The sequence below is a fragment of the Centropristis striata genome, chromosome 6 (assembly GCF_030273125.1).
Source record: "Centropristis striata isolate RG_2023a ecotype Rhode Island chromosome 6, C.striata_1.0, whole genome shotgun sequence".
Taxonomy (NCBI): domain Eukaryota; kingdom Metazoa; phylum Chordata; class Actinopteri; order Perciformes; family Serranidae; genus Centropristis; species Centropristis striata.
The window spans coordinates 36,151,865-36,273,899 of NC_081522.1; the positions used below are offsets into that span (position 1 = coordinate 36,151,865).

General features: G+C 37.2%; 1 protein-coding gene across 1 annotated transcript; it reads left to right on the plus strand.

Moving 5' to 3' along the window:
- The first annotated feature begins 38,067 nt into the window (after positions 1–38,067).
- On the plus strand, positions 38,068–78,082 carry kitlga (kit ligand a). Its single transcript, XM_059335770.1, has 10 exons — positions 38,068–38,528; positions 60,515–60,625; positions 60,985–61,041; positions 61,423–61,575; positions 62,550–62,730; positions 66,385–66,435; positions 71,485–71,585; positions 71,832–71,941; positions 73,219–73,283; positions 74,402–78,082. Exons 1-9 carry the CDS (start codon positions 38,514–38,516, stop codon positions 73,247–73,249), a joined length of 810 nt encoding a protein of 269 aa, XP_059191753.1. The 5' UTR covers positions 38,068–38,513; the 3' UTR covers positions 73,250–73,283; positions 74,402–78,082.
- The last annotated feature ends 43,953 nt before the right edge of the window (positions 78,083–122,035 follow it).

Here is a 122,035-nt window from a genome sequence, read left to right on the forward strand (position 1 = left end):
TATATATATATATATATATATATGTATGTATCTGTACTATGGACAGGCTGACTGTTAACTGTAGAAATAAATACATTGACATCAACAACAACCACAACCAGTGACCGTACAGCAGAGCGGGATGCAGAATGATTTTCTGGTTATACTGCATTTTGTGCATTAAGCAGCCTGATGGCAGAGGGGATAAAATAATTTGCATATCGGTTTGTCTTCCGGATCGGCACATAATACGGCCGACCTGAGGGCATGATTGTAAATACACTGCCAAGAATGTGATCAGGTTGGGTTAAAATTCAAATTGCTTTCTGGACCACCCTTATTGTCTAAAGCAGGGATGGCCAACCTAAATGCTGCAGGGGGCCACAATTTTTCATGGACACTACTACTACTACTAGACTACTAGTCTTTAACCCATGAGAACCCAGACCCATTTATCCTTAAAGGGAAATTATTGGGGATATACCACAGACCAAGTGGACTACATAGATTCACATTTCTCATGTTAAAAAAAAATACTACCCCTTAATGTCAAAGATCTGTGATGTGACATATATGTCACACCTTTTCTGCTTACACAAACACAAATTTGCCTTTTTCTCTGCATCTTCACAACATCAAAATTGTGACATTAGTAGTGAAACAAATTCCTTTCCAGATTTGTTTAAACAGCAAAAATAATTCAGTGGCCTATTACCATATTTGTTATTGTGACAAATACGTCACTTCAGGTTTTCCATGATAATTTTTAGATTAAAAGCCTGATGTGACGTATACGTCACAGCGATATTTTTGTAACTTGTTTTATATTGATTTGTTCAGGAAATATGGTCAAAACAGGCTAAATGCAATACAGGACATTAACAGATTATCAGTGTTAAATGGGTTGAAACACACCAGGGTGTTAAGTATGTGTCGCTTAGGGACTTAATGAGTTAAGGTGAAGCATAAAGCTGAATTTGGGAGAATCTAGAAGATTTACAGTGTTTGTTACACCCGTGTCACCATTGGTTCTTATGGGTTAAATGAGGACTTCTGCACTGTGACATGTGCACACCAACCTTAATGCTGTTACAGTTTAAAGAGCATCTACTAATAATCCGACAGAGAGCTGCTGCTCCTCCAATTTAAACCTCTGCAACTCTCTCCGGATGGGTGAAAAATGGTACAAAAAACAGAAGTGCAGCAAGTTAATTGTCGAAGGTTTGAAAGTTCATCCCTGCAGAATCCAACCAGAGAAAAGAGAACATTTTTTAAACAAGTTTTGTCTCTTTTCTTTCTTTTTCTTTTTTATAACAGTGTGAACGGCACAAATCACATAGAATCCGATTTTCTAAAAATCAGACTCAGGCCTCTTCAGGCTACCATTTGGGATTAAATCTGTTTCTGTGGAGCCATTCACGTCACGCTTTTACTGTGCAATTGGGCAATCTGCAATATAATTACTCACCTAACACTTTAACACCTCAGCACTCTGCACTTTAATCAGCCCTTTGATATCTAAATTTAGCGTTTAACACTAGTAAAATACGTTTGGTCTCCTGACCCCTTGGCCTGTATGTTCCATGATCCACTGTGCTTTTCATTGTTCTTGCTTTCATTTTTATTTTCTCTTCTATTGTGTTTTCAAGGACACGTTTTCTCTCGGTAATTACCCCTCCTGCTCATTCTGGCCATGAAGGCCAACTGTTCTACTTGTTGTTACCGTTGTTTTATTGATTTTATTGTTATGTTTATGGTATTGACAATCAACCTGCCAAAGGGACTAAAGATGGAAATTAGCCGTTGGCTATAATCTTGCATATTTACTAGGGCTGGGACTCGATTAAAAAAATTAATCTAATTAATTAGAGGCTTTGTAATTAATTAATCGAAATTAATCGCATTTTAATCGCATATAAATATTTGACCTGAGAACAGTGAGAAGTAATTTTTTTCACATGGATTTTTAGTATACCATTGAATAATGACTGAATACATAAGCATATTTAGAAATATAGTACATTTCATAAATCCAGGTAGCCTATAGGTAGGTAGACCTTCTGTAAACTAGAATACTTTGGTTTTTTAAGTAAAACACAATCCACGTTAGCTACCATGCTAGCAGCTAGCTGCTATATTTTTGCATTGAGGTGATACTTGAGGCTCGATGTGCTGCGGTGATATGTGAATTCCTTGTTGTATAGCAACACAACCATGCTCTTATCCAGTGAGAAACGTTCCGTGGTGCAAAAATAAGTGCAATTAAAATGCGTAAATTTTTTTTTTAACGTGTTAATTTTTGTGTAATTAATTAATCTTAATTAATGTGTTAAAGTACCGGCCCTAATATTTACATGTATATGTTCATTAACATGTATTGTCCCTGTTTTAAATAAATAAACTCAAACTCAAACGCTCCTGCCACTCCTAGCTCCTCCTGTGTGCACACCTACGTACAGACACAGCAGCCATCACTCCAAAAAAAAACATTGTTAAAAATCTTTTTGACATCTGCTCATAACTTTTCTGGCTTCCACTGCACAAACACTTGCTTGGAATCAGGCTTGTACCCGGAGGGTTCGCTGGTTGGAATCCGTCCAGTAGGTGAGAATGCGGATGATTGGTTGTTTGTCTCGATTGCTACATTTAGACTGCAGACAAAGTCTCTCTTATCCAATCTGATGCGGAACTGAAGTGTAGACTGATACCCTCTTTCAGTATCTCAGTTGAGTTCAATTTTGATCCGTCATGCTCAGCAGGAAATACCACCTTTGGGGGTCATAGATACCACCAAGTTCATCAAAGTTCAGTTCAAGTTCACAATTTACATCATGAAATATGTCCCAAAATATGTCCCTTTGATGTGTCGTCTCAGACTTGCAGAACCTCAAAACCTTCAAGTTTTAAGTTTTTTATTTTGCACAATAATAAGACAAAAAAAGAAAAGGATAAAGAAATAGCAACAAAATGAAGGTGCAAGGTTGCAGCAAAAACCCAGAAGGGCTTCTACAGGGCCTCTATGTATATTAAAATTCATAAGTTAAATTAAAAACAAGTAACTATGAAGTAGAAAAAATAAGTACCATACTATAAAGCAAAATTATAATAATATTAAAAAGTAAAATAAAACAAAAGTGTTGAAATGTGTGTGTGTGAGTGCATGCATGCATCTGTGTCTGTGTGTGTGTGTGTGTGCATGCATCTGTGTATGTGTGTGTGTACTACTTAGTGACCTGAGCAATCAGAGCCACTAAACTGCTGTTGTATGTGTTAAGAGAGAAAAACTGTATTGAACTATTAAATTGATCATTCCAAAGTATTGTACCTCTAGCCTGGGTATACCCATACTGCCTCAATTTAATTTCGAACTGCAAGACAGTCTGGAATCTATGGCAGATTCTTAGCCCTGTTTTAGGGATCCAATCACAGAACGGGGAGGGACGGCAAGACGATGACGCGTACTATTGGACAGCCGGAAGCTTGTAGTTTTGTAGTTTTCTTACAGATCCAACATGGCTGCAGCAGACGCCAAGCTCTCTTTGGATCTAGCTGTAGACGGTGTTCTAGATAGTTTAGAGCCAAAGTTTATTTTAAAAGAAGAACAACGTTTGACTTTATACTCCTGTTTCACCGTGAAAAAGATGTTTTTGTCTTACTTGCGTCAGGATTTGGCAAAAGCCGAATCTACCAGCAGCCCGCAGCAGCTCGTCTATTGCCCATAAAATCAGTGGTTGTGTGTGGCTGAATGACATGAGGGGAAATAAGGCGTAAAAATAAATAATCTTGCAGAAAGTGAGAACTGGAGAAGCAAAGCAGCAAGCAACACTCTCTCACAGACACACAGACACACACACACACACCAACACTGCCGGTAGACTGTGAGCTGAAACTACAGAGCAGCCAGAGTCAGAACATGCTGCAGAAAAACGTTGCAGAAGCAGAATTGAGCATTTTAGTCTCAAAGTAGAGTAGGCTAGTCTGGCTATGTAAACATCAATTTCTGTCGCTCTACATACGTCATCTGGTATAACTGATACGATTGGCTAAGAGCTACCTACAGACGCTTATGATAGACATTCGTAGCGCCCAATAAACGTCTCTGGAGGATCGTAAACCACACCTCCTTTACGGAAAAATGAATTGGTGGTAGCGAGACTAGATCTCATTTGTGATTAGTCTGGTGTTAGCCAGGCCATTGTACCTCTGTATTTTAAGGTAAATTGATCAAGGGTAGTACGACAGTGAGGCAGGTGAAATCTTGTCAGTTGTCTTGTATTGAACTGATGTAATTGTGAGTTGACATGGGAATATTCACTGAAAGCTTTAGGAATGGAATTTGGAATATACATATACTTAAAGATAAAAATGCATATTTGGTATATATTGATCTGAAAAATTTTCATTATCTTGAGTTTTTGGAAAAGGGAGCAGAAGGATCTAGTTCTAACAAATCTTTTCTGAACTAGATAAATACTATGGAGCAGATCTGGGCATTAGGGGGCTGTCCCTGTCCGGCCCGCGTGAGGTTACCCCGAAATTAGAAATCAATACAACCACAGTGCTTTTATTTTGAAGGCGATTTACGTATGTGTATGCATGCATAAGCACCTGCACAGATTTGTCTTGTTAAAAACACTTTGCTTTTTGCACAGGGTAATTAAATTGTTTGTTTACTGCACAACATACATGCTCTATATAGATTTTTTGGGTTTGAATGTATGTTGTGTTAAAAATAAATTGGTTTTTACTATTTTTTACTGCTATATATGACTAACTCCACATTAACCCTTTGGAGTTTGGGGCTATTTTGATGGGTTTTGACTCTTTTTCATTCTGCCTGTATAAATTACTTAAAAAAATGTTTATCATTCCATGCTGGTATCATATTTTTTTTTCAGCACAACCTCACCTGATTATTATTTTTTCATTTTGAATTCAACATTTTGAACACAAAAAAAACACAATAAACACACACACACACAAAAAACATAAAACACAAAAATAACATACATAAAAAACACAAAAATGACACAAAAAAACTGAAAAACACAAACAAATACACAAAAACACTTTTAAAAACAGAAAAATACAAAAAACACAGAAAAATACAAAAAAACAAAGAAGTTACAAAAACACAGAAAACCCCCCACAAAAAAACACATGAAAACACATATAATAAACACACAAAAATCACACAAAAAACAAACACAAAAGATTGCATTAAAAATACTGAATGCACACTGCAAAATTCAATAGAATCTCTGCAAAAACTTCAGTAATATCATGTTACACTTGGTCGAGGAGGTTTTTACCTTTGCTGAAAAAAAGTTGACGTGCTAAATGGGACATGAAAACTTCTGGAAAAGCCAAAACTTTAGAGCAAAGCTGACAGCAGGGCTCCATGCTGCTTCGTTTTTATGTTGCAACGTCATGAGTTGTCATGCTCCGGCGCTTTTGTGGACTCCAGAGGGTTAACATAGTCTTTTCATAACATACTGTATATTCTTACCACTAACAGCTCTAAAACCAGATAATTTACTGCATTTTATAAAGCGATGAAATTCATATCGAGCTGAATTTAGTTCAGAGTTTTGGTCCGGCCCTCTGCAACCTTTACAGTATCTCATGTGGCCCAAACAATGTTGCAGTATATAAGGTGTGGAAAAAACAGTTACGGGCAACACTGAGATCATGTCTGTGGAAAATATACCACGAGGGTTATGATGCTGCATATTTCTTCTCTAGAAACCACATAAAAACTTTGGCGTAACAGGTGCAAACATAAAACCAGCAGTGTTCTCCTAATTCTCAACATAAAACCTTTTTTTTATTTCCCCCTACACTAAAGGCACCATATTTCTTCAAGAACCAATTATGGATGTATTTCACCTCGCAGCCCCACATCTGTTACTTGATGGCCATTGCTCTCCCAATTTAAAAAGATATATGCTACTTGTTCCTCCCTTTAGAGTCAATGATGACTGCTTCTATACGTTAAACACGACAGAATAAACTTGACCCAATTGGTGTCAAGTGCGATACACTGCTGGGCGCTTTTTTATTAACACGGCTACTGCTATTTACAATTTTACTAGTTACAACATACCATGGAGATTTCTCTCCACTGCTTTACAAGCCAAATAAAAACACAGCGAAGCAGCGCGAGCAATCAGCTTTAAAGGCAGATTATCCAGTAAAGTGATATGGGCCAATAAAGACAGTTGTGTTATCTTACCAGTCAGCCGTCAAGCCGCCGTGGCGCCACAACAGCATCTGGAGAAGGAAGCAGGGCAGACATGATACCTGTCAAAAAGATGCCGTGGATTTTTTGGAATCAGGACGAGGAAGTGAGGGGGCTGAAGGTGAATATATGAACTTTATAAAAGATTTATCTGTAACCTGGTTTAGTGGTTTAATGTGGTTAGTCTGTCAGAACCAGAAAGATCTTTTTTTACTGTCATTATAATCAAGTGCAATGGAAATGTGGATGGCTTCTCTCCATGCATTTAGAAAAACAATGTCTAAAATATATATTTTTGAAAATATAAGCAGGGAAAAGGTAAACAACAGTAATACCAGCTTAAAAATAGAGTCTAGTTATGTAGAGTGCTTAACAATTTTATTAGACCACCTGTCATAAAAACGGGAAACATCAAAATTTTTGAAAATTTTCAAAAGCTTATATTTATTTACTACTTTACTTAATATGTATTGTTATCTATTTGGCAAATAACAAATTAATTTCACCTTTTTATTCCCAGATTTGCGCCAAAGTCAGAAATTATCAAACACGAAAACTATTTTTTCTGTCCAGGAATGCAAGTAAATAACTATAATTTGACATATTAATCAAGAAATAATAATGTGCTTTACTGTTTTTACAGGGTTTTTTTTTTTATAAAACAGTAAATTTGAAAATTAATGGAAAACAATAATAATTTTATTTGAGCATTAAAATATCATTTGGGTTAAAGAGCTCTACATACTGCTGTATCAACCATTACAGAAACATAAAATATGATTTTGGTAATTACTAATGCTGTTAATTTAGGACAGCTGTGACATAAACCACTGCTCTAATAAATGTGTTAAGCTCTGAATTTGCAGGTTATTTACACGGTTGCATATAAAGTTGTAGTAAGAAAAGTTGAGTAATTTTCTTTTCAGACACAAACATCTGTTTATTCCTATTTAAACGCATCAGTAATCACAATCGAGATTGATTTAAAAAGTTTTGTGAAGAACAGTGTAGTTGGGTGATTCTCATGAAGCCACTCTAAACTATGTCTGTGAAGATTATAAGGACTTACTTTATTCAACTAAATATATTTCACTTTTATATGAATGAACAATATAGCCATAATAAGGCACACATCACTTTTTTGTGTTAAAATAATATTTTCTATATTTTTTTACATATTTTTGATTCACAAATTCATTATAATGTATAATTTAACAGAATGTAGTCAAATATAATGGTTTTTAACAATGTGTAAAAAAGAAAATCTGAATGAAAATTGATGAGAAAATATGGTTAAATGTTACGGTAGTGATAGAATCGTTTGCATTAAAATATGTGTATATTTTAATAAAAATACATTTTGGTGATACCAGCTACCCTTGAGCATATTTAAGTGCTTGCCAAAGAAAAGAAAGAAAAAAAAACCTTTCGTTATTTTTATTTTATTTAAAAATGTCTTACGGTAAAGAATTTTGCTCACAGTGTCTCTAAAAATGTTTTTAAAAAAAACTAAAAAAAAACTAAATTTTTTAAAAATAGATTATAAATTCATATTAAACAGTGGCTTTAGATTGTTTATGTTTTAAAGGGTCAAAGAAAATATGTTTCCAATGCTCTTGGATTTTTGCTATGAGCTGTACCATGTTCATGAGAATCACCCAGTTGATGAAAGTTTAATAAATAGCTTATATTTACAGTTTTCTTGTGCATTTTTAATATTTTTGTGCTGCTGCAGTCTGCCACTTTGTCCTATCTCTCTGCTCTCCTGTGCCAAGTTTCTGTGGTTGGATGTTTACGATACTTACCAAGTAGTTGTTGTTGGCTTATTCCCAATATCAGTTCATGAAAAGATTTCTGCAGAAGAATATTATACCGTTGCATGTCGTAAGTCTATATTACGAGAACTGGGCTTTCACAATATTGTTATTACTGGTAACAGTGAATGGCGTGGCAGGTGTCTCAAATGACACCGGGTTGAAAGCACATCAGCAGATCTGAGCCTTTCCTGCATGAAATGGCTGCATAGTTATTAACTATAATAATCTCCTTGCAGGTCTTTGACATACCTGCAGAGCACCAGTTTACATTCCTGTAAATAACATGCAAATGCACATAACTAGACTTTTTTTAAGCTATTACTGTTGTTTGCTAGTCTGGCTGACGCTAGACTATATCACAAATGAGATCTAGTCTGGATGCCACCAATTCATTTTTCCGTAGAGGAGGCGTGGTTTACGATCCTCCAGAGCCGTTTATTGGGCGCTACGAATGTCTATCAAAAGCGTCTGTAGGTAGCTCTTAGCCAATCGCATCAGTTATACCAGATGACAGATGCAGAGCAACAGAAATTGATGTTTACATAGCCAGACTAGCCCATCTCTACTTTGAGACTAAAATGCTCAATTCTGCTTCTGCAACGTTTTTCTGCAGCATGTTCTGACTCTGGCTGCTCTGTAGTTTCAGCTCACAGTCTACCGGCATTGTTGGGGTGTGTGTGTGTGTCTTGGTGTGTGTGTGTGTGTGAGAGAGAGAGAGTGTTGCTTGCTGCTTTGCTTCTCCAGTTCTTGCTTTCTGCAAGATTCTATATTCTACATTATTTTCACGCCTTATTCCCCCTCATGTCATTCAGCCACACACATCCACTGATTTTATGGTCAATAGACGAGCTGCTGGGGGTCTCTGGGCGGCTCCGCTGTCCTCCGGCTTGTAGCCAGATCACCATGGTTACAGCAGTGAGCGGTAGCGGGGCTAGTTGGTAGATTAGGCTTTTATAAAACCCTGTGGGAAGCAAGGCTAAAACATCCTTTTTGGTGGTGAAACAGGAGTGTAAAGTCAAACGTTGCTCTTCTTTTAAAATAAACTTTGGTTCTAAACTATCTAGAACACTGTCTACAGCTAGATCCAAAGAGAGCTTTGCGTCTGCTGCAGCCATGTTGGATCTGTAAGAAAACTACGAAACTACAAGCTTCCGTCTGCCGAGTAGTAAGTGTGATTGGATCCCTAAAACAGGGCTAAGAAACGGACTTAAATTCCAGACTGTCTTGCAGTTCGAAATTAAATCGAGCGCGAAAGGCAGTATGGGTATACCCAGGCTAGTTGTTTGCCTTTTCCCTGCTTATATTTTTTCATTTTATATTTTTATACATTGTGTTATTTATGTTTCTATATTCAGTACTGTGCAAAAAGGTGTGAAGAAATGCTGTAAAAAAAGAATGATTTCAAAAATAGAAATGTTAAGTTTATTTTTGTCAATTAACAAAATGCAAAGTTAGTGAACAGAAGAAAAATCTAAATCAAATCAATATTTATGTGACCACCCTTTACCTTCAAACCAACATCAATTCTTCGAGGCATTTTTTCACACCTACCTTAGACTTTTGCACAGTTCTGTATATATTTAAGTTATATAATTGGTGCACACGACAGACAAAAATGACACATCATGCATGCTGTACTATATTGCACATAAAAATGACTCATGCTCACATTCTCTTATATGTAAATGTATGTAAATACTTAGTATAATTTTATTATTCCTGAAAAATATGCAACATTTACCATTTTAAAGTCCTTCAGGGCTCAGAGTCTGATCTGCATGACACTTTGCACCGAGAATCTATGGAATGCACCTTATTAAAATTTTAAAAAGTTATTCAGAAGTTAGAGGGTAGCGACTTCCTGTAGGTTGCAGGTTGACAGAAAGTGGTTTATATCTTGGCAACAATAGCTTCTATTTCAACAAAATAACTGAGAATGTATGCAAAATATGCAAACTTGCACAGCACTGTATAGTTTTTTCTAAATGCATGAGAGAAACCATCCACAATTCCATTGCACTTGATTATAACAGACAGTAAAGATCTTGTCAGTTGCAGTGAAAACAGTCAGATTTTCCACTCCAGCCCTTCTCTTAAATTGCATTTTAATCTGGGATTTTCCAGGGATGACAGCATTCAACAATCAATGCCACATTGAAGTTTGCAACATTTGAAAGCTGGGAACTTGGAAATTAATTTAAGATGTGTGTCAAGAATTCCTAATCATAAATCTCCATGCTCACTTATGTCTCACAAGTTGTTGCTGCAATTACTGTGTTGATTACATTTGTGCAACACATTTGGTGCTAAATTTAGCCGTTTTTTTTATGTTGAGAGAGGAAAAAAATGGCCAAAACTCCTTCCAGAATACGACATTAATAACTATTAATTCTAAGTACAAACATGCATGTTGCACAGCTTTCTGTGTGAGTCATTTGTTTGCAGATTTTTTCCCCTCTGTTTTGGTGAAGTTCCTGGGATTTTCAACATCCAGGCTGATAGAACTGGCGTCTTTGGAAACCTCGGAATGCCCACTTTAATTTTAAATTGAGTTTTGTGGTTTGGATCAATTTTTGTCCACAAACTTTGAGAATGAAAGCTAATTCTTGACCTTTGCGGTTGCAGTGTATGTGTGGTGTGGGGCTCATATTAGGAGGTGGAAGCTACAGAGTTTGTACATGGGAAAATATTGAACTTTTTACTCCACTACAGCTTTAGTTACTGTACAAGTTAAGATTTCTGCACACAGAACATATAAGAAATGCCAAAGTAAAGCATAAGTTATTAATCAACTGACAGAAAAAAAGTAGAAACATTTCTGCACCGTCACTGATGTGACTTTCTTGCAAGGAAGTTCACGGCCATGTGCTCTCTATCATACCTAATGTTAGGAGAAAGTATTATAGATAATGGACTACAATTAAATCATGCAGGCCTATTAAAGTTATATGGTTCTTTTAGCTTAGATCATTGTTGTAGTTTGTCTTTGTCCACCAAAGGACAGGATGAAGCAGGTTCCTTGGCTCTTAAAACATAAATTCCTCTCTGGCTCATTTTTGCATTTTTAAACAACTTGTTTGTGACAGTAAGACAGTAAAGCAACCCCACTTGTGTCTTTATGGATCATTTTACAACAGCTTAGAATGCAGCTCAACCAATAACAATCTAGGGCAGAAATTAACTTTTTTTTTATTAACTAGTGCAGTGCCCGTAGGAAGTGTGTATTCGTATAGTGTGAGATTGTATTTTGTAGGTAATGCTAATCCCTCTTGCTAGTGTAACCTTAAATAACACAGAAATGCTATCTTTCGGTCCGTATTATGATTGGCTGTCAGTTAATAAAGTTTTTTTTTACTGTTTTCAATGGATCAAACTGATGCAGACGAAAGGGCTTAAATCTCCGCTTAGCATGCTAATCGTTAGATAGCACATTACGCAGTATGCTGCACTAAAAGTACATTGACATGAACCCAATTAGCTGATATACTATATTGCATGTAAGTATCTCAAATTATTATCGCCATTACGCTAAGCAACATGAATGTCATCCCTGAATTACAAAGTAATGCAACATAAGAAGTGAATAAAGCTAAATCTCTGCTTAGCATGCTAATCGCGCTACAACAACGTCTGCAACTCCATTACACACTTACTTTTCATAAGGTGCGCACACCATTCAGCACATACACATTGAACATTGATATTCGCTGGAAACTATTTGAATATTGTTGGAAAATTGAACCTTGTAGCGCGGTTTAAAACTCCTAAAGATAGGTAGGCTAAATAGACTTCCTTCCTGGGAAATCCAGAGTGAATTGTGTTACTGACCAGGTGTAGGCCTATCACACAATGGGGCGGAGCTCCCTTAAAAGGGGGCGGGGCTCCCCTAAAATGCGTCCGATCGAAAACAGTGCAATCCCGCAACACATCCTACGTAAATAATGATATTTTAAAAAAATAAATTCAAAAATCTTCAAAATCGAGGATGCACACCTTCATGCCATGCGCACACACACACACACACACACACACACATACACATACACACAAACACACACACACACACACAACTATTCTTGCTTTTATAGATAGATTTTACAACAGCTTGGAATGCAGCTCTGCCAATCACAATCTAGGGCATAAATTATCCTTTTTTTTTTACTAATAACAGTATACCCCCTATATGCAGCACCTCTCTGGCACAGACTTTGGGATATGTGTTGCAGGGGCCCCACCTTGCAGTGCAAATGTTGTTTTAATTGTGCAATGCGCTAAAGGGCAGCAGATGTAGCAATAAATAATATCCACCTCTCCAAGTCAGCATTTCTAAAACCAGTTCCAGGGATTAAAACCAACCTCTCTGCACTCTGTCCTGCAGGGAGGTGAAACTGGTTTTAATTGTATTGTATTGATTGCGGAAAACCAAACTGGTTCCTGTGGTGTTCCTGTGCACCATTGGGGGGTGTCGCCGTGTACCTGAATGCAAAACACTCTGGGGGCCAATTATAGGGTTGCTGCTGAGTTGGACTTTCAGGACCTGCCGCTGCCCTGCCCCGAAGGCACTCTGGGTTATTTTTATGCAGCTAATCCTGCCGCTCGTCCAGTATTGGCCACGCTTGAAGTTCCTCTTCCTGTTGACGGCGAGAGAGTGTGTTGTCTGGCGTAATAATAGACACCTAATGGCAAAGCATTAATCCATCAGTTCTTTTTAAACTTCTTTGTCATGTAAATTACGTTGGAATGTAATGTTTTACTTGGAGAATGACTTAAAGTCTTAATGTAGTGTAAGTCTGTGTAATGGGTTCAGGTATTTGGTGGAGCAAACCATATGCAAGACAGACAGATCTAAGTTATTAGACCCTTGTTTTCTTCAGTTTATTGTTCATTTTAATGCCTGGTACAACTAAATGTACATTTGTTTCGACAAATCTAATGATAAAAACAAAAATAGCTCATAAGAGTTTAATTTAAGAGCTGATATCTAGACCTTTTCCATGGTTTTCTTGATAATGATTTTGCTTATTTTCAAGAAAACCATGTAAAATGTCTAGATATCAGCTCTTAAATTAAACTCTTATGAACTATTTTTGTTGTTATCATTATATTTGTCCAAAATAATGTACCTTTAGTTGTACCAGGCATCAAAATGAACAAGAAATTGAAGAAAAAGGGTGGTCTAATATTTTTTTCCATGACTGTAGATGTCTTTGTTAACATTCTCACATTAATCATTAAATGACAATTGAAGATTACAAAGATAATTGGATCAGTTTGCAGCCTAATTCCCTGAGTCTTCTTTCTGTTTTGTCTGGCTTGTGAGACGAGGGCCTTTGGGTGAACATTAAACAAATAGATTGTTCTGAATAGGGATGGGAATAATTAATCAATGATCATTTAATGGTCATTGAGAATTTGGTCGATCATGTGGAATTTTTAATCGATCCATGTATTTTTGTGTCAGTACTCACTGAAGCCAATGAGCTGAGAATTAAGTTGGATAAAGCTACAGTTTGTAAACTGAAAGCTGCAATAACAATTATAAAACACATTAGAAATACAAGAGTATTAATTTGAGCAAAACTATCTTACTGTATCAAACGTTGTTAGCATAAATTACTGAGTTTAATTTGATCCAAAACTTATTTAAACACAAAACACATTTAAATATAAAGATTAGTGTGAAAACCTCATGCCTCTTCGGGGGCTAAAATCTCTACAGTTTTAATCTCACTTGAGTTGGTTTTATGATTGACAGGATCAAGTCTCTTTTCATCCTTTCAAAATAAAAGCCAATAAGCCAATGAGCTGAGAATTAAGTTGGATAAAGCTACAGTTTGCAAACTGAAAGCTGCAATATAATTATAAAACACACAGAAATAAAAGAGGAGTAATTCAAGCAAAATTATCTTACTGTATCAAATCTTGCTAGCATGAATTATTAGGTTTAATTTTATCCAAAACGTATTTAAACACATTTAAATATGAAGATCACTGTGAAAACTAACCTTGTGCCTCTTCAGGGTCAAAAACATAAAACATTGAACTCCTTGACGTTATCTTTACAGTTTAATCTCAGTTGAGTTAGTTTTATGATTGACAGGATCAAGTCTCTTTTCGTCCTTTCAAAATAAAAGCGTCCATTATCAAAACAGGCTTTTGCACAGTACTTTTTTATTTTGCCCATGAATGCATGCAGTGATTAATCTATTAAATGACCGTTAACGTTATAGATAATCGATTTGGCAGGTTTCTTCCAAACACCCATCCTTAGTGCAGATCTCAGTAAAATAATAATAATCATCATAATAATAATAATGCCCCTTACCGTGAAGAGCGGTTTGGGCTGGCTGCTAAAGGCCTTTGCACGCTAAATCCATGATTTTTTTATTCTAATATAAAACAAATTTTGTCTGTTAAAGTTTAGTAATCTCCATTTTTCTGGGGAGGATCAAAAAGAGCGAGCCGTATTAATGGATGATATTCTGTAGGGTTTTATGGGTTTTATTTTATTTTTTTGCCTGAAGCGACGTACAGTGTAGCTGTGTGCATGTGTAAATCATATTAAATACGTAAACCAAAAGCTCTCAAGGATTACTGGAATCCTAATTGGCGAGATTCTTTGTGACTCTTGATTCTTTGTCTGAAGCTCTGTAGCTATCACCTTGTAAATCTCTCCCTGTCAGACAGCTAGAGGGCTGCGTTTTATGTCGCCTGGTGACTTTTGGCCAAGAATTAAATTATAATAACGCTATCGCACATTTCTTCAGATTAGAGATTTCATAGAACACATATGGAAGCCCTGAGGTCAGAAACCGGCTCCACTATGGGATTAATTCTTATGTTAATTAAATGTAACGTGGTGATCATTTACAGTTTTACAAGGTGACATGCTGGCAGGCGAGAGCTGAGGAATGCGCTCAGTGAATGGGGATGCTCACTTAGCATCAAAAGAATTCAGCTTAATCCCACAGGTGTGTCTTATCGGGGACGGGCCGTAATTAGGGCCGTTAGCCCGAAGCGGCTGAGGGCCGTGAATGCAAAGGTCCCAGGACCAGCTGGTGGAACCGTTCAGATGTCTATTTATTACAATAAATTACAAAAAGAAACCCATTGTTCTGGGGTTTTTTTGATTTATTTATTTATTTGATTTGATTTATTTGTTTGTGTTTTGTTATTTATTATTATTATTTATAAAGGTTGTCACGATACTAAAATGTTCAACTCGATACCGATACTCAGGAAAATATTCGATACTCGATACCACAAGGATAAAAACAAAGACCCCAAAATTGAAAAATGCAACATGTAAAAATGAACAGAACCACAGGTTAAATATTTATAATAAAAAAACAGTTGTGCAAAAAGAAACTGCAACTTTGATAACAAGCTTCAGATACTCGATACTTTTGAAAATGAGTATCGTATCCGGATACAACGTTTTAGTATCGATACTTTTTTGAGTATCGATACTTTTGACAACCCTATTATTTATATTTCTTCACAATTATCTGATTAAAATTGTTCATTGACGTGCCTCTGAATGTGGCGTACGTATTGGTGTAATGGACATATGACTTTTGATCTATCTTTCTTTCTTATTATGTGCATATGCCGATTTGTACGTAAATTTGTACTTATTTTTGAAATTAAGGAAAAGTTGATCCCAAAAAGAAACCCATTGTTGTGAAGGCATTGCATCTCCAGTAAGGCTGTAACGATCCTTCTGCTCCACTTTTCCAAATAATAATGACAATTTTTCAGATGAATGTATAGGGGGGGTTGCATCCCACCCAATAATCCAAACCAGTCACCACAACCCACCCAATATGATACCATATATATATGGTATATATATATATATATATATATATATATATGTATATATATATATATATATATATATATATATATACATACATGTGTGTGTATATATATATATATATATATATATATATATATATATATATATATACATACATGTGTGTGTATATATATATATATATATATATAAATATGTACACACACACACACACACACACATATATATATATATATATAAAGATATAAAAAATCTCAACACCCCCAATGTTCAACTCAAAGTTTCTCCCTTGGTCTAATTCCATATCACATTTTAAAATATATTGATTTATTTTTTCTATTGATATATCACCCAGCCCTAACTTCACATGAGACCCGAAGAGCGGTCTCCTAGAGCAGCTATTCTCAACCCGGGGGTCGGGACCCCAATTGGGGTCGCGAGATGATTTCTGGGGGTCGCCAAATCATTTTGGAAGTCAGCTCTGTCTCCATTGTGTTAAAGTGTTCATGTATTTTAGTCTTTTTGGTCACTTAATGTCTTTTTTTGGTCATTTTGTGTCTTTTTTTTGGTCATTTTGTTTCCTTTTTTTTGACATTTTGTGTCTTTTTTTAGTCATTTTGTGTCTTTTTTTGGGTAATTTTGTGTCTTTTCTGGTCATTTTGTGTCTTTTTTTTGGTCATTTTGTGTCCTTTTTGCTAATTTTTGTCTTTTTTGATCATTTTGTGGTCAATTTTTGTCTTTTTTTGGTCATTTTGTTTCCTTTTTTTGGTCATTTTGTTTCTTTTTTGGGTGATCTTAACTGTGCGTGTGAGATTGTGTTCAGTGAGCGGGGGTCACGGACAACATGCATGTTAAATTGGGGGTCGCGACTCAAAAAGGTTGAGAACTACTGTCCTAGGTGACTGTCCAGGGTTTGTTTGACCCGTTTTCCTCCCTTCTGTCCGTTAACTGAAGGAGACTCAAGGAGCCGTGACAGAACAGAACAGAACAGGATTGGATGGATGGGTTTAGTAAGCTTTTCTAATTAGAAAACCAGCAGATGACAAACTTTGTGGTTGTTGAGTTACCACTAATATAATGAAACATTAGGTACAATTTCATCCACTTGACACTTTGACTAATATATCTTGACTAATTTGTACAATTTATGTTCCAAGTGGAATAAGTGGACGAGTTAGCAGATGAAATAAAAGCTGCCTGGAACATGTTTTTCATTCCTCCTCCCCACATTAACTGTTGCAAGCTGGTGGCATGGAATCTAATTTGTAGGAGCTGTATAATGAGCAGGAGTTCTGAAAAAAAAAAAAAAAAGAAGGAAGACTGAGGCTAAAATATTCGTCACCATAAAAACATTAGACCTTTGATCCCTGTCACATTCATTTCTAAATAATGAGACTTCCCAGACTGCATTGCTGTGGATCCATTCCAAAGCGTTTAATGCAGTATGTGTGTGTTTTATTAGCAGAGCACTCCCATTGGCACACCATGTTTACTTTATGTTAACTGGTTCCAACTTTTATAACTGCCTAGGTTGCAATATTTTAATGATGTCTTCTCTGTCAATAGCTGACATCTGTTAACATGTAGGTGGAATTAAAATCATACTCTCATATTTGTCCCTGTCTCTTTAACCACTGCAGAGAGTATATATATTAATATAATATAAATAGCTCTGACAAGGTGCAGAAATGTTTTATTGGGACACGATTTGGTGACGATTCAAGAAACAGAACATACTTTGTATAAAAGTATAAAATGTGGATGTTTTGATACTTTATCACATGCAAAACATGTTACCACAGATTTTAATTATTAGGGCTGTTAGCCCAAATTTCATGATGATAATAATAATAATAATGTATTGATTCTTGAGACATCGATATATTTGCAGATATCATGATATGATTTTGATTGTCACATCCCCATTTTATCCAATCAGTTACATTTATATCAACTCCCAAATGGGATTGTAAAAATGTACACACATGTTAAAGATAATTTGTATGATATTAAATTTTTTCATAATTGAATATTTCAATCCAGATCGATGTAAGTTTACAGAATGCATCGTAATTACAATTTATCGAACAATAACATATCATCACCATAGGACAAATGATAAATACAGAATACAAGACAACACCAACTCCTGCCAAAACACAAAATCAAACATTAAAAATTTGATAAGAATGAAAGTAAATACATAAAGAAAGTATACAATTTCATATTATATTCTTTCTTACAATTATTGTTTGAAATCTACAGAATCTACAGAATTAATTGTTTTGAAATTATTTTAATTCAGCTTCAAATAATAAACCCTAATAAAAAAAATTAACAAACCTTGTAATACCCTTCTTGTGAGCGTCACAGATACAGAGGTTTATATACTGTAAATATAAAAATATGTAACAAATAATCCCAGACACAGTGTTTTTTTACAATAAAAAATATAAATATATATGCAATAAATACAAAGGAATTTTACAAATAATTATAGACACAGTGGTTTCTTATTCCAAAATTATATATATATATATATATATATATATATAAAATATGTAACAAATAATCACAGACACAGAGATTTCTTATAAGAAAAACACATATGTAATAGTATACAAGTATACATAACAATGTTACTATAAAATGAGTAACTTTTAGAGCTTAAACAGTCTCTTTAGGAAAACACAGCAGTGTGTTGAGTGTACAGAGATATAATTTTAGTTAATAATCTAAAAGAATGAATGACATATGTTAGATAATACAAAAATCATTTTAAGGCCACTCTTACTTTTCTCTGCGTAGACACTCAAAGAAATCTTTGAGCATTTCTACATTCCAGCAGCAGCTGTCGGTTTGAACCAGGGTGGTGCAGGTCTAGATGAAAGGGCCGATGCTCCATCCAGCAGCAGGTGATCGCCTTAAGGCAACCGCCGTATTAAAGAGGAACTCCTCCACCTCCACCTCCACCTCCACCTCCACGTGGCTGAGGGGAGCTTTCTCTCTCCACTCTCTAGTTCTGCCAGCTTGTAAAGCTTCAGGGCTACATTTTATTTCATTGCAGTGAATCATTGCCGGAAATCAGAACACCTTTTTCATGTGAAAGATTATGTCAAACATATATAACTCCTTAAGCCATGGGTCTCAAACTCGCGGCCCGCGGGCCGATTGCGGCCCTCGTGACGATATTTTGTGGCCCCCACCTTGATATGAAAGTTTAATGTGAGTTTTATATGAATGGCACTTTACCGTGTTGTGTGTGGAAGGTCCCTTTAATTACTTTTTTTGGTAATTGTGTGTCTTTTTTTAATGATTTTGTGTCTTTTTTGGTAATTCTGTGTCTTTTTTTGGTCATTTTGTTTCTTTTTTAAGTAATTTAGATTTTCTTTCTGTCATTTTGTGTCTTTTTTTTTGGTCGTTTTGTGTTTTTTTGGTTATTTTGTGTCTTTTTTGGGTCGTTTTGTGTTTTTTTCCTTTTTTTTCTTTTTTTGTAATTTTGTGTCTTTTTTGGTCATTTTGTCTTTTTTTAATAAGTTTGTGTCTTTTTTGGTAATTATGTGTCTTTTTGGTCATTTTGTTACTTTTTTTTAAAGTAATTTAAGTTTTTTTTCTGTCATTTTGTGTCTTTTTTGGTAATTTAGGGTCTTTTTGGGGTCGTTTTTTTCACAATTCTGTGTATTTTTTGGTCATTTTGTGTTTTTTTGTAATTTAGTGTTTTTTCATTCAATTTTTTTGTCTTTTTTGGTCATTTTGTGTCTTTTTTTAAGTAATTCGTTTTTTTCTGTCATTTTGTCTTTTTTTTGTAATTTTGTGTCTTTTTTTGGTCATTTTGATACTGCCTCCAGCGGCCCCCAGGTAATTTGAGTTTGAGACCCCTGCCTTAAGCCAAAACTCACTATGAGATTAAGATACATGTTACATGATCTGTTATAATGGTAATTTACCATTTTACAAGCTTACATGACACCAGAGCTGGGGACTAAGGAATGCATTCAGCAGACCCCCTTTAAATAAATGTGGATATTCACTTTGTATCCAGAGAATCTTGCTTAATCCTGCAGATGTGTCTTATCAGGGCCAGGCTGTGATCTCATGTGTGATATTCAAAGTCTGCAGCTCTTAATGCAGGACCACGACGCCAAAGCAGGCAGAGCCTCAGACCTCTTGTCCTACTAAAGGTGAGATAAGGATCTTTATGTTAAAACACACCCCTCCGTTTGTTGCAGAGATGAGCTGGCAAAAAAAAGCTCTCTTATCTTCCTTACAGCGTAATAAATTTAGTTTAAACTTCAAAGTCTGTCCATTGAACATCTGGGAGCAAACATCTCAGACATTACTTCAATTTGTGGACGTGTTGATATGTTACCTTCAAGGACAACTTTTTCCTCTAACAAATGACACAATCTCTTGATGCTGTCAGCCTTTTCAAATAAAAGTAACTAGATTATTTTTAGGCAATGAGCTGCAAAAAATAACACTTTCTGAAGATATTTGTTAATTGGGAACAGTTTTTTTACACTTAATTTTGAAAAAAGGGGAATCTAGAAAAAACAAAAATGACTTAAGACGAAGAGTGTTGCAGTGTGAAAATTAAAGCAGACAAAACTTGCAAAACAAAATATGCAAAACTTTTTTCCTTCTGAGTCTTAAGTCATTCACAAGTTAAAGAGTAGTGACCTCCTGTAGGTTGCAGGTGAGACCGAAAGTGGTTTGTATCTTGGCAACAGTCAAACTCCTTTATATCTGATCTGCATGAAGCTTTGCACATAGAATCTTTGGACCCCTATGTTCAAAAGTTATCAAAAGAATTTGAAATAATTTAATGCAACAAACAACCAATATTTTTGTCTCGACCTGGGGGCCGCTGGAGGCAGTATCAAAATGACCAAAAAAAGACACAAAATTACAAAAAAAAGACACAAAATGACAGAAAAAACTAAATTACTAAAAAAAAGACACAAAATGACCAAAAAAAGACACAGAATTACCAAAAAGGCACAAAATTATTTAAAAAAGACACAAAATGACACAAAAAAGACACAAAATGACAGAAAAAACTAAATTACTTAAAAAAGACACAAAATTACCAAAAAAGACACAAAATTACCAAAAAATACACAAAATTACTAAAAAAAGACACAATTGTTAAAAAAAGACTAAATGATTTAAAAAAGACACAAAATTATTTTAAAAAGTAATTAAAGGGACCTTCCACACACAACACGGTAAAGTGCCATTCATATTAAACTCACATTAAACTTTCATACCAAGGTGGGGGCCAAAAAATATCGTCACGAAGGCCTCAATTGGCCCGCGGGCCGCGAATTTGAGACCCATGCTTTAGGCAATAAAAGCACTTGACCATGGTTACAGTAAAACAACAGGGTCAGGCTTAAACACCACCACCTCCTCACTTTACTACAGAGACACAGAGACCGGTCTCCTGGGTCTCTTGGGGTAACTGGTGGACTTGCTTGATGATGATGTTACCTCAAAGGCCAACTTTTTCCTCAAACAAATTACACAATATCTTAATGCTGTCAGGCTTTTCAAATAAAAACAACTAGATTATTTTTAGGCAATGACCTGCAAAAAAATTACTGATTCTGAAGAATTCAGATTTATTTTTTCAGAATTGGGAAACATTTTTACACTTCATTTTGAAAAAAAGGGAATCTAGAAAGGCCAAAATGACTTAAGCGACGCACACTGCGGTGCAGGTGTGGCCTGCAGCTCCCTATTAATGCTGACGTGTTAAATGTCGTGTTTCCAAGCACTTAATTTGTGGAATGTGCACACCTCAGGGGCTCCAACTATGACTTTAAACTGTATACTTTCATATTCTCAGTCGTGCATTTGATCACAGACTGATTGATGAAGTGGTGATGAAAAGAGATGACAGGTGAGGTTAATATTTGGCTGCTGACTTTTCTTCCACATCTTTCTTACGTACTTCCTGTCTGCCTCCTGCATACATAAATAAACCAAATAGCACCTTAAAAAACAAACAAGACATTGATTCAAATAACTGCTGAATGTTGCAGGTTGATTTTTGGCCTCTTTTAGCTTGTTTTTTCTTTGTTTTTTTGGCACATTTATGGCATATGCACAGTTTTTTACAAAAAAACAAAAAACAAAAAATGACTTTTAATTAAGAGTTTTGCAGTGTGAAAAATAAAGCAGACAAAATATGCAAAACTTACTTTTTCAAAGTCTTTCAGGGCTCAGAGTCTGATCTGCATGACATTTTGCACATAGAATCGGTGGACTGCCACTTATTAAAAGTAAAAAAAAAAAAAAGTTAAGTAAACAAATAGCACCTTAAAAAACAAACAAGACATTTATTCAAATAACTGCTGAATGCTGCAACTTTACGCAGCTTTTTTGCCTCTTTTCGCTCGTTTTTTCTTTGTTTTATTGGCACATTTATGGCATATTGCTGCTCTTGAACAGTTTTTTACACTTGATTATGAAAAAAAGGGGAGAATTTAGAAAAACTAAAAATGACTTATGATTAAGAGTTTTGCAGTGTGAAAAATAAATCAGACAAAATATGCAAAACTCACTTTTTCAGAGTCTGGTCTGCATGACATTTTGCACAGAGAATCTGTGGACTGCCACTTATTACAAGTTAAAAAGTTAAGTGAACAAATATCACCTTAATAAACAAACAAGACATTGATTCAAATAACTGCTGAATGCTGCAGCTTTGCACACACTCTAAGAAATGATTCATGGAGTTAGTAGGTACAGCTCAAAATCAACAGCTTTTTCTGTATAAAAAAATAAGTTTGTTATGTTTATACATTATAATGAGTTGATAACTTAATTTAATAAGTTTGTCTAACTGAAAATAAATAAAAAAGTTTTAACTCAATAATGCATGGATTTTCAACGGATATTTCTGCCTCAACTCAACATGTAGGTGTATTCAGTTTGCACAACTTAAAAATCCATGTCCATGTTACTTAATTAGCTGAGTACAAGGCTGAGCGCGAACAGACCATGCGGCATTGCGAGATGGAAGTGGAGGACACGAGTGAGCACAGCACACATCTGCTAACTTTGCGGTTTGGTGAGTAAAAATTGACTCATATTAGTCACAGCAGCTAATCAGTAGTCAGTATAAGAAATAGTTTTACACAACACTAGGTGATTTTTCTTGGTCAGCAGTGCTACTGTGTAAGCTAGCAGTAACTCCTAGTAATTTGGTCTAACCGTATTGCTAAGTTTTGTTTTTTAGGTTGGTTTAGTCAGCCATTGCAGCACCAAAATCCACATTAACGACGAGAATATTGAGTTGCTGTTGTTAACAGCGCATGTGTATTTCTCCCTGCCCATTTCGTTGCAGTAATTTGTGTGAATTTTCTTTTGTTTTCCATCTTGAAAAAAAAACAGTTAAATCAAATTTATTGTTATTAAGTTGCAAGTTGTAGGCATCATAGCTTAGGTCTAACCGTATTGGCTGCTAAGTTTTGTTTTTTAGGTTGCAAATGTTGATTGGCACTGGTTAACTTTGTTTCTTTCAAATTAATTTAAAAGTTGTAGTGTTTGAGCAGCAATAGCCTCATGGCTAGGCTGTAGGTTACTGCACTCATTCGGTTTGTTTTAGTCAGCCATTGCAGCACCAAAATCCACATTGACGACAAGAATATTGTATTGTCTTAGTTGTTGTTAACAGCGCATGTGTATTTCTCCCTGCCCATTTCGTTGCAGTAGTTTGTGTGATTCGCAGGCAGGAGGTTGTGAATCAGGAACCATCCGTCAGTGACCTCAAAGGAAGATGGCCTGCTCTTTTCACCGCAGCTCAGGTAAATATTTTTCCAAGACAATTCACAGTATATGATATTTTGTTCAAGTAAATTGTATTGATTATCATGTTGTGCCTATTTGTGCCTTTTCTTTCCGTTCAGATTAACCAGGAATTCAAACGCATCACGACTGTGAGCCTGGAGACGACATTTATAGCAAAGCTGGACCACTACTCCTCAAAAATTATCTCTTTGCTGTCCTCAAGGGGAGGGGCTTCAAAAATGAAGATTCAGCACTTACAGAACATCCTCCTAAAGGTACGAATAAATGAAATGAAGTTACTTACATAAAGGTGATATTAGATTTTTGAACATGACTGTACAAGTGACCAAAAATGCAATTCAACATCAATTGTAAGATTGTTTATTTTCTTCTAGATGTAGACAACTCTATTTCATATGAGGGAATATAATGTCAGATAATTGTTTATGCCTTAGTCTAAGGAAGAAAAAATATAAATAAGAACTAAATTACAGGTGAGATGATATACATTAGGCCTCACAAACCTCATCATTCTGTCTTTATGTAACTACCAAAAACACATCTTCCTGTTCAACATACTTTTTCTTTTTCACAGGACAATTCTGTGGAGGCAAGGAGGGAAGTTGCCATCCGTGGCTTAATGGTGTACCTTAGGGAAAAGGAGGAGGAGCTCTTTAAAGAGGAGGTAAATCAGATACTTTGAGTTCTTTGAGTACTTTGAGTGATGCTGACTGTTTGAATAAACAGATCATAAAAGTGGAATTTCAATGTGTGATATTTTCTGACTTAGATAAATAAGTTCTTGTACAAAAAAAATTGTGCTGGCTCAACATAAAAAAAATGAGGTAAGAATTTCCATGGACATTTCTGAGTAGAATGAAAGGAAAATAAATAAGTTAGATTAACTAAAAGGAGTAATTAAAAAACAATTAAAATTAAGTTGGTTTAACTTAAATAAACTTGTAGAGGAATAGGCAAATCATGTTCATTGAACTAAAGTAACTGAGTTGGCTTAACTAGAAAAGTCTTGTGGCATGTACTTAATACTAGCTAAGTTGAAATAACTTAAAAATATCCATGGAAATTCTTACCTCAATTTTTTTGCGTTGAGCCAGCACATCTTTTGTTAGAGTGCAGCTTTTTTGCCTCTTTTAGCTCGTTTTTTGTTTGTTTTAATGGCACATTTATGGCGTATTGTTGCTCTTGAACGTTTTTTTCCACTTAATTATGAAAAAAAAGGGGGAATTTAGAAAAACCAAAAATGACTTATGATTAAGAGTTTTGCAGTTTGAAAAAAAAAGCAGACAAAATATGCAAAACTTACTTTTTCCACATAACAAATAAACAAACAAGACATTGATTCAAATAACTGCTGAATGCTGCAGCTTTACGCTGTTTTTTTGCCTCTTTTAGCTCTGTTTTTTGTTTGTTTTAATGGCACATCTATGGCGTATTGCTGCTCTTGATGCTCTCATCATCACCATGTCCATTAAAGACAGGCTGCAATAAAAGGTCAATCAAACAACCCAATCAATTAATTCCTTGTTTACCCGAAACCATACAAGTATAATTCCATTGACTGTAATCCCATCAGTCCCTTTATTTTCATGAGAAAAAGAGCGAAATAGAAAGAACTACATTTACTCTTTATCTGAACGTGAAGAATTCAGAGCATTTAACATCATAATGCAGCTTGTATTGATACGTATGCAGAGATAAGCACCCCATAGTGTGTTTACGAGACGTGATACAGAGTTTGAGGGAGACGCCTGGAGGCGGGAGAGAGGGCCAAACAAACCTCACATGTTGACCCAGCACACCTGCATTGTCATTCGGAGTCAACCTTTACTTTATCGCCTAAAGTTAACCTTTCCCTTTGAACACTGACGTTTATTTTGAAAAGACATCACAATGCATGTACTGTAAAGTGATTTTCCTCTCCTGACATGTCCAAAACCAGAGCTCTTTTTATGCCAACGAGCCAGATATTTCCCCCCAGGGCTCTGTGGAAGACAAGACGTTTGAGCTGTGTGTCTGTTTTTTTTCTCTCCGTTCCACCTAATGTCCAAAAATCAATTAAAGCTGCTATAATGTGGATACAGTGGCCAGACATTCCACAGGGGACTCGCGCTGTAAGTACCAGAAATCCCCTTTTCCCGCAAGGCCGGAGTGCATTCATTGATAAATATCGGCGGAAGCGTAGTATTTTACAGACAGATTTACCCAATAAGCACATTATGCAATTATGCCTCTCAGACGGCAGGTCTACGTGAGAGGCGGCAGGGTTGTGTTTCTCAAATTTCGGTGCCGGTCATTCAGCAAAACAACTCCGCTTCTGATTGGTAATCCTATTATTTCTCTGCAATAGTTCCAAGGTGTTGCAAAATGCAAATTTTGCACCCACGCTTTGCACCCAAGAGCCTTTGAAAGCTGAGGATTAAATATGGTGCAGATCATGTGCCCTCAAACAATCACCACACACATGCTTCATTCTTCTCTTGATGAGCTCCTGACAAGCAGGTAGTGACAGAAGTGTGCTCGAAGGGCTAACGTGCTCTATGTTGAATAACTGCAGACCACAAAACCAGTTGTCTTTCTCCTCTGCCAAATGCCTCTGTCACAGATCCTATCATTAGAGGCTTTTAACCACCAGGCCCCCCGAGGGCTTATTTATGCTTAGCATTAGATATGGATACGGACGCAGTCTTCTGTCTATAAATCGTAAATCAACCTGCACTTATATATCGCTTTTCTAGTCACTTTGCAACCACTCAAAGCGCTTTACACTACAGACTGCGCTCATTTACCCACACATTCCTCCTGGTGGCAGAGGCTACCCTAAACGGTGCCACCTGCCACCATTGGGAATTCATTCACACACCGATGAACGCAGCATCGGGAGCAATTTGGGGTTCAGTATCTTGCTCAAGGATACTTCGACATGTAGGCTGCCATGGTGAGGGATTGAACCAACAACCCTCCGATCACTGGACGGACGCTCTATCAACTGAGACAAATACTTCAAGCTAGACATGACCATAACACACGAGGAAGAAGTCTCCACCTTTTGAGATTATTTTAGTGAGAAAAACTTCTGTCCACATGCTGCGATGTGGTAGATCGATAAAAGCTTTCTTGATTAAAGAGGTGCATTATGACAACCTCGTCCACCGTCGACACATTATGTTTCCCATTGTCTGGAACCTTTGACTCTAAACTGAGCCACCCTCTAAGTGAATACAGTCATGGAAAAATTATTAGACCATTGTTTTCTTCAATTTCTTGTTCATTTTAATGCCTGGTTCAACTAAAGGTACATTTGTTTGGACAAATGTAATAATAAAAACAAAAATAGCCCAAAAGAGTTTAATTTAAGAGGTGAAATCTAGACATTTTCCATGGTTCTCTTGATAAAAACCAAAATCATTATCAATAAAACCATGGAAAATGTCTAGATTTCAGCTCTTAAATGAAACTCTTATGAGCTATGAACCAGGCATTAAAATGAACAAGAAATTGGAGAAAACAATAGTCTAATCATTTTTTCCATGATTGTATATCAGTTAACATTCATGCCAACGTAAAAAACGAATGGAAGTACGTGGGCAGTGAGGTGGGCAGGTTCATTGTTAAAAAAGAATGTATTTATGTTGGTAAATTTGGCTTAAAGCGACTATCAGTGTCCCAGATGGCAGTCAAGTCAGTTCATTGTTAGTGTCATTACCTGATGAGTTTTTACTGCATGACATTTTGTGCCATTTTAACCAAAAATCAGTGGCAATTTCCGCAATCTGGGATCTCTTGACATGAATGTGAATCCCAAATTGTATTTTGATTATTTGGCAACATTGTTCTTGGAGCTTTGATGCCAGTAAAGCTTCAACAGCTGAATTGAACTAATTTGGAAGAAAAGATAAGTGATCACTTCACTTTACATTCTGATACTTCTGCCAGTCGCCAATTTCGTTGCACAACAGACTCCTCATCTGAGTGGAATATGTTTGGCTATATGTCTCTGATGTTTCTCCAAACAGAGACAATAGACCAGATGCCAAATCCACGACTACAGATCACAAGCCAGACCGGCTGTGGAGTGTCCTTGTACCTGGTGTGGCTCAAACATGTGTGATTGAATCTTGAATTGACGTCAAAGCGATCTCTGCAGACCGCCATCGTGACGCACGCTGCGCTCTCACGGGTCAACCTAGCAGGCTGCAGCAGTGGTGGTGGTGTGCAAGGCTAGAATTTTGCAGAAGGAAGAGTAAATGTGCTGACAGCTGCTTTTCTGGTGATTTTTCTTTACATTTAAGGTGGGAAAACCATGTTTACATGTGCCCAACGTTTAAAAGACAGGTTGAAGCCCCCTACAGTGAGATCTTGCACTCTGATAAGCATGAGAAGGGTGTTGTCTTGTTTATGGCTGAGGGAGAAGCTTTGATGCAGATTCATTCAGTCCCCAGGACCCCCCAAGCCACAGGAACACCCAGATCCACCTCTGACATCTAAGCCTTGAGCTTTCAAACTCAGGATAAGCATTAAAAAATGTATAAATTAAAGGCAATAAAACAAATGATTCAGAGAGCAAATCTTTTGCACTTATCTTTTTTTTAATGAACAGATTCTTGTGATTCAGTAAACTGAAAAGAACTGCCGTGTCCACTGCTAATTAAGTTAAAAATATCTATTTTTTAAAAATGATAGCAATTGTCAAACTGTATCTGTGTTTCTATGGTTACATGTCTAGTAAAACTACCAGTTAATCACCAGATAATGTCACTATTGATCCTCAAAGCACAGAGCAGCTCTGAAGTGTGTGATCCAAATCTGTTTATAATGGCGGTCTTGGTTCTGGCTTGACGCCTCAAGTGGAAAAAAAAAACCCTGAAACATCGGCAGTAAACTTTGAAATCTATTTGCAGCATGCTGTGCTAAAAACACTCGTGCTTTCACACTCAGGATAATCATTAAAAAATGTATAAATTAGCTGCAAATTTAAAAAAAATCTTAAATATTCGTCATAGTATTCGTCAATATCTTTTTACAGTTTGAAATTAATCAGGAAAAAATACATAGTATAGATGTATAATTGGATCACCATTTGTGCAAACTCGAGAACTCCTTGCGAGTTGCACGGTTTTGTTGGGCGCATTGTTTTTGCATGTCACTGTTTTTCTGTCCAACGTTTTCATAGAATGCTTCATTTCAATTTTAACGTTTTAAAAAGTGCCATTAAAAAAAAGAGTTCACTGTTGTCAACTTCACTCCAAATTACAGACTTGAAACTTTCATGTAAAACCAAAGATATGATAGTTTAAATCTTATAGTACAAAAATATTTATTCAAGCGTAAAAGTAGGATGGGACTTTACAAAATGGAAAAAAGTGGTTGAATCAGCTAACACTATTCCTATACGTTTATATTTACAGGTCCAAAACGGTTCATTGAGCATATTTGTGTTTTTTATTGTAATTAATAGTATCATTTTATTTCAATATGTTAATAAAGTAGGTTAAAGAGAAAAAAAAGTCAGATCATGGTGAAGTTGTGCTGAAAAAATGGATACCAAATATGGGTATAGTAAATATTTTGTATGTGGTTTATAAAGGACAAATAGACTCAGAGTTCACCCTGCACCGACTCTTTATTGGCATTTATTTGGAGCTTTAAGTGACAGTTTAAACATTCACACCCAGCAAGCTGCCAACTGTAATCATCAAAGTAACCTAATTTAAAATGTCTGCAGCTTATTGCAACATTACTGGTTATTGGGAAAGCTTTTGTTGCCCATGAAATGACTAAGTGTGCCTAACTGAATGCACGTCCTGTGCTTTACGCCCAGTTTGTAATTTCATAATCTAGCAGAACTGTAAACACCAGTCATTGCATTTCCACGCCATTTTTCCAATTTCCCTTCCACATTAACACGTGTGCTGCAGAGGCAACATGCATGTAAGTCAATTGGTCAGAGCCAGAAAGAACACAGATGGGTTTTTTCTTCTATGTGCTCCTTTGTTTAAGAAGTGAACATTTTTTGCACCAAGAGTAAAAGGTAGGGTATTTTTTTTATAAACTCACACTACTCAAAAATTAATAATGCATTTAAATCAATGTTGTTGTTGATTATTGATGCATCCAAGGGTCTAATAATCCCCCCCAAAAAATTCCAGTTTGCACTTAGTATATGGAAAATATTAGATATTTTGTGTTTTTATCATTCAAAACATGTGGATTTACATTCCTAAAAGGGCATTAAATGGTTAAAATTATTGAAGAAATACATGTAAATTGTATAGTTATTATCAGGACTGAAGTTGGTCAAAAGATTTAATGCATTGAAAGTGAAAAAAAAATTCATATATAATATTTTTATAGCACTTTCTAAGAAGTGAACATTTTTTGCACCAAGGGTAAAAGGTGGGGTATTTTTTTATAAACTCACACTACTCAAAAATTAATAATGCATTTAAATCAATGTTGTTGTTGATTATTGATGCATCCAAAGGTCTAATAATCCCCCCCAAAAAATTCCAGTTTGCACTTAGTATATGGAAAATATTTCATATTTTGTGTTTTTTTCATTTAAAAAATGTGGATTTACATTTCTAAAAGGGCATTAAAGGGTTAAAATTATTTAAGAAATACATGTAAATTGTATAGTTATGATCAGGACTGAAGTTGGTCAAAAGATTTAATGCATTGAAAGTGAAAACAAATATTCATATATAATATTTTTATAGCACTTTTTAAGAGGTGAACATTTTTTGCACCTAAGGTAATACGTGGGGTTCTTTCTGAAGGGTTGCACAAGGGTTAAGGAGTGTTTTAACAATGAAAACAAATCAAATAGATGGTTTGTTATGTTCGGGAATTACATCAATACATATTTGGATACATTTGAGTATGTTCATGAAAAAACTTTATTGCAAACTGCTGTGCCCTGCATACATGAGGCTGAAACAATAAGTGTTTTTTTCATTCAGTAAGTACGTGGTGCTTCGTTTGCGTATTCATTTAACCCTCTGGGGTCTGAGCCTATTTGTCCTTTATAAACCAAATACTAAATGTCTACTATACCCATGTTTGGTAATCAGTTTTTTAGCACAACTTCACCATGATCTGACTTTTTTTTTTTCACTTTAACCTACTTTATTAACATATTGAGCCCAAAAATACACAAAAACCATGAAATCTGAAATAAAAGTATACTATTAATTACAATAAGAACCACAAATATGCTCAATGAAAAAGTGTTTTGGACCTGTAAATATGAACGTATGTTGCAAATATTAACATATAAAGATGAAATTTAAATATAATACAACTATATACAATTCTAGAGTTAGTAAGAAGCCGTATAATAAGACCAAAACTTATTCTAGTGTTGTTTTAATGGTCCTCCCGTAAAGCCACATGACTGAAGTGATGGTATATGTAGCACAGTATATTTATTATTGAATAAATTGGTTCTTATGGAATTCTATGGTTATTTAAATAGCAGACCACGGCCATGTATAACAGACTGTTGCTATGGACACATTTCTGTTCATAGACCCTAGTGAACCACGATCCAATCATATCAATCAAGAGGAAGAGGTCTGTTAAATTTAATGTCAAGTGAGGTTAAAACAAAAACAAAAAAAATCAGATTTCCCAGTGCTCCATGTGAAAAGTTCGAAGAGTTTTGCAAGATTCATTGCTCTTGCAGGAGATGTATATTTGTGCTGGTATGGTTTTTTATGGTATTACATGTGTAGAGTTCTGCAAACCTAGCCTTTTTTCAACAACACACTGTTCCCAATCTGCAAAAAAGAGACTTGTTCTTACATGCAAGTGACTGAAATTGAGACAATTTACTCAGCGGTTTGAGTTCAGTGGAAGCCAGAGTCACATGCAGCTCAAGAATGTCACCTCGGGGGGGAAATGATCGGAAGACACCAACAGGAAATGCCATTGAACATAATTAGGTCATTGTAAAATCAGTTTAAAGCAAAGAAAACAAATTACAAAAAAACACCAATAAATCACACAATTATATCATTACAGTGAGCATCACGTACGCAGTGGATAACAAGATAATTGAACTATAAATTATTAATTATTGCTTCTAACAGTCTCCAAATAATTGTGTGAAAAAAGCCAACAAACTTTAGTGTGCAGAGGTTATTTTGTACAGATTTGCATGCTGTACAAACTGCCGTATGACTCATTGAATCTGAAGGTGTGTGCTTTTTTTCACTAGTTTCAGTTCCCAGCGTGCCTGAATTCCAGCAGTTTATTGTGAAAATCCCTGTGGCTTCCTCCCATGCGCTGTGACTCACCCTTTGACTCATTCACTTACTGAGTCACTCATTCACTCAGTTACACTCACACAAAGGGGGAGGGGACAACTCCACAGTTCAAAGGTTTCTCATGTTAAATCATTTTCTGAGTGATCAGATCATAACGGTGCAAGCAAAACTTTTTCAATTGAATTTTCTGAGATTTATTTGACAGTAAATGTTGAAATCTAATGATAGTTGTGCAGGATGCTGTGCTAAAAACATTTTTCTTTTTATTATTGTAATAAATGAGGAATCATTTCCTGAACTTTGAGAGCATTAGTTATTCATCTGTATAGTGTGTTTATGTGCCAAGACATCCCTTTTAGTGATTTCTCGTTAATAAAATGATTCATTCGAAAGAAGGAAATGATAAGGAGAACGAACTGTACTGAACCAGGGCTAGGCAACCTGCGGCTATGGAGCCATGTGGCTGTGATAAAAAAATATATATATATACAAAATGAAACGTTTATTTCTTTACATTTTAAATTTTATATATCTTGGTGCAGGCCCAAATCGATTTGTATTCTTCAATTGTAAAAACGTGTAGATTATATATGGCAGTAAAAAATATTTTTAACACATTTGAATCAACTGAAATGTGCATTATAGCTTATTAAAGTCTACAGTCAGCCGCCGTGACATCTACATTTTGCCAACTTCAAGTCTAGTTTTGAGTTTTCCTAGCTAGAATCACTTTCGATTCCAAATCTACTGAGATATTTTTTCGGTTTCCAGCCTAAGTCATATAAATAAATGCTCATTATGACCTCTTATTAATGTCGGTAGGCTAATTAAGACTTAGTAGGCTGTTTTATCTTCATTCTAAGCTCAAAATAAGGTCTGTGGCTCCATTTTGACTGTTTTTCTTATTTTGGCCGACAATGGCTTTTTTGTTAGTAAAGGTTGCAGACCCCGGCTCTAGATCAGGGCGGCTGTGGCACAGTTGGTAGAGCGTTCGTCCAGTGATCGGAGGGTTGGTGGTTTGATCCCTGACCATGGCAGCCTACATGTCAAAGTGTCCTTGAGCAAGATACTGAACCCCAAATTGCTCCCGATGCTGCGTTCATCGGTGTGTGAATGAATTCCCAATGGTGGCAGGTGGCACCGTTTAGGGCAGCCTCTGCCACCAGTATGAATGTGTGTGTGAATGGGTGAATGAGTGCAGTCTGTTTGAGTGGTCGCAATGCGACTAGAAAAGCGTTATATAAGTGCAGGTCCATTTACATAAGTGCCAAGTTGCTCAAGCGCGCCCCTCACTCTAGACTTCTTCTTCTTTTGGTGTTTTACGGGCGGTTGGCAACCAGCGTAATAGGTGTATTACCGCCACAAACTGCCATTACCTCTAGCCAAGGTCAGTCAGTGTTTAAGTTTGTGTACTGACATACTAGTAAAGTGAACGGGAGCCCTGATTGGCTCTCTGCCTCAGTAGCAGTGTTTACATTAACCCTCTGGAGTCCAGGAAAGCGCTGGAGCACGACTTCTTCATGACGTCATGACATAAAAACGAAGCAGCATGGAGCCCTGCTGTCAGCTTTTCTCTAAAGTTTTGGCTTTTCCAGAAATTTCCATGTCCAATTTAATGCATCAATCCTTTTTCAGCAAAGGTAAAAAAAAATGTTTGCAGAGATTTTTTCTAATTTTGCAGTGTGCATTCAGTATTTTTAATGCAATCTTTAGTGTTTACTGTTTTTTGTCAATTCTTTGTGTTTTTTGTGTGCTTTCATGTGTATTTTGTAAAAAAAAAAATGTTTTATGTGTTATGTGTGTTTTTTGATTATTATTTTTGTGTGTGTTTTGTGTTTTTTGTAAGTTTTTTTGTTTTTTGTTTGTTTTTATGTGTGTTTTTTGTATTATTTTTTTATTTGTGTTCAAAATGTTGATCCAGTAAATCAAAATGAAAAAAATAATTATCAAATCATATAGGTGAGGTTGTGCTGAAAACAATGATACCAACACGTCATGGTAAAGATTTTTAAGGTTTATACAGACAGAATGAAAAAAAGGGGTCAAAAACCGACAAAATAGCCCCGAAACTCCAGTTCAGTTTTCTGTGACGAACAACCGGGTAGTTGAGTCAGAGCAGTCAAGCACAGATAAACAGAGCGCCTCTTCAGCCAATCAGCACCTTTGTTTTTTTTTGTAACATTTGTTGCCACCCGGTTGCCATAGCGCCTCTTCGGCCAATCAGCACATCCGTTTTTTGTGCTCGCTTACAAGATTCAGATTCAGTTTTTCAATGTTATGATTCAAATTGAACAATACAAATTCAACTTATGTGATTCAAATTAAGTTTTTTAATGCAATTATTCAAGTTAAGCAATTAAAATAAAAATATAAGTAATTCAAATTCAGTTTCTGGTGGCACATATTTCAACCCATAGCTGTTGGCAGAAATTAAGTGGCATGGAGCTCTGCTGTCAGTTTTTCTCTAAAGTTATGGCTTTTCCAGAAATTTCCATGTCCAGTGTAATACATCAACCCTTTTTCAGCAAAGGTAAAAAAAAAAAAAAATTAAAACACCTTGACCAAGTGTCGTAACATGATTTTACTTTTTTTGCAGAGATTTTTTCTAATTTTGCAGTGTGCATTCAGCATTTGTAATGCAATCATTTGTGTTTACTGTTTTTTGTAATTTCTTTGTGTGTTTTTATGTGTATTTTGCAAAAAAAAAGTTGTATGTGTTATGTGTGATTTTTTTATTATTTTTTTGTGTTTTTTTGTATTTTTGTGTTTTTTATTAAAAAAAAAAAAATATGGGTGAGGTTGTGCTGAAAACAATGATACCAACACTTATATAGCACTTTGAGATTTCCTGTAATGTAAAGTACATTACAAATAAAATGTATTATTATTATTATTATTATTATTATTATTAACACGTCATGGTAAAGATTTTTAAGGTTTGTCAAAAACCGACCAAAGAGCCCCAAACTCCAAGGGGTTAAAGTTGAATTAATTAAAGTTTAAATAAATTTGCAGTGTGCATTCAGCATTTTTAATGCAATCTTTTGTGTTTACTGTTTTTTGTAATTTCTTTGTAATTTCCAACTAAATTCTCAGGTCCGGCTGTTCTCAGTTCACTTAGCGAGCTGTACTGAATGCTCAAACACGAATGATTCAGAGAATAAATCTTTTGCACGAATCAATATTTCTTTTTTATGAACAGATTCTTGTGATACAGTAAACTGAAAAGAACTGCCGTGTCCACCACTAATTAAGTTAAAAATATCTATTTTTTTTAAATGGTGGCAATTGGTCGAACTGTATCTGTGCTTCTACGGTTACATGTCTAGTAAAACTACCAGTTAGTCACCAGATAATGTCACTATTGATCCTCAAAGCACAGAGCAGCTCTGAAGTGTGTGATCCAAATGTGATCCATTAAACTTTGAAATCTATTTGCAGCATGCTGTGCTAAACACACTCATGCTTCATATTTATTTTTAATTGTTGAGACATTTCCTGGAGCAAAGATGAGAGAGTTAGTTAAGCATCTGTGTGGTGAGTCACAGACAACAAGAGATCCCTTTAAGTTAAAAAAAATAAGGGTTTCCTTTTAGATTGAAGTATATGTCAAACTTTATTGGTATTTTGTCGTTAAATGTCTAGTAAAACTACCAGTTTGTCGCCATACATTGTAACTATTGATCCTCAAAGCACAGAGCAGCTCTGAAGTGTGATACAAAACCAGTACTGCCAATAAAAACAGATCCGGATCACAATGCCTAAAGTACACCTGAAACATAGAAGGTAGATGTTAAAATCTAAAGATAGATAAGCAGGATGCACATATTCATATTTCTTTTTAATTAATGAGACATTTCCTGCAGCAGTTTGAGAGGTTTAGTTATGCATCTGTATGGTGAGTCTGTTTTCAGACAACAAGAGATCCCTTTAAGTTAAAAAAAAAAAGTGTTCTTTTTCAGATATTGTCACTATTATGTCACTATCCTCAAAGAACAGAACCGCTCTGAAGTGTGATCCGGATCTGTTTCTGGTGGCAATCTTGGTTTTGGATCAAAGCCTCAAGGGAAAAAAACATAGAACATAGAACATAGGATGCACATATTCATATTTCTTTTATGTAATGATTTCCTGCAGCAGTTTGAGAGGTTTAGTAATGCATCTGTATGGTGAGTCTGTTTTCAGACAATAAGACATGTTAAAAACAAGTTAAAAAAAAAGAAGTGTTTTTTTTTGTTAAAGTATATATTTTTGGGTATTTTGGCTTTAAATATCTATTAAAATTACCACTTAGTTGCCAGATATTGTCACTATTGGTCCTCAAAGCACAGAATAGATCTGAAATCTGTGATCCGGATCTGTTTCTGGTTGCAATCTTGGTTTTGGATCAAAGCCTTCAAGTAAATGTTGAAGTCTTAAGATAGATAAGCAGGATGCACATCTTCATATTTCTTTTTAATTAATGAGTCATTTCCTGGAGCAGTTTGAGAGGTTTAGTTATGCATCTGTATGGTGAGTCTGTTTTCAGACAACAAGAGATCCCTTCAAGTTAAAAAAAAATGTGTTATTTTTTATTAAAGTATATATTTTTGGGTATTTTGGCTTTAAATATCTAGTAAAAAATACCATTTAGTCGCCAGATGTTGTCACTATTGGTCCTCAAAGCACAGAATAGATCTGAAATCTGTGATCCGGATCTGTTTCTGGTTGCAATCTTGGTTTTGGATCAAAGCCTCAAGTGAAAAAAAACATAGAACATAGAAAGTAAATGTTGAAACCTTAAGATAGATATGCAGGATGCACATATTCATATTTCTTTTTAATTAATGAGTCATTTCCTGCAGCAGTTTGAGAGGTTTAGTTATGCATCTGTATGGTGAGTCTGTTTTCAGACAACAAGAGATCTCTTTAAGTTTAAAAAAAAGTATATGTCAAACGTTTTGGGTATTTTGGCTTTAAATATCTAGTAAAAAATACCACTTTGTCACCAGATATTGTCATTATTGATCCTCAAAGAACAGAAATGTTCTTAAGTGTGATCCGGATCTGTTTCTGGTTGCAATCTTGGTTTTGGATCAAAGCCTCAAGTGAAAAAAAAACGCAGAACATAGAAAGTAAATGTTGAAACCTTAAGATAGATAAGCAGGATGCACAATTTGCACATATTCATATTTCTTTTTAATTAATGAGTCATTTCCTGCAGCAGTTTGAGAGGTTTAGTTGTGCATCTGTATGGTGAGTCTGTTTTCAGACAACAAGAGATCCCTTTAAGTTAAAAAAAAAAAGTGTTCTTTTTTATTAAAGTATATATTTTGGAGTATTTTGTCTTTAAATATCTAGTAAAATTACCACTTAGTCGCCAGATATTGTCATTATTGATCCTCAAAGAACAGAAATGCTCTTAAGTGTGATCCGGATCTGTTTCTGGTTGCAATCTTGGTTTTGGATCAAAGCCTCAAGTGAAAAAAAAACACAGAACATAGAAAGTAAATGTGTAAACCTTAAGATAGATAAGCAGGATGCACATATTCATATTTCTTTTTAATTAATGAGACATTTCCTGCAGCAGTGTGAGAGGTTTAGTTATGCATCTGTATGGTGAGTCTGTTTTCAGACAACGAGAGATCCCTTTAAGTTAAAAAAAAAAAAAAAAAAAAGTAGTAAATGTCAGACTTTATGGGTATTTTGGCTTTAAATATCTAGTAAAATTACCACTTAGTCGCCAGATATTGTCACTATTGATCCTCAAAGAACAGAACCGATCTGAAGTCTGTGATCCGGATCTGTTTCTGGTTGCAATCTTGGTTTTGGATCAAAGCCTCAAGTGAAAAAAAAACACAGAACATAGAAAGTAAATGTGTAAACCTTAAGATAGATAAGCAGGATGCACATATTCATATTTCTTTTTAATTAATGAGACATTTCCTGCAGCAGTGTGAGAGGTTTAGTTATGCATCTGTATGGTGAGTCTGTTTTCAGACAACAAGAGATCCCTTTAAGTTAAAAAAAAAAAAAAAAAAAAAGTAGTAAATGTCAGACTTTATGGGTATTTGGGCTCTAAATGTCTAGTAAAACTACCACTTAGTCGCCAGATAATGTCACTATTGATCCTCGGAGCACAAAGCAGCTCTGAAGTGTGTGATCCGGATCTGTTTCTGGTGGCAGTCTTGGCTTTGGAGTGCAGCCCTGCTCTGCTCGCAGCGGCTCGTCACAGAGGGCGGCTCTTTGACCGCTCTTTACGCATCATTATAAAGGCTTAACTCCCTCCCTCTGCGCGCTGTCCCGTTCCGCCGCCGCTGCGAGCCCTCAGTGTCTGGATCTATGCTGTAGATAGATGGGTTTGATGCCACACGCCGTTAGACTCCAGTCCGCAAAGGTTCAAAGTTTGATTTTACATTTTTTGCCGTTCTTGTTCCTCTTCTTCTCCCCGGGGCTTTGTTTCTCCTCTGCTTGGATACCGCTGACTTAGGCATTGGATATGTGCACACAGGATGATGACAACCCCTTTCCTCCCCGTAGAAGTAAAATAAAATAGGCTTTCGCACACACTGGATTTACTCCTGCCGTTCCATATGAAGAAGCCAAAAGTAAGTGATCGCTCCTGTTTCTTTCTTTCTTTCTTTCTTGTTTTGGGTTTTCACCGTTTTTACGCTGCGGAGTGACGCAGAGACACGTTGCTGTTCTCGAGTCGGAACCTTTTTTGATTTTTTTTTTTTATTAATATGAGGCTTTGGGTGCACTTTAAAGAACAGTTTGGTGAGAATTTGGTGGCATATGCGTGCCAAAGCAGTCCGGGAGCGCTCCCGTTCCTGCGGTTGGAGCTTTTAATTGCCAAAGCACTTTAACTGGCAAGGTGTTAAACCTGCTTTACCTTCAAAAATGCTCCACCTGTCCAGAGTTTATACGGCGCGTCCACGTCTTCCTTATTCCGCTGGAAGCGCTCCTAACGCCTCCCCAGATCGATACGTTCATATTAACGGCGCCAGTCTGAGAGTCCACTCTCATCTTTGCACCTTGCGTAACTTATTTTGCTTCAATTCTTAAAAATGAGCGCATTTTGGAGGCAGTAGAGGAAAACAGACTCACTTTAAAGCTGCGTAACAGACTCCAGTCTATCTGGAACATGATCTCTAATTCGAGTAAAGCCACCTCTCCAGGCTGGCACACATCCTTAAATTAAGCTGCTGGTAATCAGGTGTACTGTGAGGTCAGGGTGTCAGCCTGTGCTCTTTATTAATTTATTCCTGTTTGTGTTGGTGCAACTGATTAATAAACATCTCAAGATTTCAACTCGGTTGTCATCAGGCAGCCCATTTCTTCTTCTTCTTCTTCTTCTTCTTCTTCTTCTTCTTCTTCTTCTTCTTCTCTCTGTGTGTTTTAGGAGTGCTGCAGGGCCAGCTTAGGCTCTGTGTGTCTGCCTTGACATCATAATCTGTGGCCTCTCACGTGGCTGAGCCCAAAATGTACAATTTGAAGACTTTTCTTAAGGCCACTCTCAGCAAAGAGACTTAAAGAAATGACCAACATTTCTAAATTGTAACAGCAGCGGCCCTTTTTTATCCCTGTGGTGAAAGAGTTCATCCTCCATCCACACCAGCATCTTAAATCACCAACTACGATCAAACAGAAACAGCTTTCCTTCATTAAAAACCACATGCATGCGCCCTTTTTTTCTTGCATCTTACATATATTTAATGTGCGTGTGTTTGCATAAGAAGGTGTGCAAACTAAATTTAGGCAGGTTTAACCTGCATGACGCCCCCCAGGCTGTTTGACTCAAATGCGAATATCAGGTTTTTCACTTAATCTGTCTCACTGTGAATGGCAACTTAAGCTCCTTTTAATGACTCAATCAGATAAAAAGGACATGAAACATTACCACTGATATAACAGGGTGTGTGTGCATGCATGCATGCATGTGTGTGTGTGTGTGCATGCATCAGGGATTTAAAGACTTTGAAGTTTCCTGGAGAAGGGTGGGCATCCCTGCCGCTGTTAATCATATTCCCAGGCAGAGTTTCCTTTAATGGTTTTTTAATGAAGTTATACAGTAAGTTGTGCCTGGCTGCATCAGCCGACACCTTTCATCTTCTAGTCACTGTCCTTCCTTTCGGCTCCCCCCGTGCTTCCTTGCTGTCACGTTGTCACATGTAGGAAATATGTGGAGAATTTGTAGGGATGCACCGATCTGTTTAGTCCTCTCGTAAATCCACACAAACTGAGGGTGTAAAATAGTAAATTTATGGCGAAATGATGGTGTTTTGTATAAATCATAACCTCAAATTACAGCTCTGCCTCAAGGAAGCAGATTGTTCAAGCATTCTTGGATGATCTATGGCACTTAAGGCGTATGTATGACTGTGTGTGTGTGTGTGTGTGTGAGAGAGAGAAAGTGGGAGAGCGTGTCTTGACTTTCACACCTTCACAGAACATTTGACACCAGTAGGGAGCGCTAGTTTTCTGACGGCTGCTCTGCAGGGCTGCAGTCACTCAGGTCTCGGGGCTGTGGGAGGCTCCGGGAGACATCACATGTCTCCGGGCCCCCCTCTGTCCTCCTCCGAGCAGAGACACATTTTTTGTGAGAGCCATTAACTCGGCGGTGATCTACAGCTTGCAGTGGCTGAGTTATTTGCCCCGGTTTTCATCCAGGAAAAATGACACATGGCAGGTGAAGTTGAGCTGGAGTGTTTAAGTACCGGCGTGATTTAGACAAACACATGGTCCAGCCAAAGGTCCTGACCTCTAACTTAGGCTGTAAATTAGGCCAACTGCTCACATAATATAGGCCCGGTGCTGCGGCTTTAGTGCCGTGGCCTCTTACCTGCAACATGAGAATCCCGAGTAGACTAGATAACTAGAAAAATCTTCGTTTTTTAAACAGGTATGTGCAGAACAGGAGGCAAAAGCCTGGAAACACATGACAGGCCGCTCCGCATCATTAGATCCATTATATCACATGCAGGAGGTAGGCGTCGTGGCGAGGAAGTTGGTGATGTGTCAGAATAACACTCCCCACTAATTGCAGCTGAATCATATCATGAAAAAGCACGTTTGATATCGACTCAACCCTCTGGGGTCTGAGCCTATTTCGGCCGTTTTTGAATACTTTTGATTTTGCCCTTCATGTACCACATACTATACCCATATTTGGTGTCCATTTTTCTTCACCTATATGATCTGACAGTTATTTTCTCACTTTAAGCTACTTTATCAACATATTGAGACCAAAAATACACAAAAATCATGAAATCCAAGTTGAAAAATTATACTATTTACTAGAATAAAAACCACAAATATGCTCAATGAGCTGTTTTGGAAGTTGAAAATGTAAACATAGGATACAAATATGAACATATAAAAAGGTTAAAAAAAATGTAAATATTATAAAACGTCCCCAAAAGTCCCATAAAAACGTGTATTTATGGGCTTTTTTTTCTTGTTAGCTGCAACTCTATGTGCAAAATTACACAGAGAGCTACACCAACTGTCAAATATTTCTGTACTATCAAATTAAAACTATCATATCTTTATCACATGATCTGATCAGGACCCTAGAGGGTTAAAGATTTAGGGAACAGGGCAGGGCGGGAGCGCTGTACCTGATCTAAATAATGACTTTATAACGACTTTCTCTGACGTGGATCATTTTTAATCTAAAAGCCACATTAGAGCATCGTCTGCTGCATTCCACAGTTATTAATTTCTCTTGCATCTGTGGAAAACAGCTTCCAGAAGAGATTTATAACACCTTTATTAGATCCAGTTGCAGAGCCAGTAAATTTCCCCTGTGATGTGGGCAGTTTTCTTTTAACACCCTCTCATTGTCAACAGGATATATCAGCAGGTCACATCAGTGATTAATGCCTGTCACTGCTGCATATTAAACAGACAATGTGATTCATGTTGTCGCCACAAATCAGCTCCATCGTCGCCATATCAATCACTGCCGAGTTATAGTTCGTCAGGCTTAAACTTGTTTTCACATCCGAGGTGTTGTTTTCCTCGTGTGTTGTTTTTATGGCAGCATCATTTAATTAATCAACAAAAAGATGGCACACTTGCCCGTAAGGTAAAGTTAAAGGTTGTGAGCGGAACATCGGTTGCACAGTTCTCCACCGAAGGTTGTTTTGGTTTTGGTCACATTGATCTTCAGGGTCACATGTAATTGGTAAAACTAAATTCATTTGGTTTGGTTCTGCGATTTGTTTTCTGGGAAGTCTGAGGACTTATAATTATTGGTATCATGGTTCTCCAAATCCACAATTCTATTAGATTTTATTTTAGATTTCTAAGGTCACGAACATTTTTTTTTCTCAGCACAGACAACTGATTCATTGTGTGACGATGGAGGCTTGATTTGTAAAGATCAACAGAATTTTTTTGTTTTGTTTTTTTAATACGGGCGACATGAAGTCAAGTGCGATATGATAGATATATATGTATATGTTTAAATATGGCACCCAAAGGTGCTATGGTCACATTTGGTCAGTTGCCAATCCTGCTTTTGATTTACATAATTTACATACATAATTGAAATATAGGCTAATTTCTATCAATTTTCAATTAAGAATTGAAATCACGACACCACGATTTTTGATAGTAAGTATAAATAAAACAGTTTCATATTAAATTGAAGAATACTGGAATATATATAAATACATTGACAATTATCTTACACTTCAAAATACAACCCACCTTGTTGTCTAAAACCTTTGATAAAAAAAAATATAAATAAATACAATATAAATAAATATAACAATATTATTTTTATGTGTAAGTCCTAAAAAATAAAAACACATAAATATTAATTTGCTGATCCCTTGCAACATATTACATTGATAATATTTTAACTTCAAACAGATAAACCTTTATTTTTTGTACATATATGTATGTATTTACACTGAATTATGAATTTGATGCATTCAGTTCTTATTTACACATTACACAGCTTCCCAAATTGTACTAAAATCTGACCTTTAACGCTGGAGATACTCCAAGTATTTAAAAAGGGAAAAAATACTGTAATAGGCCTCTAATAAAAATGGCCAACAGCGATGGTTTAGATAACAAAGAAGACACAGATTGCGAATCAGTTATGGAAAAACAAATTAAAATGCTCCCCGTTCTTTGCACACAAAGCTGCGATTTCATCGCAGAAGCTGGCCTCATTTGCACTGTCCAGGTCCAGGCTGCCACAGTCAGGCTGTGTGTGCTGCAGCGTGTGTGTGTGTGTGTGTTATGAAATTAAATTGAAAATGATTAAGAATAAACATGCACTGAAAAATTATGATTATAAAATCACTCCTGAAGATCGTTCGCCAGGGACGTTCACATGCTTCCAGTGTGGTTCTGCAGCTTCAGAAAGTTGTCTCTGAGCACTGTTTCTTTTAAAAACACACAGTACAAAACCTGTGTTTTCCCACAGTGTTTTGAGCTGTAAAACTTTGTGCAGCCGCAGCCTTAAAGATGAACGTTTTTCAGCAGTGAAACACATAAAGAATCCATAAAAGCAACAAAGCGAGCATGGTTTGAGTTAGAGGAATGTGTTCTGTCACGGCGCCCGGCCCCTTGTGTCTCTCAATCTGATGTCTTGTTTCTGTAGCTGCGTGATGCTCAGCCTGCTGGCACTGGACTCCACTTCCTGTTTCACCTGAACACTATTTACAGCAGGTGTGACTTTATGTGAAAACATTTAGCTGGAAATCTGCAGATCTGCACAAAAGGAATGAGGAACTTCCCTTGAAGTCTAATTCTTCTTAACCTCGTCAGAGGTCTGATCTTTATTGTGGCAAAAGGTTCGAGGGAAATACCCATAAAGCCGCCCGGGAGACAGAGAACACATCGGCAGAACTATTAGCATTGAAAAACAATGTTTATAGATCCTCTAACCATTAACCGCTACAGGCTGAGGTCCTTCTGTTACAGATTCCTGCAGGCCCTTTTGAACTTGACGTAAAAGCTTCAAATGAAATGTTGGAACGGCTCGGAGATTTATGAGGGCCTCGGTTCGGGCTTGTTTCTGCACAAAAGGGCGCAGTGAGTGGGTGTCATGTGAATGGCAACATTAGAGGGGAAATCACTGTCACATGGCTGCAGAACACGACCGGAGCCAGGCCCATGGGTCTGTTCTGTGGGTTGGCAGGAAGTGTGAACCACAAGCCACGGTGATAGTTTTATCTGAGGCAATTACAAGCATGTCACACGACAACCTCTCATTTTCTCTCCTCTCAACATCTCCGATTTCTCACTGCGTGCTACTTAGTGCACTATTTTAGATTTTGTGACATTATAATTGAGTATCGGATGAAAATTCATGCTCCACTCGCGCCTTCACATGATTCACGAGCGTCTTAACCCTTTATGGGGAGAAGAACTATATTTGGTAACTTCAGGTGATATTTCCAGAAAAAAGTTGTAAATTTACTAGATTAAAGTGGCAAATCTACAAGAAAAAAAGCAGCAGATTTAAGAGATTTAAAGTGGCAAATCTGCGCAAAAAAGTTGCAGATTTACAAGAAAAAAGTGGGAAAAAGAAACTTTTTTTCTTGCAGTTTCACCACTTTAAATCTCATAAATCTGCGCATTTTTTTCTCGTAGATTTGTCACTTTAATCTCAGAAACTTTTTTCTCAAAATATTACCCCCCTCCCCCGGGTCTGTGTGCTTTTTTTTGACACATTCTGGCTGTCTGTAATATCCTCCAATGTTCTCTAGGGTTGAAATTTGGAATTTGCAAGTATTTCAATGAGTGTCCTATTAAAGGTTAAATCTCTCCTTTTTTTCTCTTTTTTTAAAAACGTTGTTTATTAAGGTTTTTTCACAATAAAACACAGACATACAGGAACACTCAGAACAGAATCCCCACCCCAAAAAGTAAAAATAGATAAATATATAGATAGATAGATAAATAATAATAATTTGTATTTTTATTCCTCGGCTTTTTAACTTTGCGTGAGTTTTGTGGTCCTCTGTGTCTTTTATTTATTTTTCTACTTTTAACTACGTCTTTTATTTATTTTATTATGTTTATCTGTTTGATTGTATTGTTTTATTTATAGCATCATTTTAGATTTATACACTTATTATATATTGCTGATTGCTATATGGAAATGTTTGTTTTATTGTTGATTCTATGTACAGCACTTTGGAGACGTTTTTGTTGTTTAAATGTGCTATACAAATAAAGTGGATTGGATTGGATAATAATAATAATAATAATGATCAATAGATGAATAAATCTAAGACAATATAAGTTAAGCATGTTGTAAAAGAGGACATATACAAACATAAAAAGGAGAGAATTTTACAGAAAACAAAAAAAAACAGGCAAAAAACATTAGAGAAGTACGTCTTAAATCTCTTTATGAATTTATTTCTAACTATGGAATAGCCTTTAAAGTGTTTATTGCTGCATAACGAGGGAGAGGTTTCTGTTCCAGGACTTAAGTGTGTTGGCATGATGCTCTCCCCGGGCTCTGTGCATTGTAAATGGGCATTTTTCAACTATACGCTGACATTTTATAGACAATAAATGGGTTAGTTGTCAGGATAATAAAATGATTGTTAATTGCTGCACAGCTGCAGCCTCCAGCGACTTGGAAAGCAGTGCATTTCTGGAGCTCTTGTTTGATCTATAGGTGTTAGATTTCACTCATTTTCAGTTTGCTCCAATAAAAAACAAGTGCGATTGACTCACTAAGAGCACAGCTTCTCATGTTAGAAGCCTGGCAAACACTTCAGCTGCAGCATCAAGAATTCATTTAAACATTCTCCGCTGCAGAAGTCTCATGTGGCATGAAACACAGGATGAAAACGTTCTACTTTTAGGTTCCTGGTGTGTGTGTGTGTGTGTGTGTGTGTGTGTTTCACCTCTGTCAGATGATCATTCTTGAGAATATTTTTTTTTAAAACCTCAAGCAGCATTTCGAGCAATTCTAAAGTCCTTTAACCCATTTAAGGCGGGAAAGAATTACCACATTTCCACCATTAAAACCGGGGGCCTGTTGCGTTATTCTACCATTAAAGCTGGGAAATCGGATACATCGTTTTGTAGTATTTGTAGGTTTTTTCCACCTATTTTCGGTCTCTTGGCCAATGAAATGCATCAGAATACATGTAGGAGTGTCGCAATGCAACATGGGATTTTTCCAGAACTTTGAAATCATGGCGGAGGGAGCTCAGATATAACAGCTATAAGCTCTCAAATATATATATATATTGAATTTAATTTCTATCTGCCACAGAGGCTAAAAAATCTATTATTTAGTAGAAGCGTTGACACTTCTGTTGAATTTCAAGAAAAACTTCAGGTTTTAGGGGTTTATTTTAAAATCGACCATAAGTTTTACAGGCATATTTTCCAGCCGTTTTAGGCCTAATTGGGTTAAATGGTTTGTTGCTGAGCTGTGAGTTGGGGGAACTCCTCCAGAGCCACTGGATAAACTAACAAATCTACAGCAGTGAAGCAAAGTCAAACAAGTCTGTTTTTGTTGGTCCCAGAAATGGTCCCCATTAAGGGTTTTATGGATTTTGCAAAGTAACCACAATGTTCTTCAGCAAGTTTTTCAGGGAGCTGTGGGCTCACACTGTTTGTTGTAAATATGTTGATGAAGTAGGAATTTAAAATGGTCTTTCTGCAAGATGAAAACATCTGGATATGATGTTTTATTGAAAATCTGACACCTGACAAAGCTGTTCATCACCTCAACTTAAGACAGGTGTTTAAAATAAGAATCTATAATATAAAAGGAGTGTTTTCCAGTCTGTGCAGCAGCACAGAATAAAAAGACACAAGGTGCTGACATCTGAAGCAAATGGAGATTGACTGATCTCTCCGTCTTTTCCGTGAAGAAACAGCATCATTTGCTCGTCCGTCCTATATTACATGCCTCATGTCTGTGTGAATGGCATGTTCTTTAAACTCACATAATTTAGAGAGAATCTCTCCCTGCTCGTCCGGGATATTTCTTGAAGCGTGAAGTCATCTTCAGCAGTGAGCTATTCCAGTGTACATCTGACTCAGAGCTCTCTGCTGCTGCTGCTGCTGCAGGGCTTTTGGATGAGTTTGATTTGTCTCATGTTCATACAAATCTTTATCTGTTTGTTAAGAAATTGCAGTTACCACATGATCACTTCTCCCTCGAGCGAGGATGAGAGGCCTCTAAGGACAATTGATACAGAAGTTAGAAGCCGTTTTGAGCCATCTCTGCTGTTCACATGGCTGCATGTGGCTTTTGTCACAACCAGATCGCTGCGAGCGTGACAGCTCCTGCAGGCAACCAAAGGCATTCCAGAAAATGCTATTTTTGACAGCTTTAGGATGACTGGTCTTGTGAGTTTAACCCTTTTATTTCCCCATCCTCTTTTTTTATTCATAAAAAGATGGATTTGAACCTCGAGGCTGACATTAAGTGGGACTTTAACCCTCTGAACCCCAACGAACATGTGTTTTCTTTAAGTAATCGCCAAAAATACACCGTTTACCGTGGAAAGAAACTGAAAAAACAGGCATTATCGCTGGAAATCAAACTTTTCAGCAGCCCTTGAACAGATAATAGATTGAGCACATTTCCGCAAGAAAAGTGACCAAAACTAAGCTTACAGTTGTGATATTTCTGTCAAAATCACTTTATTCTATAATAAATAAACAGTCGGAATAACTACATCCTGCTAAGAACATTAAATTCTGTGCTGGAAATCTGTTTACACAGAGCCGAGAGGAGAGGACAAGCTTGTTGGGGGGTTCAGAGCGTTATGTGTTTTTCTACAAAACCCTTTTTATCAAAACAAGTGAAAGAAAATAAATGTTGAATTTCATGTGAGAACAAACAGCCATAACTGGAAAAGTTATTTTAAAACAGATACTGCGAGGTCAAACTAAAGTTAGTCAGATTTGTCTTGGCAGTTTCTCAGCCCTGTAAAGCAGCTCGTACAGTAACAGATATGTTTTTTGGCACCTTCTTTTCCTCCTTTACTCCTATCTTGGTCATGGTTGCAGTCAAGTGATCATCGCCTCGGGTGTTGTGCATTGATTGATCGTAGCAGACAGCATAAGAGACTTCTGTATTTGAGTAACTGCTCCACAATGAGCTTGTTAATGACTACAGTCATAAATATTTGTGGATGAATCACAAGATCACAACTTTAATGGTTAGTTTTGGAACTTCTTCACACTTTAATGATTCAGGAGTAAAACCAGGTCCAGTGAAGAGTGAGCGGAGCTGGTTGGCAGGAAATCCGTAAGGCAATCTGATAAAAAAAAAGAGAGAAAGAACAATTGCGCAACTGAGCTTTCTTCATTGTTGTCCAAGCCAAACTCCCCTTCTGCAGTCAGTGCATATTAAGCAAATCTGTCCTCACAGTTATTTGTTGACACAGTAAGTGATGTGGCTCTGTAAAGAGGCTGTAATGGGATCATAATACATCACTTTTTCCTCTCCAAGGAAAACAACAAGAGCCGTCGATGCATTTCATCTTTATCCTCCCTCTTCCAATTTTGCTCTCAGTAGCGAGATTAAATTTCCGGGACGACTAATGTACAATCAAAGCATCAGGAGTTCAAGTCAACATGTCCTCTAAAGAGGCAGCAATTACTTTGGGAACATGGTGGCTGGGTTCACTCACGAGCTCCAGACGACTGAAAGACGAGCTGAGGAAAAGAGATCGTCCCACCAGTGAGACTAAACGATGGCCTTGAGTCTTCCATCATGACAATTCTCAGAGACAACAATCAGATTAAGCCGCCGCACTGCATCTTGCACAACAAATATCTGGAGGAAACCCAGATCTTTTCATTTTGATTCACCAGATCTCGCCGAAACCAAAGGACACCAACTGGTTAGAGATGTCGTGCGTGTCCCTGAAAACAGCACGTCGGGATCGTTCCTCCTCTTTGTTCCCTCCTTCGCCTATTTATTTCAGTTTCCACCAATAAAACTTCCAATCCCCTCCAGCTCGCTGACACTTTAATTGGATAAATGGCAGCAACATTTGGCACATTCATGGCAATGATCTTTGTAACCCGTTGTTTCGCACAGCGTGAGTCCTCTTTTAAATTTCTGGCAAAGCCAAAGAGAGGTCTCATTAGATATTTGAGAAGATGGTTTGTTTCCTGTTTTTCTCTCTCTCAACATATGCTGAGTGACAAAAACAACCAAACAAATTGTTGTTTGTCTCTAAATGAGGCGTATTTCACAATTCCTCAGACGCCCTAATTTAGAATTAGCCATAGCTACGTGTAGCAGCTTGCTCTTTATTTGGCACCAGAGCTGTTTTGTGGTTTAACTGATCTCTCGAAGATCCTAACGCACCTCCGTCAGTGCAGCTGGTGGCAACAGATTTCTCATTTCTCAGGCAATCTTGCGGGCGACATCATTTTAAGTTAGCCACCCAAGATGCCCATTATTGTCTCACTTAATCATATTTGTTGACTTCGTAAATTGGGATCCAATCTACCAGATACTGACCATATCTGGATCAGGAATTTGCCAGATCCATGTAAAGATTATTGGCCATTAAATTCACTCTTTCCACTCCAAATTGCATCCATCGTGGCAGGCCATCGACCCAATCTTTGGCTCCACAGCAAACCCTTTCGTGAAAATGACTATCTCATTAATCCTAATGAGTTCCATGCAACAAGGTTGCCGCTATATACCTTTTTTTTAACTGGGTCAGGTATTAGCCAGATCCATATGTAATCCACTGTCTCCATTAGTGTCGTGAACTCTCCCTGCTGCATTTACACTCATCCATTCGCGACTGTTTTGTGTTAAACCGTAATGAGCTCCATGCAGCGAGGTCGCCGCTGTCCCTCATTAACTGGGTCAGGGTGACGGACACCTCTTTTGTCTGTATAAGAAGCTTTTACTGGTCAATTTAAAGTTAAATAGGGGAAGCTCATGTTATGTTTTTCTAACGCACAATCATCTCCATGTTGATCCAGAGATAAGGCTACAGCGTGCAAAGGCCATTACTGCCAAGAAACACCCAGCACTTGTCAAACAAGTGCCTCTTTAGCTCCTGCACAACCAGATTTCTTCCTATTACCTTTTGTGAGAGCCGGCAGCTGGGAGTACAGCAACCACAGCACACTGAATGTTCTCAGATGATAATTCGATTTGCACATGAAGTGAGTGAACTCCAGCCACTTAAAACCCAGCGTACTTCCCAGTTATTGTGTTAAGGCTTTGTGTTGTTTTTTTATCAGCCTCTTTGGTGTAATGTTTGATGGTCTTTTAACAAGTTTTAATAAAGGTAATGGACTTAGTCATGACTGCAATCTGTGTGACTCACTGTGAGCTCCACAGTCTAAAATGAAACTTGATGAAGAAAAGACTTCCCCCTGAATGTTGAGGGAGTTTTTCCTGTGCAGCTTATTAATCAAGATGTTAAATATTAACATGTGAATGCAACTGATATTGTTCCTGTTGGCCTGTCTCCACACAGTGTTGCTGTGGAAGAGAAACACAAGTTTTTTGTCAAGTGAGTGAGCAGCATGAAGCAATAGAACATGTTGGCACTACGTACAAAGTACTGAACAATAGATAAACAGTAAATATTAGGGATATGTTTCATTCAATTGGATATATTGTTGCTGGGAAAGAAGCATTTAAGGTTTGTCCGCACAAAAGCAATAAAAACAACTTGAGAGTGAAGCATTGATTTAAAACACTTGGTGACCCTTGGTATGGATGAACCCGAGAACATCTGGACACCAACAGCAGCCTGGTATTTCTTTGCTCATCTGCCATGTTTTAATCCTCACGATGTAACACGGGGAAGTAATATGGCATGGTAAAATTCAAGAGATCATTCAGATCCAGGCAAAAGCTTAGGATGAAACATCCATCTCTCTGACAGAACAGGCTGCATGTTGCTATGGCCGACTAATGTCATGCAAGGCCCTGTGCTCTGCTTTTATGAGATTATGTGGTTAAGAGGGCCACGGGGCCGGCCGTCTGGAGAGCCTGTTCGGCTAATGATGCCTCGGGTTCAAAGTGGTGGTGGAAAATGAGACGGGGGTAATCATCCTCAGCATCAATATGATGAGAGCCAGCAGGCATCAAGGGCCGTAATGCACCTAACAATGACGGACAAGAGGGCTTCAGTCTGGAGGGTTGTACAGTTCTGTCGGTTTGATATCAGCTGGTGGAATAAAAATGGTACATTTGCTTCATGAGGGATGCAGAAACACTATTTTCAGTGTTCAAATGGGGCCCATTTCCAGCATGGGAAATAATTTCTTTCCCTGTCAGTGCAGCTCCGTAAGGTCGCCCAGAGAGTGTCAGAGAATCATTTAAATGAGTTGAGGTCAGCCTGCTTTTCTCACTGAAGCCCGGTTGTTTATTGATATGTTTGGCCCAAGCTGCGTGTTGGGAGTCCATGAGCATTTTTGGAACTTGTAGAAACAAGATCTGTTTGTTTTTGCACGGCTATTGTTTAACTGAGATGTTTTTCCAACTTTTCCCTTGTTGCAATAAAGCAGCTCATGGTAGGACTCACTGCTCCGTGTTTGGTTTTTATCAAAGTGCTATGAAGCAGAACATTGGAGAGATGTTGTGAGCACCATGTGAATATGGTTTAACATAAAGAAAAACATTTATTACAGTAACAACAGAAGAGTCTTCAACAGTTGATGTTAATCAGCACTGATCCTGCTATACGAGTATTTAAACTTTTACACAATACAGATAATGCACTAAGATAGATAAGATAAATAAGAGTGAATTACTTCCTTGTGTACTTTACCTTTTAAAGAGTGATAAGCGCTGTATCTTGTTAAACCAAACTGAAGTGGCAGTTGAGATTATTTTGACTAATACTGCAGTATCGTTTGAATTTATGATGTTGTTGAAATTACATTTTTGCATCATTTCATTGAAAATTGAAATTTCTTGGTTAGGATCTCAATCAAACAAAGATACTTTTCTTCACTGCAGCACCAAAGTACTTCACCCAGAGTGGTATTTTGCCTTTAACGAATATTCCACTTCCTGCTGTTTGGATATTGCATTAGTCCAAGTTGCAATTTTGACAAATTTCAAATAATTGTGTAGCCGAAGCAGCCAATAATCTATACAGTTTTAGAAACTTCCATGTCAAGATTGTCAACGGTTTTCTTTTAATGTAAAGATTGAACCAGATGGATTGGGGGTTCAGGCCACAACTTTAAGCCCAACAGAATGGTGGAAGCACTGCTGTTTTTTAATCCCATGCATGATAAAAATGAATATTTCCATACAAATAATGCTTTCTCCATTGTTTGTTAACTAAGACATCATCCTGTCTCACTTTCAGAACCACCATTTTCAAGCATAGTTGCATTTTATTTGATTTAGTTGGGATATCCTGCGGAAAAACCCACTAATGGATAAAATCATGATAAACAAATCTAATAGTTTATGTCTACAGTTGCATTTTGGAGGAAGTAATAGCAATTATATGCACTTTACTGCATGTAATTGCATCCCTCGGATGTTCAAATTCCATTCTGTTTGTATAAAATAGTTTGGAGCCCGTGTTTAATTGACTTTATGAGTTTTCAGTACGCTAAAAATGGCACGGTAACAGCTATGGTAACAGCTACGGCTCAGATTGGTGAAGGTTCAGTTTGTCAAAACTACAATTATCTCTCGCCTGCAGCTCCTCATAAAACTAATCTTAACATATCCCTATTGTTTACTACAACAAAGAAGAACAGATAAATGTCATATGTGGATTAAGACCATTTTTGATTACACCGCTAATAGCCTCCACTTAGCTGTAGCTGCTGCACAGTGAAAGTTCCCGTGTCTGGCCTGTGTAAACTGGATTGAAGTACATTTTCTCTCTGGTTGTTTACCACAGTTGTCTGTTTTTTTAGTGCCTGTTTATGGGCAACAAGGAGCCAGTGCACCAATGGTACAGATGGTTGCTAACCCATGTAACCCAAGTGTGCAGATTTCAAAACGTACCATCAAGCCCAACACAGCTTTTCTTTCTGTTTGGGATGCATGTTAAGTCACTCAATCACTTCATGCAATCTCCTGTGTGTTTATGTCTCTGCCTTAGTTCTCTCTGTCCTCAATATACTTCACAATTTTTGTATGAAATCACATTTTCTCTACAATTTTCTTTACTGTCACTCTGATTGAACCTTTAACCTACAATTAGAATCAGCCGCAAACTTCAGAGCCAATCAGAAGTGCTTCAGATGACAGCATGATGGTAATGGAGCATGAAAATGTTTCACATGGCAGAAAAAAAACATCAAAAACAGGCTTTACAAAGTCCAACAGGAGCCGTCTAGACAGATCGATAGTGTTATAGCCGAGGGCTCGCAAGGAAGTGCTGAGGCAGCAGGTTTTTGTGTTAAACCCTTGGCGGTAGGTTTGCTCTTGAACCTCTGGTAAGCAACACCAAAAGAGATAAACAAACTTGAGGCTTACAGTGAATGTAGATGCAAATTAAATCCACTAAATGGGTTATAGTTTTGGCCCATTAGTTTGTCTGTTAACATGAAACATCTTGATGGAAACATGGAGGGCCACTCAGCCTCGGAGCAAAGAAACGATTAACGACACTGTGTTGGCAATCCAGATCTGGGAATCCTGCCATTAGACTTTTTTTAAACGATACCCCTTAGACATTTATGTAATCTGTTACGTCAGTAAAAGAAAAATGATAAGTCTTGGCATGTTTTAGTAGTTGAATTATCTAATGTAGAAAAACAAGTTATGCAGCAGCAAAAGTAATTTCCCAAACATTTCCTTTTATCCATTTTAGAAACAAGTACAAACACTTCAGATAACCGTAAACAACCACAAGTTATTTTACAGATAATTTCTTTAGAAATATGGATACTATACAGTAAATATCTGTATTTAAAAAATATAGATATTTGTAGAATAACTAAAACGTTTTACTTTGATATGATGGTAAAGTTTAATTGTAAGAAAAGGTGCCTTAGCAGTAACATGTGTATTTATTTTTTACACAGAATTTACTGTAATTTAGCATTCATGACCATTAAGCAATTGAAATCTAATAATGTAGAATGATTTTTTGAGATTTCAGTAATCTATAAATGGTTAATATTTGTAATAAAAATAAATGACCTTTTTTGCCATTTGCACTTAATGTAGAAAAACAAAAAAACAGTGAAATAATACAGTAAATTTGGAAAATATATATTTTTTACAGTGTAGTAGGCTCAAATCAGCACCAATGCTGCAGCAAAAACTGGCCGTAAAGATCAAAAGGCAGAAATGATGCATCTGGACCACCATCAAAATCTAAGCAGTTGCTCCATTTCCCAAGGCATGTTTCCCCACCGAGCTGGGTGGAAATCTTTTCATGTTCCAGATACCGAAAGCCCCAATGAAATCCGATCGTCTCCGTCAGAACTTGTGGTTCGTCCAGGCGTTCGTACCACTCAGCTGGGTGGTTTTATGGGCTGTGAATGTGTCTCGTAAAGGGGGGAATGTCTTCCAATATCACTGTCATCACTCACACATCACATCCTGCTGTGTACACCGCTGTGTTTACTTGGCCCAACATGCTCTCACACAAAAAAAAGCCACAGGGAAGACTGTAAGTTTTAGACGAACTTAACAACAAATGACAGTGAATGGCAACTATGTGCTCAGCCGGCCTCTCGCAGCTGCTCCGCTCGCAGCGTGAAGAGCCGGAGCCTCCTCAAAGATGACAGGAGCCTTGGATCCTTTCCAAAACCTAATTGGCGCAGTCGTCTTTTATCATTGACTTGTTCAATGAGTTAAATGCGATATGATTTTCCGGCCAATCTGCAGAGGATATTATTTCAGTCTTGATGTTTGTTTGACATGAAGGGAATTAGTGGCCACCACCTACTGAATCACTCCTTAAACAAACGTTGCAGGGGTAGAACAGGGGAGTGCCAGAGAAAGTGTTGAGTGAAGCTCCCATTCACTGAAACCAGATAGAGAGAAAGTGTCGTTAAGCTAAGAACAAGGCGTCAGCTTTGTTGCAACTTGAAGGGGAATTTTAAAAAGCTGGAAATGTAACAGGCACCTTACCCTAAAGACTAAAACAGATTAGTGGGATTTTGACCTGCTGAACTGAGACAAACATTTCAGAGCGAGCTGTAAATATGTGTCAAAGGCTACAGGAACCCGGGAACCTGGGACCTGCACTTATATATCGCTTTTCTAGTCGCTTTGCACTACAGACTGCACTCATTTACCCAGTCACCCACACATTCATACTGGTGGCAGAGGCTACCCTAAACGGTGCCACCTGCCACCATTGGGAATTCATTCACACACACACCAATGAATGCAGCATCGGGAGCAATTTGGGGTTCAGTATCTTGCTCTAGGATACTTCGACATGTAGGCTGCCATGGTCAAGGATCGAACCACCAACCTTCCGATCAGTGGGTGACCGATCTACCAAATGAGCCACAGCCACCCCATAATCTTTTTTTTTTTTTTGTGCAATTTTTGATGATTGATTAAGAGTGATTTTTTTAACAACAGTGTGAACAGCACAAATAACATTGAATCCCATTGTTTTAGACCTGGGCCTCTTTCATATGTGGTCCTTAGTCAGATGTAGGTCTTTGTCACTTTTATGTCACTCAAGAGCGTCAATCATCACAACTCTGTGCTGGTGGACGTCACTCGGGTCATGGTGATTCCATGATGTATTATTACGATTATTCCATCACTCCTGACTCGACTCCTCGTCCACACACACCTCAGACAGACGGAGCAGCCATCGCTCCATTGTTTAAAATGTTGTATTCGTTATCACCTGCTCATAACTTTGCCCCCTTCTAGTGCACAACAACTCGAGGACAAAACCTTAAATGATCCATGTTTGCTTCTGCACTGGGTGTGTGACATCTTTGTTATTGCTACAAATTGACCGTTGAACATGGCTTCAGATTATCAGATCACAAGAAGAAACCACTTAGATTCGTTCTGCAACAAGCTTCCTTATGTGCAAGGCTTTGATCCAGCACAGCCGCCTGACCACCACACGTCACTCCCACCACACATCAGTCCCCCTTTGTCACTTTAAGTGTGAAAACACTAATGCGTGTTTAAGGTAATGTCAAGAGCAGCTGAGGGAGTTTGATATTTCCCAGAAACTGTCAGTGAGTGTGAATATCACATGAGTTAAGTGGTCACGTCTGGAAGTTCTTAAATACATTTTTAAGCTCAAAGGGCCTTGCGTGCGTAGGAGAAGACAAAGACCCTTTTGTTAATGTTGTAGGGTGTTTGCATTATTTCCTATAATCCTTGTAAAAACAGAAAAAGTAATGTAAAGTGTTGATTTGTTTGAGTTGCTGGACGATTTGTAACACGGCTGCTTGGAAAACCCTGACCTTATGTCCTGTAGTTGTATCTGGGGCGTCTCTGATTTCATCAACTGTATCCTGTACAAATGTGGTTCATGACATGCAAAGGTTAAGGCATAACTGATGACTTACAAGATGTCCCACACATTTGTCTTTGGCTAATCTCTCCTAAAGCATCACCTGCTTATCGTCCCCACTTGCCACTGAAAGACAGTTTGTTTTGGTGAGCAGTTGAAGCTTGTCGGAATTGAATTACACCCCATCTGCGCTTTACATGTCGCTTTTCCTTTCGGCCTTTCCTGCCGCTGATGGATCATTGTTCCAGTCTCTTCCTGTTGTGGCTCAGTTTGATAAATATATAGTAACAGGAGGAACGTGGGCGGCGGAGTCCGCCTTGAAGATTGGAAAATGACCGTTCTCAAAGGCCGAAACTGGCAGGAAAAGTGTCGACGGCAAAAGTATGAATGTAACTGCTAACGAGAAACAACAAGCTGCTACAAAAGAGCAAGAAAGCTCATCAAACCCTCGCTTAAATAAACTACACAACAGAATCCTGTTGCACCGGTTCAAGTGGCTGAAGATTAGACAGGGCTCAGCTCACTATTATAGTTTTATCTCCTCACTCACTCCCATTTGTGCAACACTCTAAAGCTTAATCAGCAAAGAGGAGGTTGACTTTCAAGCTTGTTAAATGGTTTTTGGGGTAGGCCCCGGCTGACCCTAATCTCTGTTAAGAGAACTGTGGGTCCATTGCATAATATGGTCAGACTGACACAGAGAAGAGATCAGACAAATGAAAGGCAACTATTAATGTACGGTAAGCCAACGCAGCTCTTTTAGGCAGCAGCATACTTTATGTCAGAGTCACAGTTTCCTTCGTGTATAACCTTCAGGTCTAAAAAAAACAAACACGTTGAGCACCTTTTCATCTGCATAAAACATTTGCAAAGATGAGTTATAAAGATATTCTTTAATCTCTCCATTGCATACATCCATGTCTTTGTGCATCATTGACAGCTGTCAAACAGCTTGATAGTCACAGATTGATAGTGCTTGTGCAATTTTGTTGTCATGCACAAAATTGCACGTACGTGATTGAAGCATCATCTTTCCATTTTGTTGCCAAAGAAAATACCAATGAAGTCAAGGTCTGGTAGATCGTATCTTATGATCTGGCATCAAAGTATAAATGCTCCATCTTAAACTCCCTGTTCCTCTCAATACTCATTTGACTTATTGACAACTTTAAGACCCTGGCAATTAGCAACATGCTAAAAAAGAAATTTGCTCTTTTGAAACTGATATCCTTTACAGAGACATTTATGTGTCAAGTTGTAGAGAAATCTCTACATCTTCTGTCCCTGGGCAACGCTGAGGATGGAGCAAAAAACATATCAGATTACCAGACACTTCAAATGCAGGTCTTCTTTGCGTCCAGATCACGATAATATCTCCTCTTTTTTAAGTTCTGTCTATCTGTCAGGAACGGTTGCATTTCACCTTCACTCAACGTAAACACGTCTGATGAGATTTGATAGTTTTGGCTCACTCACCTGCATGTCACAACAATGCCGACTGTTGCAACACGACGGCTGGTTACCCAGAGTCTACCTTTCTCACGGCCTGAGGGTTGGCTGACAGCCAGCTGCGCAACAGCAACTCAAGCAGGCTCGCTGGTGGTCTGAAAACCGCTGGTGTGACCAATGAAAACAGAATGAAAGCTGCTGGTTTGCCAGTTTCAGGCAGCTTCTGTCGTCTGTGTGAAGCAGCTTCTGTTTTCAAGATAAATGTTGGCCGGAGGAAGACGAACGATAACATTTTATAGTAGTTGAGAGGAATTTTTTTTACATAGTTTACAAGCCGTTCATTTGCTCTGAAGTAATCACACTGTAGCAACTCCAATGGAATTGATTTGCATTGGCATTGATTATCTCACTTTTTGCTTTGTCTACCTGCTTGTTGCATAGAATTTGATTCATCCTGATGCAGAAAGAACACACAACAACTGAACAAAAATTGGTTCCAAGTCTGAAGTCCAGGAAATCTTTACGTAGGTGGAAATGATTAAATGGATGATGGCTGTATTCCATTTCAGTCTCAGGTTCCTGGTATTGTTCACGCTGGCTCCCTGTCGCCCTGTAAAAGGCTTACTGGGCCACTTGATTGGAATTAACCCATGGTTAATGTTATTAACAATCATGTTGTGTTAGTGATTCTAGTAACAAGTCAAAGCTGTGACAGAAGCTTTTGTGTCTCAGTGTTGCATAAGTTATAAAGTTTATATCTTGGAAAAGTTCCACATCTTTTCCAATGGCATCGAGGCATTTAATTAGAGCACAAAAGCACGAGTGTCAGTCATTCATTATTATCTGTAACGACTTATCTGAAGTGGGGTCTTGGAGGGCAGGTCACTAGACTATCACAGGGCAGACACATGGAGACAGACAATTTGGAGTCAGTAATTAACCTGAACACACATGCTTTTGGAAGAGCCGCAGAGAAAACACAAATGGCCGGATTTGAACCCAGAACCCCCTCTTGCTGCAATAAAATAGGTCATGTGTAGATTGTTTTAATAACATGTGAATCAGGCGAGGTTTTAAAAATACGTGGTTAACTTTGTGAAGTGGAAATACTTGGTTAGGTTTAGGAAAATAATATATTTTGGGTATGTGACGTGGTTACATATTATTCTAGCTACATAACATACATAAGTTAAAATAACTAAAAGATGCCTTGAACAGTGGCTAAAAAAGTCCTGTGTTTTGTTTGTTATATAAGAAAGTACATGTCTTAGATATAGTAATAAATATATGACATGGTTTTGTACTAACACAGTTATAAATGTAATTTAAAACAACTCGGTGCTGACCAAGGTTATAATAGTTTTGGATTTTTCATTCGTTTTAATTTGGTTGTCAATTTTTCTTTTCAAATTCAGTTAGTTTTAATGAGTTTTTAGAGTGAGTTTGCTAGTTTTAATTAGTGATTATTTTTTTGAAAATGCTTAGTTTTAGTTTAGTTTTTATTAGTTTTAGTGTTAGTTTTTTTGTAATGGGGTATTTGTTGGGTGTGAGATTTAAAAAAATCACAATAAATTTTGCCTTCATTTCCTTTGTTTTATCCATCTCAGCCCCAATAAGGTTATTAAATTTGAATTTAAATTTGAATAAAACCAAATAGATGAAATAGGTTTCATATCAACCAAAAAGGTTTAGGTATGAAAAAAGTTGACAAAGACGAAAACTAAGGACATTTTCACTATAATTTTAATTAGTTTAAGTTAGTTTTGTAACCACAAAATACAGTTTCAGTCAGTTAGTCTTTTAAAAAACTCTCGTTTTTTATTTTTATTTCTGTTAACGAACATGTTTTTCCAATTCTAGTTTTCGTTATTTCGTTAGTTTTCATCAGTTTTGGTTAACTATAATAACCTCGGTGCTGACTTTTGGTTTCACATGGGACATGAACAGCAGAACATCCTTTCTCCATATCCAGACTCTGTCCTTGTGTGTCCTTTTTACCCTCTATCACCTGACAGGCTGCAGCCAGTTTGCCGAGTTTGCCGCTTGACATTAAACACATCTTTACGTTCTTTAATAAGCCGCTTGCACGGACGGCCTCTGAGGACACTGACCTCTGTTGCATGTTGCTCATGCATCAGACTCTTTCTTGTGCTCCTGCTCCTTCAGGTCTAATCAGACTTTTCACACAGACTCTTTCTATGACGTACAGACACGACCTGCATCTGAGCATCGCTCCAGAGCAATACCGCTAATTCATTTTCCTGCTCTTTGCAGCAGTGGTGGGATACAACAGTGTGCTTCCTTGTTGCTTCCTGGTGGAATGCTGTGGTGTGTCCTCACTGGAAACAATAAACTAGTAAACACAGTTCTCCACTGGAACATATTTTATTACAAGCTACACACCCAAGATGCAGTAAATTCACTATAAATCACAGAGTCTCTTTGTTCGTTGCTGTCTTGCATGTCTTAAAAGCTGCTTTGTGCATGTGCTGTCTGCCTGTAAAAGTGGTCAGTGCTTTGGGAAGCTAATCACTATTATGTTAGGACTTAAGAGCTTTTCAAATCCGTTGGTGAGATGCAGTGTTACCTGCAAAATCTGCAAATATCATTGTTGTCATTGTTGTGTGGTTATTATGTACAGATGGAACAATAATATCACAAACTGTTGTTTTTATTCCTTATACATGGAGCTAATTGTGCAAACTTTTTGTGTTTTTTTGCAGATTTGGATACGCGTCTGTGTCTATTTACTGCTGTTCATCACGCTTGGGGTACATTCAAGTAAATTTGACGTCAACCCAGTGACAGATGACATCTTTCGACTCTCTGTTTTGGTGAGCAGGTCAAACATTTCAAGATAAAGCCCCGGTCTTATCATAGCTGTCGCAGTCAGGCCGACTGGTCATTATCATATCTGAATTAGGTCAGAATCATGGTCACCATTATTGAACCAATTCTGTGTCTGTATCATATAATGTGGTGATCTATAGCCTGGTGCCAGCTAAATGAATGAAAAAACATCTTATCAGCAAAAAAGAGACAATAAACTCAATAAAGGGAACAAAAAAGCAGATAAACAGCTTTTTGTCAGCATGTTACCAACTTAGCTTGCAGGTATATGAACTGTATGTGTATGTGCTGTATTGCTAGATGTAAAACTGACAATTTATGTTGTACTTTGTTTTTTTTGCAGAGACAAAACATTCCTAAAGATTACAAAATTCCTGTAACATTCATTCCAAGGGAAGAGGTAAGATATGTTAAATTATAGGGTTTCACATATTACCATATTTTCACTCCCAACTTATTGAATGTTCAGTAGAAACCTTTCAAATAAGCCGAAGCCCTTGGCGTTACTCACACTGGAGCCTTTGGGTGCCTCTTCCTCAGCTACACCTGCATGCCAAACTTTGGCTGACCTTCCAACTGTTGTGCAGTGTAAATATTGTGTCATCTGCTGAGTGAACTTGTCTTAACTCTGAAAGTAAAATATGACTCAGAGGATTATTAGATTTCAGTTGATATGCAAACTGTTTCTCATCTGTGTCTTTTTTGTGTGTCTTTAATAAAACAGTATCCATGATTCATGCTCATTCCATGTCATGTTTCTGCTCTGTTTTTTTTCCTGCAGGGAGGGATGTGTTGGGTAAAATTAAACGTCTTCTACTTGGAGGAGAGTTTACAAGGCTTAAGCGACAAGTTTGGAAACATTTCATCCAACAGAAAAGATATTAGCATATTCATCCAAATGCTCCAAGAGCTGCGGCTCAACATGATGTCTGTGGTGAGTTCACAGCGTGTTTGTGCTCAATGTTTTCAATAACAGATGGGAGGGATAGCATGCATGTTGTTGCTGCTCAGTCGTAGGGTTCGAATCAACAATTTTGCTTTGATTTTTTCATATTTAAAGCTGAAATCTATAAATTGCCATTCCTCACAGCAGCAAGAGCCATTTAAATTGTGTTAGAACTACAACAACTTAATGCATGCTAATGCTATAGCTTCAGGGAGTCACTTTATTGCTGCAGCCATGTGGTGGGCACAACTTAAACTAACATGTAAAGTGGATCCCCCGCCAGGCAAATGTACTGACTCCGGCTTTATGAGGCTAAGAAGCTAGCAGGTCAGACAAACACTCATCTAAACCTTTTACTACACTGCACACATGGCTCGCATGTTTACTGCTGGATGAGGTTTCATTTATTGGACCAGCTGCTCATGACTTTATATTAACTAAAAGAAATGGTATTTTGTAAATGGATTTCAGCTTTAAAGCCAAGTTAATTCTGTCAGTTAACCCTCTGAGCCCCAACAGCGGCATTTTTCGCTCACTGTGGCCTTGTATTTCACTGCAATATATAAAATATATATATATAAAATGTATAAGTCCTGCAGCTCTATGGTGTCAGCACAATCATGGCTAGAAGTGGGAACAAGTGAAAATGTCTTTTGTGCCGAATAACACAGCTATAATAACAGAAATCACATAAAAATGTTTTTAAATTGGACAGAATCGAAAGAAAAATCACAATTTTAAGCTGCATTTTGGTAACAGGAACTTTCCTAACATATGATCCCTTCAAGGACCGTCGGAAAGTTCTAATTTCCACGATAATGCCTGTTTTTACAGTTTCTTTCTACCACAAACTGTGTTTTTTTTGGTGATCTATCAAAGGGTTCAGGGGATTAAACACTTGAAACTAACTGCTTAAAGTGGAACACGAGTCTCTTTGAACTGTCGTGTTTCTGTCCCTGCAGGAGCCGATCATGTATGATTTTGAGTGCCACTACAGGGAGGAGCGGTGGCAGACGGCGCAATACTTTGACTTTGTCAAAGACTTCCTTATAGCTGCACAGAATAAAGAAGATTCAGATGACTGTGATCCTCCTCCCTGTCCCACAACACCATACACAGTAACAACAGAAGAATATTCAACAAGTAAGTGTTTAATATTTTATGTGGTATTTATGTGTGGCTTGTTAACAGTTGGGAAAAAAATAGCTATAATATCAATGGTGGCATCAATGGTTTATAGCAAGGGTCTCAAACTCAAATTACCTGGGGGCCGCTGGAGGCAGTATCAAAATGACCAAAAAAAGGCACAAAATAACCAAAAAAGACACAAAATGACCAAAAAAGACACAAAATGACCAAAAAAAGACAAAAATGACAAAAAATACACAGAATTACCAGACAAGACACAAAATTATTTTAAAAAAGACACAAAATGACACAAAAAAGACACTAAATGACAGAAAAAACTAAATTACTTAAAAAAGACACAAAATGACCCAAAAAATACACAAAATGACCAAAAAAAGACAAAAATGACAAAAAATACACAGAATTACCAGACAAGACACAAAATTATTTTAAAAAAGACACAAAATGACACAAAAAAGACACTAAATGACAGAAAAAACTAAATTACTTAAAAAAGACACAAAATGACCCAAAAAATACACAAAATTACTAAAAAAGACGTTTAAATCTAAATCGGTTTACAGGATTTTCTATGTTATGCATCATAATCTGACATTAATAATTATTAATTATGCTTTTTTATTGTACAAACCTGATTCCAACACAGTTTGGACACTGTGAGAACTTTAATGATAGTAAGATGCAATGATTTGCAAATCCTTTGTGACCTCAATTCAATTGAATGCCTCACAAAAGTACAAAAGACGAGAAATCTAATGCTCAACCTGGGAATTTGTTTGTTTTTTTGTGTGTAAAAAACTGTTTTAGAATCAGGGTTGGACAGTTATTAAAGGCACAAATTGGCCTTTGGATGCACAAATATTTAGACATGAATCAACACAATTAGGCCTACTTGTTAAGAAGAAAGATGAGAATTAATTAATGAAGAATAAATATTTTTAATCACTTATAACTAGATAATTTTGGTCATTGTTGATTGAAAGAAACCGAATTAACTTTAATATTCATCTTAAACGAGTCATTTCTGTTAACAATACTAGTGCTGAAACATTTATTTCATCAGTTGATTCGTTCAAGATGAGAAAATTTACCAACAGTTTGAAAAACCACCAAAATATCACGATTTTCTGCATCTTTATGCATCTTTATGCAGAAACAAGTTGATAATGATAGATATTAATGATCTGTGGTTATGGGTTCAGTGCAGAGCTGTTTGTTTTACTGAAGCTCGGGAGAAACATGTTTGTTCCAGACATCACTATTAACTCCAGGTTTTTTTTTTAAAGCAAGAAAAAAAAGAGAGAAAATGATTCCATGACTTGTTTCAAAATCAGCTGCAGATTATTTCCATTGCTGAGGTATTTTCCAGCGAGGGCTGCGGTTCTTTTTATCAAGTCTTCCAACTTAGAAAAGTTTAGTTTCACATCTAGTTTTCACATGATCTTAGCAGGAGAGAGATAAGGTCAGCTGAGTAACTTACATTCCACCTTAGATCATCCTGATTTAGCCAACATTTCTCACCTTAATCGCTGAAGATCAACATTTACATTGGAGCTGCTAGAGCCTTGTGTAAAGCTTTTATCAGCCATAAAAATCACCTTTTGTCACTTACTTTTGTGTCTAGAAGACCAGAATTAGGCTTTTTTTGGACCAGAAATCACTTTATATCAAGCAAATATTGTATTTTCCAACCCAATATTCATTAAAAAGGCTGTTTCTGTGCCTTCAAAGTGTCAAATGTATTACATTTTGGCATTAAATTAAATATAAAGTGTATTTCAACATCCTCACACTGTACTTTTCATAATTTCAAGGAACATAATGGTTAACATGATTAACGAGCAATTTTCGGTAGAGAAAGTTTCTGTTCCCGTCACATTATTTGTCTTGTCGTGCAAGGCGTGATGAATCACTTACCCAACTGTCAACAAGATTATTTTGAAGATTTCCACTAAAATGTGTTTACATCAATGTCTGCGGGTTATCCAGAGTGAGTGAGAAAACGTGTTTTCGTTTTGTTTTGGTTTTTATCTTTCTTAACGAATAAACAAAAAAGAACAGTGGATTACTTATTCGGAGCCACAATATGAAAACAAGACACTAAAACACAATTCTAGCCAACAAAGACTTAGAAACATATTTACCAATTAGACATAATGTACACACAAATAACATACATAGAATAATATAAAGCAGTGGTTCCTAACCTTTTTCTTGAGGGAGCCACATTTTTACCATTAAAATCCTTGGTGACCCCCCCATTGTCCATTGCTTCTATGAAGCCGAACTCGATGTAACTTTCATGGTACCCTCTCTTTTTCTTTTTGAGTTATTCAGCATTTTCGTCTCCCTGAGGCTTCGCCATTTTTCCATTAGCTCTGTGTTTCTGTTGTTAGGCGAGGTAACCGTAGGTGAGGTTACCGCCAGGTGAGGTTACCGCTTGGCGAGCTTACAGCGAGGCGAGGTTACCGCGAGGCGAGGTTACCACTAGTTGAGGTTACCGCTAGGCGAGGTGACCTGTGTATACTGTAGGAGGGAAGTTACACATGTCCTTATTTTCGCGATATAGCCTTTATTTTTAAACTTTTCTATAGTGATTTTTTTTTTATTTAAATAAATGAACAAATGTTTAATGTAGCCCTTATTTAGTTGTTTTTGTCTCACTAATGAATTAAATGCTGACTCATCTATATTTAACAAATTAGATGTATTACATCCCTTAAAATCAAGAGGGCTTCGCGACCCCCCGTGGATCTTTGGTGCCCCCCTGTTGGGAATCACTGATATAAAGGACAACAACAACAATGAAAAGGACGATACACCAGTACGAAGCCACACGGCGAAAAACAGACAAACAAACAAACAAAACAAACAAAAAACACATGAATTTAGCCCAAACAGAAATATAGAGAGACTAGTAACAGACAGATTCCAGGATAAAAAGAGAATCATATGAAACGTTAACTAAATTCAAAGTTGGACCACAGCAACAATAGCTTTAGACCAATTGAGAAAACATGTTTTTTATGATTTCGGTTTAAGTGTTTTTTTGTGGGAAACGTTAGTGGCGGTTGGCGATGTAGGTCACGCTTCCCACACACACATTTTCCGAGTCGACTACAGATTGAAACAACATTCCAGTCAAGTTCACTTGGGCTTGTAAAAGCCCCGCCAAGCCTCTTTGGACCATTGTGAACGGGGCTCTATTTAGGACAGATCTCCTGTGGCCGCTTGGAGAAGCTTTTAATCCAGGAACCATTATTTCCTCACAAGAACTTTGCGAGATAAAAACCCGAAAAACGGTCTCAGTGCTTAGACGGCCCATTGAGACCCGGCTGAGTCACAGTAAGGTGTCCCCAGGTAGCACATGTGAAAAGGAAGAAAAGAGCCGAAACCTGATTGTGTACGTGTTGATTACAGAGCAATCTCCCAATCTTCCCAAGCGCTTGGCTTTTCTCTGCCGGAGTGGTCGGATTAGATCTTTTGTGTGTGTGTATGTGATGGGGGGGAGAAAAAGGCGGCGTTGAGTTGACTTTTTAGCACCTGACAATGAAATGTTTTCATCATACGGCACTTTTTTCATCCTCTCGTCTCCTCCTGTAACCCCAGACTCACCAACATGTCTCTTTTCTTTTGCTCCCCCCCCAGAATCAACATCTTCCTCCAGCAGTAAAGAGTGTCTAACAGACTGCAAACCACGTAAGTTCACAATTCTCACTATTATTTCAGAGAACTCAAGTGTCAGGTCTGTGATCGGGGCTGTAAAACCAGTCCAGCTGGTGTGTCGGAGCGGTAACAGTAATTTTTGCCACATTCTGCACAAAGTCGGCCCGTTCCCCCAGAGCTGCTGTCACTTGATTAATGACGCTCTACAGGGCAAATTCCTCATCTCGTCTTGTGTCTCTTGTCCTGTCTTGTCTGGCTCTTCTCTACCTGCCTGCTTCAGACCATTACAAGCGTTTTGGATTTGAGCTTGTCCGCCCGTATGTCTACACCAATCAGGATGCTCATCCATCCTCGTAGAACAGATTTCTGTGGAAGTCTTGAACGGAGATGAACTGATTAGATGTTCAAAGCCGACAGGGAGCTTAAAAAGCACATTTTTGGCCACAGATGTCAATTTAAGTGATGGCATTTCACATCCAAAAGATGTTCTTTTTTGGCCATTATTCAGCACCATAAACCAGGGACAGAATTGGTGAAACTAGGGCTGGGCCATATGGACCAAAAACATGTCTAGATATAAGCTCTTAAATTAAACTCTTATGACCTATTTTGGTTGTCATCATAATATTTGTCCAAACAACTGTACCTTTAGTTGTACCAGGCATTAAAATGAACAAGAAATTTAAGCCAAAAACAAGGGTGGTCTAATCATTTTTTCCATGACATTACAAGGAATTTTACTGGTTCTCTAAATTAAGTTATCCACCAGAACAGAGAATTTCCCAATCCTCTCCTGCAGAGCTCTCACTGCTCCCACAACAAACAGCTGATACAAATGATCGGCTCGTCATCGAAACAAGCTTGTTAATCATTTAAATCAGCTGTTTGTTGATGGAGGGAGAGATCTAAACATGCGAAGGCCAGTGAAGACATGAAGCAACAGCAGAGCTTCACTTTAAAAGCTTCGCCTCAAGGACGGTGGTCAAGTGGTTGCCACTTTCATCTCACAGAGAGAGAGTTCGGTTGGAATCTGGCTCTTGTGTTCAAGGTTCAAGGTTTCTTTATTATCCCTGAGGGACAATTCACTGTGCAACAGCAGGATGCATCATAATCAGCACATACACAAGCAAACAAACCATCATCCACAACAGACAAAATGCATACTACATACAGGTGCATGTCAATAAATTAGAATATCATTGAAAATCAGAATCAGAATTACCTTTATTGTCATTGTTCAGAGTAACAAGTACCATTACAACGAAATTAGCCATCAACCCGTCCAAACGTATACAACACACACAAACAATATGACAGAGATGAAGAGAAAGAAATACGGCACACCTTGACTATGTTTTGCGGCCTGTTTTTGTTTTTCAGAGTGAGGGACCAAAACCAGCACACAAAAGCAAAAGAAAGGATAGTTTCAACTAGAAAATTTCCTCTGGGGAAATTCTGAAGGGCCACGGGGGCTACTGCCGGTGTGTGTACACTATGATGAGATTCTTCAGAGATTTCAAACAATTAATACTAGTAATGTTATAATACTATATAATATACAAGGAGCACACCTACAACAAGCATTCCTTTTCAAGTATTTATTTATACAGCAACCTATGACCTTTAACCTCAAAATGTGCGAAAAATTCGTATTCTGTAGAGAAAAGTAATAGCACACCGATCCCGATCAAACCGCACGTTTTGACATATAATTTGTAGCGGGACGAAATTGCGTCCGGAAGAGGAAGAAGAAAAAATCCACAGTATAACAGTAGTGCTCGGTGCGATTGCCCCGTGGCTCTAATAAAACAACAATAAAAAAATTCTCATAAAAGTCTTGTCGACATTAAACTCTGAAGAGTTTGCACGTTCTCTCCGGTTCCTCCGGCTTCTTCTTGTCCACAGACAAGCAGCTTGACTGTAGATGAGAGTGAGAGCGCGTCTGTCTCTGTGTCGAGGTCGTACCTCGCCTCGCGCCCAGAGTCAGCTGGGGATCGATCCGGCCTGGAGTTCAGATAAACGTTTTTAAGGCTGACGGAGCGGCTCGTTCTTGTCTTTCATCCTTCGTCCGTCCAGCCGATCTGAGAAAACCCGTCTTTGATTTTGTCCCTGGTCCTCCCCTTTGCCCCGGCCTCCACTGATCTGCACTTAATGCTTGTTAAGACGCTTGACCTCTGAGCTTTGATGTCACCAGCGTGGCACACCCCTGTGAAGAACACAACACGGACCACTTAACACTGAGAGAAGACCAGCAGGAGGCTGTTGAACACACTGAAGCATCTCGGAGAGAACAGTCGTCTCTGTCTCTCTCTGAAGAGGCCTTCAGTGTTGTGAGTCCAGTCTAGATTTTATTGATTTAGACCCCAAGGTGCTTGTAGTCCCAGAACCAGAACAGGGCGCCTCCTGTTCCTTCATTGGCTGGGCCGATATGGAGCTCAGGTGATTGTTGTCAGATCTATTAGTCCGCTGTAAAAACTGCTCGATTCTCAAGGGAAAAGACTCACTGGAGACGTAAAAGGTCAATTAAACTTTAACTTCTGCCAAAAAATTGCACATCATACCTTTTGAAAAAGCCAGTGCAAAGAAGCTAAAATCGGGGTGAAGTGTAGTCGTCTGTTAAAACGAGTAAAAAGTCGTAGCTGCTCGTTTTGATCCGTCTGTTGTTTCTGGAGAGCAGAACGTTGATCTGGATGGAGTTATGATGACGAACCGTGTCCAATCATACCAATTCACAGAAAGGTTGTTTTTTTAAAACTGTTTCCATTGCTCCCATCAGGAATCACTTTTTTCAAATTCAGAGAAAAAAAACAAAACAATTGATGCTTAATAGTTGGACTGTGGTCAATAAAGAAAATAAAACTGGAACATGAAAACAGCCCAGAAGAAGCCGGGGAGGTTATAGGACGCAGCTTGACGACAGAAAATCCACCAACACAAGGAGTAAACATTTAACGGGACACGGTGCAGGGTTGTCGAGGTTAATCAGCAGGGAAATGTCAGCAGACTTTGACAGTTATGTGTAATGGGCAGAAAACCTCAATCGCATGCCGTCCTTTTGTCTGCAGCTGTTTAAGATTAGAGAGTATGTTGCTATGGATGCAGTTCAGATTTTAACATTAAACATTCCCCGTTTTATGGAGAATCAGGGGATTTTTTTAAGGTTCCAGCTTTCATTTTGATGCTCACCACATAACTTAAGATGCAGCTCAGCATTGCATGTGAAGTTGTTCTGATCACAAATCTGTAATAAAAAGTAGAATTAATTAAAATGGATTAAGGGTTTAGGATGAGGATATGAAGGCCACACTCAGTTTATGTCGTATAAGTTGGTGCAGGGATTTTATTAACATTTGTTTCACAGATTTGTTGCAAAATTGGACCTTTTTTACGCTTGAAAATGGATAAAAATAGTCAAAAAACCTCCAAAATCCCACATTTAGATACCAAAACCTTGAGGAACATCCATGTTCTGATTTGGTCTCAAAAACGTTTGACATTTTGGAGATAATTTTATTGTTTTATTGTATTGTTTTATTATATAATTTTTTGCCAAAACTTCTGTTGTCTAAACTGCTCATAAACCCCCTTTATTGTCAACATACATAAGAAAACTATACATCCTCTGAATGCTCTAGCTCTCTAGTTAATGGTTGTAAAGGATCATGAGGCTGAGATTATCCTAGAGGTCACAGCAGCTCATTTTATACACTGAGCTCAAGGTTTCAGGAACTCTTTCCCTGCAGTGAGATGCTAACATCACAACACAAATCTGAAACGACGTGCGTGTAAACTGCAACTTCACCGGCTGTCAGATGAATAAAACTGGCTTACAATTCCAGTTAAAAGAACGTGAATTATCATCTGTACAAACACTATTAACGACTCAATGCCACACTGCTGCTTAATGACACAACAGAGACATTGACACTGTGAGTTTGCTTTGAGCACTTTGTCTCGTGAAATGGAAAATAACTGATGAAAGACGACATTCATCATCATCATCACTTTTTTCTGGTGCTTGAAAGCTTGAAAGTCCCTCTCTCGTCTTCACAGTGACTTCTGCTCATTGTTATTTCTCTCTCTGGGATGTTTGAATGCAGCACGCGAAGAGTTGCAGGCTGTTTTTTCACCGAGCTTTAACCTTCTGGAGTCTCCAAAAGCTCCAAATCCAGACTTCTTCATCACATCCAGACTAGAAAACAAAGCAGCGTGGAGCCCTACTGTAAATTTACCTCTAAAGTTCTGGCTGTAAACTCCATGAGGCCAGTTTCAGTTTGATGATGATATACCAAGTAAAACTGGAGACAAGCTCAAATATATTTAGTATAAAATGATAGAACTGGATGGAACCCTCTTATATGTTAGATTTGACACCTTTGTTCACATTTGCAACATTTACAATTCTTTATTGAGCATGATAGTGTTTTGAAAGTAAAAAAAAGATTCAAAATCACATTTTATGTTGGACTAATGGACTAAAAAAGACACAAAATGACCAAAAAGGACACAAAATGACTAAAAAAGACAGAAAATGACCAAAAAAGACAGAAAATGAGAAGACAGAATGATCAAAAAAAAAAACACAAAAGACAGAAAATGAGAAAAAAAGATAGAAAATTAATAAAAAAGGACACAAAATGATTTAAAAAAGACAGAAAATGACCAAAAAGGACACAAAATGAGAAGACAGAATGACCCAAAAAAAACGACAAAATGACCAAAGAAGACACAAAATGACTAAAAAGGACACAAAATGACTAAACAAGACACAAAATGACCAAAAAGACACAAAATGAGAAGACAGAATGACCCAAAGAACCCACAAAATGACCAAAAAAGGATTAAAAAATGGACAAAATAGCCCCAGACTCCACAGAGTTAACTGGTCCAGCGTGATTTTGTGACATCACAGCCAGTTTAGAAGGCAGTCATGGGGTGCAACATGATATTTAGTTTTATGTTCCCTGTCAGCTGAGGAACACTTCACACATCACACATGAATGCTCAATGAAAGTAACACTTGATCCTAGAAATATTGAAGCAGAAACTGATTTTTTTCTCTCTCTCCTGTCTGTGTTGCAGATCATGATCATCAGAAGATCCTGACTGAGGTGGTGGAGCGAAGCCTTCTTTCCTTACTGTTCATTCCACTCCTAGCTCTTGTATTCCTGCTTGTGTGGAAGGTGAGCTGACCTTTGACCCCCTCCACCCCGACACAAAGCTTCTTTCATTCCCTCAGGCGCCTTAGAGATATGACTGTTTGTTATAGCGGCCTATTTTGTGTTGTTTTCACGAGATACGGCTTTGTAGCGTGTCATTTATGGCAGGCGGCGGGGCCCTTTCATGTCCCTGCAGCGCTCTGCAGCTCTCTGCTGCCGCTGTTACAACTAGAACTGAGTGTTTTAACGAGAACTTCTTCTCTGAAACAGGTCCGATCACGGAGGAACGAGGAGGGTCTTCAACAGAATCCTGGAGAAGACGGACTCTTTGCAGGAACGGAAGCGAGCGCACCTCCACTAGATGCTGAAATATCAGAAAAGTGAGCTTTTTGTTTAACTCTTTGACATGCACGACATGCTGACTCTGCAGATTGATTGCTTACTTTGTGCCAAATGGCTGCAGATAGTGTGAGTCTCTCACACTATCTTCTATCATCTTTCACCCAGTGGTCCTGCAGAGGAAAGTTGTGATTGATATCATGGGGAGATTATGAGCCGACAGCCCCACCACCTTGTTCTTAAGCCTCAGTTTTCTGTGGTTTTCTTGTCTCTTTTGTGTTGTGTTTTGGTCTTTTTTTGTGGTTCTGTTTATGTCTGTGGTTGGTTTTTTACCATTTATGTAGTTTGATTGTCTTTTTGTGGTCATTTTGCTTCTATTTGTGACTGTTTTTTCATCCTTTTCACAGTCATTGTGAGTCTCGGTAAGTCTCTTTGTGTTGTGTTTTGGTTCTTTTTGCAGTTTTTTTGTTGTCTGTTGTTGGTTTATAGCATTAGTGTAGTCTTTTTGTGTCTCTTTGTGGTTGTTTCGCCCCTTTTCACATCTTTTATCGTCACCGTCGTTTTTATCGTTTTGAGTCTCTTTATGTCTCTTTGTAGTCATTTTGTCTCTTTGTGGTTGTTTCGCCCCTTTTCACAGTCATTTTGAGTCTTTTTATGGTCTCTTTGTAGCTGTTTTTATGTCTCTTTGTAGGCATTTTCTGATTTTTGTGGTCATTTTGAATCTCTTTGTGGTTATTTTGCCACTTTTCACAGTCTTTGTGAGTCTCTCTATGTCTCTGCGTCTCTTTCTGGTTGTTTTGCCCCTTTTTCACAGTCAATTTGAGTCTTTATATGGCCTCTTTGTAGCTGTTTTATGTCTCTTTATGGCTCATTTGTGTTTTTTTGGTCATTTTGAATGTCTTCATGTCTCTTTGAGTGACGTGTTGTCTGTGAAGGCCAGGGGGACGATGAGTAATCTATCCGTGACTGACATCTTATTATTTCTTTCACATATTTACGTGCTTTGCCTCAGTGGTTTTTGATGCTTTAGAAGAAGGAGTACATGCTTGGATAGACCTCTCAGTACCTGCTGGAATAAAACTGAACTCATTCCATTGGCTTTGTCCTTGCCAAGCTGAACTTCACTGTTATTTTCCATGAGTTTCTGAGTGAACAATGAAGCATAGAAATGCAGTTTGGCTGCTGACAGCTCCTGACCCTGAGAGATTAAACTGCAGCAGCACTGTCCTCCTATCAGTCAGTCTGTACTGATTAATCAGCCGCGTAGGAAGTGGAGAGTTTATTGTCTAACATCTTTTTTTTTTCTGTCCACTCACAGAAACAAGTTGAACGTCATTGAAATAGTGTAACGCCTCCACCCGTCGATGTTCTTCAGCATTATTGGTAAGATTCGTCACATTTTGTTAAATAACAGCGACATTTATTTGCACAATTAGAATTACATGAAATGACAAAGATAACAAATAATGTTAAGTGCAGGGAGAGGCAGAAAATCCATATGGGCTTATTTAAAGCCTCCACCTGAAATATCATCATTTCATACTTATAAGTTAGTTATAAGAAAGTAATAACAAACTGATAATAGAAGAAAAAAACACATGTATAACATCAATGACAAGTTATAATGACAATAACAAAAATGACAATATAAAAACAAAAATTAACATGATATAAAAGTGTATTTGTGTGTGAATTAGAATTTTTTTTTTTTTTATATATCTTTTTTGGTGGGGCGTTCCCAGTGGCACACCTGGTAGAGCGCGTACCACAGAGGCCCAGTCCTCGTACGCTGGTGGCCCGGGTTCCAATCCAGCTCGGAGCCCTTTCCCGCATGTCTTCCCCTTTGTCTCCCCCTTTCACTCTGTCTTATCAATAAAGCCCAAAAATGGCCAAAAAATATCTTAAAAAAAAAAAAAAGATATTTTTTGGGCATTTTGTAGCTTTATTGACAGATGAGATATTGAGAGTGAAAGGGGAAGACATGCGGGAAAGGGCTCCGAGCCGGATTCAAACCCGGGCCACCAGCTTACGAGGACTGGACCTCTGTGGTACGCGCTCTACCAGGTGTGCCACCGGGAATGCCCCGAATTAGAATTTTAAAACAGCAGTTAAATGGGCTTTTAGACATCTTTTGAAACATTTTATGCTATCGATCGCTGGCTAACGTTAGCATGCTATGATCAGCCGCTAACGCTAGCATGATATCGATCGCCGGTTAGACGCGTGCATCACTTTTAAGTGTCCTCTGGAAACACGTCTGTTGTGTTGTGGTCGTTGCAGCGTGTTTTCTAAATGCTGTGCTCGTGTTGTCAAATTGATGAAGATGTTTTCTCAATTTGCTTGTGTTTTGTGTATTTGCATGTGTTTTATGAAGCTGCAGCCCTGTGAGCTCTCAGGGCCAGCGTATAATCCTCCTAATTATACCAATAGATTAATTTATTGTGTATTTTGTTAAAGACCCTGGGCTCTGAACCCTCTCCCTGCTCATCTCTCTCTCACAGGGCTCTCTACTCTTTGCTCCAGTTGGCGTCCAAAGGTGATGAAAAACAACCACAAAGCTGAATTCCATAGCGAGATCTCCAAGGTAAAAAAGGCCTGTTTTTGACTGCTCTTCAGACGTAAAGGCTGGCAGACGCCTCAAGATTCCTCTGGATAAAAAACAAAACAGCGCCTGCTACCTACCTACCGAACGGATCGGCTTGCCTTTCTTGTAAGACTGCATTAACCCCGTGCTTTTTGAAAAGACTTTAGCAGAGAGAAACCCGCCGTACCACCACACCCTCAACTGGATCCTCCATCTGAACCTGCTGCACCATCGGGGAGAACTTCCCTCTCTGCACCTTGCTACAGTCTGGTTTTTTTTTGTTTTTGTTGTTGGACCCACCAGTTCATCTTCACACAGCAGAGCAGAGAGTGACTGACTGGTATCTCTTGTGTGAACTGAGGCATGAATTACTACCTCCGGTGACCCCCCCGTTAACACACCCTCCACCGCTCTACAGTTTCCTCTTCCTCATCCAGGGTTTCCTCCAGAATATAACGTCGTAGTTCCACGGTGTAGTCTCGTCGTCTGCTTCGGGCATGTACCCTCGGGGGTGTTTGATGTATTTATTTATTGGCGGCGGCACTGAGCTGCTGCTGTTGATACAACTGAAATGTTTCAAGCAATCATTTAAAGAGCACCTCTACTAATGGGTCACATTTAAAGAACAATCTATATATTAACACATCATAAACCCCAAAAAAACACATTCTTGAACAACTTGCATTTCCTCATGTGACGTTGTTGTCGTCGTTGTTGTATTTGTTGTTGTATTTGTCGTTGTTGTTGTTGTTGTTGTCGGTATATATGACTCGGGTGATTTCTGTCGTGTGAATGGATTACATGGAGAACAAAACACATATATAGAAGATATGCTGCTTTGACTAACTTACATTTAGACCATTGAAATCTGCTTCTGAATATCAGGGATGACTTCTGTGGATCCAGGATGTGTTTTTTTTTTGTTTTTGTTTGTTTTTGTAAAAAAAAAAGTTTTAAAAAGATGAGAAAAAAGGGGAATTCAGAACGTAGGTCTTAAGACAACGCTGGGCCTCCTGTAGTTGAAAGTTAGTTCTCCGATGCCTTCATGATTGTTTGTTTTTTTTACTTTTCTCTCCTTTTATGCTTGAAAAGCAAAAAACTGTTACAGAGGGGATTCTTTTGACGGCCATTCCTCGACGAAAGGAAACTAAAATCTTTGTAAAAAAAAAAAGAAAGAAATTGTGTAAAAGCAAGAAACACATGTTGGTAAAAAGTGATTGAAATAATAACATTAATAATAATAATAAGATTGAATATACAAATGCCATATAATATTATATTTTAAAATCAAGCTATAAATTCTTGCCTGTTCACTCAACGACCAAATATACTCATATAACAAATCAAATCAATCTGTTCTTACTGACTTTGCCTTCGTCCACTATCAGTGTTGTGTTTGCAGAAGTGAAACCCAAAAAAAAATCGAGACAATCTGTCACAGCTAGTTCATGCATTTATCAAGAATCTGTAGAAAAAGGATGATACCACTGTTGTAGGAACTCTTTACAGACATGCACCTTAGTTTTCACACCCAAAAATATCAGTTTTGCCTTAAAAGTTGTAATACACTGTCAAAGGAAGAGCACTGTCATGTCCTGTCACACAATAATGTGACTTTAAAGTTTCTTTTTGTTGTTTTGTTGAAAGAAGCACGGTGCATTTTCTTTCTCTCTGCAAGAAATTATTTACTGGAAGCCAAAATTTCAAACAGTCGGCATGACATTTTTTCTTTTTTTCTGCTCCGCATGCATCCAAACTGCAGAAGCCCTCGGGCTCATTCCAGCATTAGATCAATGAGCCCCTCCCTGCCTTTGTTTCTTCATGCACTCTCAGATCTGATAAGTGCGGAGCTGGAGGTGCTCCCTTTCTCAGTGATGACAGATCTTATCAGAGCTGCTGCTGCTGCTGCTGCTGGCGGAGGGGGGAGGAAGTCAACGGGTTTAAAGACGAGATCTAAACGGCTCCGACTCCCACAAAGCCTTGCTCCATAAAGCAAAGCAAGGGCGGATTAAATAAGGAATAAAACTGAATTTGGGGGTTATTAATGACAATCAGTGAAGAGGACCTTTAATAAAGTGGCAGGACACAAACACACTAAACTTCTTTCCATATCTAGTCTGAGTATTTCTATCATGTTTGTGGTCTTACATTGTCCATTCTTGGTTTTCGTGCCTTGTTTGATTCGTGTGATTGACTCCGTGTGTAAATGTCAAAAAAGAAAAAAAAAGCCTGTCTGTGTTTCTGTGTGGTAGCAGGAAGTGAAGAGATCGTGACAGGGCAGGTTAGAACAATCTCGCCACAGTAATAACTCAGTAGAAATCAGAAATCAGCCCCTCATGGCAGTTTAGTTGGCTCGACCTGTGCTCGATCCGGATTCGGAAGGCGGTTTATTCAGGAATAAAAAGCAGTGCTTCAGTGTGTGAAAACTCAGAATAAACTGCAGTGGTTGTGACATTTCTGTTACTTTTTTTTTTTTTTTTTTTTTTGCAACTTTTAGGAAACAGTTCAGCCGGTAACTCTGCGTGTTTCATGTGTATTTGGGACTATATGTTGGGAATTTTTCTTGTAGGAGGAGGAGTATATTGTGCAAAATTGAATCTGTGTTTGAAAAAAGTATAAAAAAAAGTTAAAAAAAAAAAAAAAAAGTATACCACATTGGTGTTCATATAGTTCAGAGCAACAGTACCTTTCAGCATCAATAGCTGGAATTCTTTGGTGTGGTAAAGTATTGCTTGTCATGTTGAACTGCAAGATCATTTTATTCATTCAAAAATGCATTTTTTGAACTATTAGCAACCCCCCGTGCCATATCCTCTATGGCAGTTTAGAGCCGAGTCTGTGTCGGAAAAGAAGAATACCACATTGGTGTCGCTATAATCCACAGCAACAGGACTTTAAACAGGAATATCTGGAATTGTTTTTAAAAAAAAAACCTATTTAAAAAGCTTTTAGCTCGGGAAAAAAATGCATTTTTGAACAAAAGCGTATAATAATCTCTGGCAGTCTAGACCTGAGACTTTCGTCCAATCCACTTTAGGTTTTCGCTTCTCTCCATGAAGACTATTACTGCAGTCCCCAGTATTCAGACAGAGACACGGGCTCGTCTCGCCACAAACAACCAAACTAACAAACAAACAAACAAACAAACTCTGTCCAAAGTTGCTTTTTATACATAGTCTATGAATATCATGAGCTGCAACAGGTCTAAGCTGTGAACAAAAAAAACAAAACTGACAAAAAAAAAAGAACATGGTCTCCCATTTTCCTGTCTATGCAAGAGCCACAAACAGTCGGAAGCGCGGCTGACGCGCGGAGACGAGCGACTCCGCGCGTCAGCCGAGAGAACGACTGGCCTGAAATACTGATCTACTGCTGTGAGGTCTGAGAGTGAGCAGAGCTGAACAGATCCAACCGTCCCGCTGCAGGGGTCCATCCAACTAAACGGCTCTAGGCAGGAAATAAGACTGGGTGCCAAAAAGCAAATGTAATTATTGCCCAGTTGGTATTCTGGGTGAAAACTCTACTGTTTTCTGTATTTTTGTATAAATGTAAAGAAACATATATGAGATATGAATAAAGTACACGTATCCAACTGTAACTCATCTGGTGTGTTTGCTGTGAGTGGGGATGGGAATAATTCATCAATTCATTAATTAAGAATTTGGGCGCTCACGTGGGATTTTTAATCGATCTGTGTATTTTTTTTAGTTTTAGGTCAAGTCAAGTCAAAGTTTATTTATGGAGCACATTTTAAATATTATATATTTATTATATATTATATTTATATTATAATATATATATTATTATATATATATTATATTTTTCAATATTAAAATTCAATAAAAATCATACAAAAAGATAGTGATAAATAAAAACAATAAAATAATCTGAAAACAATAAAATAAAAAATATTTTACAAAAAATAAATTGTAATAAAATCTCAATTTAAAAACAGTTAGGACAGGATAAAGTCTCTTTTTGGCCTTTCAAAATAAAAGCTAATGAGCTGAGAATTAAGTTGGATAAAGCTACAGTTTGCAAACTGAAAGTTGCAATATGATTATGAAACACACAAATACAAGAGGATTAATTTGAGCAAAACTAGCTTACTGTAACAAACCTTGTTAGCATGAATGACTAGGTTTAATTTTATCCAAAACTTATTTAAACACAAAAATACTCAAATATGAAGATTACTGTGAAAACTAAACATAAAACATTGAACTCCTTGACATTTTCTTTACAGTTTAATCTCACTGAGTTAGTTTTTACAATCGACAGGATCAAGTCTCTTTTCGTCCTTTCAAAATAAAAGCCAATAAGCCAATGAGCTGAGAATTAAGTTGGATAAAGGTACAGTTTGCAAACACAAAGTTGCAATACAAATTATAAAACACATAGAAATGGTTATCTATGATGTTGTCTTTAAAGTTTAATCTCAGTTGAGTATTTTTACGTTCGACAGGATCAAGTCTCTTTTTCGTCCTTTCAAAATAAAGGCGTCTGTCATCAAAACAGGCTTTTGCATAGTACTGTATATACAGTCATGGAAAAATGATTGGACCAGCCTTGTTACTTCAATTTCTTGTTCATTTTAATTCCTGGTACAACTAAAGGTACATTTGTGAGGACAAATATAATGATACGAACAAAAATAGCTCATAACAGTTCATTTCATGAGCTGATATCTAGATATTTTCCATGGTTTTCCTGTTAATGATTTTGGTTTTTATCAAGAAAACCATGAAAATTGTCTAGATATCAGCTTTTAAATTAAACTCTTATCAGCTATTTTTGTTGTTATCATTATATTTGTCCAAACAAATGTACTTTTAGCTGTACCAGGCATTAAAATAAACAAGAAATTGAAGAAAACAATGGTCTAATCATCATTTTTCTCTTTTTGACTGTATAAAGCCATCAATTTATAGAAGATATGAAGGTTATACTCCTTTGAAAACATGAGATCTTCAGCTTCCTGAATCTACTAGCCGTATGTTGTTGTCCAAATTAATCTTGTTTGGAAATATTCCTAAAAAGAGCGCTTTTTCCAAAGGAATATTCCAGTGAAGAAGAGGTTAAGTGGTTGTTATAAAATGGGAGAACAGAGGATGGAATTATAAATGGTGCATAAACAGCTGCTTTTCTTTAAAATAACTGTTATAACTGCTCAAGGTGTTGGTTAAATATCATCTAATCAAAAAGAATGATACCAGAATAAACTTTTATTTTATGAAAGGATCTGTACACGGTAGAGTCAGGAGGTCACGACAGGAAGAAACAGAACAAGGAAGCGTGAAGATGGGGAAAATACCCAACAACAACTTCTGGCTTGAGTGCTAATGTGAAAAATGCATCAGATTTTATCACTCCTACTAGCTGTATGTTCTTGTCCAAATTAATCTTGTTTGGAAATATTTTTAAAAAGAGTGCTTTTTTCTAAGGAATATTCCAGTGAAGAAGAGGTTAAGTGGTTGTTATAAGATGGGAGAACAGATGATGGAATTATAAATGGTGTATGAACAGCTGCCTTTGTATAAAAACTGTTCTTTTAACTCCTCAGGGTGTTGGTTAAATAAGATCTAATCAAAAAGAATGATACCAGAATAAACTTTTATTTTATGAAAGGATCTGTACACGGTAGAGATTGTGGGGTCAGGAGGTCACGACGGGAAGAAAGAGAACATCCATGTTTGCATGTTTTTATACATATATGTCTTTAAAAAAATAGCAATTAATCAATGAATTGATAGTTAGTTTGCAGGTTTCTTCTAAACGCCCATCCCTCGCTGTGAGTGAAGCTCCTTATTTTCTCAGCATGGGCGTATCAGCCGGGAATCGTACCTGCGGGGGGAAACACTCATTCTCTAAATGTTTGCTTTGAGCAAAATAGCTTAACGGCAGACATGTATGGTGACAGTAGTTACTCACTCGGCTCCAGGGAAAGAAATCCATAAGTTTCATACTGCAGCCTTTTGACGGTAAAAACTAGTCGAACCAGCGGCGACCTGGTTTTTAAAGAGAAAAAAGCATTTAAAAAATGCACGAGCGGATCTAGGCTTTCTCTGGAATCAATGAAATGAATGAAACTGGCTCGGTGGAAAAGTTTGTGAACCTTGGTGATGACACTTTAATGAGGCAGAGTGGGTGTGTGGCCTTCAGCGGTCACAACACTTAACAAAGCCAACAGCTCACTCTTCACTAGCCTTGAGCGTGTTATTGCTTTCATGCAGCAGAAGCTTTGAATTTAAATGGATTTTTATTTTCGGTCATAAAAGAGAGAATGTCACATCATGGTGAGAGCGGGAATGTTTTGCTTTCTGATTGCAAGTTCTGGTCTTCTGTCAATACGATTAATCATCATCAGTCATATCTACTGATGTTTTCTCTCATATATCATAAATATACAGGTATATTTTTAACCCTCTGAACCCCAACGAGCCATTTCAGGGCGTTTTTTGCACTTTTTACATTTTACTTGCAGCGTCCTTGTACTTCACTGCAATATATTAAATCATTATAAATCTATAAGTCCTGCAGCTTTATAAAATCAGCACAATCATGGCTAGAAGCGGGAACAACTCAAACATGTATTTGTGCAGAATATCACAATTATAATAACAAATGGAAAAATGCAAGTTGAATTTCTCTGATAGATTATTTTTTTAAATTGGGATAAAATGGAATTTATATATAAAACACTTTTCCAAGTGCCCACAAGTGTCAGGAATATTTGGAATGTAAAATTGTGTTTCCACATTTTATACATATTGAAGTATTGTCATGTTTCCAGCCTCTCCTGTCCTGTCCTCTCCTCTCTGCTCTGTGTAAACGCCCTCTCCTGTCCTCTTCTCTCAGCTCTGTGTAAACGCCCTCTCCTGTCCTCTCCTCTCAGCTCTGTGTAAACAGATTTTCAGTGAATATTTGTCTCGTGACCGTTGGTCTCAGCAGAATCAATCATGTCTTCAGTGTCTCTGAGGAGCAGAATTTAATGTTTTTAACAGGATCTGGTTAGTGCAAACGCTTTATTTTAAATGACACATGTTGAATAAAGAGATTCTGACACAAATATCAACATTTTAAGCTTCTTTTTCTGTACTTTTTCTAATGGAAACTAAACGTAACCTATGATCCGTTCAAGGACTGTCAGAAAGTTCAAACTTCCACGATTTTATACAAGTTTTAACAGTTTCTCTCTACTATAAATGGTGAATTTTCTTTCACATATGCTTCCGGGGGGTTTCAGAGGGTTAATGGATTAGAAATCTGTTGCTTTTGAAGAGATCCTAGAGTTACACCTTTAAACAAGTCCTATCTGGAGCTATGAAGTCATGTTCTCTCCTCCTTTCTCGTCTTCAGCTTCAACTTCTCACAAAATCTGTGAGAGAAAAACATGTGCTTTAATAAAAACTTCATAAATCCCTCGGCGTAAACAGCACATGAGCTTGTTAGTTGTAGTTTGGCTGAGCGAGGCTTCTCTGCTGGCGCTGCTAAAAGTGAAATGTTGTTAACCCTGTTCTTAGAAGAGCTTTAAAGACGCCAACCAGCCCCGCTCACTTTGATGCTGGGAGCCAGAACCCTTACAAAGAGCTCGTGAGCATAATGATGGACCATCTATCATCACGTCTCCGTAAAGACAAACCGTCTGATAATCACCTCCAGTCTTCACAATATGCCAAACTAACTCCTCTCACATGTTCTCCAGAGGAACAGGTCTCATGTTTCAGCAGTTCTCTGTTATTATACTCAATTTTTCAATAATTAAATCAACCAAAGTAAGCTTGTATTTAGAAAGAAATCCTTAAGAAAACATGCATATTTTAGCATTTTCTTGCCGAGCTGTGCAGAGGTGAAGAATGTTAATGGTGCTAAGTGCTCCTTATGTGCAGCATTGTGGGAAAATTTTAATGGGTTAGTATTCAGGGACGGTTCTAGACTCGTTCTGGTCATTTCACTTACAGAAAAATGTCAATTTCCCTCATTGATTGGCTGTGGTGCACCACAAGTCTCAACTCCTGACCTGTTTATTTTATAGCCAATAGATTTAGAAGACAAAGGGGTTTGCAGCAACACATTTCTCTACTAATACAGGAAAACATGATTAGACCAGCCTTGTTTTCTCTCATTTCTTGTTTATTTTCATGCCTGGTACAACTAAAGGTACATTTGTTTGGACAAATATAATGATAACAAGAAAAATATCTCACAAGAGTTTAATTCATGAGCTGATATCTAGACATTTTCCATGTTTTTCTCGATAATGATTTTGGTTATTCTCAAGAAAAACATGGAAAATGTCTAGATATCAGCACTTAACTTATACTCTTATGAGCTATTTTTGTTGTTGTCATTCTATTTGTCCAAACAAATGTACCTTTAGTTGTAGCAGGCATTAAAATGAACAAGAAATTGAAGAAAACAAGGCTGGTCTAATAATTTTTCCATGACTGTATATACAGTACTATGCAAAAGCCTGTTTTGATGACAGACACCTTTATTTTGAAAGGGCGAAAAAGAGACTTCATCCTGTAGAACGTAAAAATAACTCAACTGAGATTAAACTGTAAAGACAACATAATAGATAATAATTTCTGTGTGTTTTATAATTGACCTTGCTACTTTGAGTTTGCAAACTGTAGCTTTATCCAACTTAATTTTCAGCTCACTGGCTTATTGGCTTTTATTTTGAAAGGACGAAAAGAGCCTTGATATAGATATTAGCTCATAAATTAAACTCTTATGAGCTATTTTTGTTGTTATCATTATATTTGTAAAAACAAATGTACCTTTAGTTGTACCAGGCATAAAAATGAACAAGAAATTGAAGAAAACAATGGTCTAATAATTTTTTTTCTCTTTTTGACTGTATAAAGCCATCAATTTATAGAAGATATGAAGGTTATACTCCTTTGAAAACACGAGATCTTCAGCTTCCTGAATCTACTAGCCGTATGTTGTTGTCCAAATTAATCTTGTTTGGAAATATTGTTGAAAAGAGCGCTTTTTTCTAAGGAATATTCCAGTGAAGAAGAAGTTAAGTGGTTGTTATAAAATGGGAGAACAGAGGATGGAATTATAAATGGTGCATAAACAGCTGCTTTTCTTTAAAAAAAACTGTTATAACTCCTCAAGGTGTTGGTTAAATAACATCTAATCAAAAAGAATGATACCAGAATAAACTTTATTTTATGAAAGGATCTGTACACGGTAGAGTCAGGAGGTCACGACAGGAAGAAACAGAACAAGGAAGCGTGAAGATGGGGAAAATACCCAACAACAACTTCTGGCTTGAGTGATAATGTGAAAAATGTATCAGATTTTATCACTCCAACATGTGAGAGTTTGACAAAGTAAAACAAGTTAACCCTCTGGAGTCAAATCAGATCTAAAAGATGTCGAAGCAGCAAACTACTCTTTATATGTAAAGAAAGAGTGTCCTGTCACGCTCCCTGTTTGTGTTTAAATCTGAGCTTCTCTGATCTTTGTTGACACCAAACAACAACAACAACAGATTGTTGTGGTAGCAGTCAACCCGTGCATGCATGTTAGTGCATGTGTGTGTGTGTGTGTGTGTGTGTGTGTGTGTGTGTCCCACCTGCTGCTCCTCTGCACCGCTCCCGCACATCCTGACCCGCCCGCAGGAATCCCCCTCAGGTTACACTCTGAGCTCTGTCCTCGTTTCTAGGTGTTAGCTTCATTAGCATAGCCACAGGGCTCAGCAGTTCATTAAGCAGGTAAAGACTGTGTGTGTGTGTGTGTGTGTGTGTGTGTGCGTGTGTATCCATCTATTTATTGAAAATACAAGTTTTATTTACAGTAATAACTTTATTTATATATGATATGTAGACAAGCTGAGAAAGCCAGTTGAAAGTTCAATCATAGGAGCTTTCACAGTGTGCCATTTATGTTTCTAGACCATTTTTAAAATGTGAATTTTCTTATATGTCATATATGCAACCTTTGTTCACATTTGCAACATTTCAATTTTTTTATTGAGCATGATAGTGTTTCGAAAGTAAAAAAAAAAGATTCAAAATCACATTTTATGTTGGACTAAAGGACTAAAAAAGACACAAAATGACTAAAAACAGACACAAAATGACTAAAAAATGACATAAAAATTACAAAAAAAAGACACAAAATGGCAAAAAAAGACACAAAATGACAAAAAAAAGACAAAATGATTTAAAAAGGACACAAAATGACCAAAAAAAGACACAAAATGACTAAAAAAAGACACAAAATGACCAAAAAAGACACAAAAAGACCAAAAAAAGACACAAAATAACTACAAAAAGACACAAAATGACCAAAAAAGTCACAAAAAGACACAAAATGACCAAAAAAAGACACAAAATGACCAAAAAATACACAAAATGACAAAAAAAAAAAGTTTTACGCTAAACACACAAGACACAAATAAAATAAAGTCAGACAGGTTTTTCCTTGTTTCTTTTTGGTTCAAAATGTTGATCCAGTAAGTCAGAAAAAAAAATCAATTATTATTAGGTCATATAGGTGAAAAAAACCACAACATGGCATTTAAACATGTTTTAAGTATACAGGCAGGATGAAAAGGACTCAAAAATGGACAAAATAGCCCAAAAACACTCCATAGAGTTAACAGACTGTCCCCTTCTCCTGCACACTGCTGCAAACTAAAATCTGTCACAGATCTTTCAGTGTGTCTTCAGCTTCAGTGGCTTTAATATTTTCTGTCACTTTCCATCATCTTCACATTCAGTCTCATGTGTCTGTTTACTTTGACGAATGTTTTGGACTTTCCATAGAACTGATTTATCACTCGTTGTGTGGATGATAAGGATATACATCACATGCACACAGTGTTATGATTAGTTATCATGGAACAACAGGAAGGCCTATTGTCCCCAGACATGTTACGATGAATGTGCAATTGTGTCGCCGTGAACGGTCAAAGTGAAGCGTGACTCGGAGCGCTGCTTCACCTCGACACGCGGCCCGGCCGATTCCCAGGGTCACACAGGACTCCTGCATCATGGCGTGCCAGCTTAATGAATCCCACTGAACAAATGATTGGTTCAAAGGGCACTCCCATGACCACGGGTGATTCGATTGCACTTTAACAATTACGTCCTGGCAGCGGCCGGCGCTCCATGGCTTTAGTGTTTTCAACCCTCGAGCTGTAAGAGGAAGCTGATTACAGTTTCTGGGGTCAGGAGGTCACGGGTGTAAAGATACAGAACAAGGAAGCGTGAGCACGGGGAAAAATCCCAGCAACAACTTCAGCTTTGAGTGACAAAGTGAAAAATGCAGCAGATTTTATCACAAGAGTACGTGAGAGTGAAGCTGATGTCAGATTTCCTCTAAAGTTCTGGCTTCAAACCAAGACAGGCCAAGAAAAACAGAGATAAGGTCAAATATATTTTGTGTTAAAAATATAGAACTAAAGATATTTAAAGATATTTTCTGTCTGTGTCCATTTTCTAGTATACATTGTGTTATTTCCAATGTTTCATTTAGAAGTAATCCATTAATATTCAGATTAGATTACATTTTTTAAATGAAATTCATCTGTATGCACTGCAAAAAAGGGATGTCTAAAAACCAGATAAAAACATTAAATCTGGGGGAAATTATCTTGCTGCATGGACAGATAATTTAACTTGACAAGATGTCTTAAATTAAGATTGTTCTTTTCTCCATCACACCTGCTGCGTAATCGTGGTTGAAGAAAACCCTTTTTCCGTCCACGCTGATGGGCTTTTTCCATGAATATAAAATATAAAAATAAAAATAAATCAACTTTCAACACCTTGTACAAACCAAATATGTGAGAAATAACAGTTAATGACACCAGACAGACATGAGGACCTTCTCTTTAATCGTGTACTTCGCAAATCTCACAACAGTCGACCTCGGGGGTGCAGTCTCCGGGGGTTTGGTTCCAAGCGCCCTGTGAGCGCGTTCAATGCCCAAATCATTAATGTCGATAGCGTTGCTCGCCCCCAGATTGGTTTTAATTAGATTCTCCACAAAGCCGGTCATTGATGTCCCTTCAGCTCCTTCTATGATGCCGTAGATTTCCGATTTCCGATTTGACTTTATTAATCCCACAATGGGGACATTTCTTTGTTACATCCGCAAAGTTTCACACAATTTTTAAGATAAAGATAAAAAATAAACAGTCTAAGAAAATACATTTAACAATATACAAATATACAATAATAATAATATACTATCCGAATATTGTTGCGGCGTGAGTGTCCCTCTAGTTCGGTTAACTTTGATTGTAGACTCAGTTGAGTTTTCTGAACGCGGGTTAAAACCTCCTTCACCTCCCCGCTGAAAGTTTCCACTTCTCCGATGCGCTCCTCGGCTTCGTCGAGTCTCCGTGATGCCGCAGCTATTTTCCCCGCGGTCATCTCCATCTTTTGGTTGATATCTGCTCTCATTTCACCAAGCTGCTTTTGGATGTCTTCTTGAAAGTTACGCTGGAAGTCTGATAAATGCTTGGAAATGTTTTTTTCCATGGAGCATTTTATGACGTTGCGGATGGAGTTCAAGGAGGTCGTTCCTCCTAGCATAGCCTCGTCCTCGCAGCTAACGTTAGCTTCCTCCGTGTCCATGCTGGCGTCTTCCTTAGAAAATTCTCCTTTTTTGCTGCTTCTTAGTAACATACTGAGACCCCTTTCTTTCCCCCTTGCATTATCTAGTGCTGTAGGCACTTTTAAGTTAAATCTCCTAGTTTGTAGGGGGATTTATGGCAGTCGAGTCGGGAGCTGGGGTTTCACGCAGCCATCTTCAACCTCCCGGCCACCAGAAGCCAAATTAAGATTGTTAAATCTAGAAATAAACATGTAGAAAAGAAGAAAAGAAAAGAAGAGGAAGAGGAAGAAAAAAAAATATAGAACTAGATATCGAACTAGGTATCCAGATCCCTTTCTTCAGTAAAAGTACAAAATTAGCATCAATAAAAATGTATTTAAAGTCTCAAAAGTCAAAGTACGTGTTATGCAGATTGTTTTATATGTTACAAATATTACTGGATTATTATTATTATTGATATATTTATGTAAGCAGCATTTTGTATGTCAAGGTATGGTTCATTTTAACTGTTTAATATACTGTCATGAGGTTTAATTTTCTTTAAAAAAAAAAATAATAATGTTGATGTCGATATTACTCTCAACCTATGTATGAAAAGTATGAAAGTATGGAAAGAAAAACAAATTTATGAGATTAAAGTGGCAAATCTTCAAGAAAAAAAGTCACAGATTTATGAGATTAAGAGCGGCAAATCCACGAGAAAAGTCACAGATTTATGACGACGAGATGAAAAAGTCACAGATATATTAGATTAAAGTGGCAAGTCTACGAGAAAAAAAAGTCACAGATTTATGAGATTAAAAGTGGCAAACCTATGAGAAAAAAAGTCGCAAATTTATGTAATTAAAAGTGGCAAATATACAAAAAAAAAGTCACAGCTTTACAAGATTAAAAGTTGAAAATCTACGAGAAAAATAGTCACAAATTTACGAGATTAAAAGTTGCAAACCTTTTTTTTTATTTTTATACTTGGCCCTAATATGCTGTCGTAGTTGAATCAGTAAGTTAAAAAAAAAAAAAAGATCAGGTCAATAAGGTGAGATTGTGCTCACTACCATGGCATCTAAAACATTTTTTTTAAATTTAAAGTGTTATAAATAGGCAGAATGAAAAAGGATTAAAAAACTGACAAAAAATACCAAAACTCCAAAGGGTTAAATAGGTGTGTCAATGCAGTTCTCTGGACACGAAGCTGGGCAGTGTTGAAAAATAAAACATTTATGCGAGATGCTTCGCTTAATTAAAAAAGAGCACTTTAAGTTCACGAATCCTCGTGCTGATAGAGTTCCCGCGCAGCAGAGACCGCCGCGGGATGGAGGTTCTGGCTGTAAACTCCATGAGGCCAGTTTCAGTTTGATGATGATATACCAAGTAAAACTGGAGACAAGATCAAATATATTTAGTATAAAATGATAGAACTGGATGGAACCCTCTTTTATGTTATATTTGACACATTTGTTCACATTTGCAACATTTAAAATTCTTTCTAAAGAACTAAAAAAAGACACAAAATGACCAAAAAAAAGGACTCAAAATGACTAATAAAAGATACATAAAGACCAAAAAATGACACAAAAAGACACAAAATGATTAAAAACAGACACAAAATGATTAATGAAAGACACAAAAAGACTAAAAAAAGACACAAAATGACCAAAAAAAGACTCAAAATGACTAATGAAAGACACAAAAAGACCAAAAAATGACACAAAAAGACACAAAATGACTAAAAAATGACACAAAATGACCAAAAAGACATTTAAAGACACAACAACATACACAAAATGACCAAAAAATACACAAAAAAGAAACAAAATGATGGGAAAAAAGACACAAAATGACCAAAAAAGACTCAAATGACTAATGAAAGAGACAAAAAGACTAAAAAAAGACACAAAATGACCAAAAAAAGACTCAAAATGACTAATGAAAGACACAAAAAGACTAAAAAAAGACACAAAATGACCAAAAAAAGACTCAAAATGACTAATGAAAGACACAAAAAGACTAAAAAATAGACACAAAATTACAGAAAGGGTTAAATAGGTGTGTCATTGCAGTTCTCTGGACACGAACCTGGGCAGTGTTGAAAAATAAAACATTTATGCTCAGCGAGATGCTTCACTTAATTAAAAAAGAGCACTTTAAGTTCATGAATCCTGGTGCTGATAGAGTTCCCGCGCAGCAGAGACCGCCGCGGGACGGAGGCGTTGGGTTTCCACCTCACAGCCAGGAGCTTCCACTTTCCCAGCCAACCCCTCAGACGGCTCCCAGCTGCACAAACTGACGGAGCGGAGTCATTTAGCAAGCAGTCGTGTTTCTGTTTTCGTGACTGTAGGCCAGCTGAACTTGGACCACAGTGTGCTGGCTGTGTGTGAGCGCGCTATGATGGATCTGTCCCTCATGTACCCATGAATGTGACTTGGATACGTGTCCTGGTTGTGTTTTTTTTTTTTTTTATTGTTTGGGAAACTTGTTTGTGCTTTGTCTCCGGCAGAGACAGATGTGCCGCATGTTTTCTCCACCAGCTCTGGTTTAGATAACAAAAACTAATGAAGAGCAATCGACTCTTTTCTGACAAAACACAGTTCAGTTGGAGTCACTGTGGGCCGATCCAGAAATAACAACTGTGGAGTGGTACAACAGCCTGAAGGCTTTCACTGCTGGTAGTACAAGGAAATGGACAGTAAACACATTAAGACAGGGCTGTTAGGTGTTTGTACTCTCAGAATAGTCATGTATCATGTAATGTTTTAGTGAAGAACTGCACTGAATTAATGGGATACGGCCCAGATATAATATCTGAGACAGTGGTGGAAGAAGTATTCAAATCCCTTATTTAACCCTCTGGAGTCTCCAAAAGCTCCAGATCCAGACTTCTTCATGACATCCAGACTAGAAAACAAAGCAGCGTGGAGCCCTACTGTAAATATACCTCTAAAGTTCTGGCTGTAAAGTAAAACTGGAGACAAGCTCAAATATATTTAGTATAAAATGATAGAACTGGATGGAACCCTCTGATATGTTATATTTGCAACCTTTGTTCACATTTGCAACATTTACATTTTTTCTAAAGGACTAAAAAAAAGACACAAAATCACCAAAAAAAGACACAAAATCACCAAAAAAGACACAACATGACCAAAAAAAGACTCAAAATGACCAAAAGACATTAGAAGACATAACAACATACACAAAATCACCAAAAAAGACACAAAATCACCAAAAAAGACATGCAAAGACATAAAAAGTTTTTAAAAATGGACTAAATAGCCCAAGTATCAGCATCAATGTACTTAAAGTATCAAAAGTAAAAGTACTCGTTCTGCAGAATGGCCACTCACATTGTTTTATATATTCTAAATATATTATTGCATTATTGTATTGATGCATTTATGTAAGCAGTGTTCATTTCAGTGTTCAGTTCAGTGTATCATTTAAAAGAAATGTCTAATCACTTTAAATTTATCATGTTTTTCATGTGAATTTGTGACTCAAAAAGTAACTAAACTGGTCCCGTAAATGTAGTGAAGTAAAAAGTACAATATTTGCCTCAAAATGTAGTGGAGTAGAAGTATAAAGTTACATACAATAGAAATACTCAAGTAAAGTAAAAGTACCTCAAAACTGTACTTAAGTACAGTACTTGTGTAAATGTACTTAGTTACTTTCCACCACTGTATCTGAGACAGTGTTGTAGTACTCCAGATTGGTCTTGAGACCAATTTTTGAAGGAAATCCACTGCATTTTTACTCGGTCTTGTCTTGGTCTCGGACAAAGCGGATTTTATTTCAAGACCGGTCAAGACCACAGTTGTGCATTTTTGGATTTACTTGTTAATATCATTGCTGTGATTTTGCGTAAATTGTATTGCTTCGAGTACAACCAATAGTCCATGTGAGTGACAGGAGAAGAGGCCGTGAGAAGATGTCAGCCAACTCGTCTGTAATAAAATTTGGTTACATGAACTTCAAAGCTTTTTTGTGCACAACTACAAAAAAAGAAAACACAACTTGTCAAATCTGCAAAGCAACGCTAACGGAGACAGCTGGGACTGGTCTTGATTTTGTCTTGGTCTCGATACAGTTTGGTTTTGGTATCGACTTGGTCTCGGTTTAGGTGGTTTTGATTACAACACTGATCTGAGACTTTTATTGTCACCAAAATCATGAATGCAGGGGTGTTTGTTCAGGATTTAATGCCACTGGGGGGTTGAGTCCAGCTGGATCCACCCATGGAAAATTGTTCTTGATAAATAAGCTCTATTTTTATGGTTTTTTTTTTTTTTTATCATTCATAAGTATACTGGGAATACTTACTGGGAATCCCCTCTGGGAGCAGGATGTTAGTGGTGCGTACATGTTCCCCACTGACTTGTCCCGTTTAGTGAAGCGTTTTTTGCATAGAGAGATGTTAAAATCACACAAATCTTCTGCAGTATGTGTGTTTTGCACTGATTTACTGCAGGTTATATGATCGATCAAGGCTCCCGGTCTGTTTGTGAGCTTCACTCTGCAGCTGACAGCAATGTACCGATTCAGAGGCACCACAGTCCCAACCTTCTTTTTCCGGTCTTACCTTTCACAATAAAAGCCCAAGACATATATATATTATAGATATATATATGTATATATATAATTTGAATGCTTTCTAGTTAAATGTGCATGCAGTGTTCATGTCTTGGGCTTTTATTGTGAAAGGTAAGACCGGAAAACGAAGGTTTTGTATGTAGTTATATGTATGTATGTATGTATGTATGTATGTATGTATGTATGTATGTATAAAATAGACTAACAAATATTAGCAAATAAATAAATAAAGAGAAGATGTTGTAACACTAAGATTCAATATTTTATAAAAGCCAAATTATAAAGATAAGTCTTAAGTTTGCTCTTAATAATAAGAGCCGTCTCTTTAAGTACCTTTCTCTGTAAACACTTTTGCACCTGGCTGATTATGAAAGCAGGACTTTAACTTGTATTGTTCCTCTGCAGTGTTACACTAACTGCTGTCACTTGCAACAAAGCTGGGATGGAGAGAGCATAAAGGATAAAAACACGCACGTTTATCCACTCTGACGGAGACAAAAGGCCGGAGGATCAGTGGATCGGGCGGTATTAAACAGGTATTTCTCCAACAAAGCGACAGGACACAACAGGTCCCCGCTCCCTCCTGTTTCTTTTGCCGCCATCTTTGTGGTTTCTTGTTTATTCACTGAGTGACAGCGTTATATAAATATCCAGATGTTTCTCAGCGCTGAGCTGGGTGTGAAGCCTCTAAACTGACCACAGTGTGTTTATTCACAGACATCTCTTATCCTCCTCATCTCCTGTCAGCCTCTCTCTCTCTCTCTCTCTCTCTCTCTCTCTCTCTCTCTCTTTCTCTCCCTTTAGACACTGCACCCATCACCGTAAATCAAATCTGACATTTTTACAGCAGTCTATCATAAGCTAGAACTATCTATTTTATGATCAGGATTAAGAAACATTTCAATCAAAACCGATATTGGAATGTTTACTCGCTTTAGTTGCCAATCAGATCTAATATGTGGAGAAATCACATTAGCTGAGAATGTTTGGCTTCTATAAATTGTCATCATAAGCTTTGAGTTTCACTTGAGGACACGGAGAGACATTAAGGTTCACTCCGCTGCGCCAACGCTACCATCAGTTTCAGTTTCGAGCACTTGAACAAAGCCCGGCAGGCTCAGACGTGCCACTGAACAGAACTTACCTTTCGAGTTTACAGTTTAAGCTAGCCCACTTTCAAAAACAAATTTGAAATTACTTAATGATGTTGTAAAGCATAATAATAGGGCCCGGACACCGAACACAGGCACGTTATTGAATATCAGTCCTCCTACGAAGGTTAACTTGCTTAGCCTGCTGCCCCCGCGACCCGGCCCCGGATAAGCGGAGGAAAATGGCTGGATGGATACTCAGGTTAACCCTCTGGAGTCCATCTTTTTATTGAAAATACACGTTTTATTTACAGTAATAACTTTATTTATATATGATATGTAGACAAGCTGAGAAAGCCAGTTAAAGTTCAATCATAGGAGCTTTCACAGTGTGACATTTATGTTTCTAGACCATTTTTAAAATGTGAATTTTCTTTCTACAATGAAAACTATTACTATTTTTAATTTATATGCAAACAGACTGTTTTGCAGTTTTATTTTTTTTATTATTTTTCTGCTGTTTTTGTGTGTATAAATGGTTAAAAAATGATTTCCATAGAAACCTGTGTCTTTTGTTTGTATTTTTGGTTCCTTGCAGCTTTATACTTTGTTAATTAAAATGTAAAAAAAAATCAGACTGATAGCCAAGTTTGTGTGGAGAAAAAGGAGCCATGCATGTGATGTAAGGACAGACTGAAAGATGCTGAACAGAAACAGAAATTAATGCATAGGAAGTTGACAAATTTGAACCAAAATCTCCTGGACTTCAGAGGTTTAACCTGCAGATCACAGAATGATGATAACATACAGTCATGGAAAAAAAATAATAGTTCATTTTTCTCTTCAATTTCTTGTTCATTTTAATGCCTGGTGTGACTAAAGGTACATTTATTTGGACAAATATAATGATAACAACAAAAAAAGCTCATAAGAGTTTAATTTAAGAGCTGATATCTAGACATTTTCTATGTTTTTCTTGATAATAACCAAAATCATTATCAAGAAAACCATGAAAAGTGGTCTAATAATGTTTTCCATGGCTGTATATCCAGTCTTTTTTGCTGGATTTTGCAGTATTTTGGTCAGGTTATTAACATAAATTCAGCTTCATATACAGTCATGGAAAAAATATTAGACCATTTTTTCCTTCTATTTCTTGTTCATTTTAATGCCTGGTACAACTAAAGGTACATTTGTTTGGACAAATCTAGACATTTTCCATGGTTTTATTGATAATGCTTTTGTTTTTTATCAAGAAAACCATGTAAAATGTCTAGATTTGTCCAAACAAATGTACCTTTAGTTGTACCAGGTATTAAAATTAACAAGAAATTGAAGAAAACAAGCATAGTCTAATAATTTTTTTTACACAACTGTATGTTTAGAGGGTGTTTAATCAGTTATGACTTCCAAAATTATATTATTTTACTGGTCAAGTCTCAAGATTATCAAGCACAGATGAATACTCTTCTCAGTTACTGTGTGTGGCAGCAGCATTAGTACAGCAAATAGTATTTTTAACACAGTCATGGAAAAAAATATTACACCATTTTTGTCTTCAAGTTTAATTTAAGAGCTGATATCTAGACATTTTCCATGGTTTTCTTGATAATGATTTTGGTTATTTTTAAGAAAACCATGTTAAATGTCCAGATATCAGCTCTTAAATTAAACTCTTATGAGATATTTTTGTTGTAATCATTATATTTGTCCAAACAAATGTATCTTTTGTTGCACCAGGCATTAAAATTAACAAGAAATGAGAGAAAACAAGGGTGGTCTAATCATGTTTTCCTGCATTAGTAGAGAAATGTGTTGCTGCAAACCCCTTTGTCTTCTAAATCTATTGGCTATAAAATAAACAGGTCAGGCGTTGAGACTTGTGGTGCACCACAGCCGATCAATGAGGGAAATTGACATTTTTCTGTCAGTGAAATGACCAGAACGAGTCTAGAACCGTCCCTGAATACTAACCCATTAAATTTTTTCCCACATTGCTGCACATAAGGAGCACTTAGCACCATTAACATTCTTCAACTCTGCACAAGTTTAATTTAAGAGCTGATATCTAGACATTTTCCATGGTTTTTCATGATAATAACCAAAATTATTATCAAGAAAACCATGGAAATTGTCTGCACTGTAAAACCCAATGTTGCTTGTTTGTTATTATAACTCATTTTTCCTTTTCAATACGACAAAGATTTGAGCAAAAAGTCATTTTAACTTAAAATATTGAGTCAAATATCAAGATTCATTTGAGTTAACTCTATGGAGTCTGGGGCTATTTTGTCCCTTTTTGAATCCTTTTCATCCTGCCTGTATACAACACTTAAACACCTTTTGTTGTGTCTCTTTTTAGTTATTTTGTGTCTTTTATTAGTCAATTTTGTCTACTCATTTTGTTTCTTTTTTGGTAATTTTGTCTTTTTTTTAGTCATTTTTGGTAGTCATTTTTAATTATTTTGTCTTTTTTTAGTCATTCTCTGTGTTTTTGTCTTTTTTTGTCATTTTGTGTCTTTTTTTGGTTATTTTGTGTCTTTTTTAGTCCTTTAGTCCAACATAAAATATGATTTTTAATCTTTTTCTTTACTTTCAAAACACTATCATCCTCAATAAAGAACTTCTTTGGTCATTTTGTGTCATTTGTTGTGTCTTTTTTTGGTCATTTTGTGTCTTATTTGTCATTTTGTGTCTTTTTTTAGTCATTTTGTGTATTTTTTGTGTCTTTTTTAGTCAATTAGTCCAACATAAAATGTGGTTTTGAATCTTTTTTATCATGCTCAATAAAGAATTTTAAATGTTGCAAATCCAGTTCTATCATTTTATACTAAATATATTTGAGCTTGTCTCCAGTTTTACTTGGTATATCATCATCAAACTGAAACTGGCCTCATGGAGTTTACAGCCAGAACTTTAGAGGTAAATTTACAGTAGGGCTCCACGCTGCTTTGTTTTCTAGTCTGGATGTGGTGAAGAAGTCTGGATTTGGAGCTTTTGGAGACTCCAGAGGGTTAACTCCATTGTCTTTGTTGTCTTGACATAAAATTCTTTTGCAGCATGGACACTCAAATATTTAAGTTGAAACAACAAGTTGGGTTTTACAGTATGGATGAAAGCAAGCAGAAAACAAGGCAGGTCTAATATATTTTCTCCATGACTGTACCTAATGGGTTAATAATGCTTGCTAATAAATGCCAGAAGAGGATATGACTTGTGTAACTGCCATCATGTAATTGTAACATTTTGTGCTCTCGGGCAGCACATCAACATGTGTCAACATGTGTCATTCTTTGGATACTGGGCTGCTCTTTGCGTGCATTTTTTTCTCACATTGGTTTCCTTGTGAATCACGCGAGTGACATTTGAGGGTGTGAGTCTTTTTGGGGAGCATCCAGGTGTTTGTGTGAGTGGGAGGGAGGAGAAAGAAGCAGTGAAAGTGCGTCACATGGTGATCGCTCGCTGCTCCACATACATTAACAACAACACAGGGAGAAAAAAAAGTTATTATGCACTCTCCTGAATGCATGACAAAGCTCTCTATCGTCATAAAGTGTCTTTCTTGTGCGTGTCCCCTCCCACTCTGTCTCCGAGTGTGTGTGTGGGAATCAGCACAGGACCCTAGTCACAGGTCAGGGGCTCTAAGGTTACTAATAGCCCACACCAATAGAGTTGTGAGCCACGTCTTGCCCTTTATGGCGCTCTTCCCTGCGGCCGGAGGAGAATGCCTCCCCCCCAGGTGGGGAGCGTGGGCCTGGCCAGCCCCGTCCCGGGAGGACGTAACAGGAGGCTTATCGGAGCGCCGGGCTGTGCTGTAATACTCCTGTGAAAGGTCTTTCAGGCCGCCTCCCAATATTGATTTTTCTGGGCAGGAGGGAAATGGAGAAGGCCCCCCTCAGAAGCACAGGAGCTGAGGGAGGAGGAGGAGGAGGAGGTGGGGAGGAGGAGACAGGTAGAGATAGAGGTTTATGAGACAGTGAGAGACACAGAGAGGAGCAGCGGTTGGTCTGTTTACACAGACAAAGTAACTCGAGCTGTCAGATAAATGTAGTGGAGTGAAAAGTACAATATTTGTGAAATGCCCAAAAAAAGATTGTGTTTTGAAAGTAAAAAAACATGACTTTCAAAAGCAGTTTTTTATGTTTTTTGTGTTAAAACTGACGGTGTATTAGGGCCAAGTATGGGAAATGTGTGTGTGTGTGTATATATATATATATATATATATATATATATATATATATATATATATATATATATATATATAAAGGATACAGGCACAGATTTATGAAGGGGAAAAAAACGTGTTTTGAAAGTAAAAAACATGATTTTCAGAAGTAGCTTTTTAAGGGGGATTTTTGTGTGTGTTTTGTGCTAAAACTGTTGAATATGATGGTGTATTAGGGCCAAGTATGGGAAATAAATAAATATATATATACAGAAGGGTATAGACACAGGTTAATGAGGAAAAAAAACCTTTGTTTTGAAAGTAAAAACACATGATTTTCAAAAGCATGTTTTTTCATGTATATGTTTTGTGTTAAAACTGTTGAATATATATATATATATATATATAGTACAGGCCAAAAGTTTGGACACACCTTCTCATTCAATGCGTTTCCTTTATTTTCATGACTATTTACATTGTAAATTCATCAAAACTATTAATGAACACATGTGGAATTATGTACTTAACAAAAAAGTGTGAAATAACTGAAAACATGTCTTATATTCTAGTAAGCAAAGGGTGGTTACTTTGAGGAATCTAAAATACAAGACATGATTTCAGTTATTTCACACTTTTTTTGTTAAGTACATAATTCCATATGTGTTCATTCATAGTTTTGATGCCTTCAGTGAGAATCTAAAATGTAAATAGTCATGAAAATAAAGAAAAACGCATTGAATGAGAAGGTGTGTCCAAACTTTTGGCCTGTACTGTATATATAAAATCATGTTCTACTTTTTAAATATTTATTTATTATTTTCATCGTTTTTATCGAGCTTTTTAGTTTTTATTTATTTATTTTTTGTTTTTTTAGTTTTAGATTAAAAGTGGCAAATCTACAAGAAAGAAAGGGGGGAGGGGCCAGGTAGAGGTAGAGGTTAATGAGACAGTGAGAGACAGAGAGGAGCAGCGGTCGGTTGGTCATACCGTGTTGCGGTTTGATTCCCATCTGTTTACGTGAACAAAGCACTTGCGTAAGCCGTAACCACAGCTCACTATTTTCAGCTAATAGACTGCATACAGACCTACAAGCCCTGGTCAGACTATAAATAAAAACCAGTAAATCTAGTTATTGACAGGCTGAATTCCTCACTTTTAACTTTTGGATGACTTACACTGACATTTGCTGTCCTGAGATTGAATAAAAGACTCAAAATTGAGTGAGAACCGCTCGTCTAAACAACTTCCAACCCTGTGACTCTGAACCAGGAGAGAGACGCTCATGTAACGCTGTCAGACGTTTGGTCCAAAAGTAGTGTTTTCACCTCACCATTGTTGTAAGTTATGTCTATAATTAGAGGTTTTTGAGGCTGACCCTTCAATTTTTTACTCAACCTAAGCTAACCTGGTTTTAAATAAAGGTGCAGTTTGCAATTCTGGAGTCACATTCCCAGGAGGTTAAATGTGGAAACTTTGACTCAACAATCAGCTTTTTGGGGCATTTTCAGCTTTATTAGACAGTTTTGGAGTAAATGAAAGGGGAGGACATGCAGCAAAGGGAAACTAAGTGATTTTAAAGGGTTTAAAACACTGAATGTCACTTTCTGCAGCCATCAAGTGTTTGCAGCGTCTTTGAAGCAGCAGCCATCAGGTGTCCAGTTCAGATTGAACATATTTGTGGTTCAAAAAGATGAGATTGAAGAGCCGGGTCTCCCCTCAAAAACGATGATACAGGGCGTTTGTACAGGCAGCAAAATACGACTCATGTTCATGTTTTAGACCGCCGACATGTTGTAGTAATAATCGATGGTGATGCAGAGTTTAAATGGTGTATATGAAACTTGGGGAAAGAGGATGGGTTGAAGAAACGGCAGAAAACATTTCTGGTATATTTATTTACTGTTTAAACTGTTTAAACAGGATGGATGGATGGATGGATGGATGGATGCATAAATGGATGGATGGATGGATGCATAAATGAATGGATGGATGCATAAATGAATGGATGGATGCATGGATGCATGCATGGATGGTTGGATGCATAAATGGATGGATGGATGGATGCATAAATGAATGGATGGATGCATAAATGGATGGATGGATGATGGATGGATGCATAAATGGATGGATGGATGGATGGATGAATGCATAAATGGATGGATGGATGGATGGATGGATGCATGAATAGATGAATGGATGGATGAATGCATAAATGGATGGATGGAGGGATGGAGGGATGGATGGATGGATAAATAGATGAATGGATGGATGAATGCATAAATGGATGGATGGCTGGATGGATGCATAAATGGATGCATAAATGGATGAATAGATGGATGGATGCATAAATGGATAGATGGATAAATGGCTGGATGGATTGATGGATGGATGGATGGATGGATGGATGGATGGATGGATGGATGGATGGATGGATGGATGGATGGAGATTCGACAGTTTTGGTGGTTTGCAGGAACTGAAAATGCCATCTTTTATTCTGGTGACTACATTGGAGCTTTTTTGACTCCTGAGCAAAACACCAGCCATGATATAGTTAGGTTCTTTAGCAATACGAGAGTATACTGTACATGACATTTTACTCACAGGTAGCTGTATGGGACAACGGTATTTTTTGGGAACAAAAGTCTTTTTGCTGATGCTTGAAATGTTTAAGTTCTCCTCTCTCATCTGTTCCTGAATGTTCTGTCAGTAACGAGCTGTACATGCAAACAGTTAATAGAGTGTTCTGTCAATGCTCTAGAGAGGGCGTACACAAAATCAATCCTCATAAATAATTCCGGTCAATCTAAAGAGCTCACACTCAGCAAAACACCCAGTAAGTGTGAAGTCAATCAGATAAACGGCTGTCAGGTCAATCAAAGGACACGCAGACAGACGGAGAGAAAGTCCCACAGGGTTTAAAGACTGAACACTTTAGTGCTTTATTACAATAATAATAATAATAATAATAATAATAATAATAATAATAATAATAATAATAATGATAATAATAATCTTTATTTATAGAGCACTTTTCAAAACACATGTTACAAAGTGCTTTACAAAGTTAAAAACATAAAAAAAATCAAACAAAGACATAAAACAACAGATCAAAATAATGTTAGAACATTACATAAGTAGTTCTGTGCAATTAAAAGACGGTAAAATTCAGGTAAAATAAGGAAAGCCACTCAGATAAAAGTATGTTTTTTAAGAAGAGATTTAAAAGAGATCATATATACTATACATATTATACTGCAATGTAACATTTATTCTTGCAATTAAACTGTTTTATTCTATATTAACTTGTCCTTTATTTGATTTTTCTGGCTCTTTGCTTTTGCTTTTGCTTTTTCTCTTCATGCTTCTATTGTTTAATGTGAGGCACTTTCTTAAATGTGCTTTATAAATAAACTTGCCATTCAAGACGAGGCTACAGGAAGCAAGAAATAAGTAGAATAAACAACACAAATCAAACAAAACATACACTGAGGCTAAACAATCAACTGTAAACTCTGCCAAAGTAAACTAGACGCTCTAAAGTTCTGGCTGTAAACTCCATGAGGCCAGTTTCAGTTTGATGATGATATACCAAGTAAAACTGGATGTAACCCTCTTATATGTTATATTTGACACCTTTGTTCACATTTAAAATTCTTTATTGAGCATGATAGTGTTTTGGAAGTTAAAAAAAAGACGAAAAATCACATTTTATGTTGGACTAAAGGACTAAAATGACACAAAAGACACAACAAAAGATACAAAATGACTAAAAAAAGACAAAATAACTAAAAAACACACACAAAAGACACAAAATGACCAAAAAAAACACAAAATGACTTACAAAGACAGAAAAAGACTAAAAAAAATACATAAAATGACCAAAAAAGGACACAAAATGACTAAAAAAGACACAACAAAAGACACAAAATGACCAAAAAAAGACACAAAATGACTTACAAAGACACAAAATTACAAAAAATACACAAAATGACCGAAATTGTTACGCTAAACACAAGACACAAATAAAATAGAGTCACACTAGAATAAAAACCAGAGTTGGATGACAGGATCACACACAATCACAAGATCACATTTATGTTGGTTTTTCTCCAGTAAGTCAGAATAAAAAATCAATTATTATTAGGTCATATAGGTGAGGTTGTGCTGAAAAAAATATACCAACATGGCATTTAAACATTTTTAAGTGGTGTATACAGGCAGGATGAAAAGGATTCAGAAATGGACAAAATAGCCCAAAACTCCATAAATACTCCAATAAATAAGCAAAACCAAATCTGTTTGTTTCCCTTCCAGTTATTTGTTGCTTTTAAAATCCTTATTGAAGTCGGGATGAAGCAGTTTTTATATCTGAATGGCAACATGCTGCTCTGAACGTCTTCAACGTGTTTCGGAGCTGCTCCGCTGTGTTTCACTACGTTTCACCCTCTGGAGACTCTGAGAATGATTCAGTTTGTGATTTGTCCCGCTCGTGCCCCGCTCGACGCCCACAAAAGCCGCACAATCCTTTTGTGAATTCGCCCTCGAGACTTTTCTCCGTCTCTAAGAAGCTTATTGTTGCCATAAACCCAAAACCCAGACAAAACCAGTCAGTCAGTTAAATTTACGGCACATAGCCTACAGACATATACATACTGTGGAAAATTGAAAGCAATAAAAACGTGCAACAATGCAACACACTGTCGTCGGCAAGGGTGTTTTTTTTAATTCCTAATTTTCTATTTTGGAATAAAGGCTCCAGGAAAATGAGCGGTCACAAGTTCTTCTGTTGGGAAGCTGTAAATTACTTTCATAATATAAATAATGATGATAATGATAACCAATTACATGAAAATATAGTTTTTTAATTGATTATGCAGCAAACTTCTTAACCTCTATTTTATTTGACTTTCAATCATAAATTTAAATGTGCAGCCCAGAAGCCAAGAAGTGACATTTGCAGATTTTCCCTCCATTTTCTTGGGGATTTTTCAGCTTTATTAGACAGTTTTGGAGAGAATGAAAGCGGCAAAGGGAACCAAAGTGATTTTAAAGGGTTTAAAAACAGTGAATGTCAAATTCTGCAATGTGAACAAAGGTGTCAAATCTAACATATAAGAGGGTTCCATCCAGTTCTATCATTTTATACTAAATATATTTGACCTTGTCTCCAGTTTTACTTGGTATATCATCATCAAACTGAAACTGGCCTCATGGAGTTTACAGCCAGAACTTTAGAGGTAAATTTACAGTAGGGCTCCACGCTGCTTTGTTTTCTAGTCTGGATGTCATGAAGAAGTCTGGATCTGGAGCTTTTGGAGACTCAATAAGTCTCCAAATTATTAATAAATAATAAGAAGTCAATAAGTGACATTTGCAGATTTTTCCTCCATTTCCCATGATTCTTTGGGGCCATGCATTATCACTAGGAGACCTGACTGAGAGAAGGTGGAGAGGCTCCACAGGCAGCGAACAACAGATAGGTACGGTGTCTTTACAACTGTTTTTATTTATCTTTAACATGCTAAAATTAAACTTCAACAGAGGCACAAAGAGAGTTTTATCATAAAGTTTGCAGACTGACTTCAGCCACAGTTCACACCAGGTCAACCTTTAGAGTATAGTCATGTAAAAAATTATTAGACCACTTTTTTTCTTCAATTTCTTGTTCATTTTAATGCCTGGTACAAATAAGGTACATTTATTTGGACAAATATAATGATAACAGCAAAAATAGCTCATAAGAGTTTGATTTCAGAGCTGATATCTAGACATTTTCCATGGTTTTCTTGATAATAACCAAAATCATTATCAAGAAAAACATGGAAAATGGCTCGATATCAGCTTAAAATGAACAAGAAATAGAAGAAAACACGGGTGGTCTAATAATTGTTTCCATGATTGTAGGTTTGAAGGGTGTCTAATCAGTAATGGCATCCAACATTACATTTATTTTAGTTGTGAAATCTCCAGATTATCAAGCACAGATGAATACTCTTCTCAGTCACTGTGTGTGGCAGCAGCATTAGTACAACAAATAGTATTTTTAACACAGTCATGGAAAACATTATTAGACCATTTTTTTCTTCAATTTCTTGTTGATTTTAATACCTGGTACAACTAAAGGTACATTTGTTTGGACAAATATAATGATAACAGCAAAAATAGCTGATAAGAGTTTAATTTAAGAGATGATATCTAGACATTTTCCATGGTTTTATTTATAATTATTTTTGGTTATTATCAAGAAAACCATGTAAAATGTCTAGATTTGTCCAAACAAATGTACCTTTACTTGTACCAGGCATTAAAATGAACAAGAAAATTGAAGAAAACAAGCATAGTCTAATCATTTTTTTTACACAACTGTATGTTTAGAGGGTGTTTAATCAGTTGTGACTTCCAAAATTATATTATTTTATTTGTCAAGTCTCAAGATTATCAAGCACAGATGAATACTCTTCTCAGTTACTGTGTGTGGCAGCAGCATTAGTACAGCAAATAGTATTTTTAACACAGTCATGGAAAAAATTATTAGACCATTTTTGTCTTCAATTTCTTGTTGATTTTAATGTCTGGTACATTTGTTTGGACAAATATAATGATAACAACAAAAATAGCTCATAAAAGTTTAATTTCAGAGCTGATATCTAGACATTTCCATGGTTTTCCTGATAATAACCAAAATAATTGTTAAGAAAACCGTGGGAAAAAGTCTAGATATGACCTATTAAATGAAACTCTTATCAGCTATTTTTGTTGTTATCATTATATTTGTCCAAACGAATGTACCTTTAGTTGTACCAGTCATTGAAATGAACAATAAATTGAAGAAAACAATCATGGTCTAATCATCAAACTGTATGTTTAGAGGGTGTTTAATCAGTTATGACTTCCAAAATTATATTTATTTTATTTGTCAAGTCTCAAGATTATCAAGCACAGATGAATACTCTCCTCAGTTACTGTGTGTGGCACCAGCATTAAAGAAAATAGTATTTTTAATAGGTTTAAGTCCCTCACTGTGCATTCATTTCCTCTGCAGAGTTCGGTTGCTGCCATAGAAGTTCAAGATTTGATAGAAACTGATCTCTGCACCACCGAGCGACTTCAACACACTCGACATAGGAGATCTTTCTTTCTCCCACATCTGGCTCCACTAAAGCCAACAACAGCCAGCTGTCCTCCGACACCGGTAAGTCAACTCCAATCTACTTATGAGCTTGTTCACATGAAAGGGGGGGAGGTGTTTGCAGCATATGATGGATCACAAACTATAATATCATAGAAGGAGTTTAACACATAATCCAGGCTGAAAGCAGCACATGTGCAGGGAGGACATCTGGCAAACAAAACTGTGTAAATGCATGAATTAAAACTCTGCATAAAAGTGAACAAAGACACAGAAACAGTGCAAATGGTTGATTAGAACATGCATTACCCCGTTAACCCTCTATGGTCCGCATTATGATGCTAGTTAAGAAAAAAATGTGTTTGAGTGGTTTTTGTGTGTGTCGTAAATAGACTAAATAAACATAATCTGAAGAAATGTCATATATATATATATATATATACCGCTATGAAATGTCAGCTAATGTTGCAACCACAATTTTGAGTTAGCATTGATACGCTAATGGCTACTCTTGTAGCTGTAACAAGCAGCGCTGCTAGCATCAGTTAGCCGCTAAGATCAGTTAGCTGCTAGCATCAGTTAGCCGCTAGCTTTCGCTAATGAATTTCACTGCTTTCCCGCATTTCACAACAAAGAAATAAAAGTTAGCAGAACTATTGTCCCGGAATGTTCGTGTCACAGTGTGTGACATCATCGCCAGAGTGTAGAGGGAGAGAAAAAATTGTCAAAAAAGGAATATGAAAACTGCGCTACAGGCCACACATTCCACTCTACAGAAATAATTTATACATAGAAACGTAGGAAAATTTGTCTTCTCACTCACAATCCTCTGGTAAAGCTGTCAGAGTTATAGTTTGGGCGTAGGACGCACAGATGCGCCACCAACACGCACCAACTGCCTCATTGGCTCCCATAATAAAAACGCATACATAACAGTTTTTCAGATCGCTCGTACAAAGCTATTTCTTCATCTTTCTTTACAAAAAACATATGTAGACGTTCAGGAAGAACTCGGGACGCTCAAAGTGAAGTCGGATCAGTGATAGGTATTATGGTTTTGCCAAAAATGCTTTCTGTTCAAGGACAGAAATTCCAGTCTGTCCACCTCTGGCTGCTGTCACTGTGCCGGAACATTCAGGTGGCATTTAATTCTGTTGATTGCTCTGATTGGTCGACCCCAAAGCCTTTGATCCATTTATCCTTTCATCCATCTCCAACAGAAAGAGATAGACAGACAGACAGACAGACAGACGGACAGAGGTAATTTTATATGATTACAGTTACAGATATACACACACACACACACACACACCCACACACGCACATGTAAGCTCGCACACTCCTCCAGTTACATGTTTCACACACACACACACACACACACACACACAGGTAACTATGTGATTTAAGTTACACACGCACGCACACGTAAGCGTGCACACTCCTCCACATACACGTTTCACACACACACACACACACACACACACACACACATTTTGAGGTTAAAGGGCATATGTTTCTGTATAAATAAATACTTGAAAAGGAATGCATGTTGTAGGTGTGCTCCTTGTATATTATATAGTATTATAACATTACTTGCATTACTTGAAATCTCTGAAGAATCCCATCATAGTGTACACACACCGGCAGTAGCCCCCGTGGCCCTTTCAGAATTTCCCCAGAGGAAATTTTCTAGTTGTTTTTATCGATGTCTATCTGTATAAGTGAAATATATATAAAAGGTTAATAGAAATATTGTTGAAAAATAAAAAAGACCAAAGACACAGAAAGTGCTGCACAGAAGAATGTGTAAAAGATTGAGAAACCAGGGAATAAAAAGACTGTGGTCATAAAATATAAATGCTCATTTTCCAGTGAAGTGTGCAGACTATTTTCAGCATCTAATAATATCACATGTGACTATTATTACATTTATGTGTTCCATTAAATCATTTTAAGCTGCAAACAGATAATTAAGAGCCGTAATAAGGCTTTAGTGCATGGGTCTCAAACTCGTGGCCCACGGGCCAATTGCGGCCCTCGTGATGATATTTTGTGGCCCTCACCTTGATATGAAAGTTTAATGTGAGTTTTATATGAATGTCTCTTTACCGTGTTGTCTGCTACCGGAGCGTTTATTATCTGCCGTGTTGTTGTTACCGGAAGAAGTTGAAATGTTATGTGATGTCATTTTGTCAAATTTTTGTAATTTTGTCAAATTTTTTGGCCATTTTCTGTCTTTTTTTGTAATTTTTGTCTAATTTTTTGGTCATTTTCTGTCTTTTTTTAATTTTTATTTTGTGTCTTATTTTGGTCATTTTATGTCTTTTTTTTAAAGTAATTTAGTTTTTTTCTGTCATTTTGTGTCTTTTTTAAGTAATTTTGTGTCTTTTTTCTGTCATTTTCTGTCTTTTTTTAGTAATTTTGTGTCTTTTTAAGTAATTTTGTGTCTTTTTTGGTAATTTTGTGTCTTTTTTAAGTAATTTCGTTTTTTTCTGTCATTTTGTGTCTTTTTTTTTGTAATTTTGCATCTTTTTTGGTCATATTGTGTCTTTTTTTTGGTCATTTTGTGTCTTTTTTTTGTAATTTTCTGTCTTTTTTTGCTCATTTTGATACTGCCTCCAGCGGCCCCCAGGTAATTTGAGTTTGAGACCCCTGCTTTAGTGCCTCAGTCTCTGCTGTCCGGTTCTGTTGGGATTAAAGCACAATGACATAAAATACACACATTTTTTCACAAGTCTTAATGCTGGATATCTCAAAGCTTCACTGATAAACGGCCCAGTGATTGCATGATGATAAAGGGCCGGCCGGGCGGACTGTGAATTATATTTCAGATACAACAGAGCTTGTTATGAGTGGAGGAATTGAATCCATATTAGGAAATGAAATATACCTTCTGAGTGTGTCTCTTATCTTCTACGTCCCGACTGAGCTCTTGGAATTCACGGCAGTATTTATGTGCGACAAAATAATTTACATTCGAGGTGCATTTACGAGCTTTTTTTTTCTTCCTGCATCTCGTGTCTTCCTCTGCAGATTCTCCTCCTGCAGCCTGAGACAGCTTTCATTTGATAAAGATCATGAGATATGGTTGAAGGCTCTAAAAAAGATAATTTTTGACTGACGTACTGATCCCGAGGTCATGACTTTGATTTGATGCTCGAGGCGAAGGCAGTTTTTAACTCTTACGAGCCACCTGCCTGGTCAGGTGCAGGCTCAGGACAAAAATCACGAGGTTCTCTGAAAGGGAACATCTTGTAGTTTCTGGGAACGTGCCTGTTTTGCTTATGGCGAAACCACAACCTAAATTACATAAGTTCATAAGTTAGTTGCACTAACCAGATCCTGTTAAAAATATTAAAAAACAAAACAAATACTCATTGAAAATCTGTTTACACAGAGCCAAAAGGAGAGGACAGGATAGGCTATTTACACAGAGCAGAGAGGAGAGGACAGGAGAGGCTGGAAACATGACAATACTTCAAAATATCTGGAAACACAATTTTATTTCTCTAATATTCATGACACTTGTGTTTATACATAAATTCCATTTTATTCTACTTATTAAAAAATGATTTATCATAGAAATTCAACTTGCATTTTTTTAAATTTTATATAATTTCTGTCATTCTACCTGTGTTATTCTGCAGTAAGAAATGTTTAACTTGTTCCCACTTCTAGCCATGATTGTGCTGATTCCATAGAGCTACAGGACTTATAGATTTTTTTTTTTTTTTTTTTAAAGATTATTTTTTTGGCATTTTGTTGCTTTATTGATAGTATTTTGTTGCTTTATTGATAGTGAGAGAAAGGGGGTGATAGAGGGGAAGACATGCAGCAAAGGGAGCTCAGGCTGGATTCGAACCCGGCTCCGCCGCAGCACACGGCGCTCTACCGGTGTGAGCCACCGGGACGCCCCAGGACTTATAGATTTTATGTATATTTTATATATTGCAGCAAAATACAAGGACACAGTGAGCAAAAGGCTTCTTAGGGTTCAGAGAGTTAATATTATGTATTTAATTGAGACATAAAGACTTTTTTTCCCTTACTCAAGATAAAACATAAATATTTTCCAAACATTATACATGTCATGATTTACAAAAACCAACCCATAACAGCATTTTCGTGTCTTTTTAAGTAATTTAGTTTTTTTCTGTCATTTTGTGTCTTTTTTTTTAGTAATTTGTGTCTTTTTTTGTAATTTTGTGTCTTTTTTCTGTCATTTTGTGTCTGTTTTTAGTATTTGTGTCCTTTTTTTGGTCATTTTGTGTCTTTTTTTGTATTTTGTGTCGTCTTTTTGGTCATTTTGTGTCTTTTTTAAGTAATCTCGTTTTCTTCTGTCATTTTGTGGGGGTTTTTTTGTTGTAATTTTGTGTCTTTTTTGGTCATTTTGTGTCTTTTTTAGTAATTTTGTCTTTTTTTTTGTCATTTTGATACTACCTCCATCTGCCCCCAGGTAATCTGAGTTTGAGACCCCTGCTTTAGTGCCTCAGTCTCTCTGCTGTCCGGTTATGTTGGGATTAAAGCACAATGACATAAAATACACACTGTGAATTATAAATCAGATAGAACAGAGAGAGAGAGTGGGAGCCGGAGCAGAAACTGTGGAGACGGACAGACAGCGAGAGAGGAAGATGGATCACCTGTGTGGGAGGAGGTGGCCGAGGGGGGGGAGGGGGGCGAGGAGTGCGGATGAATCGAGCAGACAAGAGGAGCCTTGAGAGCTCTTGTTCGGTGTCACCTCGGTGCGGAGTGAGAGTGCGCGACTATTCCAGCCCCCGTCATCTGATCTAAGGTCACCCCTCCGCAGTGTGACTCAGTGGCTTCTGAATGCTGCTTTCAGGCCCCGCTCGGCTCCACTCGAGGATGAATCACTTAACATCGGCCTTTTATTTCTGGAGAGGATCCCGTTTCTATGCGGCCGTGTTTCCGCTCCGAAGGGAACATTGGTCAGCGCCTCGCCCCCACACGAGGCCTGCCGTAGGTTTGATCAGACCATCTGGTGAGCTGTTATTTAAATCAGAGAAGCTCACAGAAGCTTGCACAATATTCTCTGCACTTGCTTTATTTATGAGTCCGCCCTGTATATATAATTACAGACACATACAGTATATTAACGCGCTCATATTGAGCATTTTAGGCACGTTTAGTTTCCAGAAGCTCCCTGAAAGTCGTGATCTTTTAAGAAGAAGAAGAAGAAGATTACTTTATTAATCCCACAATGGGGAAATTCAACCTTTGCATTTAACCCATCCTTTTTTTTTTACACACACAAGTGAACACACCATGAAAGGAGCAGTTGGCAGCACATTACTACATTTACTGCACATTTTCTGCATCCAACAACAAAATTCACCTGTTTGCACGATTTCCAAACTTTTAAAACATCAAATACAAACCCGAATGTCTCCCCCGAGACACTTTATTTGCAAATGCATAGACAAAAGAAGTTGGATGGGTGTTGCCATATCATCTAGACTTGAATGACGCGCCGCTTCTCTATTCAGTGTCCCCCTTTTGACTGATTTCAAAGGGGTAACATGATAATACTGAAAGCTAGCTGACAAAAAAATGCAAACAAAAGCTACCTCCCTCTTTTAGTATTATGACATGAAAGACACCTGTTCTTTCTCAGATGAGGCACAAAAAATATGTAATGAATACTGTAGATAAGCACATCATGTGGCAGATTGACTCTGAGATGCTGACGTCTGGGATGCAGCAGACAGTCTGGATCTGTGGAGGCTCGGACTCACTGAAGTGGTTTTTGTTGCACATGTTGATTTGTCAAATAAAGGAATGAAAAAAGCAACGACTTGATGTTTAGTACAGTGACTGTTGCAACCATAAAGATTAGAAAATCCAGACGACTTTTTGGAGGCTTTGTCCTATAGTTACCTTCCGACAGGAGCTCTGGGAGGTGATATTTCTCTCAGAATGTCTTTATTCTGCAAGTGTCATTTAAAATAAAGCATTTTCACTTACCAGATCCTGTTAAAAACATTAAATTCTGCTCCTCAGAGACACAGTGAAGACATGATTGATTCTGCTGAGACCAACGGTCACGTGACAAATATTCACGAAAATCTGTTTACACAGAGCTGAGAGGAGAGGACAGGAGAGGCTGTTTACACAGAGCTGAGAGGAGAGGACAAGAGAGGATGGAAACATGACAATACTTCAACATCTATAGCAAATTTTTTCCAACATTCATGAAACTTGTGGGCACTTGGAAAAGTGTTTATATATGAATTCCAGTTTATTCCAATTTTTTTTAATTATTTAACGAGAAATTCAACTCACGTTTTTGTGATTTCTGTCATTCTAACTGTGTTATTCTGCACAAAAGGTGTGTTTGAGTTGTTCCTATTTGTGTGAACAAATAGAACAGGAGAGGCTGGAAACACGACGATACTTAAATATGTAGAATATGTGGAGACCCAGTTTTATTTCCCTAATATTTATTACGCTTGTGGGCACTTGAAAAAGTGTTGCGTATATATAAATTCCATTTTATTCTAATTTTTTTTAAATTATATGTAATTTTTTATGATTTATGTATTCTAACTGCACAAAAAACATGTTTGAGTTGTTCCCATGCCATGATTGTGCTGATTGTGCTGATTTTATAGAGATGCAAGACTTTTAGATGTATATAGATTTTATATTTTACACTGAAATACAAGGACACAGTGAAAAAAATGTAAAAAAAGGGCAAAGAAAACACCCTTTTGCAACCATACAGATAACTAAATTATATTTAATAGAAGGGCAGACAATCCAGATGACTTGTTGAACAGCAGTCTTGCTTTTGGAGGCTTTCTTCCATGACTCCAGTTACCTTCAGAGCTCTGGGAGATTTGGTATTTATGTCAGAGTAGCAGCGCAGGATAAAAATACACGCATGCTTGTCTGATGTTGGCCAAAAAGCACATGATGATCCTCTGGAGCTTTGGAACAATGTTCGATGGAAAGATTCATTAAAAAGTGGAGACTGGGAAAAATCCATCACTGCATTCCACAGAAAGTGACTGGGACAAGAGGTCAGCGAAGTCGGTGGTAAGATCATGTTGTTGGTGGTCAGATTTAACGATCGTGCTGCTGCATCGCTGCGGCCTGAAGCGCTCAGCAGCGTGTGACCAATCAGAGAATCTGATCTCTGTCACTGTGTCAGTGCAGAGCCACACACACGGACACAAGAAAGTCTCCTTTTATTGTGTTACAGTCTGCACTGTAAAACCCAATGTTGCTTGTTTGTTATAACTATTTTTTCCTTCTCAATACAACAAAGATTTGTGCAAAAAGTCATTTAACTTAAAATATTGAGTCAAATTGTAAGATTTATTTGAGGTAACTCCATTGTCTTTGTTGTCTTGACATAAAATGATTTCACAGCATGGACACTCATATATTTACATTTACATTTAGTCATTTAGCAGACGCTTTTATCCAAAGCAACTTACAGGAAGAGTAAAAGCAAACAATCAAGGTATACTGCAATAAGAGCTATCAGTGCATCAACAAGTGCTAGTGACAATTCTTTGAGGAGTAGAATTATCGTGTGGTGCTAGGAGAGAAGATGCTCTATGAAGAGCTGGGTCTTCAGGAGGTTTTTAAAGGTAGAGAGGGACGCCCCTGCTCTGGTAGTGGGTTCCACCAGCGGGGAACAAGAAATGCAAAGAGTCTGGATTGTCTTGGACCAACGGGGGGCAGAGCCAGGCGCCGTTCATTGGAAGAGCGCAATGGTCGTGAGGTAGCATATGTCTGAATCAGGGCGTTCAGGTAGGTAGGAGCAGTACCGGTTGAAGCAACAAGTTGGGTTTTACAGTGTATTCTGTTCTGTAGGCCAGTTGCATGTTTTGGCATCAGCAGCATATTTAAGATGTTTTTGCAGCCTTTTTTTTTTAACCATCTTAACCGTCTGAAGCAAGCGTTTTTTGCGCTTTTTTACATTTTACTCACTGTGTCCTTGTATTTCACTACAATATATTAAAATATATATAAAATGTATAAGTCCTGCAGCTCTATGGAATCAGTACAATCATGGCTAGAAGTGGGAACAACTCCAACATGTCTTTGGGCAGAACAACACAGTTAGAATGACAGAAATCATTTAAAAAAAAAAGTAAAATAAAACGCAAGTTGAATTTCTCTGATATTTTTTTTTTTAATGGAATAAAATGGAATTTATATATACAAAACTTTTCCAAGTTTCCACAAGTTTAATGAATGTTGTAAAACAAAAACAGTTTTCTTCACATATTATACATATTGAAGTATAATCATGTTTCCAGCCTATCCTGTCCTCTCCTCTCAGCTCTGTGTAAACAGATTCTCAGTGAATATTTGTCACGTGACCGTTGGTCTCAGCAGAATCAATCATGTCTTCACAGGAGCAGAATTTAATGTTTTTAACAGGATCTGTTTAGTGCAAATGCTTTATTTTAAATGACACATGTAGAATAAAGAGATTCTGACACAAATATCAACATTTTAAGCTTCATTTTGGTTTTCTAATGGAAACTTTCGGAACCTATGATAAGTTCAAGGACTGTCTTAAAGTTAAAATTTAGATGATAATGCCTGTTTTTACTGTTTCTTTCTACGATATACGGTGTATTTGTCGGCAAGGGTTAAACAAACTGAAGATGCTCTGGAATAAATTTGATTTTGGAGTGAAAAATTGTTATCTTGACTTCAAAGATTAGTTTTCGACTCTACATTTTGCTCCGTGCACCGGCCCGAGGACGTTCTGTCGTGCTCAGACTTCACTCTTCGCTGAAGCCGATGCCAGGAGCGATTCATTCCTACGTACGTGTTACGTCTGAAGGTCAGCTGCTGGCATCTTCAATCTGGAACAAAAACAGCATCACATGGACTGAGCGGTGTGTGACAGACTGTGACAAACAGGGAAGGACAGAAAACAAGAGGGGAGAGACGAGAGATGGATGGCTGCAGCTGGATTTAGAGGAAAATGTGTCTTTAACAATCTGACCACCAATCATCAGACATTTTTTAACTTTAATTTATCACCTCTGTCGATGCATAAATAATGAAACATCTATATATAACATTCGGTGTCACAAGTTCACCTTTTTGATACAGGAGTGTGAGCAGTGATTGATTAAAAGCACTTTTACAGACTTGCCCTCCTGACATGTTTCCTCCCAATGAATTCCTTGAGATTTTTCTACATTTATTTACAGATATGCAGGTCCAAACTCCCCGATTGAGCATGGGAAGCATCTTTCAAAGCGGAAACACCCACAGTACTGTGAGTGAATTTGTGAGGAAAAGAGCTGATAGAAAAGTGAAATATATCCCCAATAAGAATAGAAAAGTGTGGCGATTCCTCATTTTTATCAGCTTTTTACTGTTTTTTTAATCTATATTGTGCCCGCATTTTTTAATTGCATTTATATTTTCTGATAAATCTTCTTGTTTAACCCCCTGGAGTCTCCAAAAGCTCCAAATCCAGACTTCTTCATGACGTCCAGACTAGAAAACAAAGCAGCGTGGAGCCCTACTGTAAATTTACCTCTAAAGTTCTGGCTGTAAACTCCATGAGGCCAGTTTCAGTTTGATGATGATAAACCAAGTAAAACTGGAGACAAGCTCAAATATATTTAGTATAAAATGATAGAACTGGATGTAACCCTCTTATATGTTATATTTGCAAACTTTGTTCATATTTGCAACTTTTAAAAGTCTTTATTGAGCATGATAATGTTTTGAAAGTAACAAAAAAGATTCAAAATCACATTTTATGTTGGACTAAAGGACTAAAAAAAGACACAAAATGACCAAAAAAAACAAAGAAGACACAAAATGACACAAAATAACTAAAAAAAAGACACAATGTGAATGTTGTAAAAAAAAAAAAAAAAACAGTTTTCTTCACTTATTATACATATTGAAGTATAATCATGTTTTCAGCCTCTCCTGTCCTCTCCACTCAGTTCTGTGTAAATATTATCACTCTGTTGTTAAAAGGACTCCAAACTCAGACTGTAGGACTTGTGACTTGACTTGAGACTTGAGGGCAAAGACTTTGAATTACTTGTGACTTGCAAAACAATGACTGGGTTTGACTCTCATCGTGCAGAAATAAAATGACTGAAGTGAGATTAATAGAACTGAGAATACTGTATCGCAATATTTACCAAACTGCAAAAATACTTAAAATTGCAATAATATCGTATCGTGACTCGAGTATCAGGATAAAATCGTATCATTGGGCCTCTGCTAACTCACACCTCTAGTATGCACCCATGTTGTGCTAGAGAACTCTCACAAACACTGATAAAACTGAAGATAGGAAATGATAAAAACAAAAGATTTGGACTCAAACTTAACCTTATGCTTACCCTTATCTTATTGTCTCCTGTCTACATATTTGCTTGTGTTGTCTGAGATAGATAAAATCATCTGCTAAAGCATAAAATAAATAAAAAACAGTTTGGCCACCCGATGCATTAAAAGTGATGCCAACGGGTCCTGACCAAATTTGCTTGGCATGCACCAACATTTTCCACATGTGCATCATTCAACATACTTTGTGTGGATAAACAGCAATATAAGATAAGACTTTATTTATCCCCCAGGGTGGAAATTTAGTTGTCATAGCAGCTCAAGGTACACACACACACACATTCATATATATATATGTATAATTAGGGGCGAGACTCGATAAAAAAAATTAATCGAATTAATTAGAGGCTTTGTAATTAATTAATCGAAATTAATCGCATTTTAATCGCATATAAATATTTGACCTGCGAACAGTGAGAAGTAATTTTTTTCACATGGATGTTTAGTCCAACGGACCAGTGCAATTTTTGCCATTAAGTGTAGCAATAGGATATTTAGAAATATAGTACATTTCAGAAATCCAGGTAGCCTATAGGTAGGTAGACCTTCTGTAAACTAGAATACTTTGTTTTTTTAAGTAAAACACAATCCATGCTAGCTACCACGCTAGCCGCTAGCTGCTATATGTTTAGCATTGAGGTGATACTTGAGGCTGGATGTGCTGCGGTGATATGTGAATTCCTTGTTGCATAGCAACACAACCATCCGTCCATCCGTTGGTTCTTAGTAACTAAATGTCCCATCATCCACGGGGCCAACCAAAGGTCTCATCAGCTTCTTCCTTCATGTTCACTGTGGTTTGTTGTTGTCTGAACTCATCAACGCTAGTTGGTGCTCCAGTATAATCGGTCCGCCTGAAACTCATCCAGTGAGAAACGTTCCGCGGTGCAAAAATAAGTGCTATTAAAATGCGTCAATTTTTTTTAAAGCGTTCATTTTTGTGTAATATATTAAAGTTAAAGTCCCGGCCCTAATAAATATAGGGTATAGTATGTACTAGTATGCACGCCCATGTTGTGCTAGAGAACTCTCCTCTGCTGCAGCATGAGTACAGGCTGCACACAAACACTTATAAAACTGAAGATAGGAAATGATAAAAACGAAAGATTTGGACTCAAACTTAACCTTATCCTTACCCTTATCTTATTGTCTCCTGTCTACATATTTGCTTGTGTTGTCTGAGATAGATAAAATCATCTGCTAAAGCATAAAAGAAATAAACAGTTTGGCCACCCGGTGCATTGAAAGTGGTTCCAACGGGTCCTGACCTGACAAAGCCTCCGTATGTGATGAGTTGTGAATGAGAGCGGGAAGTATCGTCTCCCACTGTGCAGCTCCGACTCTGGACACCTGCTGCACGCCTGTTACAACACAGCTGTTGAACGAGGGCACCACGGTTCACTATAGCACCTGGAGGCTACACACAAGTCAGGTGTGCGTGAGTCAGCGGGTGAGTCAGAAGGAGCTGGCAATTACAATACGGCACACACAAACACCCACACACAATGCTCGGGGACGGAGGAGCGATCAGAAAGTCGTAACACTAAATCCATCATCAGAGCACTTTAATCTGCAGGGGATTACACCGCCAGAGATTAAATACACAGAGACTTTGCAGCAACTCCTTGAAAAAAGTCAAAGTGACACTGAACACTGTGAACTCATGTGGCAAAAATCACAAAGATACAGTTCAGTTCAACTACAAAGGCTGTTAGGCAACCTTTGCACATCAATCAAATACACAGTTTGGGAGTCAATTTTCCCATGAGTGTCGGTGTCAGTCGGTCACCGCTTTGATGCATGCAAACTGATTTTACCATACTCAGAAATTAATTATTTTCTTTGTTGCAAAGGATAAAAAATAACCTTGATCTAATGGGTAACATTTGCATCATGATTTCCAGCGGTGCAATGCAACAAAGTACATTTACTCATATACTTAGGAACTTTTCTTGAGTATTTCCATTTTATGTACACTGTAACGAAATGCTGTGTATTTACGGTGAATTTACAACAGTATACTACTGTATTTTATAATAATTGTAAAATACTGTCAAATATTCATCCCTCACGTGTAAATTAACAGTTAAATCGGTCAATTAACAATAAAAGTAGATAACTATAAATTAAAAGCATTAAACACTATTTGTAATGAATTCCTGTAAAATAACACACACCATTATCCTATGATCATATACTGTAAGCCAAAATATGGTAAGATACTGTTAAATAAATTGCAGTATTTACTGTTATTTTACAGTGAAATTTGTTACAGTGTAACTTTATACTTCTACTCCACTGCATTTTAGAGGCAAATATCGTACATTTTTACTTCACACATTACCATGTTTTTTATGTTTAATCTCGAACTGTAGAGTGATTAGACTTAATTTTAACCTTTATAAGAGTATATTTAGTAGTTAAAATGAGCTCTACCTTATTATAACGCTGCTAAATGTTTGCTGAGGTAATAAATCAAGTGTGAAGTTGGGGGATTTTCTAACAAATTTAAAAACAATCTGACTTCTTTTTGCAGCCAGTGGAGTCGCCCCCTGCAGGCCATTAGGAAGAATGCAGGTTTCACTGAAACTGTTGCGTGTCCAGGACTTAAACTCAAAATATATTTAGAATATATAAAACAACCTGTGTCCATTCTGCGTAACTTTTACTTTTCATACTTTAAGTACATTTTGATGCTGATACTTTAGTACTTTTAGCTTCGTAAGTTTTGAAAGCAGGACTTTGACTCGTAGTGGAGTAATTTCACAGTGTTACACTAGTACTTTTAATGAACTAAGGGATCTGAATCCTTCTTCCACCACTGATAATTTCACATTTTTTACACAAGATTACTCAAACTACAGTGGAACAACCCTGGTATGATCAATTGATATGATACAATATTGACGTTATTTGACCAGAATGGTCCGGATCATTTGCTTTCTTTCAGATTGCACCTGGCAGCTTTTCACAGGTGACTAATCTGTTATTTCTTTGCTGCAGTTAAAGAACTGTAATCTTCTCATCACCTATACAACTCAATTGCTGTTTTATAATGCATTGAGTGAGATTCCAAGAAGTTATCGAGTTCTGTTCCAAGAAGATGCTAATCTCAGTGTGTGTGTGTGTGTGTGCATGAATGCGTGACGGGCACACCCTCATGTCTTTCAAGTTGTTTTTAATGCAGAAGAAAAAAATCCAAATGCCAGTGCCAGCCTCATTATTTCTGATGTTGTGTCAAATGCAAATCCTGGAAAAACAAAAGTCAACAAGTCTGTGCGTCACATTTTGACATCACGAGTGTAACTATGTGACTTCCAGTACTGAGGTTGCCTTTGTAACAAGTTAATTTTACATTTACGTGAATTTATTTTACTTTTTAAACTATGTTTTATAACGCCTAACAAGGACATGAAAACCTCAGCATATAGGTATTAAGTCGCTTGTACCCAGTTGGACTGTAAAGCTCGTAATAACTTCCTGTCCTCTGAAATTACAGTATAGACTATACAAACATGCATACGTTCAAAATATGGCTTCATGTGAGTCCCCCGGATCTTTCAACTTTCTGTCAGCGACTTGTCATATTGTGTATGTAATATAAACATGAACTGAAACCATACCATGTCAGCGCAGCTGTTCTGTCACAGCTGTTTTACATTGTGGTCGGTTGGGTTCCAAAATGTATTCATCGGAGGAGAGCTACTGTAATGTTTAAAGGAAACAGCTGGTGTGCTGGGGAGTTTTAAAGGACACAGCTGATGTAGAATGAATCCTTTAAATCTACTGTTGTTTTTTCATGAAATTAAATATGAAACAAGCTGGAGTTTGGCACTGCGTCCAAAATTGCTTAGCATGCACCAACATTCTCCACATGTGCATCATTCAACATACTTTGTGTAGATAAACAGCAATATAAGATACGATAAGATAAGATACGGAAAATTTAGTTGTCACAGCAGCTCAAGGTACACACATAGAGACAAATATATATAGACATAAAAACAGAATAAAAAAATAAGACCTATATGTCTGAAATCTGTAGTTCAACATAATAATGTTTATTTACAGAGTACTTTTCAAAACATGTTACAAAGTGCTTCATAAAGACAAGTTAAAACCAGACATAAGACAACAGATGAAAATTAATATTAGAAAATGACATCATTCTGTGCAATTAAAAGACAGTTCAAGGGAAGTTAAAGTTCAGGTAAAATCAGGAAAGGCTCTCCGATAAAAGTATGTTTTGAGAAGAGATTTAAAAGAGATCACTGACTCAGCCGACCTGATTTCCTCGAGCAGGTTGTAACTACAACGCAGCGTTTCCCACAGGATATTATGAGAGTCTGGAGTAAGTAAAATGCATCAATCTTGTGCAATTTGACAGCTGAATGAGAGCAAACAACTCACATAACATTTTTCACAGTCGGGAAATACCGTATTATTACTACTGTGTCATTTTTAATTATCAACATGCTTTCCACGAGGACAGGGGTGGGCAATTAATTTTTCCAAGGGGCCACATGACCTATACCACAAAGGTTGCAGAGGCCGGACCAAAACTCTGAACTAAATTCTGCTCAATATTAATTTAATCGCTTTATAAAATACAGGAAATTATCTGGTTTTGAGCTGCTACTGAGAAGAATACATTTTATGATAAGACTGTTAATGTGGAGTAAATCAAATATAGCAGTAAAAAGTAGTAAATACTCCAATCACTATATCACTTTTCCATTTATTTTAAACACAACTGTAAATGTCCTTTAGTAAGCTTCCTATTGTTGTTTTTGTATTTTATAGCTTGTTTTTCATGTTTGTACATTTTCAAAGTGTTTAACGATGTTGTGATGCTTTTATTTTGAAAAGGTGCCGTCCAGTGTGAAACGGGTGCTTTCATTTTGAAAGGTAGTGACAGGAAATAACCGGCAGAACGGTTAAATGAAAAAACGAACGGTAAATAATGAGTGCATAGTAATTCATATAAAGTTGATATAAAGTATCAAAAAGGCCCGCAGGCCGCCCAATGTCCAGGTCAGCCAGCCAGTGTGGAAAAATAGCTAGCTATGGGGGTCCGGGGGGCATCCCCCTCCAGATAATTTTTTACCCATAAAAGCCCAAATTTGGTGCCTCTCAGATATTCTAATGTCACTATACCATCATATACACTGACCTTATGGCATATCATTGCATATTTTAAGAGTTATTTTAAAGGAGAATAAGGGTTCTTGTATATTTTATTTAAGGCATCTTATTTTGACAGTCTCCTTGTATATTCTGTGTTCAACACTGTGCTCTTATTTTGAAAGTTGCATGCTTTTAGCGACAGAAAGTTATTTTGAACAGTAAGTCACTGTTTAGTGTCATTAAAACAACTTTAAAAGCTAATGTTAGCTCGCGGCTAACGAACGGCATAATGCAGCAGTGTGTTTGGATCTGACCGGATCTGACAGGTTGACAGTATTTATTTCGGCGCATGCATACGGAGTGATCATGTGGGGGCCGGACTGATAGAGACAGGTAGGAACGTTTCTAAATCATGTTTTAAAGCAGAGTAGTGGAGTGGGCGTAGGGTGGCCATTTCCTTCGCATCAAAAAGGAGGACACTTTGCATACACAGAAGCAGATATTTGTTTGGTATGATCCGGTTTTAAACAGAGTTGTACTCCGATTAGCTCGATGCTAGTCAGTGCTAGCATGTCTCTCGATAGCTGCTTTGCCTTTGCTGCTCACATTTACATCGCTTCGATCATAATGTACAAAGAAAAATGAAACTCTTCCCTCTTACTTTTTGTAACAAACCTGTGTTCTCTTGCCCATTCGGGGTTAAAGGAGGTCTTTCCCTTTGGCATTTTCAGACTTTTGACAGCCTGGTGGTAGAAACTAGCTTGAGGGGGTGTTGTGGCAAATCAACACATGGCTCATTTGAATATTCAAATTAGCCATGTGTTGAGAGGTCACTACACGAAAATGAAACCAATGAAACCACTTATTTTGACACAGCCTTTTTGACACACAATTTTAGCCAATAAGTATTAAACTAGGTAACGTGTCAAAAGACGGACCTTTTTGTTATTTTCTCAAAAGGAGGACGAATGAGTGTCCGGATTAAGGCTCCTAAAGCCGGACGAATGGCCACCCTAAGCGGGCAGCTCGCTAAATTCAGTGCACGTGTCAGTGTGTGAATTTCCGCACGTCTCGGAGGAGGACGGAGAGGTGGGTCGGGGTTTTGACTGACTGACGGGTGACAGACACTCTGCTGAGGCAAAACGCAAAATAACTTTATATTATGAATCGTGTAAAAATACTTTCAGTTGCTTGAAATGTGACGTTAACGCAAAACATGAGAGTCTGGCGGGACAGGTGGGAAACCCTGACCTCATCACTTCCAGCAGATTCCTTGCAGCATCCGCAAGAAGAAAAAAACCCTCCGAAAGTTATCTAATGTTATACTCTACCTTCATTGTCACCAGTGCATTGCATAATATTAATGCCACTGTAGATTCCGGAATTGTCTCCACAGACAACATGACCGCAGCATACTGAGAAATCCAGAGAGCTTTCCCTGGCGGCGGTAAGGATTGATCAGCCAGGTGCAAACTTGTTTGCCAAGGCCTTGGATGTAATGGATGTTTATGTATATTTAAATGTCTCCTTGAGTCTCAAGCTTTATGATTTATGTCAATAAATCCTCTAGATTGCGGATTGACATTGCCAGTAATGACTTATCACCTGAGCTACCGTGGGAGTTCTCTGCATTTGATCTGAGAGAGAACAGTTCTATAATGCCGCTGCCTCAGGCATTAATTAATCAAACATGGTAATGAGCCAAACATTGCATCTGTAACACAAAAGGAAGTCTACATTAAAAGCTGTGAGCGGCCACACCCTTAACTGTGCAGAACTTTCAGCCTTGATATGATTTAAACAGGTGAGCACTGAGAACATTTACACCTCTCACAGTTGTCAAAAACATGGAAATTAATCACAGACACCAATACAAGTTATTAAACCAGCTGTAAACATGTTAATTTCTGCTGTGAAGTGCAGCCTGTTCGAGGCACTCACTCCAGTTCTCGGCGCTTCAGTATTGGCGTCACTTTTCAGCCCCGGAGCTCGCCGATTGTCTTTACCAGATAAAGTTTAGCCAAAGTCTGTCTGTTTTGCTTTACTCCATAAATCATGACTTATTTTCCTTTCATGCTTTCAGCTGATTTCGTGCTTGAATAATGTGCCAATCATCTTGTTACTCTTTGTCAAAATTCGAAAAGAGGCCAGTGTGTCCTTGGCTGATCAGAAACCCTTCTGTTGGGTTTGCAGGATTAAGAACTCAAACAGGAATATCTTTGCACATGTATTTAATAGACAGGTGCGTAGGAGAGTCATCAGTGGATCAAAAGTACAAAGAAGACTCCCGCATACTGTCTAACTTGCAAGAATTTATTACAACATTTCGAGTACTACACCACGGAGCGTACACACCCCAAAATTTGGATCCACTCCCAAATTTTACTGGTTCATTCTTGACCCAGTCTCCAACCTTCCAACCTCCAACCAGCTACTTTCATGAAAATTGGTGACCAGTTTTACTGCAATCCTATTGAGCAACTGAACCG

Coding starts and splice junctions, on each gene's coding strand:
- kitlga (XM_059335770.1), top strand. Junction 60,626..60,984: donor TCTTTCGACTCTCTGTTTTG/GTGAGCAGGTCA, acceptor TTTTTTTTGCAG/AGACAAAACATTCCTAAAGA. Junction 61,576..62,549: donor GGCTCAACATGATGTCTGTG/GTGAGTTCACAG, acceptor CTGTCCCTGCAG/GAGCCGATCATGTATGATTT.